This window comes from Bubalus kerabau, chromosome 4 (genome assembly GCF_029407905.1).
Source record: "Bubalus kerabau isolate K-KA32 ecotype Philippines breed swamp buffalo chromosome 4, PCC_UOA_SB_1v2, whole genome shotgun sequence".
Lineage (NCBI taxonomy): Eukaryota > Metazoa > Chordata > Mammalia > Artiodactyla > Bovidae > Bubalus > Bubalus kerabau.
This window is the reverse complement of record NC_073627.1, coordinates 40,170,194-40,294,433: the sequence shown is the minus strand read 5'-3', so window position 1 is coordinate 40,294,433 and position 124,240 is coordinate 40,170,194. Positions and strand designations below refer to the sequence as shown.

General features: G+C 42.2%; 10 protein-coding genes and 2 pseudogenes across 10 annotated transcripts; 3 read left to right on the top strand and 9 right to left on the bottom strand.

Moving 5' to 3' along the window:
* Nucleotides 1–4,187: 4,187 nt before the first annotated feature.
* Nucleotides 4,188–5,147, bottom strand: LOC129649463 (olfactory receptor 3A2-like). The gene has a single exon (XM_055576899.1). It carries the CDS (start codon nt 5,133–5,135, stop codon nt 4,188–4,190), a length of 948 nt encoding a protein of 315 aa, XP_055432874.1. The 5' UTR covers nt 5,136–5,147.
* Nucleotides 5,148–19,659: 14,512 nt separating this feature from the next.
* LOC129649465 (putative olfactory receptor 3A4) lies at nt 19,660–20,610 on the top strand. The gene has a single exon (XM_055576901.1). The coding sequence runs from the start codon at nt 19,663–19,665 to the stop codon at nt 20,608–20,610; it is 948 nt and encodes a 315-aa protein (XP_055432876.1). The 5' UTR covers nt 19,660–19,662.
* Nucleotides 20,611–28,202: 7,592 nt separating this feature from the next.
* LOC129649461 (olfactory receptor 139) lies at nt 28,203–29,162 on the top strand. Its single transcript, XM_055576897.1, has one exon. The coding sequence runs from the start codon at nt 28,215–28,217 to the stop codon at nt 29,160–29,162; it is 948 nt and encodes a 315-aa protein (XP_055432872.1). The 5' UTR covers nt 28,203–28,214.
* Nucleotides 29,163–42,206: 13,044 nt separating this feature from the next.
* LOC129650852 (elongation factor 1-beta-like) lies at nt 42,207–43,112 on the bottom strand. Its single transcript, XM_055579652.1, has 2 exons — nt 42,949–43,112; nt 42,207–42,744 (listed from the first exon to the last, which is right to left on the bottom strand). The coding sequence occupies exons 1-2, from the start codon at nt 43,110–43,112 to the stop codon at nt 42,207–42,209; spliced, it is 702 nt and encodes a 233-aa protein (XP_055435627.1).
* A 14,605-nt stretch (nt 43,113–57,717) lies between these two features.
* On the top strand, nt 57,718–58,695 carry LOC129650851 (olfactory receptor 1L6). The gene has a single exon (XM_055579651.1). The coding sequence runs from the start codon at nt 57,718–57,720 to the stop codon at nt 58,693–58,695; it is 978 nt and encodes a 325-aa protein (XP_055435626.1).
* A 2,862-nt stretch (nt 58,696–61,557) lies between these two features.
* On the bottom strand, nt 61,558–62,507 carry LOC129651351 (olfactory receptor-like protein DTMT; annotated as a pseudogene).
* An 11,973-nt stretch (nt 62,508–74,480) lies between these two features.
* On the bottom strand, nt 74,481–75,425 carry LOC129651350 (olfactory receptor-like protein DTMT). The gene has a single exon (XM_055580093.1). The coding sequence runs from the start codon at nt 75,423–75,425 to the stop codon at nt 74,481–74,483; it is 945 nt and encodes a 314-aa protein (XP_055436068.1).
* A 6,220-nt stretch (nt 75,426–81,645) lies between these two features.
* LOC129651349 (olfactory receptor 1E2-like) lies at nt 81,646–82,588 on the bottom strand (annotated as a pseudogene).
* Nucleotides 82,589–88,834: 6,246 nt separating this feature from the next.
* LOC129651348 (olfactory receptor 1E2-like) lies at nt 88,835–90,055 on the bottom strand. Its single transcript, XM_055580092.1, has one exon. The coding sequence runs from the start codon at nt 89,794–89,796 to the stop codon at nt 88,852–88,854; it is 945 nt and encodes a 314-aa protein (XP_055436067.1). The 5' UTR covers nt 89,797–90,055; the 3' UTR covers nt 88,835–88,851.
* Nucleotides 90,056–97,747: 7,692 nt separating this feature from the next.
* On the bottom strand, nt 97,748–99,770 carry LOC129651346 (olfactory receptor-like protein DTMT). The gene is made up of 2 exons (XM_055580090.1): nt 99,656–99,770; nt 97,748–98,974 (listed from the first exon to the last, which is right to left on the bottom strand). The coding sequence occupies exon 2, from the start codon at nt 98,956–98,958 to the stop codon at nt 98,014–98,016; it is 945 nt and encodes a 314-aa protein (XP_055436065.1). The 5' UTR covers nt 98,959–98,974; nt 99,656–99,770; the 3' UTR covers nt 97,748–98,013.
* A 4,391-nt stretch (nt 99,771–104,161) lies between these two features.
* LOC129649459 (olfactory receptor-like protein DTMT) lies at nt 104,162–112,822 on the bottom strand. The gene is made up of 2 exons (XM_055576896.1): nt 112,764–112,822; nt 104,162–105,437 (listed from the first exon to the last, which is right to left on the bottom strand). Exon 2 carries the CDS (start codon nt 105,419–105,421, stop codon nt 104,477–104,479), a length of 945 nt encoding a protein of 314 aa, XP_055432871.1. The 5' UTR covers nt 105,422–105,437; nt 112,764–112,822; the 3' UTR covers nt 104,162–104,476.
* Nucleotides 111,047–112,815, bottom strand: LOC129649458 (olfactory receptor-like protein DTMT). Its single transcript, XM_055576895.1, has one exon. The coding sequence runs from the start codon at nt 112,313–112,315 to the stop codon at nt 111,365–111,367; it is 951 nt and encodes a 316-aa protein (XP_055432870.1). The 5' UTR covers nt 112,316–112,815; the 3' UTR covers nt 111,047–111,364.
* Nucleotides 112,823–124,240: the final 11,418 nt, after the last annotated feature.

The following is a 124,240-nucleotide window of genomic DNA, read 5'->3' as shown; positions in this document are numbered from 1 at the left end:
TAGGAAAAGCTACACCAACCAATGTGCTTCTGCACATTGGAAAGGAAGTAATCAATCAAAGGCAACCTACAGAATGGGAGAAAATATTCGCAAACCCATATTTGGTGGCTTCCCAGATGGCTCAGTGGGTAAAGAATCTGTTTGCAATGCAGGAGACACAGGAGACAAGGGCTCGCTTCTTGGGTCAGGAAGATCCCCTGGAGATGGAAAAGGCAACCCACTCCAGTATTATTGCCTGGAGAATTTCACGGACAGAGGAGCTTGGTGGGCTATAGTCCATGGGGTCACAAAGAGTCAGACACGACTGAGCAACTAAGCCCATGTATCTGATAAAAGGTTAATACCCAAAATCTATAAAGATCGCATACAACACAATACCAAGTAAAAGCAAAAAGTCCAGTTTTGAAAATAAGCAACAGAGTGGAATAGAAACATTTTTCCAGAGAAGACATCCAGATGATCACCAAGTACATGAAAAGGTGTTCAACATCACTAGTCATCAGGGAACTGCAAGTCAAAACCACAGTGGTATCACTTCATACCTGTTAGTATGGCTACTGCCAAAAAGACAAGAAATAACAAATGTTGGTGAGGATGTGAAGAGAAGGGAGCCCTCACACACTGTTGGTGAGAATATAAATTGGTATAGCCATATGGAAAACAGTATGGAGTTTCCTAAAAAAATTAAAAATAGAACTGCCATATGGTCTAGATCCTCTGTCCATGGGATTCTCCAGGCAAGAATACCGGAGTGGGTTGCCATTTCCTTCTTCAGGGGATCTTCCCCAGCCAGGAATCGAACCTGAGTCTCTTATGTCTCCTGCATTGGCAGGCAGGTTCTTTACAACTCGCGCCACCTGGGAAGCCCAGTTATACACCCAAAGGAAATGAAATCATTAGTAAAGACATATCTATGCTCCCATGTTCACTGCAGCATTATTCATAATAGTCAGGATATGGAGACAACCTAAATGTTCTTCAGCAGATAATTGGATAAAGAAGATGTACACACAAAGACAGAAATATAGATCAATGGAACAAAATAGAAAGCCCAGAGATAAATCCACGCACATATGGACACCTTATCTTCGACAAAGGAGGCAAGAATATACAATGGATTAAAGACAATCTCTTTAACAAGTGGTGCTGGGAACTCTGGTCAACCACTTGTAAAAGAATGAAACTAGAACACTTTCTAACACCATACACAAAAATAAACTCAAAATGGATTAAAGATCTAAACGTAAGACCAGAAACTATAAAACTCCTAGAGGAGAACATAGGCAAAACACTCTCTGACATACATCACAGCAGGATCCTCTATGACCCACCTCCCAGAATATTGGAAATAAAAGCAAAAATAAACAAATGGGACCTAATTAACCTTAAAAGCTTCTGCACATCAAAGGAAACTATTAGCAAGGTGAAAAGACAGCCTTCAGAATGGGAGAAGATAATAGCAAATGAAGCAACTGACAAACAACTAATCTCGAGAATATACAAGCAACTCCTACAGCTCAACTCCAGAAAAATAAATGACCCAATCAAAAAATGGGCCAAAGAACTAAATAGACATTTCTCCAAAGAAGACATACAGATGGCTAACAAACACATGAAAAGATGCTCAACATCACTCATTATCAGAGAAATGCAAATCAAAACCACTATGAGGTACCATTTCACACCAGTCAGAATGGCTGCAATCCAAAAGTCTACAAGTAATAAATGCTGGAGAGGGTGTGGAGAAAAGGGAACCCTCTTACACTGTTGGTGGGAATGCAAACTAGTACAGCCACTATGGAGATCAGTGTGGAGATTCCTTAAAAAACTGGAAATAGACATGCCTTATGATCCAGCAATCCCACTGCTGGGCATACACACTGAGAAAACCAGAAGGGAAAGAGACACGAGTACCCCAATGTTCATCGCAGCACTGTTTATAATAGCCAGGACGTGGAAGCAACCTAGATGTCCATCAGCAGATGAATGGATAAGAAAGCTGTGGTACATATACACAATGGAGTATTATTCAGCCATTAAAAAGAATACATTTGAATCAGTTCTAATGAGGTGGATGAAACTGGAGCCTATTATACAGAGTGAAGTAAGCCAGAAAGAAAAACACCAATACAGTATACTAACGCATATATATGGAATTTAGAAAGATGGTAACAATAACCCTGTGTACGAGACAGCAAAAGAGACACTGATGTATAGAACAGTCTTATGGACTCTGTGGGAGAGGGAGAGGGTGGGAAGATTTGGGAGAATGGCATTGAAACATGTAAATATCATGTATGAAATGAGTTGCCAGTCCAGGTTCGATGCACGATACTGGATGCTTGGGGCTGGTGCACTGGGACGACCCAGAGGGATGGAATGGGGAGGGAGGAGGGAGGAGGGTTCAGGATGGGGAACACATGTATACCTGTGGCGGATTCATTTTGATATTTGGCAAATCTAATACAGTTATGTAAAGTTTAAAAATAAAATAAAATTAAAAAAAGAAAAAAAAAAAAAAAAAAGAAGATGTACACAGAGGAGTAGCATTCCACCATGAAAAGGAAGGAATGCCTGTCACTTGTAACAAAATGGGTGGAATTTGAGGGCAAGCTCAGCTGTCCATGGACTTCTCCAGGCAAGAATACCAGAGTGGGTTGCCATTCCCTTCTCCAGGGGATCTTCCCAACCCAGGGATCAAACCTGCATCTCCTGCATTGGCAGGCAGATTCTTTACCACTAGCGCTACCTGGGAAGCCCTAATTAATCTCATTTAATCTTAATTACTTTCTAAAGATCTTATCACCAGATACAGTCACATCGGGAGTTTTAGGGCTTCAACAGATGAATTTTGGTGAGACATAATATCCACATCATGGATATTAAACACTTGAAAATATATTCAATTTAATGTGAACATAAAAGAGATGAATATTGAAACACTCATTGGTGATTTTCAACCTTTATATTGTGAAAAATTAGAAGCATTTATTTATAGCAGTTGACAAAGTTATAAGGACGAAGTGATTTCACTCACTATTGGAATAACAGAATAGTGCAAATATTTTGTAGAATAAAAGTTAAATACACAGAAAAAAATCTAAATTTTTACTTTACTCAACTTAGGAATTTTATTAATTAGAACTTATGGAAATGTTTCCAGGACAATAGAAATTCATCTCTAAAGAATAGTTTTTACATCATTGGTTGTAATTGCAGTAAATCTAGAAACAATCTAAACTCCATCAAAAGGAATAGGGTTAATCAAATTATGATTAGCTCATAAAGTAACACTAGGCAGTCATTAAAATGGATTAAGTAAGTTTTCAGATATTTAGCATGTAGAAAAGTCTACCGTGTAATGTATAAACATAAAACATGGCATATATGCCTCTATTGATATGAATATACATAAATATGTTTATGTTGATATAAAAATACATAAAAATGCCTAAATATATTTATGAATGTATAAAAAAAAGCTAAAAAGGTAAGTACCAAATTCTTAACAGTAGTTTCTTCTGGAAAATTGCATTATGAAGAGTAAGGACAGAGAGGATAAAGGTTTTGATTTTACACTCGTAAAATTTTGTTTTCGTTTCTATAAACATGATTTCTAAGAAAAATTTTAAATCAATGAATATTTCTATTTTAGAAAAATAGAAAGAAATGCCAAAGGAAATATAAATTCTCCACTGTTAAAAACCCTAGAATCTTGAAGTATAGGCAGGTACTGGAAATCAGGGTCTCAAATTATACTGTACTAGGTCTGGGTCCTTGTGTAAAAGCAGGTTGGGAATGCTGCTTTCAGAGCAAGCCTGACAGGAGGATGTGCTAATACTTGGCACCAGGCTGTGACTTTCCATATTCCAGTCTAGATAGAATCTCTGCTGGTGTATTTTGGGGAACCCCACCAGGAAAAAACTAAAAGTTCTTCCTATAGGGTCATGAGCCTTCCAGAATATAGAACTACCTGGGTTCCATCTCCATCTCCATCTGGAGTGTGAAGGGTAGCTAGGACCAAATGGCAATGAGTCAAGAGCTCTGGTCTACAGAACCTACACATCTATTATCAGCTCGAACTTCCTTGAGGAACAAGAAGCCTCACTTCCTAACAAAAGTCAACTTGCTCAAGATCTAGGAAGGACAGGGACACTTACTATGGTTTCACCCTCTTGAGATATCCCTCATGCAAAGGCTCGCTTCCCCATGAACACCCTCCTTAGGGCGCCCTGCACATCAGGGTTCCGGAGGCTGTAGATGAGTGGGTTCAGCATGGGACTGATGATGGTGTTGAGGATGCCAATCCCCTTGTCCTTGTCCGAAGCCTCCACTGAGCCTAGCCTCATGTAGCTGAAGACGCCTGTGCCATAGAAGATGCCCACCACAGTGAGGTGGGAGCCACACGTGGAGAAGGCTTTCTTCCTGCCCTCCACTGAGCGGATCCGCAGGACTGCAGCTGCCACATGGATGTAGGAGGTGACGATGAGAATCACGGGTACACCTGCCATGAGGACACCCAGACCAAAGAGCAGCAGCTCGTTGAGCTGAGTGCTGGAGCAGGAGAGCTGGAAGAGCTGTGGGAGGTCACAGTAGAAGTGGTTGATCACATTGGGACCACAGAAGTTGAGTGTGGATATGGCTACAGTGTGGGTCAGTGCATTTGAGAAGGCACAAGCCCAGGACACAGCCACCAGTATCCTCTGGACTGTCTGGCTCATGCAGGTGCTGTAAGTGAGGGGTCGGCAGATGGCCAGGAATCGGTCATAGGCCATGGCTGTCAACAAGAAGCAGTCCACACCAGCCAGCTGATGGAAGAAGAAAAGCTGTGTGAGGCAGGCTGCATAGGGAACTGTGTGCTTGTGGGACAAGAGACGGCCCAGCATCGAGGGAACGGTGACGGTGATGCACCCAATGTCCAGCACTGATAGGTTCCCCAGGAAGAAGTACATGGGGGTGTGGAGTCTGGGCTCCACCAAGATGGCTGCCAGGATGCTGAGGTTGCCCCCGACTGTGACCAGGTAGGCAAAGAGGAAGAGTACAAAGACAGCTGGCCGCAGCCCTGGCGTCTCCACCAAACCCAGCAGGATGAACTCAGTAACAGCTGTTCCATTGGCCCCAGATTCTGGCTCCATGGGTCCCTGTAAGAAGATATCCCATAGGGGAAGGGATCAGTCTTTCCAAGTTAGTTGATCAGTAGAAATATATTGACTCGCTTTCAGATGTCAAGCCTCAGAGTAAATTCCCAAGTGTCCTCGTGGGTATTTTCTCTTTTAGGCCTCACCTCACTCATTAACCTTCTCTGTCTTCATCTCAGTGTCCTTACCCAGCGTCCAGGTGAGTTACCTGCTGCCATAACTACATTGGACTTCCCCGCTTCCTCATGAAAGATAAAAGTCCCTTTCTTCCTTGGATCCCTAGAACCAAGGAAGGAGGCCCTCCCACCACCAACAACCCACATGAGAAGATTTGAGGAAAACAATGATGAAGTAAAATTGAACAGATAGTAAAGTAGAAAGGACTAGAACTGATCGTGGTGGTGGTGGTGTTTAGTCGCTAAGGCACATCTGACTCTTTTGCAACTCCATGGACTGTGGCCCGCCAGCCTCCTCTGTCCGTGGGATTTCCCAGGCAAGAATACTGGAGTGGGTTGACATTTCCTTCTCTAGAGGATCTTCCCAACCCAGGGACTGAACCCTTGTCCCTGGGGGGATCTTTACCACTGAGTCACCAGGGAAGCCAGAATTGACCATATTTATAAGGACTTTATAATTGCCCTTATAAATATATTACAAAGAGATGAATATCTGGCCAACATCTAGGCAAGAAAAATATAAAGGTACACAAAATTAGGAATTAAAAGGGCCAAAAATAAATAAAATAGAAATGGAATACTATTTGTTCCTAAGTTTGAACAATCAATTCAAGAGTAGTCCCTAAACCAAATAAACCAACTGAAAAATGGAAAAAGTGATTGATAATGTACTTCCATGTGTAGGCTCCAGGCTTATATTCTTCTTTGACCGATTATTTTTTTAATAATTATAATATAAACTGTTTTAAAATTACAAAATATGAAAGCCTTCCAAATTTATATTTTTAAAGTTAGCAAATCCTGATATTAAAATGTAACAATGGCAGCAAAAAAGGAATTATTCTACACTACCCTTGTTTGATAGTATGTATGTAAAAATCTTAAGTACAATACATGAATCCGCCATTATCTAGGAGATTTTATAGCAGAGGATGGTTGAATATTGGTAAATCTACAATATATTAATAGATTTACCAATATTCAACCATCCTCTGCTATAAAATCTCCTAGATAATGGCACCCTACTCCAGTACTGTTGCCCGGGAAATCCCATGGATGGAGGAGCGTGGTCGGCTGCAGTCCATGGGGTCGCACAGAGTCAGACACGACTGAAGCGACTTAGTAGTAGCAGTGGTAGTAGCATATTAACTGGCTTAAAAAGAGGAAAATTTTATAGAGGCAATTCTTAAACATCTGCACATATACTGGATGTAGAGAGAAAAGAAAAAAAAGAAAACAACACACTTGTAGTTACTTGAAATGGAAATATATCACTTTATGTTATAGAGCATATCCATTGCAAATCTGAATCATTCATAATGGCAGAGTAGTAGTGATATTTGTATTAAAATCAGGAGCAAGTAAAGCTATGGCCTTTGCTACTTCAAATATTTCTCATTCTAAAAGTTTTCGGCAAAGGAAAATAAAATGCTTAGGTAATAAAAACAAGAAAGAAGAGTAAGTTGAGAACAATAACATTGTCTCAATAGAAGAAAGAAAAAACTTGGAAACTTGTGGATTTATTAAGATATTAGCAAGTTAAATAAAAAATAATTATACACAAGTCAATAGATTCCTTACACACCAACAAAAGTCAGTTAGGGTTAGTTGCTCAGTCATGTCTGATTCTTTGTGACCCCATGGACTGCAGCCTGCCAGGCTCCTCTGTCCATGGAATTCTCCTGGCAAGAATACTGGGATTCCCTTCTCCAGGGGATCTTCCTGACCCCAGGGATTGAACCTGGGTCTCCTGCATTGCAGGCAGAGTCTTTACCATCTGAGCCACCAGAGAAGCCCATATGCCAACAATGCTGCTGCTGCTGCTGCTAAGTCGCTTCAGTCGTGTCCGACTCTATGTGACCCCATAGACGGCAGCCCACGAGGCTCCCCCGTCCCTGGGATTCTCCAGGCAAGAACACTGGAGTGGGTTGCCATTTCCTTCTCCAATGCATGAAAGTGAAAAGTGAAAGTGAAGTTGCTCAGTCGTGTCTGACTCTTAGCAACCCCATGGCCTGCAGCCCACCAGGCTCCTCCATCCATGGGATTTTCCAGGCAAGAGTACTGGAGTGGGGTGCCATTGCCTTCTCCGAATGCCAACAATAGTCAGCTATAAAACTCAAAAGTTTAATTGTAGGGTGAAATCTTACAAAATGAATCAGATTACTTTCATAATAATATATCTTTCAATGTTCTATTTTCTCTAAATTCCAGAGATCTTTAAAGGCCAGCAGTAGTAGCTCAGTAGTTCCTCCCATCATATTTCCACCAGATTCAAGGTGCTCAAGTCCCTTATATAAAATGGCTTAGCACAGTCAGCCCTCTGTGTCCGTGGGTTTTGCATCCATGGATACTGAGAGGCAACTGTTTACAACTTTTTAAATTGTACCAAGGTAATCTTACCAGGAGGAAATTTTTAGTTAAAAGGGCCAGCTTCTCTTTGTCAAAGGAAAATATATAGCTATAATGTAACAGAAGCAGAAGATGTTAAGAAGAGGTGGCAAGAATACACAGAAGAACTATATAAAAAAGATCTTCATGACTCATATAATCTTGATGGTGTGATCACTCACCTAGAGCCAGACATCCTGGAATGTGACATCAAGTGGGCCTTAGGAAGCATCATTGCGAACAAAGTTAGTGAAGGTGATGGAATTCCAGTTGAGCTATTTCAAACCCTAAAAGGTGATGCTGTGAAAGTGCTGCACTCAATATGCCAGCAAATTTGGAAAACTCAGCAGTGGCCACAGGACTGGAAAAGGTCAGTTTTCATTCCAACCCAAAGAAAGGCAATGCCAAAGAATGTTCAAACTACCACACAATTGCACTCATCTCATACGCTATTAAAGTAATGCTCAAAATTCTGCAAGCCAGGCTTCAACAGAAGGTGAACTGTGAATTACCAGATGTTCAAACTGGATTTAGAAAAGGCAGAGGAACAAGAGATCAAATTGCCAACATCTGTTGGATCATGGAGAAAGCAAGAGAGTTCCAGAAAAACATCTACTTCTGCTTTATTAACTATGCCAAAGCTTTTGACTGTGTGGATCACAACAAACTGTGGAAAATTCTTAGAGATGGGAATACCAGGCCACCTGACCTGCCTCCTGAGAAATCTGTATGCAAGTCAAGAAGCAACAGTTAGAACTGGACATGGAACAACAGACTGGTTCCAAATCGGGAAAGGAGTACGTCAAGGCTGTATATTGCTTATTTAACTTATATGCAGAGTACATCATGCAAAATGCCTGGCTGGATGAAGCTGGAATCAAGATTGCCGGGAGAAATATCAATAACCTCAGATGTGCAGATGACACCTTATGGCAGAAAGTGAAGAAGAACTAAAGCACCTCTTGATGAAAGTGAAAGAGGAGAGTGAAAAAGTTGGCTTAAAACTCAACATTCAGAAAAGTAAGATCATGGCATCCGGTCCCATCACTTCATGGCAAATAGATGGGGAAACTATGGAAACAGTGCCAGACTTTATTTTCCTGGGCTCCAAAATCGCTGCAGATGGTGACTGCAGCCATAAAATTAAAAGAAGCTTGCTCCTTGGAAGAAAAGCTATGAAAAGCTACACAGCATATTAAAAAGCAGAGACATTAATTCTCCAATAAAGGTCTGTCTAGTCAAAGCTATGGTTTTTCCAGTAGTCATTTATAGATGTGAGAGTTGTACTATAAAGAAAGCTGAGTGCCGAAAAATTGATGCTTTTGAACTGTGGTATTCATGCCTGGAAAATCCCATGGACCGAGGAGTCTGGTGGGCTACAGTTCAGATCACAAAGAGTCGGACACGACTGAGCGACTTCATTTCATTTTTTCATTGGAGGTTAACTCTGTTATCCTCCTGCATGGTCATTTCTCTACAGAGTGTTCCACTATTCTTCTATTCACTATAAATGGCTTTAGGACAGATTCAGGCCTGACTCAGCTTTGTATTCTCAGTGCCTATCATCACACTTTGCATACAGTAGGTGCTTAACATTCTGAAATAAGTAAATAAATGAATTCGGCAACCAACAGCAAGGAGTTGGGAAAGGATTTCTGAATGAGCTGGAATTTATGCAAGAAAATGAAAGGTTGATATGATTTGAAAGAGATATGGATTTTAGTGAAAGGCAGAGCAATACTGCTGTGGGAATCGCCGATTCTTTAGCTAGATTGGACATCAGGAACAATCAAAGTGAAAGTAAAATCACTCAGTCACGTCAGACCTTCTCCAGAGGATCTTCCTAACCCAGGGATCGAATCTGGGTCTCCTGCATGGTAGGGACACTTTACCATCTGAGCCACCTGGGAAGTCAGTTAAGCAGTAGTTAAAACAATCCTGGTCACTGACACATTTTTTTTCTTGAAATAGCCCCAAAATCAGGAGGGTCAGACCTTGTGAATAAATAAGGCTAGGCAAAAAGCGTGCTCCCCAGGTGGCGCTAGTGATAAAGAACCTGCCTGCCAGTGCAGGAGATGTAAGATACGCAGGTTCGATCCCTGGGTCAGGAAGATCCCCTGGAGGAGGAGTAGAGTATACCTCACAGAGATGCCACGGAATCCTCACTCTTAGTGGTGAAGCTTACTTACTGCTACCAAGATTCCAGGATGATCACTGGGCTGTTCATCTAAGAAGTCCATCTTAAACAAGATCACCATGATGACCTTAACTGAAGAGGTTCTCCTAGATTATGACTCTTGGGTGTTCAAAGTGAGCCCCAGGCTGTCCATACTGAGTGTTTACGGCTCCCTGCTATGATGTTCCAACTAAACCCTTTATGCATCTGATAAGGAAGGCTCAATCAGGCCCTCTGATGGAGGGGTCTGGTCCACAGTTGCCTGAGGAATGGGTCCAGCAGGAAAACTGGATTTGATGAATGCCCTCCTGCTCACTCCAATGAAAATAGAAAGCTGGCTTCATCCAAGAATGACAAGCATTGGCAAAGTGGCCTGGAATGGGAAGTGTCAGTTCTTCCCCTCACTTGATGTGTTACCCAGAGTTAAGACTCTTTCTTTGCTGAATCCTCTGTGAAAGAGATCTGACTTGCTTGATAACAACTCAAGTGCCTTCTCCATTACTAGGGAGCAGAGGGGAACCCTGGAGAACACTTACCTTGTTACAGGTACAGAAGCCAGGGAGGTTCCTGGTGAAGAGGGTTCAGCACTGTGCAGGCCCTGGGCCCGGAGAGCAAGGAAGGGGCCATATATAAGAAAACGGGTGAAGGAGAGAAGAGATCACCTGTGTTGTGAGGCACTACCCACTGCAGTGTCACCCCTGGGGCCCTCAGAAATTAGCCCTCCCAGGAAGGGTTGGGGTTTGGGGAACCACAGACCAATAAGCAACCCAAGTCTCTGCTGAGCCCAGTAATGATGCTTCACAACTTTGTGATGCTTCTGATTTCCTCAAGATGATCTCCCATCTGACTCCTTGCTCCACCTCTCATGTGGCTTCCATGGGGTGACTGGGGGATGTTATTAATCCCATTTATCACTCAAGGGCAGTGAAGGCCAAAGAGGTTTCCAAAGTCACCCATGGAGCTAACGGTAGAGCTGGGATGAAACCAGAGTCCAGACTGAGAGATTTGCTCTCCCAGAAGGAGAGCTTTGAGCAGAGTACAGCCAACTTCCCAGGCTTGCCTTGACTTGGGGATGAGAAGAAGCACAAGAAAGGAGGCAAAGGGGAGAAGCCTTCTGCAAACTCAGTTTCCTAAGGAGTCCTCAGGAATGCAGTGCCTTCTCCCTCGAGACTTGTTAGTGGAGGCCACTGGGATTGCATCTTGGAGGATAATGATTCTGGAAGTAGCAATAGAAAAACTGAGTTGTATTATGCCCACCCTTGACTCAGACAGTAAAGAATCTCCCTGCAATGTGGGAGACCCAGGCTTGATCCCTGGGCTGGGAAGATCCACCAGAGAAGGGAAATCCCATGGACAGAGGAGCCTCGTGGGCTACAGTCTATGGGGTTACAAAGAGTCAGACATGACTGAGCAACTAACACTTTCACTTTTTTTTTTTTTTCATGCCCACCATGATGGAGAACTTGCACTGGTTTAACTGTAGAACCCCTGGCCCTCATGCTTTCCCAGGGCAACCTGATGCAGCACGAAAAGCATGGATGTGGTCCATGGACTTGCTTCTCCAGTTCTTAATGGTATGACTTAGGACTAGCTGCTGAAGAACTCTGAAGTTTCCTCATCTGTAAAATGAGAACAATATCTTGACCACTGAGGGAGGGCTGGTCTGAGAATTAAATGAAATTAACATACTTAAAGACCCTGGGGAATCTGGGAATCAACAAGTAATAATAATAATAATAGCAATCACTACTATTTTCTACATTTTAATGTGTTATCTTCCTTAATCCTCCCAATAACTCTGATGTAACTTTGTTGTTTACCTCACAATGCAGAGGAGGAAACTGAGGCTCAGTGGGTTTAGTAATTTGCTTGATGCTGCACAACTAGGATGTAACAGAGCTGGATCTCAAACCCCATAATATGGTTTTAATAACTTTCTAGAAAACTTTCCATCCTTACTGGAGTGGGTTGCCATTTCCTTCTTCAGGGGATCTTCCTGACCCAGGGATCAAACCATGTCTCTGCATTGCCTGCATTGGCAAGCACGTTCTTTACCAGCTGAGCTACCAGGGAAACCCTCTCTTCTTCCAACTTCTTCAAAAAGCACCTATTGCCATGTCATATGCCCCGTTGACTCTGTCTCTGCTGCCGAGATGGACTCTTATTTGGTGCCAACCTTTTTCAGCTCCTTCATGGTCAACTGTACATGATGCCTCTGCTTACAGGATATTAGCCATTTGCAAAAGTGTTTGTGGGCATATTTCGTTTTCTGATGCTTGCTGTCCGTCTCACAATTGTCTGGTACCTGTCATGCCATGGATGAGCTTGAGGCTTTCTGTCCAAGCTTTGCTCATTTTATCTAAGCCCAGTTCTTAACTCTGGCCTCTAATTCTAGCTAAAAGCTGCTGCCAGCCATGGTATGACTCTCTTACTGCCACACTAAACTGCTCCTGCCTGCCCTACAAGGCATCACAACATGTTTTTTAAGGTATAGTAATTAAGATTGTGCTGTATCTGAGCAAAACAAGAGAACTGGCTTCCCTGATGGCTCAGTAGGTAAAGAATCTGCCTACAAGCAGGAGACGAACACAGATTCAATCCTTGGGTCGGAAAGATCTCCTGGAGAAGGAACTGGTTACCCACTCCAGTATTCTTGTTTGGGAAATTCCATGGACAGAGGAGCCTGGCGGGCTATGGTCCAAAGAATCACAAAAGAGTCAGACATTTCTGAGCCGACTGAGCACATCAGAGAAATGAAGCAAAAGAACAAATTAGAGAGTCTGAAAATAATATGTGGGAATTTGGTATGTGACATGGGCAGCCAACAGAGCAGTAGGAAGAGGACATGCCTTTCAATAAATGATGCTGGGGTAATCAGAGAGCCATAGGAAAAATTACATTACTGTCTTTCTGCATGCACAAAAATTAGTTTCAGGAAGATGAGATACTTATATTGAAGATTAAAGATGTTCAAACTGTAAAAATAGTCAATAGAATACCTACCTTCATGCTCTTCTAGGAGTTCAGTCATTCTTAAAGAAGCTCAAAAAGGGACTCCCATGGCAGTCTAGTGGTTAAGACTCCATACTTCCAATGCAGGGGATGCAAGTTCAATCCCTGGTCTGGGAACTAAGATCCCAAATGCTGCATGGTATGGCCAAAAAATAATTTTTAAAAAGATGATTAAAAAAAAAAAGTCCAAAAAACTTTAGTCATTTTTAAAAGACTGAGAGATTTGCCTGCATTAAAATGTAAAAATCCCTACACATCACAGGATAACATTTTTAAAGTAAAAATACAGTTACACATTAAAAGAGACTTGTGGACTTCCCTGGTGGTCCAGAGGTTAAGAATTCACCTGCCAATTCAGGGGACGTGGATTCAATCCCTGGTCTTGGAAGATTCCACATGCCTCAGGGCAACTAAGCCCACATACACCAACTACTAAAGCCCAGGTGCCCTAGAGCCCATGCTCTGCAACAAGAGAAGCCACCACAATGAGAAGCTACTGAGAGTAGCCCCAGCTAGCTGCAACCAAAGAAAAGCCCACACAGCAACAAAGACCCAGCACAGCCAAAAATAAATACGTACATAAAAATGTTTTAAAAAGTAAAAGAGCTAACAAACACATGAAAAGATGCTCAACATCACTCATTATCAGAGAAATGCAAATCAAAACCACTATGAGGTACCATTTCACACCAGTCAGAATGGCTGTGATCCAAAAGTCTACAAGCAATAAATGCTGGAGAGGGTGTGGAGAGAAGGGAACCCTCTTACACTGTTGGTGGGAATGCAAACTAGTATAGCCACTATGGAGAACAGTGTGGAGATTCCTTAAAAAACTGGAAATAGAACTGCCTTATGACACAGCAATCCCACTGCTGGGCATACACACTGAGGAAAGCAGAAGGGAAAGAGACACGTGTACCCCAATGTTCATCGCAGCACTGTTTATAATAGCCAGGACATGGAAGCAACCTAGATGTCCATCAGCAAATGAATGGATAAGAAAGCTGTGGTACGTATACACAATGGAGTGTTACTCAGCCATTAAAAAGAATACATTTGAATCAGTTCTAATGAGGTGGATGAAACTGGAGCCTATTATACAGAGTGAAGTAAGCCAGAAAGAAAAACACCAATACAGTATACTAATGCATATATATGGAATTTAAAAAGATGGTAACAATAACCCTGTGTACGAGACAGCAAAAGAGACACTGATGTATAGAACAGTCTTATGGACTCTGTGGGAGAGGGAGAGGGTGGGATGATTTGGGAGAATGGCATTGAAATACGTATAATATCATATATGAAACGAGTCGCCAATCCAAGTTCGATGCATGATATTGGGTGCTTGGGGCTGGTGCACTGGGACGACCCAGAGGGATGGTATGGGGAGGGAGGAGGGAGGAGGGTTCAGGATGGGGAACACATGTATACCTGTGGCGGATTCATTTCGATATTTGGCAAAACCAATACAATACTGTAAAGTTTAAAAATAAAATAAAATAAAGAAATCTGTGGTACATATACACAATGGAGTATTACTCAGCCATTAAAAAGAATACATTTGAATCAGTTCTAATGAAGTGGATGACACTGGAGCCTATTATACAGAGTGAAGTAAGCCAGAAAGAAAAACACCAATACAGTATACTAACACATATATATGGAATTTAGAAAGATGGTAATGATAACCCTGTATACGAGACAGCAAAAGAGACACTGATGTATAGAACAGTCTTTTGGACTCTGTGGGAGAGGGAGAGGGTGGGATGATTTGGGAGAATGGCATTGAAATATGTATAATATCATATATGAAACAAGTCACCAGTCCAGGTTCAATGCACGATACTGGATGCTTGGGGCTGGTACGCTGGAACGACCCAGAGGGATGGTGCGGGGAGGGAGGAGGGAGGAGGGTTCAGGATTGGGAACACGTGTATACCTGTGGCAGATTCATGTTGATATATGGCAAAACCAATACAATATTGTAAAGTTAAAAACTAAAAAAAAGTAAAAGAGACTTGCAATATGTATATAGCTCTCCTAGAGTATCCAAAATATTTCCAGACTTCTACACTAATATTGTAAAGTAATTTTAAAAAATAAAAATAAATAAATAAAATAATAAAAAAGAAAGAAAGAAAAAAAAATACAACGGATCCGATAGAAAACAAAGGACATGAACAAAAGAGGAAACACAAATGGCCAGTGAAAGGAAGTTCAACCTTATTTGTGATCTACCAAATGCAAATTAAAGTCACAGTTGAAACACCATTTCACACTGTACTGGTCTAAATAAAGAAATGAGATAATGGTAAGTTTTAATGAGAATATAGAATTCTTTAAAATCTTATATACAACTGCTAAGACCCTAAAGTGGTATAAGTCCTTTGGGAAACAATTTGAATTTATCCTTTAAATCTGAAGACACACAAACTCTATTTCTAATTAACAATCATAGAGAAGTTCTTGCATGTGTGCACCAAGAAATATATACAACAGTGTTCACAGAAGCAAAATACCTTGAAACAGGGAAGACATGATAAACTTTGGTGTATTAATAGCCTGCAATGCTGCTGCTGCTGCTAAATCACTTCAATCGTGTCCGACTCTGTTCGACCCCAGAGACAGCAGCCCACCAGGCTCTCCCGTCCCTGGGATTCTCCAGGCAAGAACACTGGAGTGGGTTGCCATTGCCTTCTCCAATGCATGAAAGTGAAGAGCAGAAGTGCTAGAGACCCCATGGACTGCAGCCCACCAGGCTCCTCCGTCCATGGGATTTGCCAGGCAAGAGTACTGGAGTGGGGTGCCATTGCCTTCTCCCAATACAGCCTTAAAAAATTAAATGAGCAATAGTTGTAGACACTAATATGAGAATCATACAAACATAATAGTGAAATAAACAAGTCAAAGAAGAATAACTATTGAAGGACCCCATTTATATAAAGACCAAATATAATGGTAAAGTCTAGATGATAGATATATGTGTATTCACTGTATAATTTTTAAACTTTACAATGTGCTCTAAAATTTTTACAATAAAATATTAGAGGAAAACAGTCTGTCATTTTTTAAAGATTTTTTTTTTAATGTGGACCATTTTCAAAGTCTTAATTGAATTTGTTACAAAATGGCTTCCGTTTTTGTTCCGGCTTTTTGGCCGAAAAGCATGTGGGATCTTAGCTCCCCAATCAGGGACTGAACCCTCACCCCCTGTACTGGAAGGTGGAGTCTTAACCCCTGGACAACCAGGGAAGTCCCAGTCTTAAAGAGAAGACATGGCTAAATATCTTGCTATGAAATATACCAGTTTTTATTACCTTTCAAACTTCTTCTAGAAATCTGTTCTAAATGTAGAAGAGCCATAATAAGGGGAAAGGGAATAATCAAGAAAATTTTATATTCACCATCCCTTTATTGAAATGCTCTTCTTTGATCCAGTGTGAATCTGGAGGTGACGCTAGGGAGGAAATGGCATCAGGAGATGAGGTTCCCTCTGATATTCTAAGGGGCTTCCCAGGTGGCACAGTGGTAAAGAATCCGCCTGCCAAAGCAGGAGACATAGGAGATGAGGGTTCGATCCTAGTCAGGAAGATGCCCTGGAGTAAGAAATGACTACTCACTCCAGTATTTTTGCCTGGAAAATTCTAGGCACAGAAGAGCCTGGTGGGCTACAGCGCATGGGGTCGCAGAGTTGGACGCAACTGAGCAGGCACGCACTTGCACTGATATCCTACCCATTATGCTTGGACTCCGGCATGTCAATGCCCTGCACCCTCTTCTGGGAGGCTCTTCCACCCCTCATGCAAACTGACCTCAGTAAGACCTTCCGTCACTGCCATAATTGTCTAACTTCTAAGGTGAAGTAACTCATTCTCAAACTGAGAATACCACTGCTTATGCAACATTGTTATATAAGTGTTTTATTTATGAAACATGTTAAAAATAAAAATGAATGCCCAAATAATGATTAATGAAATAAAAAATAATCAGAAAGAGAGACATTATAGCATTTTTTATCTAGTTGAGAGCTGAAGTCTAGACTTGTAGCAAGATAGTAGTGGGTAGTAAAAGGTTCAATTTTGGTCCTGGAATCTTGAAGTTTCCTTCTGTGGACAGCTGTCAGTAGAGATGTCAACTCATTCTAATTCCCTGTCAATGTTTCCTTGGCCTCTGGCAGTCCTGAGTCACTGTGAGGCTCTTCCACTGATCCTGCAAAGAACTTCTCTCAAACTCGTTAATGAGAGCCAGTGGGAAAGCATTCCCTTTTTTTTTTTTTTTTTCTTTTTTTTGGAGTCAAAATTGAGATCTAGATCACTTTATTTCATCACCAAAGTGGCCTAGTGAAGTCAGACTCAACAGCCAGCTGGGATTAGAAGTAACTGAAGTGAAAACGATATCCTAAACTGCTGAGACATAGCAAGAAGAGGGCTGGTCCACCACACCAGAGTGCTTCTCGGGAAGTTAAATATCTCCAATAGCTCACCAAGAAAGAAGTGACTCTGACACTAACTAGGAATCATTCATATTTTTTAAATGCCTCAAGCCACTTTAGGAGCAAAAGTAGAGTGGTCCTGGTCTAGAAGATACTCCAAACCTTTATCTTCACTCATGGAGTTGAGGGCACAAAGCTAGAAAACATTTAGGGTCAGGACAGTGGAGGGTCTGGAGTAAGGTACAGGAGTGGAGGAAGGGCAAGATATTTGTTTGAGACTAGAGGAAGAGCCGGGTTTGAGGATGGCAGTAGTGACAGGCTGTGTGAGGCGACCTTGTGAAATGGAGGGGGTGAGATAGGAGCAAATCCTGCTCCAACTCCCCCCGCCCCCAGCCCCACAAGGCTAGGATGTCACAAGTCACTGCTGCTCCTCTCCCAAGACAGTAGGCTGGACTAGATCAGAAATCCAAAGTCCCAACTCCACCTCCAACGCAGTGTAAGCTTAACTGCCTTTTAAGACTCTCTGAGATTTATTTTAACTCCATGAAGTGCTGAGATGGTTACAAGGGGGAGAAGGATGGGGGTAGGGATAGGCAGAAGTTTGGGATCAACATGTACCCACTACTATATTTAAAACAGTAACAAAACAAGGGCCTACTATACAGCACTGGGAACTCTGCTCAACGTCATGCAGCAAGCTGGATGGGAGGGGAGTTTGGGGGAGAATGGATATGGCTGGGTCACTTTGCTGTGAACCTGAAACTATCACAACATTGTCAATTGGCTGTGCTCCAATATAAAATAAAAAGTTTAAAATTTACCAAAAAAGGGAGACTTAAAAAGAATATCAGTTCATAGTAATTGCTCAAAAATATTTTTGTTAAATGAATGAACGTTGCCATGTCCATGAAGGTCATACTTGGAAACATTTTCAGAAAAGTTCAAAACGTTTTGAAGAAACTAGAGATCATTATGTCTGTTTATCTAGCTTTGGCTCCCCCTGGAAAGTCTAGTTTCTGATGCCTCCAGGGTAACATTTGGGAGAAGAAAAATCCCACTGTGAGGGTGATGTCACGTGAGTTGTTTATCTCCTTGTCTCTGTGTCCTTCATAAGCTATCCCCACTTGGAGGTCTTTGGGCCAGCATGACTGTCCCCTGCTGTTCGCCCAAGATGTGTTCAGCCCCTTGACTGGGTGGGTGCCAGACCCCTCACTGCATGCTCCCAACTTGGATTTCATACAAGCAAAGTAACGGCTTCTCCCTTCTGAAAAAAAAAAAAAAACCGGTGGGACTCAGTCCCTTGAATGTAAATGTTAGAGACAGGGAGAAGTCAGCTTTAACCAAGGTTTAAAGCCTCACTAACTTGGAGGGGAGCAAGGCTGTTACCAGATAGTTAAGTCCAGAGCAGATTTAGAATGAAAACCAGTTCCTATCTGGAGAGATGCAGCTGATGGTCAGAATACGTCCATGCAGAAAAGGTCAGACCATTAGATGGAGGTTGATCCATTGTGGACTTGACTTTATTCTCAACATTAATCATTAGAAAACATTTTCCTCTGCTCATGCCTTATGCCTTTTGCCCACCTCCCACCCCCACCCTACCCTCCCCACCCGCAGCCCAGGAAGCTCCAACTCCAGCCTCTTCCCATTTGAAGTAGACTCCATGTGAGTGACTTCAATATCCATCCTTCAGCCAGAGGTTGGGGTGGATCACTGTGTGTTTCATTAGTGTGACCACCCAGGGGTGGGAAAAGGAGGACATTATCTAAGTGATCAAGCATGTGGGCAGGACACAGCATCACAAAAATCTTTAGCCTCATGTGGCCACCAGGTCCATGATAGTGTGTGTGTTGGATGATATGCAGTTAGAACCAGGAGACAGAAGAGCAAGAAGCCAAGTGGCGGTGGAGTTGGAGAAGAGAATTCCGAGTCTTGGTGTCTGCTTCTCTGGCCTGTGAGAGAGCTCAACTGGGCATCCAGGGAGGCGGCCGAGTTGGGTATCCACTCACCCCACCTGGATCTGAAGCCTGGAAACTTGTGCTGCTCAAAAGCTCCTAGTACACTTTTCTTATTCAGTAGAAGGTCAGTACTTTGGAGCCCAAACTTGGTGTTCTGTGATGACCTAGAGGGGTGGATGGTGGGTGGAGTTGGAGGGAGACTCCAGAGGGAGGGGATATATGTATACATAGAGCTGATTCACTTTGTTGTGCAGCAGAAACTAACACAACATTGTAAAGCAATTATACTCCAGTTTAAAAAAAAAAAGGTCTGATTCTCCATTTGTCACCATCAGCACCTTCTAGCTTTACTTGGTTCTACTGCCGGTGGGAGAGAGTCATGGATCCGGGAGCATCAGGAAATGATTCCGTTGTCACTGAGTTTGTCCTGCTGGGCCTCACAAAGACCCCAGCTCTACGGCCCATCCTCTTCATCATCTTCCTCCTCGCTTATGTAGCTACTGTGGGGGGCAATTTCAGCATCCTGACTGCCATCCTCGCCGAACCCAAACTCCACACCCCCATGTACTTCTTCCTGGGGAACTTGTCCCTGCTGGATGTCGGGTGCATCAGTGTCACTGTCCCTGCCATGCTGGCGCATTTCATGTCCAGTAACAGAAGCATCCTCTATCGGTCCTGCCTCTCCCAGCTCTTCTTCTTCCACCTCCTGGCCGGGGTGGACTGCTTCCTGCTGACCGTCATGGCCTACGACCGCTACCTGGCCATCTGCCAGCCCCTCACCTACAGCACCCGCATGAGCTGGGGAATCCAGCGAGCCCTGGCCGGCATGTCCTGTGTCTTTTCCTTCACCAACGCGCTGACTCAAACTGTTGCTGTATCTACTCTCAACTTCTGCGGTCCCAATGTGATCAACCACTTCTACTGTGACCTCCCGCAGCTCTTCCAGCTCTCCTGCTCCAGCATCCAGCTCAACGAGCAGTTGCTCTTTGTAGCAGCAGCCTTAATGGGTGTGGCCCCCTTGGTCCTCATCACTGTGTCCTATGGACACGTGGTAGCCGCAGTCCTGCAGATCCGCTCAGCGGAGGGCAGGAAGAAAGCCTTCTCCACATGTGACTCCCACCTCACCGTGGTGGGCATCTTCTATGGCACAGGCGTCTTCAGCTACATGCGGCTGGGCTCAGGGGAGGCTTCAGACAAGGACAAGGGGATTGGCATCCTCAACACAGTCATCAGCCCCATGCTGAACCCCGTCATCTACAGCCTCCGAAACCCCGACGTGCAGGGTGCCCTGAGGCGGGTGTTCACAGGGAGACAGCCCCCCACGTGAGATTTCTTGCTCTGGCTTTGAAGAATATCAGGGCTCCACTAACTGCTTCCAAGAGGTACTGCGATTAGTGCAAATGGAATGTGAACATGATGAAATCAAATCAGAAACTGGCTTAGGAAGGAAAGTACAATAAAACAACAGTAGCTGTTAGTTATATCATGATTATCATGTGCCAGGCCACTCTTCTAAGTGACTGACAGCTATTAACTCATTTAACCCTCAGAACAAACCTATGAAGCAGGCACAGATTTACAAATTACAGATTAGGAAACCCAACCTCAGAGAGGTTAAATAGCTTGCCCAAAGCCACACAGCTAAAGAATGTCAGAGCTGTGATTTAAATCTAAGTGGGCACTGTCTCTGCTGCCTCTTAAAAGTAATACATCATTCCAAAGAAGAAGGGTATCTATAAAGTGGGATGGATGGGACAGACAAGAAAGAGGGTATAAAAGAAAAGGAAGGCCAGTGTTATAGGAAAAATATTTTTTAAAAAATGGAGTAAGAAGTTTTTTTTCATAAATTTATTTATTTTAATTGGAGGTTAATTACTTTACAATATTGTATTGGTTTTGCCATACATCAACATGAATCTGCCACAGGTATACACATGTTCCCCATCCTGAACCCCACTCCCACCTCCCTCCCCATACCATCCCTCTGGGTCATCCCAGTGCACCAGCCCCAAGCATCCTGTATCATGTATCGAACCTGGACTGGTGATTCATTTCATATATGATATTATACATGTTTCAATGCCATTCTCCCAAATCATCCCACCCTCTCCCTCTCCCACAGAGTCCAAAAGACTGTTCTGTGTATCTGTGTCTCTTTTGCTGTCTCGCATACAGGTTTATTGTTCTTTAATAAATTTACAGCTTGTTCCAGAGCAGCTGGAAGAGGCTGATAGAGGAATTGCTGAAGACTGACTTTAACAAATAAACCAACAAAAAGAGAACAAAGTTTAAAACCAAAATCCAAGGGGCAAGGCATTGTCTATAAAAACCATAGAGATGAGGTAGAATATAGGGCTGACAATAACAAAAAATATGTGTAATAACAGTAATTAAAGAGTTTCAGCTCACCTGAAAAAGTCTCCCTGACTGACTGACTGGAGATCTTTGCCTTCTTGGACATAAACCTGAACCAAACTGTCCTTCTGCATTGCTAAAAGGAGAAAACCACTTCATTTATTCCATTTATAGCCTTAAACATCTTTTCACATAATGCAATAAAAATGCATGCTTATTAAAAAATTAGAAAGTATGAAAAGAATAAAATTACTCATAAGTTCATTTCAGAGATAATAATTTTGATATTTAGTCTATAAATGTTTAAAAAGCTTGTACCTAATATATATTTGTAAAAATAGAATAACCTGCTTTTCTCACTTAATAACATAGTGATAACATAGTAATAACAGAATAACATAGATGGATATCTTTCCATGACATTCAATAGAGATCTTACTTATCTTTTCCTAGATTGCATAGCATTCCTTTGAATGGATAGAATAAAATAGATTTTACAACTTTCTCTTAGTGAATGTGCTTTGGTTGAAATAATCTTGTTGGATGGAGTGCTGCAATGAACCTAGAAAGAACCTTTATTTAATTTTCAAAGGAATAGATTCATTGATTCTTTCCCCACTGATATAAAATCACCCTTTCACTATTGACTAAATATCCTTCTATTTTGGGGTCTGTTGTTGGACTCTCTTTTGCTCTTCTTAATCATTATGGTATTAAAACACAAGTTAATGTGTAGTTGTTAAGGTATTTCTTATTACTTTCATTTCCCTGGCGTTGGTTTGTCTTTGCCATACTCATTCCTGCAACTACTTATAATCATCCTTCCAATTAATTTTAAAAAATCTGTTTGTAAATTTCTACTAGCAGAGTGTCAATGTATAAGTTTAGGAAGAACTGACACCCTTGTATTACTGATTTTCCCAATCTGGAACAAGGTATATCGCTTTAATTACTTAAGTCTTACTTTATAGCTTAAGAGTGTTTTTTTTTTTTTTTAATAGAATTGTGTGAAACAGAACGCTAAATTTCCTTTGCCAGAAGGCAGATTTATCCAGAGTGATTCAGGAGGCCAAGAAGGCATGTCCCACAGATAGGGGTTAGTGAGTATACGCTCAAATTGCTGCAGCTAGCTCTGGAGAGTCTCTGATACTTAAACACAGCACTTGGAACCTTGGGGGAAAGGTTCTATGTGAATTTATTATTCTGATAGTCAGGAATATTTATACTTAGAAAAGTAATGGAAAGGAAACATTTTTGTGTGCTTTATCAAGTTCACCGGTTTTTAGACTTCCAGCTGTACCTGGAGCACAGACATGTAGTTTATAAGACTTGAAAGTAATCAGGAGGCTTTCCTGGGGGCTCAGGTAGTAAAGAAGTCACCTGCAATAAGGGAGACCTGGATTCAATCCCTGGGTTCGGAAGATCCCCTGGAGGAGAGCATGGCAACCCACTCCAGTATTCTTGCCTGGAGAATCCCCATGGACAGAGGAGCCTGGCAGGCTACAGTCCATGGGGTCACAAAGAGTCGGACACGACTGAGCACCTAAGCACACATGGTTTTCAGCTCTTATAGGATGAAATTTGTCAACAGTGGGCCCACATCCTTCTTTGTCAGCAATCATCTAGGACTAAATTTCTATAGACCTCATTAGAGAGGGCCAGTACCCTCCAATCTGCCAGGCTTCCAACCCACCACACCCTTTGCCTTGCCCTTGTAGGCACAGCAGTTTGTTATCCCTGATCCAGACATTTGATGTTCTGCTTTCGTCACTGTTGAAAAAAGTTTTGATCTATAATGTACGTGTGTTTCCTAGGATTTTCTGATTCTTTCTGAACCCTCAACTTATAGGAAATTCTACTAGCATGTAAGGCACTCAAGTAATATCAATAGGATGAATCACTGTCTAATTTGGGGGGTTCCCCAGGTGGCTCAGTGGTAAAGAATCTGCCTGCCAATGCAGGAGACACAAGAGAAGCGGGTTCGATCTCTGGGTTGGAAAGATCCCCTGAAGAAGGAAACGGCAACCCACTCCAGTTTTCCTGCCAGGAAAATCCCATGGACAGAGGAGCCTGATGGGCTACACTACAGTCCATGGGGTCACAAAGAGCCAGACATGACTGAGCGACTGAGTACACACACACACACACACACACACACACACACTGTCTTATTTTAGGGAAGATGGTCTCAACAGTTAGGCACTATCTAGGGAGAAGAAAAGAGGTAAGACTTGTCACTAAATTGGGCCTGACACTAAAGAAAACCTGACCTATGTCCATAAAAGTATAATTTTGTTAAAGTATTAATTGATTCCAAAAACTTTCATTCAGTTCAGTTCAGTCGCTCAGTCATGTCCGACTCTTTGCGACCCCATGAATCGCAACACGCCAGGCCTCCCTGTACAACACCAACTCCTGGAGTTCACCCAAACTCATGTCCATCGAGTCCATGATGCCATCCAGCCATCTCATCCTCTGTCGTCCCCTTCTCCTCCTGCCCCCAATCCCTCCCAGCATCAGAGTCTTTTCCAATGAGTCAACTCTTCGCATGAGGTGGCCAAAGTACTGGAATTTCAGCTTTAGCATCATCCCTTCCAAAGAACACCCAGGATTGATCTCCTTCAGAATGGACTGGTTGGATCTCCTTGCAGTCCAAGGGACTCTCAAGAGTCTTCTCCAACACCACAGTTCAAAAGCATCAATTCTTTGGCGCTCAGCTTTCTTCACAGTCACCTAAAATGTAGCAGGAAAAACACTACCTGCCAATCTGGAGTGGTCTGCCTCTTTCTTTGGTCTCTCCTTGCCTTCTCTGTGTGGGGCCAGTTTGCAAACCAACACAAAAATTCCTTAGATAAGATACAAAAGTCATGAATCGTAAAAGAAAAAAATGATGAATTTGATATCATCAAAAATTTAAATGTCAGTTATTCAAAGGACACTGTTTATGAAAATATAAGTCACAGACTGGGGAACTATTTGCAAAACATGGATTAAAGGCTAGTATCCTTTATATTTAATAAAATATATTTTTTAAAATAACTCAATAAGAAGTAGAAAAACAACTAATTTTTATTGAGGGGGAGCAAATTATTTAAATAAATATTTGATCAATGACATACAGATGGTAAATAAGCACATGAAAAGATGCTCAATATCATTAAGGAAATACAAAGTTAAACCACAATGAGATACTATTGCACACCTAATAGAGAGGATTAATGTTAAAAAGACTGATGATATTAAGTGTTGATGAACAACTGGCAATCTCATTCATTGCTGGGAGGAATTCAAAATGGTACAGCCACTTTGGAAAACAGTTTGACAGTTGCTTTTAAAATTAAACATCCACTTAGATAGGTTTCAGCAGTTATACTCCAAGGTATTTTCCAAGGAGAAATGAAAACATGTCTCCACACAAAGAATTGTCTGAACATAGTTATATCTTTATTTGTAATGGCTAAAATCTGGAAACAATCCAAATATTCATTAACTGATAAACAGCCTAGCAAATTACAATAGATGGAATATGACTTGCTGAAATGTACTCCTACAGCCAACATACATGAGTCTCCGAAGGATCATGCTAATAGAATGAATCCGATTATTTTCAAAGTCTACATAATGTGTGGTCCCATTTATGTGACACTATGAAAAAACCAACACCATAGGGAAAGAAATCAGATCAGAGGTTGCCATCGCTATGGCCTGAGAGGGGATTGCCTGCAAAGGTGCAGAAGGGAAGTTTTGGGAGCAGTTGAAGTGTTCCATATATTGATGGAGGTGGTCGATACATGACTATATATTTTATCAAAACTCATCAGACTTCACAATTAAAATCATACTTTAGTTAACTTTTATTTTTTTCAGCTCTGTAATTTTATAATTGCTTCTTTATGTTTGCATTATTTTTTTTACTTTTTATTTTGTATTGGAATATAGCCGATTAAAAATGCTGTGATAGTTTCAGCTGCACAGCAAAGTGGCCCAAACATGTATCCATTCTCCCCTCAAACTGCCCTCCCATTTAGCCTGCCACACGACATTGACCAGAGTTCCTTGTGTTGTACAGTAGGTCCTTGTTGGTTATCTATTTTAAATAAGCAGTGTGCACATGTTGACCCCAAACTTTTAAAAGCCATAACTTAAAAAACCCAGTGTAGAAAATAAATGAGAGAAACAGTACCAGAATCTGGAATCCAGCCTGAGCTCCACTAGGGACACCCTCTCTGGCTTTGCCAAGTCAACTAATATTGAAACTGTATCCTTTCTCAGGAGCATTAGGAGCCTGGAAGTTGTGACTCTAATGTTCCTTTAATAAAGTCCAAAATACTAGGCAGATGAGAGAAACCCTTAAGGACTGAAGGATTGAGGTTGTTTGTCTGCCTCTGGCTTCTTGTGCAATCCCTGGGGAGTGTGTCATTTTTAGGGCCCCTAAGGGCTTGTTAGCTCCCAAATACAGAGAGAGCACCAAGACACACTCTGTCAGCCCCTGCGTCACTTCCTTTATAAGGCTTCTGACGACGGGCCACTTTGGGTCAGCTCAGCACCCACTCCCCTCTCTACAAGAACCGCCATCTGGGAACTTGGAGTAGAAAGGTAAGTGCCTCTGCGCCAGGACTGCTAATTTCCTTCCTTCGTGAGTAAGTGTGGATGAAGATCCCACCTGATCTTCAGGTAGCTTTTCCCTTGGTGCTAGAGAATAAAGGACTGAGCCATCATCGGATTCAGGGGGTGGCAGTGAAATGCAATGGTGGCGTTCTCTACTCCTAGTGACAAGAAGAATGAAGGTCAGAGCTGGCAAGTAGAGGAGGTCAGAGGGAAGAGATTAGGGTCAAGAATGGAGAAATGAAAAGTCTGCGGACAGCCAAGGGTGGGTATTTAGGTTGATCGGGGCAGAGAAATCAATATTTATAGTGTCTTACAGCATACTAAAAAACAGAGACATCACTTTGCCAGCAAAAGTCTGTCTAGTCAAAGCTATGGTTTTTCCAGTACTTGTATGAATGTGAGAGCTGGACCATTAAGAAGGCTGTGTGCCAAAGAATTGATGGTTTTAAATTGTGATGCTTGAGAGTCCTTTGGACAGCAAGGAGATCAAACCAGTCAATCCTAATGGAAGTCAATCCTGAATATTCATTGGATGGACTGATGCTAAAGCTGAAGCTCCAATACTTTGGCGAGGAGCAGACTCATTGGAAAAGACCTTGATGCTGGGAAAGATTGAAGGCAGGAGGAGAAGGGGGCAACAGAGGATGAGATGGTTGGGTGGCTTCGCTTATTCAATGGTCATGAGTTTGACCAAACTCTGGGAGATAGTGAAAGACAGAGAAGCCTGGCGTACTGCAGTTCATGAGGTCACAAAGAGTTGGACACAACGACTGAACAACAAATACCTCTAAGTAAACCTAGAGATAATACAATACAGCCTTTCATTTTGCAGAAGGGAAAATGGATGGACATATAGATAGATGATAGATACTGAAATATTGGCAAAGGGGTTGGCAAAAATAAAAGCACAAAATACAAGCTTTCCAGAACAAACTCTTACTTATGTGAACTTAAAACAGGATATCTTTTTTGAGCTTCCCTTTTCTCATTTTAAAATGATCAGCTATCTTCAAGAGTTTCTGTGAAATTTAAATGGAGTAAAATATTTGACAAAAAGTTTATATTCAAGTAAATGTTGGCTTCCTATTTTTTCCTCCTTTCTTTCTCTCCTTCCTCCCTTACTTTTATCTTTTTTTTCCTCTTCTGTTATCCTTTTTCCAAAGTCCTGATGCTAGTTAGTAGTAGAAGCTTGTTTATAACACAAGCATCTGGACTCTTAACTCCACAGCTCTTTCCACTGTGCTGAGTTGTCCTTATATACCAGGAGAAAGAAAGGGAGAGAGAGAGACAGAAGGAAGGAGGGAAGACAGAGGAAGGGAGTGAGGGAGAAAGAGAGAGAGACTGTGAACATCTTTGTGCAGAGAAAGAACTACTTAAGGCAAATTGGACCACAGGACCTGAGGCACACAGAACCTTGCATGGACAGGCAGGGTGGGGATGACTGAAGAAGTGGGAGTAGACAGATGCATTCAGGAGAGAGATGAACCTCTGCTCAGAGCAAGGCTGAACTCTTGTCACTGTGTCATGAGACACCGTACTGTGTCACTGCTGTTGATTCATACCAAGATTGGGCGTGCCTTAATGTTAACTTAGGAAAATCCGTCTGTGATGATATTTCCTAAGGTCAGTTACTCTACACTGATACAACCTTCATAGCTGTCAAAATAGTGAAACCCTTCCATCTCGTTTTGATCAACAGTCACCATCCTGGGTCCTCAGAGCAGTTTCCTCTGTCCCAGCCCCTTTCTTGGGATCCTCTGGATCTCAACCTGAGCTGGAAATTCAAGAGTTAATGTCTAGCACTGTAAGGGCCATGGGGATCCTGCTCAAGCTCTAATCCAGTATCCATTCCATCAATAAATGTACGTGCCCCATTATCCCCAGCATCCAGCAGACACAGATTAAGTACCTCTCTTCCCCTTTAAGCAGGTCCACATTTTCTCACTCTACATCTCTCAGCAGTGGCCTATGGAGCCAGGTGCCTGGGGCAACAAGACTGTGGTCACTGAATTCATCCTTCTTGGCCTAACAGAGAACATTGAACTGCAATCCATCCTTTTTGCCATCTTCCTCTTTGCCTATGTGATCACAGTCGGGGGCAACTTGAGTATCCTGGCCGCCATCTTTGTGGAGCCCAAACTCCACACCCCCATGTACTACTTCCTGGGGAACCTTTCTCTGCTGGACATTGGGTGCATCACTGTCACCATTCCTCCCATGCTGGCCTGTCTCCTGACACACCAATGCCGGGTTCCCTATGCAGCCTGCATCTCACAGCTCTTCTTTTTCCACCTCCTGGCTGGAGTGGACTGTCACCTCCTGACAGCCATGGCCTACGACCGCTACCTGGCCATTTGCCAGCCTCTCACCTATAGCATCCGCATGAGCCGTGACGTCCAGGGAGCCCTGGTGGCCGTCTGCTGCTCCATCTCCTTCATCAATGCTCTGACCCACACAGTGGCTGTGTCTGTGCTGGACTTCTGCGGCCCTAAAGTGGTCAACCACTTCTACTGTGACCTCCCGCCCCTTTTCCAGCTCTCCTGCTCCAGCATCCACCTCAACGGGCAGCTTCTTTTTGTGGGGGCCACCTTCATGGGGGTGGTCCCCATGATCTTCATTTCAGTATCCTACGCCCACGTGGCAGCCGCAGTCCTGCGGATCCGCTCAGCGGAGGGCAGGAAGAAAGCCTTCTCCACGTGTGGCTCCCACCTCACCGTGGTCTGCATCTTTTATGGAACTGGCTTCTTCAGCTACATGCGCCTGGGCTCCGTGTCCGCCTCAGACAAGGACAAGGGCATTGGCATCCTCAACACTGTCATCAGCCCCATGCTGAACCCACTCATCTACAGCCTCCGGAACCCTGATGTGCAGGGTGCCCTGAAGAGGTTGCTGACGGGGAAGCGGCCCCCCGAGTGAGAAGGCAGGGGTGTCGAGATGCCTCTCCCTCCTTGAGCAACCCCCCGCTTTCTTGTGCTGAAGGCTTAGTTGTGGGCAGGAGGATATTCAAGGGTGGACTAAGAAGGAAAGTAGATAATTCAGGCCAGGGTAGAATGTGGTTTGCCTTGAACTGGGGAGAAAGGCTAAAGCTTAGAGAAGAGAGTATCTAAATAACTGATGAAAGATGGATTAAAGACAGATGGGAGAAGGGACTTTCCTGGTGGCCCAGTGGCTAAGACTCCATGTTCCCAGTGCAAGAGGCCTGGGTTCAATCCCTCATCAGAGAACTAGATCCCACATGCCACAAATAAGAGTTCACAAGTCTCAACTGAAGATCCTGCCTGCCGCAATGACGATCAAAGATCCTGCAAGTAAGAGCCAACACATCCGAATAAATATATCAATATTTTTTAAAGGACAAATGGGAGAAAATTATACTATGGGTCAGGAAGTGGGACACAAATTAATTATGTTGTATTTTTAAAATTCAATGACTGTTCAGTTGAAATACATTAAAAATATTAATTAAAATGTTTGCCCTCACCCATTAAAGATAAGATATATTTGTATCTTAGGGCTTCCCTAGTGGCTTAGATGGTAAAGTGGCTCAAATGGTGGCTCTGGCTGCAATGCAGGAGACCCAGGTTCAATTCCTGGGCCAGGAAGATCCCCTGGAGAAGGGAATGGCAACCCACTCCAGTATTCTTGCCTGGAAAATCCCATGGACAGAGGAACCTGGTACGCCAACATATTTGTATCAGAGTATTGGGTCTGGGGACTTCCTTGATGGCTCAGTGGTAAAGAATCCACCTGCAATGCAGAAGATGGAGAAGACTCGGGTTTGATCCCTGGGTTGGGACGATCCTCTGGAGGAGGGCATAGCAACCCACTCCAGTATTCTTGCCTGGAGAATGCCCTGGACAGAGGAACCTGGAGGGCTACAGTCCATGGGGTCGCAAAGAGTTGAACACGACTAAAGCAACTGCGTATGCACTCATGTGTGGAGTCTGTTTTTTTTAAAGATTCTTCTTCAGGAAATAAGCCCATGATTGTGGAATTAAGGTTTGGCATAGCCTGGGAGCAGGATGTGGGTACCTGTCAGAGTACCTTCCAGCATCTTCTTTAGAGCAACACTATCAAATACTTCTTCCTAAAACCAGGGTCCCCATCCCGACTAACCATGAGTGGGAACAACACATTTTCACGTCACTGCATGAACTCTCTACCCCAGCCTCTCCACTGAAAACTCAAGAGTGGGTCGTCATTAATTTCCTGAGAAGCAGCATTCAGAATAGTTAGTTTAGTGTTTATTTTTCATGGCAAAGTACACCGATTTATAAAAGGGCATTCTATCTAATATGTATAGAAAATCAGTAAAGGTGAAAAATGAAGGGAAATAGAAGTTTGCAAGTTACCACTGAATGAGTATTGGAAACCAAGATTTTACCAAAAGAACGAAACTAAGGGAACCCATGGAAGAACAGTGACTAGAATGAGAGTTGATTTCACATGCAGTTGTGACTGTTCTAGAATTTTTTTCCGTGAATCTTTCAGACACTTCCTGGTCCACAAGTTGGAAGTCTGAGAAGAGGGACCTTACCTAACATGCTTATTAATTGGTGAGGAGGGCAGCTTGATCCCCTCAATGTGTCTGAGAATATTCCCCAGTCAAATGAAGGTTCCCACCATCACTCTCTCTATTTTTCCTGAAGACAGCTGTCTCCACATCAGGTCCGGTGCCCCTGCCAGGGGCAGTGGTTGGTGGCGGGCCCTGCAGCCTCTGGGCCTGGGCCCCTCCGGTACTCTGGCCACCCACGATGCCTGATTAAGCCCCTGGGGCAGTGTCTATCCCACTCCATGTCATCCGATTTCTTTCTGATGACCACTGTATCACATCCAGAACTTCGCCGGGGATATCATGTCTCTCTGTCACTCATTTCTTCCCAGCCTCTCCCTTCAGTCTTTCTCAGCCACAGCCTCTAGCTCAGCAAGGGCTTTTCTTTGTCAGGAGACTCATGCATCTCTTCACTTTTATTGCACGTTCGTAATCTCCTCCGAAAGAGTGTGCCCTGCTCGGCAAGAAAGACATCATCATCATTTCTGTATTCCTCGAAGCTTTTTTTTGGCTCTCCTTGACTAGATTGTAAGCACCTTAACGACAAGGACCATGCTTTCTATTACACATGTCTTCAAATTCACAGCACAGTGCTGAGCACATAAAGCCATCTCATGGATCCATCAACTGCTACTAGGAACTGATAACCATCAACTGGTATTCCTGACCTGCGACAGGAAATGTGTGTTCTACGTGGGAGGTCAGTGAACCTGCCAGATGTTTTCTAAATGCCCGAAACCCAAGATCTTAAGATATGTAAATATTAAATGCAATTCTGTATTTGCTTTCTTCATATGACTTCTTACATTTAACTAATACTTCTTTTGTTAATTTTGTTTGAATTTCACTCTCAGGGTACAGAGGTGGTCTGAGGGACAGTGCAATCAGATTAATAGCTCTGACTCCTCCTCATTTCCTTTTTTTTTTTTAATGTTTTTTTTACATGAATCTGCCATTGCATTTAATATTTACATAGTCATCATGCAGGTCCAATGATATTATATGTGGTTAGCTGTGGTTAAAACATCTTGGGATTTTATTTCTGAAGTTAATTTTCATGGGTGTATTCTATTTAAAGTTCTTTTCATCCTCTCAAAATTTACATGCTATGTAAGTTGTTTTTGTGTTAGTTTAGTTCCTTTTGTTCTGTATATTGTAAAATTCAAGTTTGTTGACTTTTGAAACAGTTGTATTTTACTTAGCAGAGAAAATAAAATGTCCATTTACCCCAGAAAAAAAAAAAAAAACTTAAAATATGAAGGGATAAGAAAAAAAGAAAGAGAAGCTTTCTTCTGAGGACATTGTCATTGAGCTCGCCCTAACAGGAAGAAACTTTCTGGATTTTATGTGTGAACTGCAATGTCATTTCTCTCCCAGAACTAAGAGAAACTGCCTGAAGTTAGAGCCAGAAGTGTCTCCCTCTTGACAAAGGAATGGAAGAGAACTTTTAATTAGCAAAAGCTAATTGGAGCTTGGAGCCCCAGGGTTCTGAAATCCTGCAACATCCAAAACTGGGATCCATTCAACTTGGAGCACATTAAGCAGGTGGGATGATAATAATAAATGAGTGCTAATCAGTATGACAAAGTGTCTTTCTTTAAGTGATGTCCTGAAGTGAATAGTCTTGAACTCTGCTCTGCAAATATGAGCAATTCATATGTGGTATAAATAATTTTAAGGAAAGTATATTTTTGTTTAAAAAGAAGAATGAATATATTGACATGAAAAGATGTACAGCACATATTGCTGAATTTAGAAAGTGGTGATGATGTGACATGTAATGTGTATCGGGCAAAAAAGTGCTGGGGAACAACCCCCAAGTTTTAGGTGGTGATTTCCACTGCAGAGGAGAATTGGACTGGGCAGGGGGGTGGGAAATGCAGAAGGACTTTCAGTTTCTACTCCATTTACTCTTTTTTTTTTTCATATAGTTTATTATTTTACTTGCAATTCTATAGAATGACCTACTGGGATGAATGAGGATATTTTTTTTGGTGTGGGGGGAGTGTTCCAAGGATTGAACAATGCCCCCAGAAGTAGAAGCATAGAGTCTTAACCACTGGACCACCAGGGAAGTCCCTCCGTTTACTCTTATTTGAAGTTTCTCACTGAATTCTGTGGCTTGCCAGGTGGCTCAGTGGTAAAGAATCCGCTTGCCAATGGAATCACCGCAGGAGACTTGGGTTTCATCTCTGGGTCAAGACTATCTCCTGGAGGATGAAATAGCAACCCTCTCCAGTATCCTTGCCAGGAAAATCCCATGGACAGAGGAGTCTGGTGGGCTGCAGTCCATAGCATCACAAAGAGTCAGACACGACTGAGAGACGGAGCACACATTCGCTGAATTCTGTAATATTAAAAAAAATTTTTTTAATAAATGCTATTGGTGGATACGGGAGTGAGAGGAATAAAATGAATCGACTGCAACATTTTCTCTCCAGCCTTCAAAGTGTCCTCTGTCATCCTCATCTTTGAGGAAAAAAAAATAGTAAGTTGCTTATCCATCCAATATAAGGCCACTGGCTTCACTTGATCTAGATTCACAGGCTCCAGAGAGACATACAGTAGTTATTGGTCATCTTAGCCATGCTGCCTCTTCTGAGATGGGAGCCAAACCCAAGCATCTCTAGCCTAGGAAAATACTCCCAGGGGATCTTTCCCCTCGTCCCATCTCCTGGCCCTGAAAATTCAGATTTCACCCTCCATTCCACACGAATGCCTGCCTTACACCAACCAGCACAGCACACCTCATCCCCCGAAACCCTGGCACTGCTGCCTAGTTTTGAATCTTTTTATGCAATTCCAGTCAAAGGTAGTGACTCATTTTGGTGGCCACTCATGTAGAGTTTCATGATTCCTTGTGCCACAGATATAGGGTCATGGCCTCTGGGAGTTTAAAGAAACCTCTAGAGATATTTTGGTCCAGCCACCCTGACTTCAGAAAACTCACATCCAAAGAAACTTGTTCCAAATGTTCTTGGCCTTCAACACAAATGCGAGCTTATTGAGGACAGCCAGATCCATCTGCTAAGCTCAGCTAATGTCATTTTATAAACCATAAGCATCTATGACACATATGCCTACTTGGACAAGTTCTCAGAAACATTTTCACATTGCTTCTTTCTCCCACACCCATGTCACTATCTAGAGGCCCACCATGTGTGTCACAAAGATAAAGGCACTGTTAGAACCCAAGAAAATAATGAAAGTAGCATGATTCCTCATTATACTACCGGCACATGACAATATTCACAGAGCACTTTGAAATCTGTGTTCTCATTTGAATTTTGCATCTGCACAGTTGAGTATCATCCACAATGAGGACCAGGATTAGAAAATATCAATAAGAAGGCCAGTTTTTATTATCTTCACTTGGCAAATTTAAAAAAAAAAAAACAAAAAACAGAAGCTAAGCGATTTTCCAAAGGCCATGGGGTTAGTAGGGCTTCCTAGGTGGTCCAGTGGTAAAGAATCTTCCTGTCAATGCAGGAGACTCAAGAGACACCAGTTCAATCCCTGGGTGGGGAAGATCCCCTGGAGAAGGAAATGGCAACCCACTGCAGTATTCTTGCCTAGGAAATACCATGGACAGAGGAGCCTGGCGGGCAAGAGTCTATGGGGGTCACAAAGAGTCAGATCGACTGAGAGACTGAGCACGCATGCATATAGGGTTAGTTAGTAGGGCAGCCTGCAAGTGCTGACTCACAGCCCAGTATTTTTGCCTGCCTTCATGATTGCCTCTAATAAGTCACCAAAGACTTCTGAACTAAACAGAGTGATGCTGACTCTCGGCATAATGAGTCTCCGAAATGGGAAAGGTACGACAGTTGAGATAAGAGAGCCTTAGGATATCCAGAGACTTGCTTTCTAACCCAGCCTCTTCTACTTAAGGCCACATGAGCTTTCGAAGCCATTCCTTCCTTCCACATATCTTGCACCTTTTTTCATTCATCTATTCTATGATAAATACTCAGACCCCCTCCTCCCGCAGGATTCCAAAAGCTATGGGGAAAAGGGGGGCCTTAGGTAATTAAATTAAATGGACAGGTGATAAGATTGAGAACAGGAGGATATGCCCAGGAATAACTCATGCACAGTGGAACTCTGATGCATAAAGGCTGGTTCTTGGGCTGTGGCAACTGGAGAGATACCCAGACTGGAGGCGGTAGCAGTGGTCCAGGCAGAGATGTGACAGCCCAAGACGCAGTGGTCACTGAAACTGAAAGAAGTGAACTTGGAAAGGAATCTTGGAACATCGGCCAGAAAATATCTAGCCTTGTTTTCAGAGTTTATGTTTGTAGGATCTGAAGCAATTAGGATATTAAGGCCCTAAAAGACTTCAGACCTTTATTTGGTATTTACAAACAGTTGCCCAGGCCAGGATATATGGAAAAGCAAATATGAATCAAGCTTCCTCCATGTGCCGGGCAGCAAGCTGAGCAACCCATGCTCCTTGTTGCATTAAACTAGCTGTGATCAAGCAAGGTCAGCGTTGGACCCAGAAGTTGGGAGACCTGGCTTCTGGGCAGACACTGCTCTTTATTAGCTATGTGACACTGGACAGATCAGTTACCCTCCATGGGCCCCAGTTTCTCATTTATGAAACGGGAACCATAGCACACAATTCAAATGATTATTCTGAGAATTAAATAAATTGAAATACAGAATCAGTGTGTTGATAAGTATAATGTTCCCTGGTGGCCCTTCTCTGGTGGCTTACTCGGTAAAGAATCTACTTGCAAAGCAGGAGACCCAGGTTCAATCCTTGGGTTGGGAAGATCCCCTGGGGAAGGAAATGGCAATCCACTCCAGTTTTGTTGCCTGGAGAATCCCATGGACAGACGAGCCTGGTGGGCTACAGTCCATGGGGTCACAAGAGTTGGACATGACTTAGAGACTAAACCAGTACCACAAGCATAATGTAGAAGGTGTTAAAAATCCATGGGGTTTTGAGTTGCATCTTTCTAGAGTTTGTGGCCTCATGCTAGAAAGCACCAGAACAGGAACTTACTGCCCCAAACTCCAACCTTGCCCAGTCAGTGTTAATGTCCTTTGTATCACCATGGCCCTCACTTCCCTTGAATGAACTAATGAAAGACTCAGAACAATAGAAGCTTCTGCCCTGCCGTGGACACTTGGAAGAGGGCATGATTAATTCCCTGGGTCCCAAAACACTTTGCTGACTTCTCAAGCTCAGCGGAGCCTCAAGAGGTTCACCCATCTTCATGGATGTTCACCCATCCATCTATCTTTCTCACAAAGTTTCCCACTGAGACAGTGGTGACAGGGATGGGAATGAAGTCCGCAAATGTTCCACAAACAGAATCCTCTAATTAGCTCCCAAATGAGAGCTCAGGATAACTTGGCTGAGAGGTGGCTGGGGATTTGCTGATTGTCTTCTGCATCTCTGCTAACAAGGCCAGAGGGAAGGGACACCCAGAAAAGATTTTGCTTTCATATGTGTCCTTTAGAAAGAAATCAGACCTTAGAGAGGAGGGTGGAGGAGGCCAATTAGTGATGGATGGTTTCAGTAGTGTCCTTAACAAGATTCATTAGCAAAGTTGCCAATAGAGGGAAGATGTGTTCAAAACAAGGTTACCCGGGTGTGAGTCTCAGCCTCTCTGCAAACACTTGCCGCCATTTCTTCACTTTTTTCTGACTTTTGGCATTGTGTGCCTCCACCCCCGTCACACCCCAAAACTCTCCTGTCCACCCACCCCTTCTCCATCATAGCCTGGTTTTCTTCAATCCCATATTAAATAAATGTGTCTACTCTGTTGTATGTATTGGCTGTATCATTTTATACCTGCATCAGGATTCCCTTAATCAACCCTATCCTAACCCTTTAGACTGTTTTCAGTTTTCCATTATTAAATGCAAAGTTTTATATGTCTCTGCACAGCTGTTTCCTTGATCGGACCGTATGCATGTATATATTTTCAACACTTATGAATATTGACAAATTATCAACTAGATGCATTGTAACATTTGAATGTTCTGCCAATTCAATGCAAGAGGGCCCCTTTCCAGACCTTAAGCAACTTCAGGTATTATCATTTAAACCAGCGGTCCCCTAACCCCCAGGAACTGGGCCACAGAACACGGGGTGAGCGGTGGGCAGGTAAGCGAGCGAAGCTTCATCTAGCATCCCCATCACTTCCACTGTGACCTGAACTCTCCCCACCACTGCTTGCATTGCCACGTGAACCACTGCACACTCCCCTTGCCTGTGGAAAAAACTATCTTCCATGAAATTGGTCTCTGGTGCCAAAAAGTTTGGGGAGCTGAAATCTTTACAATGTGATAATCCCTGTTTCCCATTACTGTTCTATGTTGCATTTTATTGTAAAGGTTCTTTTTCTTCTTCTTTGAGTGCAAGTATTAACTCTTAGCTGCAACTATTTTCCTTATTTATATTTTCCTTATTTATATATCTCATTCATGCAAATTGTGTTTTTGACATACAAACTTTTATCTTCTGTAGTCAAGTATATAAATATTTTACTTTATGACATCTTTCTTTGCTGTCATACTTGAAATTATTTTCCCCATCTCAAGTTTGTGTAAATACTCATCCATTTTTCTACTATGTATTTTATAATTTTATTTTTTACCTTTTCCATTTTTCCATCCAATATTTTAGTACACGATTTGACATAGGGATACAATGCTATGTTTTTTAACTCTATAGTCTGTACTCCCAAGACAGCTCCCAATAACCTGAAGAATGCTTTCGTCAAATATTAAATGTTTTTGTACACGTATCTCTGCTTTTGAACAACTTTATACTCTGTCACACCATTCTGTGCTTGCGCCACAGCGTTTCAACCACTGTAGCCATGGAACGGATCCGCAGGTCTGAAAATCTCATATTCACGTTGCATTCTCATTACTCCTTCCTCCCAAATGTATTAATAGTTGATAAGTATCACATGTTCTCTCTTCCAGTTTAGCTATAGAATCATTTTTCTCACTGGAATCTTCTAACATTGGGGTTTTACTTAGAATTCGTTGAATTTATAATTTGGGGTTGGAAGCTTTACAGTATTGGATCTTTCCATGGTATGGTCTATTCACTTATTCAAGTGTTGTTTCTAAAGAAAAGTTTTGAAGGGTTTTTTTAAAAATGAGTTTCCATGTTTTTATTAAATTTATTTCAAGATATGTAATATTTTTACTCTCATGAAGTAGATATTTAATATGAGATATGACTATTTTAAGACTCTTAATCTGCGTTGTTAAACTATCTAATAACAGAAAGGTGATGCCTTAATCTCCATTTAGAAGTTGTCCATATCCATTTTACCACATCGTCACAAATATTAATTATTTTTAATCATTTCAAATTTGAGAGGCAAAAATATATTAAAAATTTACATTTTCTGTTTCATAGTGAAGCTGAGTATTTTCTTCTACTAAACATGGTATTTTTCTCTTTTGTAAATTGTCTTTTATGTTCTTGCTTATTTATTCAGTGAGATGTCAGCATTTTCACTTCAATATTTTAATTTTTTAGTTTGTTTCAGATTTCTGTTAGATCGTTACAGTTAAATATATTAACGTTTTCATATTTTCTGCAAATATTTCCCCAAATTTGTTGCTTGTCTTTTAATTTCAGTAATTTTTACATATATGTAAAAAATGTTTATGTAGTCAGATCTATTGATCTTTTCCTTCATGCCTTCTTCCATTGCTTACATGCCTAGAATGCCTGCTATCGATGACAGTTATATAAAGAGTCACTTATTTGTTCCCTTGGGTTTTTAAAATTTGGAGCTTTGTATTTAACTCTTAAAACCATCCTGCATTTATTTTGGCACATCGTGTAATGTAATATATACATCCAGGAGGTCTTTATTTTTCAAATGAGCAACCAATAGCCTCAACAGGAGGGAATAGTCCATTCCCTGACCCACTCTCACTGATTTATAGTGCTTAATTTATGATGAGAATGCAAGTTGTTACAACATCTTTGAAGATCATTTTGTCAGTATCTAATAAAGATGAAAGTGTACACACCCTATAACCCAGCAGCCTCACTCTCAGGTTTATACTCAAGACAAGAGCACCCACGGGCACGCACATAAGAATGTCCACAGAAGCATTATTCATAATGATCCATTGAAAACCCAAATGTCCATCATCAATAAAATAGAAAAAATATTCCGTTGTACATTAATACAATAGGGGGAATACAGTCATGAACATGAACTTGTTAAAAATTTATGAACAGAAAACTCATCTATTGATAGAGTTGGGAGACCAGAAGGGGGAGCTCTCCAGCCCTGTGTGAATCCAGAGCCCAACAGAAAGAAAGACTCCTGTTCTAGCAGCGACTCAGCCAATGAAAAGCAATGAATTCTTTGTTTGCTACAGCCCTCCCAACTTCCTTTAGCCCGCATGATATTATTCTCCTTCCCCTGCCTTAGGGGGACTTGCACTTGGCTCTCCATGGTTGCAGACTCTGAACTTCAACCTGCAACTGAAAGCCTATATATATATATATATTATATATATGTATGTGTGTGTGTGTGTGTATATATATATATATATATATATATATATATATATACATGCTTTCCAGGTGGTGCTAGTGGTAAAGAACCTGCTTGCCAATGCAGGAGACATGAGGCGCAAGTTCGATCCCTGGGAAGATCCCCTGGAGGAGGACAGGGAAACCCACTCCAGTATTCTTGCCTGGAGAATCCCAGGGACAAAGGATCCTGGTGGGCTACAGTCCATAGGGTCACAAACAGTCAGATATGACTGAAGTGATTTAGCATGCATGCACACACATATCATATATATGCCCCAGAAAAATGTGTCCAGCTGGTCTGTCTTGGATCATAAGCCAGGGGAGAACCTAACTGTGAGAGACTCTTCAAAGCTATCCACATGGAAGAAAGAAAAACGACACTACAGGAAACAGGGCAGGTAATTAAGAGAGAATGAGTGCTATTAGAAAAATAAATATCTATTATAGCCTTTTCCTTATCTTTTAACTCATCATTTCTAATTTTTTTTCTCTTCATTTTTCTGTAGCCCTTTCTGTAAATCCTCTAGACCTTTCTACTCAAAGTGTGGTCAGCTACCTGGCAGCATCTCTGTTATGTGAAAGTTTGTTGGAAATTCAGAACCACAGGCCTTCCTCAAACCTTCTACATCAAAATCTGCATTTAAACAAGATATCCACATAATACATATGCACAGTGTGGAAGGAAAATCAGAATGGAGTTATATAGCTAAGAGAGCTCTCTCAAATGGAGCCAGGAGGCCATTGAAGAAGTGTGATGATGAATATCACAACCCAGATGGAGTTTGAACTTTGACCATTTACAGTAAGTCCCCTACGTGCATACCTTCACGCTTTGAACTTTCAAAGATGCGAACGTGTGTTCCATTCCATCGGGCGGGAGTGAAACTGCATCTTGCCTTCCGTCTCCCGTTGCTGACGATCCTTCAGCTTTACCATCTCCCACCTCCTCTCCCTCCTCCAACCAGTAACTCTTCCTGCCTGTTGACTCGATTCCAGCCCCTGAAGCCAGCTGTTGTACCGTACTACCTTACTTTTCATTGTATTGTAAGATTAAAAAGGTTTTCTTTATTTTTTGTGTTTTTTTATGTATCGTGAGAAAAGTATTTTAAACTTATTACAGTACAGTCTATATAGCCTATTGTGTTAGTTGGGTCCCTAGGCTGACTTTGTTGGACTTACAAACACACTCTCAGAATGGATCTCAGACATACTCTTTTGTCTTACTGCAGACAACCAGAAGATTTGCCCAATATTTCAGAAACTCAAAGTGCTTATTGGACCTGTGCCCTAAATAACTCCTAACAAACTCTCTCTCTTACAGACAAATACTTTCTTGCATCAGTGCGTGCTTAGTCACTTCAGTTGTGTCCACCTCTTTTTGACCCCTTGGACTGTAGCCCGCCAGGCTCCTCTGTCCATGGGATTCTCCAGGCAAGAATACTGGAGCGGTTTGCCATTTCCTTCTCCAAGGGATCTTCCCTACCCAGAGATCGAACTTGGGTGTCCCGCATTGTGGGAAGACTTTTTATTGACTGAACTACATCCAAGTGAATCCTAATTCTTGCCAGACAACTTTAACAACATTGTGGCTTTTGCCTAATTCCCCTGCCCCTTTCTCTTCCCTGAAACACTCATTTTACCCAAATCTGTGTCTCCAGAATTGCAGCTCCTAAGACCTCAAATAAACTCTTTCTTATTTGCAGCCTTCTCTATTTCTTGGTCAACAACGGTTAAGTTGGTAAAGTTAAAAATGGTAAAGTTCTTGAAGTTGGTTCTAGAGTCTTAATTCAGTTTTCTGCAGTGATAACCCTAATTCTTTACTTTAAAAAATGAGGAGGATGGGACTTCCATGGTGGTCCAGTGGTTAAAAATCTGTTTTCCAATGCAGGAGACATGGGTTAAATCCCTGGTTGGGGAACTAAGATCCCACATGCCATGGCACAACTAAGCCCATGCTCAACTAGAGAGCCTACCCGCCGTAAATACTGAGCCCACATGCTCTAGAGTTGATGCTCTGCAAAAAGAGAAGCCATAAGCTGCCACAAAACAAAGCCCACACACTGCAATGAAGATCCAGCATGGCCCCCCAAATTTTTTTTGAGGAGATGATTTTCCCAAGAACTTTTCTGCTGAACCCCTTTGCAAGCTTTTCTTGGTTTAATAAGATCTTTCAGGATCACTGAGAACATGCCTTAGAGCTTTTAAGCATTGTCCTGTGTCCTCCATTAAGTCTGCCCCAATGAGAACCATGTATTCAGAATATTCAGCTTGGCTCTCCCTCCTAGCCATCTACTAATCTTCCTTTGTTGATCCTTGCCTGCAGGAGTCCAGATTTAGAGCACTGGGAACAAATATGAATTCCTTAAGCTTCTATGCTGGTCCAGCTTCATAGAGTCCTGGGTGGAGTGGGGTGGTGGTAAGATGTCAGCTAATGGGCTGACAGTGCCTCCAAAGAGCAATGTGGGAAAGCCCTCTGTGTTCTCTGGGTTATCATCAGGTCCAAACCTCAACTCTGGGCTTCCCAGGTGGTGCTAGTGATGAAGAACCTGTCTGCCGATGCAGGAGACCAAAGAGATGAGGGTTCAATCACTGGATCAGTAAGATCCCCTGGAGAAGGGCATAGCAACCCATTCTAGTATTCTTGCCTGGAGAATCCCATGAACAGAGGAGCCTGGTGGGCTACAGTCCATAGCATCACAAAGAGTCAGACACTACAGAAGCGACTCAGCACACACAGCACAAACTTAAACTGTGTCTGTGGGCTTTGCATAACCCTGGCAGAGGGGAGCATGGCTCTGGGGAAAGTATGAGAATGGGAGGACCTGCTTTATGATATTGTCTCTCTCTCTCTCTTTCTTTGTCTTTCAAGCTGTTATTTAAGGGCACTGATCCACAATGGATTTTGGATCTTGTTGAACGCAGCCATGACCATAGACTGCACATTTTCATCAAAAGCAGTGATCTTCTCCTCCAGTATATATGTTCCAACTTCATCATCTTCAACTACACACTGTATTTGAAGTTTTTTAATTTCATACCCCACTGGAACTAGTTTAGAAGAGGCCCAGACTAAGCCTTCTGCTTGAATGCTTCTGGCGCACTTCTCCAGTTTTGCCATACTTGTCTCATCATCCCAAGGGTTCATGTCTAGTAAGACAGATGACTTGGCAACAAGTGATGGTTGTTTGGCTTTCTTTGACTCATACTGTGCAAGGGGTTCTTCTCTTAGCCTCTTGGCTTCTTCACTTTCTTCCTCCTCATCAGATCCAAAGGGATCAATGTCCTCAACATCTTCATTATCTGTAGCTCCACTTTCTGTGGTGCCTTGCACTTTAGCAGGGCCATACTTGCCCAAAGCTTTCTTCACCCCTGGAAGACTGGTCTTTTTGTAAGATTGGATGTGATTATACCTTGGGCTTCCCTGGTGGCTCAGACAATAAAGAGTCCACCTGCCAATGCAGGAGACCCAGGTTCAGTCCCTGGATAGGGAAGATCCCTTGGAGAAGGGAATGGCAACCCACTTCAGTATTCCTGCCTGGAGAATTCTATGGACAGAGGAGCCTGGTGGGCTTCAGTCCATGGGGTCGCAACTGAGTGACTTTCACTTCATATACCAACATATGGCATGACACAAGTCAGGAGGTGGTGGGCCCAAGACAGCTTCAAATTCTGCCATGTTTGCTTGTGATGACATAGACCCCCAGATGTAGCTCGTGTCTTCCAAGGAGTCATTCAGCACCCAGAGGTGGGCAGGGCTCTTCAGGTTTTCAAAACCCATGATGACAACTGACAGAGAACTGGGGGGCAGCGGAGGAAAAGGGAAGCACAGGCAGTTGCCGCCGAGCACTAAGAGGGATAAAAAGGAGTGACAGCATCTCTCTTTGACACTTCACATGCATTTACACCCACCTTCCATCTCTTTTGTGACCCTCTTTTGTAAACCCTACGAGATAGAGTTATTCTTTCAGAGCCTCTTGATATTCCCTGTCCCATGATTTTAAAACTTTGATCTTGAATGTTCCCAAGATATCATAGAGGCAGGAATTTCTGGGTCTAGTACAAGTCTCTTGTGGGTGAATCCATTTTGCGGATGGATATCACTGAGTTCTGCCAACCAGGTTTAAATTTCCATTAGTGAATTTTGTCACACTAACTGTAAATCTTTTATTGGTTCTACTGGTATCAACCACTCGATAATAGGAACACACACTGTGTTCCAAAGTTTCTGCCCTCATCTCATTAAATGTCCATGTGAGTGAAAGTTGCTCAGTCATGTCCAACTCTTTGCAACCCCATGGAATATACAGTGCATAGAATTCTCCAGTCCAGAATACTGGAGTGGGTAGCCTTTCCATTCTCCAAAGGATCTTCCCAACTCAGGGATTGAACCCAGGTCTCCCACATTCCAGCCAGATTCCTTACCAGCTGAGCCACAAGGGAAGCCGAAGAATACTGGAGTGGGTAGCCTATCCCCTCTCCAGCGGATCTTCCCAACCCAGGAATCAAACCAGGGTCTCCTGCATTGCAGGTGGATTCTTTACCAGATGAGCTACCAGGGAAGCCCAAATGTCCACAGATTATCTTACTTGGCAGAAAGTGAAGAGGAACTAAAGACCCTCATGATGAAAGTGAAAGAGGAGAGTGAAAAAGTTGGCTTAAAGCTCAACATTCAGAAAACGAAGATCATGGCATCTGGTCCCATCACTTCATGGCAAATAGATGGGGAAACAGTGGAAACAGTGTCAGACTTTATTTTTTGGGTCTCCAAAATCACTGCAGATGGTGACTGCAGCCATGAAATTAAAAGACGTTTACTCCTTGGAAGGAAAGTTATGACCAACCTAGATAGCATATTCAAAAGCAGAGACATTACTTTGCCAATGAAGGTCCATCTAGTCAAGGCTATGGTTTTTCCAGTGGTCAAGTATGGATGCGAGAGTTGGACTGTGAAGAAGGCTGAGTGCCGAAGAATTGATGCTTTTGAACTGTGGTGTTGGAGAAGACTCTTGAGAGTCCCTTGGACTGCAAGGAGATCCAACCAGTCCATTCTAAAGGAGATCAGTCCTGGGTGTTCTTTGGAAGGGATGATGCTAAAGCTGAAAGTCCAGTACTTTGGCCACCTCATGCGAAGAGTTGACTCATTGGAAAAGACTGTGATGCTGGGAGGGATTGGGGGCAGGAGGAGAAGGGGACGACAGAGGATGAGATGGCTGGATGGCATCACTGACTCAATGGACGTGAGTTTGAATGAACTCTGGGAGTTGGTGATGGACAGGGAGGCCTGGCATGCTGTAATTCATGGGATCGCAAAGAGTCGGACATGACTGAGTGACTGAACTGAACTGACTGATATATAATAATTAAATATATAACAATATATTATTATATAATAATATATAATATATAAATTATATTATATATTATATAATATTCTATTATAATTATATAATATATAATTATATATTATATTATAATTGTATAATACATTATATAATATAATATTATATATTATATAATAAATTATATTATATAATTATATATTATATAATAAATTATATTATATAATTATATATTAATTATATATAATATAATATTTATGTAATATAATATTATATATATTATAATAACATAAGAATTTTAAATGTCCATAGATTATTTTAATTCTTTAGGTAAAAGCCATTGCAGGAAATAAGGGCTATTATTTTTAGAGGAAATTGTTCCATCTGAAGCTGTAGGTTCAGTGTGTCTGTGGGAGGAAAGAGTTCAGGAACCTCCTTCATCACCACCTTCAACTGGAACCAGCTATTATTTTTAAAATACACCACATTAACAAATTGAAAAATAGAAGCCATATGATTACCTCAATAGATGCAGAGAAAGCCTTTGACAAAATTCAACATCCATTTATGATAAAAACTCTCCAGAAAGCAGGAATAGAAGGAACATATCTTAACATAATAAAAGCTATATATGACAAACCCACAGCAAACATTATCCTCAATGGTGAAAAATTGAAAGCATTTCCCCTAAAGTCAGGAACAAGACAAGGGTGCCCATTTTCACCACTACTATTCAACATAGTTTTGGAAGTTTTGGCCACAGCAATCAGAGCAGAAAAAGAAATAAAAGGAATCCAAATTGGAAAAGAAGTAGAACTCTCACTGTTTGCAGATGACATGATCCTCTACATAGAAAACCCTAAAGACTCCACCAGAAAATTACTAGAGCTAATTAATGAATATAGTAAAGTTGCAGGATATAAAATCAACACAAAGAAATCCCTTGCATTCCTATACACTAATAATGAGAAAATAGAGAAATTATGAAATTAAAAGACGCTTACTCCTTGGAAGGAAAGTTATGACCAACCTAGATAGCATATTCAAAAGCAGAGACATTACTTTGCCAATGAAGGTCCGTCTAGTCAAGGCTATGGTTTTTCCTGTGGTCATGTATGGATGTGAGAGTTGGACTGTGAAGAAGGCTGAGCGCCGAAGAATTGATGCTTTTGAACTGTGGTGTTGGAGAAGACTCTTGAGAGTCCCTTGGACTGCAAGGAGATCCAACCAGTCCATTGTGAAGGAGATCAGCCCTGGGATTTCTTTGGAAGGAATGATGCTAAAGCTGAAACTCCAGTACTTTGGCCACCTCATGTGAAGAGTTGACTCCTTGGAAAAGACTCTGATGCTGGGAGGGATTGTGGGCAGGAGGAGAAGGGGAAGACAGAGGATGAGATGGCTGGATGGCATCACTGACTTGATGGATGTGAGTCTGAGTGAACTCCGGGAGTTGGTGATAGACAGGGAGGCCTGGTGTGCTGTGATTCATGGGGTCGCAAAGAGTTAGACACGACTGAGCAACTGAACTGAACTGAAGGAAACAATTCCATTCACCATTGCAACGAAAAGAATAAAATACTTAGGAATATATCTACCTAAAGAAACTAAAGACCTATATATAGAAAACTATAAAACACTGGTGAAAGAAATCAAAGAGGAAACTCAAAATGGATTAATGATCTAAATGTAAGACCAGAAACTATAAAACTCCTAGAGGAGAACACAGGCAAAACACTCTCTGACATAAATCACAACAGAATCCTCTATGACCCACCTCCAGGAATATTGGAAATAAAAGCAAAAATAAACAAATGGGATCAAATTAAAATTAAAAGCTTCTGCACATCAAAGGAACTATCAGCAAGGTGAACAGACAGCCTTCAGAATGGGAGAAAATAATAGCAAATGAAGCAACTGACAAACAACTAATCTCAAAAATATACAAGCAACTCCTGCAGCTCAATTCCAGAAAAATAAACGACCCAATCAAAAAACGGGCCAAAGAACTAAATAGACATTTTCTCCAAAGAAGACATACAGATGGCTAACAAACACATGAAAAGATGCTCAACATCACTCATTATCAGAGAAATGCAAATCAAAACCACTATGAGGTACCATTTCACGCCAGTCAGAATGGCTGCGACCCAAAAGTCTACAAGCAATAAATGCTGGAGAGGATGTGGAGAAAAGGGAACCCTCTTACACTGTTGGTGGGAATGCAAACTAGTATAGCCACTATGGAGAACTGTGTGGAGATTCCTTAAAAAACTGGAAATAGAACTGCCTTATGACCCAGCAATCCCACTGCTGGGCATATACACTGAGGAAACCAGAATTGAAAGAGACACGTGTACCCCACTGTTCATCGCAGCACTGTTTATAATAGCCAGGACATGGAAGCAACCTAGATGTCCATCAGCAGATGAATGGATAAGCAAGCTGTGGTACATATACACAATGGAGTATTACTCAGCCATTAAAAAGAATACATTTGAATCAGTTCTAATGAGGTGGATGAAACTGCAGCTGATTATACAGAGTGAAGTAAGCCAGAAAGAAAAACACCAATACAGTATACTAATGCATATATATGGAATTTAGAAAGATGGTAACAATAACCCTGTATACGAGACAGCAAAAGAGACACTGATGTATAGAACAGTCTTTTGGACTCTGTGGGAGAGGGAGAGGGTGGGATGATTTGGGAGAATGGCATTGAAACATGTATAATATCATATACAAAATGAATCACCAGTCCAGGTTCGATGCAGGATACAGGATGCTTGGGGCTAGTGCACTGGGATGACCCAGAGGGATTGTATGGGGGGGAGGTGGGAAGGGGGTTCTGGATGGGGAACACGTGTATACGCGTGGCAGATTCATGTTGATGTATGGCAAACCAATACAATATTGCAAAGTAAAAAAAAAAAAACAAAGAAGAAAATACGTATAACCCTACTATTGTCATTTTACTATACCACCTTCCATTTTCTCCCCAGTGTTATTGAGATGCAATTGACCTATACATTCTTTTTTTATATAATAATTTCAAAAAATTGCTTGACTCAGATGTCAACTGGGGCCCTCCTGAACTGCCTTGGACTTTCAAACTTTCAAAGATCACACCTGGGGAAAATTCCAAGTCTGCCACAAGACTTCTGAGGCTTCCTGGAAAATCTTACAAAAATCTTGACTTCCACTGGGGTTCTTCTGCTCACAGAGAGGCAGACTTCCTGCTGCATCCCCTCAACCCCTCAATAGACGCCTCCTTTGAATTCACGTTCTCAATTCAGTCACCTCAAAAGTATCTCAAATTATGCAGATTCAGATCTGTTTCATCATTCCTGCAGTTGATGTTCTTATTTTTCCTTCTTATTTTTCTTATACTTTTTCCTGATCTCCTATTCTTTCCTCTCTCTTCTCCCAAGTGTGAGGAAGATCTCATTCCTAGAACATATGGTGGTACAAAGCCTAAGAGCCTCTATAAGTAAAGTCTCGGGGGCGCTAGAATGGGGTGTGTGTGATCACACGCAGAGAGGTGGATAAGGAGCCGAACTGGTTTCTCAGACAATTCCCACAGGCAGAACTCAACCCGACTTCTCTGTCTTAGGGTGTCTTTAATCATCTAGTAAACTTTTTCATTGTACTTAACTACTTAAGTTATGTATTTGAGGATCCAGTTGTTCACATCCGCTGCTTGTCAACTCCTTTGGGTTGAATGCCACTTTCTTTTAGGTATGTTCTTTCTGAAGTAATACGTTTTCCTTCTCCATTTTAGACCTTTCTTGTTTGTGGTTTCAAACATATGCTTCCCTATCAGTTCTATATAAAAGAGCATGCCAAAGAGTCCCCCAACCCAAGTATGTTTATGAAGACCTGACATTGTTCCGATGTGCGATTTTTTTTTCTTTTTTTTTTTTTTAATTTTATTTTATTTTTAAACTTTACATAACTGTATTAGATTTGCCAAATATCAAAATGAATCCGCCACAGGTATACATGTGTTCCCCATCCTGAACCCTCCTCCCTCCTCCCTCCCCATTCCATCCCTCTGGGTCGTCCCAGTGCACCAGCCCCAAGCATCCAGTATCGTGCATCGAACCTGGACTGGCATCTCATTTCATACATGATATTTTACATGTTTCAATGCCATTCTCCCAAATCTTCCCACCCTCTCCCTCTCCCACAGAGTCCATAAGACTGTTCTATACATCAGTGTCTCTTTTGCTGTCTCGTACACAGGGTTATTGTTACCATCTTTTTAAATTCCATATATATGCATTAGTATACAGTATTGGTGTTTTTCTTTCTGGCTTACTTCACTCTGTATAATAGGCTCCAGTTTCATCCACCTCATTAGAACTGATTCAAATGTATTCTTTTTAATGGCTGAATAATACTCCATTGTGTATATGTACCACAGCTTTCTTATCCATTCATCTGCTGATGGACATCTAGGTTGCTTCCATGTCCTGGCTATTATAAACAGTGCTGCGATGAACATTGGGGTACTCGTGTCTCTTTCCCTTCTGGTTTTCTCAGTGTGTATGCCCAGCAGTGGGATTGCTGGATCATAAGGCATGTCTATTTCCAGTTTTTTAAGGAATCTCCACACTGTTCTCCCTAGTGGCTGTACCAGTTTGCATTCCCACCAACAGTGTAAGAGGGTTCCCTTTTCTCCACACCCTCTCCAGCATTTATTACTTGTAGACTTTTGGATCGCAGCCATTCTGACTGGTGTGAAATGGTACGATTTTAAAGTATTCTGGTTCCCATGTTGCCTTCTCCTTCAAATTTTAAATTGTAAAGCAATGTTGAGTTCTTAAAATCAAGTTTAATCCTCCCTGTTTCTTAATATGTCTTTTCCAGGTGACCTGTCATTTTATCCTTTGCTGTGGGATTATATTTTCAAATGTTTTGATTGACAACAAAAATCAACAAGTTGTTCCTGTTAGGAAGACCCTCAGAATTTTGGGGAAACTGGTATTATTTCTGTAGGGTCTCTACCTTCCAAGAAGTCTTGATTTCTGTATTGCAAGGTTTCTGCATCTGATAGTACACTCTGTGTATGTGTTTCAGAGATATTAACACGTGTTCTTTACTCTACTGTTATGGGTGACTCAACTCTTAAACTTAAAATAGCAGTTTGGGGAGCAGGTCCACATATTCTAAAATGTCGGATTTAACTTATTTAGAATGATGTGAGCTGGAAGACATAAAGATTGCCCTCAGAAGGCAGTTCAACTCAATGCAAAATTTTCACCCAGGGCACGTTTACGAATTACAGCATTCTTATAGCTCAGAACCATAATGCATATTTTATTATTTAACAAAGTCTTCTAGGTTTATTCATAATAAACTATGTTCTTAATTTAGCAATATATTACAATATCCAACCTACACTACTAATTATTCTAAGACAAGAAAATATTCAATATAAATTCTTGCCCTGAAGCATTTACAGTTGCATGTAAACTCCTCAGAACATGAAAGGTCTTTAAAAAGAATCCACAGAGAAAACTCAACAACCTAAGTCCATGACTCCTGGAAGGCGACTCTGACATACTTCACAAGTTGGAATCAAATGTCCAGTTGTATGGAAAGTCATGACCTAGCATCTGAGGTTTTTCCTCTAGATTCTGAATTTATACTCTTTCTAAACACAATTAAGTTCAGTTTGTTCTCTGATCCTTAATAAAGATCATTTACAATATCAGCTTCTTTCTACTTACCCAAATAAGATTAACACAAATTAATGTGATATCCTCTTTACAAAATAATAACAATACTAATAATTGTTCATAGAGTATAATTTCTCACTTGAGTGAGAAAGTAGAAGGAAATATGAAAAAATATTTATTTTTATAAAATATAAATATAATATTATATTTATATTATTGTTATAACATAAAACTAGTATTTTATGTAAACAAAACATTTAGATGGTTAATTATTACATTAATTAATATTTATTTATTAAATAATTTAAATATTTATATTATAATATTATTTATATTAAATTAATATAAATATATAAAATATTATATACATATTTCTTTCTGTGTTCATGTAGCATGGTATATATTTGGAAATCAGTACACAAGTCAATTCTAACCAATACAAAACTTAATAATATTCATCTTGTATTTATTCATTTGTCTGAGAATTATAACTATGCTAATATAAAATAAAACTTATTTTAAATGGTTTACACTAAAGAAAAAATGCAAATATTAGATGTCTCTTTTTTACCTTTTTATTTTGTATTGGAGTTTAACAGATTAACAATATGGGAATAGATTCAGGTACATAGCAAAGGATCTCAGCAATACATACACATGTTTCTAAACTCCCCTCCTGTCCTAGATGTATTGTTGTGCAGCTTATTGCTTTTCTGATTCAAGGCCCAGGAGAGGCCAAGACCCTGATTCAGAGTTGGCTACACTCTACCAGAAACAGGTAAAGCCATGATTACAGCTCATGGATTTAACAGCCAAAGGAAATGAAAACAAAGTTCTGTTTTCCACAGAAGCTAAAATCAAGAAAAAAAAACCAATACTAAAAATCATAATAGCATTTCACAGTGAGGAGAAGGCACACTCAGCCATTGGTGATGGCTTGAGTAATTAGTAAAAAATCTTGCTTGATGAATTTCTTCTCCACATTTGTCAGCAGCCACAGAAATATTCACCTTTTTGACCCTGAATTTTTTTCTCTGTGATCTTAGGAAAGTTTCGTGGAGAAAGTAACACTTAAATTGACATACTTGCCTTACTTTTTGTTCAAAATTACCATAATGATTAAATAACTTGTGGCATGTCCACTGTATGAAACATGCAGTCATTAGCATGAAAGTGAAAGTGAAAATGTTAGTCGTTCGGTGTTTGGCTCTTTGCAACCCCTTGGACTGTGGCCCAGCAGGCTCCTCTGTCCATGGGATTCTCCAGGCAAGAATATGAGAGTGGGAGCCATTACCTTCTCCAGGGGATCTTCTGGAGCCAGGAATCGAACCCGCATCCCTTGCATCTCTGGCACTGGCAGGCACGTTCTTTACCCCTGTGCCTAAATCTCTCTCCAACCGTCCTGTTAACCACTTAGGGTGCAATCTCAGAATGTCCCACCCTCCAACATGAAAGGGAAAGTCAGACTCTACCAGTTCATCTCTCTCCATTTACCAAAGAGAAAACAGATGCAGAGAGGAGAAAAGACTCACTGGGGGCTCCTCACTCACTCCAAGACTTCTCTGACTCTCTTCAGAGCCCAGCAGGGCCAGCACCCCGTGGTCCCCAGGCAACGTTTTCAAATGAATGAACAGTCAAGCCAAAGAGGCTCATCCCCTGAGATGTGGCTATCAGTCCCCAAGTGTTAAAAGGTACACCAGGTGGAGGAAGGGCAGGTGAGAGAGAGATAAAGATAGAGACTGTCCTCGAGAGAAATTGATGAGCCTGGGAATTAGTCTGGGCCCTCCAGATGCAGGAGGGCTGCTTTGCCAGGCCAGTGAGAAGGACAAGACAGTCAAAGGGCTTTGGAACAAGCAGTGGGAATCATCTTGCCCCAGCACCAGCTGGTCAGGGCTGAGATCCTGGCATCTCTGACCTGGGCTGTGGGCTTACAGAGAGCAGCATCCTTGCAGTCCATCAGGAGCAGCTCCACAAGTGTCCCATGATCTGCTTTCCTGGGGTGAATCTGCCATCACCTCCAGCCCCTCCTGCTTCCCTGGGCTTCCAGGTTAGATGGGACCTTTAGGGCTGCTCCCTAGGGCTTGGGGAAGAGGTTCTGGGGTCCATGCTGGGACACTGGGCATCAGAGTCCTCAGCTCCACTTCACCACTCTCCTCACAATGGCATCAGAAGAAAGAACTCTTTTCTGAGCAAAGGAATCACAGTGAGGTGGCAGGTTTAGGGGTGATGGTTGCAGCTCGGCATAGGTACTTCCAGAGAGAAGAGACCAGGGTCTTCTGGCTGTGTGGTTGTCGACAAGCCCTGCCTCTCTCAGGGCCCCCTCAGGAGGAGGTAGAGGAGCGATAGCATCCTTTGGGGACATGGGGGCAACACAGGTGTTACCACATGGAGGGGTGTCTTCCCAGTTCTGGGCTCTCAGACCCTTGCATCCCCTCTCTCCCATCCAGTCTCTCTAGGACAGGAGAGAAGGCACCATGCTGGCTGAGAACAGAGGGTCCTCCTGGGGCCTGTAGGTGCAGAGGCCATAGCTCTCCATGGAGTTGCCTGGTTAACTACTTAGTGACCCCTCTGTTCCCAGCCTGCATGGCCTTAGGCTGTTGAGGTAGCTCTTCCTCTCCAGGGCATACCTGCCTTATCTCCCCAGCTGGAAGCCGAGCAGCATCTGGTATATGGTGTGAAGGGTGGAGCCCACATGTGTTCACAGGTGAGCGGTCAGGCAGGAGACTTGCTGGCAGAGAGTGGAATAATCAAAGGCAGGAAGGCAAAGTGGGTAAACTGAACGCCTGAGTGACAGGGAAATGAGAAATAGCCTCCAATGCATGGCAGACAGGATGGGAAAGTGCATGGAAACTTGGGTAGGCTCTGAACCCCAGAGTCACATCCTGGCTTTGTCACCAAATTGCTGAATGAAGTCAGACAGTGTTCTCTGGGTCCTGCTTCCCGTTTGTGACACGGGTGTTGGGGGAGATGATATCTTAGAATCACTGCCAGTTGGCTGATACAGAGGTAGGAAGGAAGGTGAGCTGTTTTTAAATATATATTTATTTATTTATTTAGCTGCCTTGGGTCTTAATTGTAGCTCGCAGAATCTTCATCACATCATGCAGCATCTTTCACTGTGGTACACAGACTCTCTAGTTGTGGTGTGTGGACTCAGTATTTGTGGCGATCAGGCTCCAGAGAGAACAGGCTTCAGTAGTTGCAGCAGGCAAGTTTAGTTTCCCCGGGGCATGTGGGATCCTAGTTCCCCAACCAGGGATTGAACTCATGTCCCCTGTATTTGCAAGGCAGATTCCTAACCACTGGACCATCAGGGAAATCCCTGAACTCTTTGAGAATGTCTTAGCTTTCAATGATTACTGTCTGGTGTAGAGTAGGTACAGCAGGTAAGACTGCCATGTAAATTATTAAAGAAGAATGAATGAGAAGTTGGCGGAGGAAAGCAAAGGAGGAGAGGAAGACTTTGGAATAGAAAGGGTTCGTGTTGTTGTGCTTGGCTGTGTCCAGCTCTTTGCAACCCTGTGGACTATAGCCCACCAGGCTCCTCTGTCCATGGGATTCTCCAGACAAGAATACTGGAGTGGGTTGCCATTTCCTCCTCCAGGGGATCTTCCCAACACAGGGATTGAACCTGAATCTCCTATAGCTCCTGAATTAGCAGGCAGATTCTTGATGCCTGAGCCACCTGGAAAGCCCTAGAGAGAGTACATCTTGGGTTAAAACAGGAGTTGCAGAGAAAGCTATTTGGAATGCCATCCAAAGAATCTGGGTTGACCAGCAAGAGACCAGGGTCAAGGAATTAGATAGACACTCCCCAAACTGAGAGACCTAGGGCCCACCGACCACTCCCCACTCTGTTAAGGCAGATGGAGACCTGAGACAAGAGAAAGGAAGGAAGAAGCTGTTGGTTTTGTGTGCAGGTTCCTGCATAGGTCTCAGTGTGCCCAGGAAGATCCATGGAGGTCTCTTTGCTTCTCTGGCATTGGTGGGAGTTGGAGGAGGTATGTATCTGGGTCTGAGTCTTCAGGTGTATGTGGTATGTACACCTATGGATGGGTCCGTGTGTGTATCTGTGTGGGTCTGTCCTACCTGTAAACACATGTATGTGAGTGTTCACATGTCCTAGTGGGGGTGAGTGTGTCTCTGGCATGTCTGTGTGTCTGGATTTATCAGACTCACAACCCCTTGTGCTTCTGTGTCTTGGTGCATCTGAGTATTTCCTACAAACATGACCTTTTCCGTATAAGATTTAGGGCTGCAAGCTACCTGGGAGCTGGCATTCCCATTCTTAGATCTTCACTATCTCTGCCTCTCTTGATGAACACTTGTCTGTCCTACTCAAATGCCACCTCCTCACTGTAGCCTTCCCTGGCTGCCGGGACAGTTCAAACAAGTTCTCTGAGGGCAGATATTTAGTTGTCTGTTCCTATAAGGCCTAGCAGACGACTAAACATCTGTCCTCAGAGAACTTGTCATCTAGTGGGAAGACGAGCATCACAGCAGCAAAAGTCACTGTAATACCAGCAAATGAGGGCCGTGTTCCAAATGAGGGTTACAAGAGATGGAGGAGAAATTCATGTGGGCTGAAGAAGTCAAGAAAGGAGGTGGGAGCTGAGAGAGGAGCACTGGCATATACACACCAGCACGTGTAACAGCTAATGGGAAGCTTCCCTATAGCACAGGGAGCTCAGCTTGGTGTTCTGTGATGACCTCGGAGGGTGGGATGGGGGTGGTAGGAGGCAGGCCCAAGAAGGAGGAGATATATGTATACACATAGCTGACTCACATTGTTGTACAGCAGAAATTAAAACATTGTAAAGCAATTATACTTCAAAAAGAAATAAATACATATTAAAAAAAAAAGGAAGGAAGCAGGGCTTCCTGGAGGAGGTGAAGCTGGGGCTGGGTATTGGGGTGGGGTAGGAAGAGCGCTGCAGGTAGGGAGCCATGGCAGGAAAGGCATGCGAGAAAGGTGTAAGCCAGAGACAGTGACAAGGGCTTCCCTGGTGGTGCGGTGGTAAAGAATCCGCCTGCCAATGCAGGAACCACGGGTTCAATCCCTAATTTGGGAAGATCCCATGTGCTGTGGGGCAACTAACCCTTGGGCCACAACTACTGAGCCTGTGCTCCACAACAAGAGAAGCCACCACAATGAGAAGCCCGTGCACCGCCACAACTAGAGAAAAATCCATGCAGCTACAAAGACCCAGCACAGCCAAAAATAAATAAATAATTTTTTAAAACGATGGAAGTGGCAAATATATTTTGTAAAAAAAAAAAAAAGAGAGAGAGACAGTGACAAGACCATCCTGGCTGGGGTTGGGAAAGGGAATAATGTGGAAGCAGCCAGAGCTGAGGTTGGAGAGGAATCCTGGGAGCCAAGCTGGAAGGCTTTGGGTGCCAGGCTGAGTGGTTCACACCGTATCTAGTGGGCAATGGGGAGACTGGCAGGGCAGCAGAGATGGGTGGAAACAGCATGCCCAGGAATTCCTGGGGCCCTTATAAGTCTGGCTTTCTCTCTCTTTCTCTCTCTCTAAGGCTGCTGTTCCAGCCCACAGGAAACACGCTGAAGTCTCTGGGCAGAGACGGGTAACGGTGTATCTGTCCCTAAGACCAGTGACCTCTGGCCAGGAGGGGGACCAGCCCACAGACTCTGCAGACAGCCCTGAGACCTGGCACACTGCCCTCCAGGTGACAAACCCAATGCTCCCCTGCTGCCTTCTCACCATGGGTTCTATTTTCCTCCCCACCCGACTCCACTCTGCCTTCCAGGGAAGAAGCCACATGTTCACTCTTCCCCTTACCTGAAATTCTCTTCCTATTCCCAAGTCTCTGTCTGATGATCTCCTACTCACTCTCCCAACCCCAGTTCAACCCTTCACTTTGGAATCTTCCTTGAATCAGCCAAGCAGAGGAAATCATTCCTACTTTGTTCATAGTTAGTACTGCTTCTTACATGGTGCATGGCTGGAGGTCAAGGACAAAGACTGACCTACCTTCATAGTCCGAGAGACCAAAACAGCACCTGACCCAAAGCAAGCACTTGATAAACTCACGTGAGGTGGACTGTTGAACTGTTCAGTGCCACACAGCCCAGCTCTGGCTAGAGCACTGTGTCCAAAAACACTGACGACGTAAAGGGTAACCAGAGTGGAAAAAGACCTGGAAACGGAGTCCTATAAGGAAGGATCCACGGCACCAGGGTGTTTGGACTGGAGAAAAGAAGACTCAGTGGACCTCGAACAGATTTCTTCGAATACAATGTGAAAAGCTGCAGAGAAAGCAGATTTGGTGTGTGGCCCCCAGCGGCCTAAACTGGGGCTACTTGTGGAAGTTACAGGGAAGCAGGTTTCAGATGAGATTAAGAAAAACATACTTAAATAACTAAAGCCTCTCTGAGCTGCCAAATAATATGTGGTGAATTCATGAAAGGCAAACATAGTAAGATGTCTTGTGAGAAACTGGGTCTCAATTCTGCCCCTAACTACTGGTTTCACTAAAGAAATGATGAAGATGTTGTTGAAGATATAGATGGATAGATTGTTGCTGTTGTTGTGTTGTTGTTTAGTCACTGAATCATGTCCGACCCTTTTGTGACCCCATGGACTATATGTAGTCCTCCAGGCCCCTCTGTCCAAGGGATTTCCCAGGCAAGAATACTAGAGTGGATTGCCAATTTCCTTCTCCAAGGGATCTTCCTGACCCAGGGACAGAATCCACATCTTCTGCATTGGCAGGCGGGTTCTTTACCACTAAGCCACCTGGGAAGCCTGGATAGATAGATGGTAGATAGATAGATACTTGATAGATGATAGATGACAGTCTTTAATGCCTATTATGTGCTGGGTACTGTGCCAAGTATTTTAGATTTATTACCCACCCTATCCTCACAACTGTGGAGAAGGAAATGGCAACCCACTTCAGTATTCTTGCCTGGAAAATTCCTTGGACAGAGGAGCCTGGTAGGCTACAGTCCATGGGGCTGACAAAATGTGGGACATGACTGAGTGATTAAGTACATCCTCACAACTGTAGGAGTAGCAACTAATATTTTTCTCACTTAAAGAAGAAGAAACTGAGGCTCAGAGAGCCCTAAATGATAGATCCAGGACTCAAAATCAGGTCAGATCTACTCCAAATCTTGAGACCCCCCAGTGCCCAGAACACCCTTCTGAGACTAAATTTCTTCATAAAACTAGGATTATCGGATGAGCAGTGTGGTCCCTACACCATTTTAGCAAGCAGAAGTTTTAAAAAATATTCATATTTTAAAACATGCAGAAATCTACCTAGGGGTGCCAGAATTTACGTTGGGCTGTCTCCTCTCTCCCCTCAGCGCCCCCACCGTGGCGGCCACTCCATGGCTCTAGCCAACCTCACCTCCCGCCCAGAGTTCCTCCTCCTCGGCCTGATGGACGGCACAGACATCCACCCGCTGTTGTTCCTCCTCTTCCTTGGCGTCTACCTGGTCAATGCCCTGGGCAACCTGAGCATGGTGGTGCTGGTGAGGTCCGACGGGGCCCTCCGCTCCCCCATGTATTACTTCTTGGGTCACCTGAGCCTCGTGGATGTCTGCTTCACCACCGTCACGGTCCCCAGGCTGCTGGCCGGCCTGCTCCACCCGGGCCAGGCCGTGTCCTTCCGGGGCTGCTTTGCCCAGATGTACTTCTTCGTGGCTCTGGGCATCATCGAGAGCTACCTGCTGGCGGCCATGTCCTACGACCGCGCGGCGGCCGTGTGCCGGCCCCTGCACTACGCGGCGGTCATGACCCCCGGGCGCTGCTTGGCGCTGGTGGGGGCATCCTGGGCCGTGGCGCACCTGCACTCGCTGCTGCACACGCTGCTCATCTCCAAGCTCTCCTACCCGCGCGCCGCCCCCGTGCGCCACTTCTTCTGCGACATGACGGTGATGCTGAGCTTGGCCACCTCGGACACGTCGGCTGCGCAGACGGCCATCTTCTCCGAGGGCCTGGCCGTGGTGCTGACCCCGCTGCTCCTGGTGGCCCTGTCCTACGCGCGCATCCTCGTCGCGGTGCTGGGGGTGCGGTCGGCAGGGGGCCGGCGCCGCGCCTTCTCCACCTGCGGGGCCCACCTGGTGGCGGTGTCGCTTTTCTTCGGCTCCATCGTCTCCGTCTACTTCCGGCCGTCGTTTGCCTACTCGGCCCGCTACGACCGCCTGGCCAGCGTGGTCTATGCGGTGGTTACCCCGACCCTGAACCCTTTCATCTACAGCCTGCGCAACAAAGAAGTCAAGGGCGCCCTAAAAAGGGGGCTCCGATGGAGAGCTGCACCCCCAAGAGGTGTGAGGGCAGGTCTGGACTCACTGGCATCTCAATAATAATGATTACAGAACTCCACTCTCCCATCCCCCTCCTTTTTATAGCTTTCCAAAATCCGAGCAACTTTTAATCCCGCAATGTCTTATTTCTTATTAAATTAAAAATTAGATCTGAAGCCAACGGGACAAGATGTTTATTCAAGGGGATGGGGAGAGAGCAATAAGCCAAATTCATTTCTGTATTGCCTGAATGTCTAAAATAGAGTCTACTTCTAAATTTTGGGAAAATGGAAGGGGAACAAGCAGCGGAGGAGGAAATGAATCTTGTGGAGAGGGCGGGGGAGAGTGACCAGCAGCAACCCTGTGGGTGGAGAAGAAATCAGAGAAACAGAGAAGGTTTAAGGTTTTTTAAGTGGTTTTTTAAAGATGCCTTGCAATGTAGTCCACATCCCTACAGACTCCTTTTCTAGAAACTTTGGGAAAGAACTAGTTATTTAAAGAGATAAATATTCTGAGGGGCTTCTCTTGTGGCTCAGCTGGTAAAGAATCCGCCTGCAATGTGGGAGACCTGGGTTGGAGACCTGGGTTCGATTCCTGGGTTGGGAAGATCCCTTGGAGAAGGGAAAGGCTACCCACTCCAGTATTCTGGCCTGGAGAATCCCATGGACTGTAAGTCCATGGGGTCGCAGAGTCGGACACAACTGAGTGACTGAACAACAACAACAAATATTATGAAGGCAAAATACTCAGCACTGAGAATATCGAAAAGAAATGACCACTCTCCTTTAATTTTGGAAGGAGTTTACTTGAGAAGAATTCCTTGGAGGCGGTTTGACAGTTTCTATCCAATTAAAAATGTCCATATCCTGTGACCAAGTATACACCTTTCTGAAAATATGTCCACAGAAACACAGCATAAGTCCACAAAAAGCATATGAACCAGTAAATAAAATCGAAGCATTATTCAAAATAATAAAAAACTGAAAACAACCCAAATGTCCACCAAGAATAGATTATTTAAATAAATTGTGGTAAATAACATCCATTTAACAAAATATTACATAGCTTCTAGAAGAGTTACATGTCCTTACATGAAATGATAAATTCAGAACATACTTTAAGTGATAATGAGAAAATGGCAGCTACAATTTAGTCCTATTTATTTATAATATATAAAGTTAGTCTGTGCATAGAAAATAACTGGAAGAGTATGGCCCAGCTTTTAACTGCCATCATGGAAGGGGTGAAGAACAATAGAGGACCCACATATTCCACTTTATTACTTATTTCTTTGTTGTTTGGCTATTTCTTGGTGAGAATGTATTGTTTTCAAAATCCATAAAAATTTTTTTAAGAAGAAATGAAGTAAAAGTTGGTATTATTAGGAAGACTTTTTTAAAGGTGAGATCTTTTAAGACATAAATTCTTTTCAAGAAACACATCAATGCATTCAAATCAAATCAATAGATATTTATTCTCTATATCTGGCAGATTCAAGGCACTGAGTTAGGCACCAGAGAGAGTAGAGGGCACCTGTCTTCAAGATCAAGACACTTGTAATATACTTGGTAAGAAAAGAAGTAAACAAAGAAAGCACCAGATAATTTCAGCATAATATTCCAAAGGGAAAAATCCACCTCAGAGTCATAAATAGACTTTAGTCTTTGTGTCTCTATTTGTGCTACCTTGGGCAACAGGTGAGCCGCCATTTTAATGTCTATAAATTAAACAATTCGTAACAGAACTCTGCGGTTCAATCCATATGATTTTAATTCAAAAGACGAATTCTCATCTAAAACATAGATACTACCTTGGACTTCCCTGACAGTCCAATGGTTAAGACTTTGCCTTCCAATGCAGGGAGTATGGGTTCAGTTCCTGGTCAGGGAGCTAACATCCCACATGACTTATGGCCAGAGGAAAAACAAACATAAAAAAAAGAAGCAACATTAAAACAAATTCAATAAAGACTCTAAAAATTTTTTAATTAAAAATAAAATAAAAAATATAGATATTACCAAAAGAAGTAGGGCTTCCCAGGTGGCACTAGCAGTAAAGAACCTGCCTGCCAATGCAGGGGACTTGAGAGACTCAGGTTTGGTCCCTGGGTTGGGAAGATCCCCTGGAGAAGGGCATGGTTGCAAGATCCACTCCAGTATTTTTGCCCCAGGAATCCTTTGGACAGAGAAGCCTAGAGGGTTACAGTCCCTGTCATTGCAAAGTGTAGGACACAACTGAAGTGACTTAGCACAGCACACGTCAGAAGTAATTAACTTGCCATTAACTGACAAATGATTGGTATAGTTAAAGGAAACAGAAATAATTTTAGAATGTGATCATTAAATGGATGAATCAATCAATACCTGAAAATAAAATTTAAAACTGAATAGATTAGCAAGGGGGAAAATGATGCTCCTGGAGAATAAAGTTGCAAGAGTAATACATAATAAATTGGAAGATATTCTTCATGGAGTAGACATGTTTGGCAGAAGCAAAGTACAGAAGTGTTTGAGAAATTTGGATTTGTTTCTTAGAGAATTGGGCACTACTATATTGGACAGAGAAGCCTGGTGGGCTACAGTCCACAGGCTTGCAAAGAGTCGGACACAGCTTAACAACTAAATGACAACAATACATTCCCTGAGTGCAATAAACACCAAAATGCAGTGGTATTTATTCAAAATTGAATAATAGTCATTGAGTGTCCACTACACATCACGGTGCATCACAATCAAGATTCAGTGACAAACCCAAGAGGCACAATGTAACCTGCCTCTAATGACGTTTGGGGGAAAGTCTTCTTGGGGGTGCTATGCACGCTGCACCAGCCGCACCAAGCTTGGGTGCTACCTAGGCTGTTTAGACTACTACTCACTGTCAGTATCACACCTACTGTTTGAAGACATCCTTTAATCTTTAAAGTCACTGGTTGAAAAAAAAGCTAATTGTCCATTTTGAAAAGACTCTTCTCAGGGCTCCCTTTATGTCTTGATTCCTCAGGCTGTAGATGAAGGGGTTCAGCATGGGGGTCACCACAGTGTACATCACAGCCATGACAGTCTCTTTAACAGTAGAATTGTTAGATGAAGGGCAAAGGTAGAGGCCAATGATTGTCCCATAGAAGAGAGATACCACGGAGAGGTGGGAGCCACAGGTGGAGAAAGCTTTGTGGTACCCCTGGCAGAGCGGACCTTGAGGATGGAGGACACGATTCGTGCATAGGATGAAAATATCAACAGGAATGGAACAATAATGACAAGCCCTCCCAGGATAAAAATCACCATTTCATTTATCTGAATGTCAGAGCAGGCCAACTTTAGCAGAGCTGACATGTCACAGAAGAAGTGGGGGATCACGTTATCAGCACAGAAAGACAGCTGAGCCATGAGCAGGGTGTGCAACAAAGAAATGCAGATGGTCAGCACCCAGGACAGCACCAGCAGGGAGAGACAGAGCCTGGGGCTCATGATGGTGGTGTAGTGCAGGGGGAAGCAGATGGCCACGTAGCGGTCATAGGCCATGGCAACAAGGAGGAAGCTCTCCAGGTCTGCAAAAAGCAGGAAGAAGTACATTTGTGTCAGGCAGCCAGCATAAGAGATGGACGGGATGTGGCTCTGCATGTCCTGTAACAATTTGGGCATTGTGACAGAGGAGAAGCAGAGGTCAGAGAAGGACAGGTTACTGAGAAACAAATACATGGGTGTGTGGAGGTGGGGGTCCAGTTGAATCAGGAACATTATGAGGAGGTTCCCCAGGACGGTGGTAACATACATGGCCAGGAACAGAGTGTAGAACAGGTCTTGCTGATCAGGTCTAATGGGAAGGCCCAGGAGGAGGAATTCTGAGACGACTGTTTGGTTTCCCATTTTCATGCTGCTTTTGTTTTACCTTTTGAAAATTAAGAACAATCTGTATGAAAGTATAAGCCTAAATATATATATATATATATATGTGTGTGTTGCAGAACTTTCAAAAATATTTTCATTAAATGCCCATAAGTCATAGCAGTTGTTTACTACTTTATTTGAAATCTCCCAAGTATGTAAATAAATATTTATGTAAAGGAAACAACAAACACATATGAAATTATGGGTCAAATTCAATCAAATTTCAAAATTCTCTATGAATGTTCCATAACAGAACCGTGGATGGGGTCAGAGCAACATGATCTGAAAGTAGACAGGAAGTAGAATAAGTCTGTATGCCTCTCACTTAGGGATACCAACAGTATAATGTCAACCAGAAAATTAGTCACCATCTTCACCACTCAGGAATGATGCTGATGGTGAGTAAGATGATGGCGTTTGTGGTGGTGATGATGATGGTGATGTGATAATGACTGATGACAGTGGAAAGAAGAGCATGAAAACATTTGTCAGTGCTTGCTCTTGCTAAACACTGGGATCAAAGCATAATATGCACTGACTCATTTACTCTTCACAGCAACCCTATGAGATAGGTACTGTGTGTGTGTGTGTGTGTTAGTAGCTCAGTCGTGTCCAACTCTTTGCGACTCCATGGACGGTAGCCCACCAGGCTCCTCTGTCCATGTAATTCTCCAGGCAAGAATACTGTAGTGGTTTGCCATTTCCTTCTCCAGGGAATCTTCCTGACCCAGGGTTCAAACCTGAGTCTCCTGCATTGAAAGCAGATTCTTTACCATCTGAGCTACCAAGGAAGCCCCTGAGATAGGTACTACTATCTTCATTTTTTAGATAGAAAATAAATAACTTGCCCAAGGTCACATACCTATTAAGCAACAGATATGGGACTTAAATCCAACAGTCTAACTTCAGAGCTTAACTTTTAGCCAGGAGGGTTTCCAGAACTGGTTACACATTGCAGATGATATATATTATTGAGAAAAAGTCTTACGGAAGAGAGCACAGGAAGAATGAGTTCTGAGAGTAAATTATTCTGCAAGAGGGAGTGGGAAATGTGTGGGGTTTTGTTGTAGTTGTATTTTGGCAGTGCTGGGTAGCTTGTGGGATCTTAGTTCCCTGACCAGGAATCAAACCCTGGCCCTAGGCAGTGAAAGCATAGAGTCCTAACCACCGGACAGCCAGGGAATTCGGGAAATGTTTTTATTGGTACATCTGAACATTAAAGAGAGATACTTGCAGTCAACTTCAGAGTACCCATAAATACAACCACCTTTTCCTTTTGGTCAGAGAACAGAGCAGGAGGGCAAACAAAGGTCTCGCCTTGGTGGACACGAACAAAAGCAGCAGAAACCAGGAAAAATGAGAGGCAAATAAACCAATTCAAGGAGTGGATAATTAAATGATCCTTGAACTCTCTCAGTCTGTGAATATCTCAAAAATTGTGTCTGGAATAATTGTGAGAATTGATCTTTGAAAGATTTATTTCCTTGCATCTCACATTCACTTTCCCCCATTCAGGTAGGTGGTCAGGTCTGTATTCATTGCCTCAGGATAGAGATGTGGGAGGAAAGCAGAAAAAGTCCACACCTTTTCCTGACTTTTATTTCCAAAAGCCTGAGCCCCAGAATGAGAACGGAATTTTCTGGCAAAGAAAAAATGATTTGGCCAGAATTAGAAGATGAAGTGAAGTTTTGTCCCAGCAAATCAGAAAGAGATTGCCTTGAGTTTGGGGCAGAGGAAGAGTGGGAAGATGCTCAGTGGACCCAAAGGACAGGGCACATCTGGTAGCCCAGATAGTGTGGATTTCCTCTCACTTATGAACTGAATTTATCCCGAGTTAAAGATATTAATATCAGGGCAGTTTGATGGAGGGTGAGGAAGACTGGCTTCACGGAAAGGGGCTACCAAGATGGCCTCTTTCTAGGCCCATCTTTTGTGGGTGGTTTAGCTCACCCACAAGCAAAATATTCCAAAGCCCAGAGGAGTCAGATTCCATCATTTACTGACCCAGGTGGCTCAGTGGTAAAGAATCCTCCTGCCAAGCAAGAGATGAAGGTTTGATCCCTGGGTCAGGAAGATCCCCTGGAGAAGGAAATGGCAACCCACTCCAGTATTCTTGCCTGGTAAATCCCATGGACAGAGGAGCCTACAGTTCATGGGGTCGCAAGAGTCAGACACAACTTAGAGACTAAACAGCGAAAAACATCCGCAGTCAATCTTGGCAAGTTGCTGAACTTTTCCAACCTTATGCTCCACCATCGGTGAGTCTCATACACCTTGAAGAATTGTGGGTTTAGAGTGATGGTTGTATGCAAAGTATAACATACTCTCCAAATATATAGCTTATTAGTTCCCAATAACAGCTTTGGTGATTCTCAACTACATTTGGAGATAGGAATCACTATTGAGGATGGAAAACAATGAGAATGATAATTTCTGAATCATCCAGCAGGAGCTGCACTATAGAATTAGGGTGTCCTGTTACCTGTTAAAGGAGATTTTAGAATCACTTCCAGCTTATCCAGCTTGTCTGAGTGTGGCTCCAGAGCCTGCTTCCTGTTTGCTACTTCCGTGTCGTACATTTCCAGCCAGAGGCTCTGCCGTTGTCTTCTGACTCCTCTCTCCTATGATGCCCTGACCCCTGGGATCCCTGGGTCCCAAAGAAACTCATTAATAACAAACCTAGTACTTGATCCCCCTTACTGAGCCATAGTTCTGAGCCACATTGCTGAGTAAGTCATGTCTAGGGACAGAATTCTGGGTTCACCCCAAGTCTGAGCTTCTCCAGGAAGCATTCCTTGATCATCACAGCCCACAATAATATCTACTTTCTCTCTCTTCTGGGCTCCTACAACGGGTATCAGAGTCAAGTACTGTAGCATTTCATCACCATTATTTTATGTCATCCACAGATTGCTTCCAAATATACCAATCTTCTCTCCTCCAGTGGACTTTAAGCTCCATGATGGCAAGTCATGTGTAGACAGATTCACCCAAGAAATAATCTATTAAATCATTAATGCATTCCTTCAAGAAATATTTACTGGGTAACTGCCATCCACCAAACACTGAGCCATGTGATACAGGGAAAACAGTGGCCAAGGAAGACATGGTCCCTGCCCTCTGGAAGCTTATTGTCTAGCTGGCAGACATCACAACAAAACAAGCCACTATTGAGTATTACAAATGTTATCATGGGAGGATACAGGTATATAGCAAGGCACCTAACCTTAACCAGTGGGTCAGAGAAGACTTTTCTTTTTAATGAAGTTTAAGTGGTAGCTGAGGAGTCTTCCAGGAAAAGGAGATGAAAGTATCCAGAGAGAGAAAATGGTAAATGGAAAAACCCAAGGGTGAGAGAACCTGGAGCCTCTGACAAAATGAAAGAGTTTCATTGTGGCTGAAATACAGTGCGTGGGTTTGAAGGAGAGCAGAGGATAGGGATTACTGGGAGAGGGTAAATGTGAGTGATACAATTTGGAAATTCCTCAAAAAGTCATATATAGAATTACTGAATGACCCAGATATTCCACTCCTGGGTATATACCTGAAAAATATTGAAATACAAATATATGTATATGAATGGTCATACTGGCACTGTTCACAATAGCCCCCAAGTGGAAAAAACCATTCATTGACAGCTAGGTAAATAAATGTGGTGTATCCATACAATGGGATATTATTCAGCAAAAAAAAAAATAAATGAAGTACTGATAAACACTACAAGATGGATGAACCTTGGAAACATTATGCAAGTCACAAAAGTCACATATTGTATAATTCTATTCACATGAAATATGAGAATAGACAAATCCATAGAGAAATAAAGGTGATTGGCAATTGCTAAGGGAAAATGGGTAGTGATTGTTAGTGGGCATGGGATTTCTTTGGAGGTAATAAAAATGTTCTAAAATTGTGGTGATGGTTGCACAACTCTGAATATATAAAAATATTTAATTTTATACTTTAAATGAATGGATGTTATGGTATATAAGTGGGCTTTCCCATTGGCTCAGTGGTAAAGTGTCTGCCTGCAGGGCAGGAGACATGGATTTGATCCCTGGGTTGGGAAGATGCTCTGGAGAAGGGAATGGAAACCCTTTGCAGTATTCTTGCCTGGGAAATTCCATGGACAAAGGAGCCTGGGAGTCCTTCTATGGGGTTACAAAAGAGTTGGACATGACTTTGGGACTAAAACAAAAAATGGTATATAATTAATACAATTAATTATGCTAACAAATCTCAAAGAACAAGCCTTTACCATTGCCAGAATTTGTATACAGATTGTATATTAAATATATGTATTAATGTTAAATTTCTAAGACATGATAATAGCATTACAGTCATATATGAGACTGTTCTTGTTTCTAGGAGCTCCTGAATGCTGAATTCTGTGGTTAAATGTCCTGATGTTTGAAAATTATTTCAAGCACTATAATATATAAAAAATGAGAAAGGAAAGAAGAAAGAAATAGAGAATAATCAAAAAAGGGAGGAAAGGAAGAGAGATTGGCATGTGATATAAATATAAACAAATGACATTGTGTTTCATTTTTTAAATCCATGAGTTCAACAATATATCCTGCTTCTGTAATGATAATATTTATAGACCACAATATTGCGAATTGTTTTTTTCTTAATTTGTAGAAAATAAAAGTCACCATTTTTGCCTACATTGTATGTGTTTCAATTCTGTTGCTACCAAAAAAAAAAAAAAAGATTGATCTTACTAAAGTAGAGGGGGGGAAAGGGAACAATAATGTTCTGAGATGTAATGGTAAAAGACTCTCTTGAAGAAAGAGGCAGACTTACAAACAAAAGGGACTTGTTGTGTTATGAAAAAAAATTGTAGCAAAAGTCATCTAATACAAAAACAATCTGATGAAATTTAAGTTTAGAGAAATAATCCCATGAGCTTCAATGGGGGAGAAAATGGTCATATGAGAGGTGGAGGGAAAAGGAGTAGTCAGCCTTACCTCAGATTTCTCCAGAGAAATTTTGAAAAATGGGAAAACAAATGTCTACAAAATTCTACACCTAACTAATTTACCCTTCAGATATAAGCATACATACAAAAGGAAAACCTGAAATACATAAAAATCCAATAAAATAGCATTCATGTACCTTTTTTTAACTTTTAAAATGACTAGAGTATGTAACCCAACCAATCAAGGAATTAATTAAAATAAACAGCTCAAAAATTTAAAAGCCATAATATTAAAATAGCATTATGGGAAGAATTCTGTTTAACTTTACTGCCAATAAAATAAGAAAAGTATGTTATGATAATAAATGCAAACAACATGCTTTATCTTTTAATGCTACTGCTGCTGCTAAGTCGCTTCAGTCGTGTCCGACTCTGTGCAACCCCATAGATGGCAGCCCACCAGGCTCCCCTGTCCCTGGGATTCTCCAGGTAAGAACACTGGAGTGGATTGCCATTTCCTTCTCCAATGCATGAAAGTGAAAAGTCAAAGTGAAGTCGCTCAGTCGTGTCCGACTCTTCCCGACCCCTGGACTGCAGCCTACCAGGCTCCTCCATCCATGGGATTTTCCAGGCAAGAGTACTGGAGTGGGGTGCCATTGCCTTCTCCGTATCTTTTAATAGCAAAGTTGAATTTAAGGCGAATGACATTAAACAGACCAAAATGCATTGCTATAATAAAAAAGATAAAAAGTTCCATTTGGAATCAGGTTAGAAGAGATGCTGTAGATAGGAGAATACATTATGGAAAAATGAGGTAAGAGTAAAATGATGTGAATATGTGAGTAAAGACAGATAAGTAAAAGGTACATAGATCAACAGAAGAGAAGAGAGTCCAGAAATAGATTCACCCATACGAAGTCAATTGACTTCATACACAGGTGACCTGGTAATTCAGTGGGGAAAGGGACAGTGTCCTTCAACAATTAAAAAACTGGGTACAATGAAAATGTCCATCAAAAGGTGAATGAATGAACAAACTGTGCCATATTTATACAATGGAATACTATTCCATAATAAAAAGAAACTACTGAGGCATAGAATTATATAGCTAAATCTATAAAACATTGTGTAGTGCTAAATATACCAGATACAAAAGAGTACATATAAATGATTCCATTTGTATGGACTTCAAAATCAGGCAAGCCTAATCTATAACCATAGAGATCAAATAAATAGGAATCAGATTGGTGGTCAGGGATGGGATTTTGATTTCAAAGGGTCACAGCAAATTTTGAAGTGGTGGAATTATTACAGCTTTGGATTGGGATAGAGGCTATATGAATGCTTATAATTATCAAAGTTCATTGAGCTGTACATTTTACATGGGTAATTGTCTTGTATGTAAACTATACATCAAGAAAATTGAAATATACATGTGTGTGTGCTCTTATTTCCGTATCCTTGTTCTTATCATAGAAGGTCAATCATTTATAAATTTGTCAATTATCAGTTCAGTTCAGTTCAGTGGCTCAGTCGTATCCGACTCTTTGCGACCCCATGGACTGCAGCACGCCAGACTTCCCTGTCCATCACCAACTCCTGGAGTTTACTCACACTCATGTCCATTGAGTCAGTGATGCCATCCAACCATTTCATCCTCTGTCACCCCTTTCTCCTCCTGCCTTCAATCTTTCCCAGCATCAGGGTCTTTTCAAATGAGTCAGTTATTCACATCAGGTGGCCAAAGTATTGGAGTTTCAGCTTCATCATCAATCCTTCCAATGAATATTCAGAACTGATTTCTTTTAGGATGGACTGGTTGGATCTCCTTGCTGTCCAAGGGACTCTCAAGAGTCTTCTCCAATACCACAGTTCGAAAGCATCAATTTTTCAGTGCTCAGCTTTCTTTATAGTCCAGCTCTCACATCCATATATGACTACCAGAAAAACCATAGCTTTGACTAGATGGACATTTGTTAGCAAAGTAATGTCTCTGCTTTTTAATATGCTGTCTAGGTTGATTACAGCTTTTCTTCCAAGGAGCAAGGATCTTTTAATTTCATGGCTGCAGTAACCATCTGCAGTGATTTTGGAGCCCCCCAAAATAAAGTCTGACACTGTTTCCACTGTTTCCCTATCCATTTGCCATGAAGTGATGGGACCAGATGCCATGATCTTAGTTTTCTGAAGGTTGAGTTTTAAGCCAACTTTTTTACTCTCCTCTTTCACTTTCATCAAAAGGCTCTTTAGTTTTTCTTCACTTTCTGCCATAAGTGTGGTATCATCTGCATATCTGAGGTTATTGGTATTTCTCCCAGCAATCTTAATTACAGTTTGTGCTTCATCCAGCCCAGCATTTCTCATGATGTACTGTACATATAAGTTAAGTAAGCATGGTGACAATATATAGTCTTGATGTACTCCTTTCCCAATTTGGAACCAGTCTGTTGTTCCATGTCCAGTTCTAACTGTTGCTTCTTAACCTGCATCCAGGTTTCTCAGGAGGCAGGTCAGGTGGTCTGGTATTCCCATCTCTAAGAATTTTCCACAGTTTGTTGTGATCCACACAGTCAAAGACTTTGGCATAGTCAATAAAGCAGAAGTAGATGTTTTTCTGGAACTCACTTGCTTTTCCGATGATCCGGCAGATGTTGGCAATTTGTTATCTGGTTCCTCTGCCTTTTCTAAATCCAACTTGAACATCTGGAAGTTCACGGTTCACATACTGTTAAAGCCTGGCTTGGAGAATTTTGAGCATTACTTTGCTAGCATGTGAGATGAGTGCAATTGTGTGGTAGTTTGAGCATTTTTTGGCATTGCCTTTCTTTGGGATTGGAATGAAAACTGACCTTTTCCAGTACTGTGACCACTGCTGAGTTTTCCAAATTTTCTTAGATTGCCAATTATGTGGTCATTCAATTACCACTTCATGTTTTTTCTATTTGCTTTTCCCTGGTTAACATTGACTTGAGCATCTTTTCATATTGTTTATTCATTTTTTAATATAAATTTATTTATTTTAATTGGAGGCTAATTACTTTACAATATTGTATTGGTTTTGCCATACATTGACATGAATCCACCACGGGTGTACATGTGTTCCCCATCCTGAACCCCCTCCCACCTCCCTCCCCATATCATCCCTCTGGGTCATCCCAGTGCACCAGCCCCGAGCATCCTGTATCATGCATGGAACCTGGACTGGCGATTCATTTCTTATATGATATTATACATGTTTCAATGTCATTCTCCCAAATCATCCCACCCTCGCCCTTTAAAAGCTTCTCCACAACAAAGGAAACTATAAGCAAGGTGAAAAGACAGCCTTCAGAATGGGAGAAAATAATAGCAAATGAGGCAACTGACAAAGGATTAATCTCAAAAATATACAAGCAACTCACGCAGCTCAATTCCAGAAAAATAAACGACCCAATCAAAAAATGGGCCAAAGAACTAAACAGACATTTCTCCAAAGAAGACATACAGATGGCTAACAAACACATGAAAAGATGCTCAACATCATTATCAGAGAAATGCAAATCAAAACTACAGTGAGGTACCATTTCATGCCAGTCAGAATGGCTGCTATCCAAAAGTCTAGAAACAATAAATGCTGGAGAGGGTGTGGAGAAAAGGGAACCCTCTTACACTGTTGGTGGGAATGCAAACTAGTACACCCACTATGGAGAACAGTGTGGAGATTCCTTAAAAAACTGGAAATAGAACTGCCATACGACCCAGCAATCCCACTGCTGGGCATACATACCGAGGAAACCAGAATTGAAAGAGATATGTGTACCCCAGTGTTCATCGCAGCACTGTTTACCAGGACATGGAAGCAACCTAGATATCCATCAGCAGATGAATGGATAAGAAAGCTGTGGTACATATACACAGTGGAATATTACTCAGCCATTAAAAAGGATACATTTGAATCAGTTCTAATGAGGTGGATGAAACTGAAGGCTATTATACAGAGTGAAGTAAGCCAGAAAGAAAAACACCAATACAGTATACTTACACATATATATGGAATTTAGAAAGATGATAACAATAACCCTATATGCAAGACAACAAAGAGACACAGATGTATAGAACAGTCTTTTGGACATATTATGTATTCTTGATGAATTTTCTCTTAATGTTCTTTATACATTTTTTTCTGTTCAGCTATCATTTTACTCTAATGTTATTTGTGGGAATTCTCTGGATATTTTGAATTTTAATCTTGTGTCTGTTAGACATGTTATGGTCTGTCATTTCTCTTTCTTATTTTTTCTTACTATTTTCATGTTTATGCAGTGAAATATGTCAAACTTCTCTATATCAAAATAAGTTTGTCAGTTTCCAAAAAATAATTCCATTGAGAATTTGATTTGATTGCATTGAATGTATCTGAGGAAAACCAATGTTAAAATTTGAGATTTCAAAGCTTGTCAAAATGAACTTGTCAAATGGATTGATTTTACTATACAAAATTGACTCTTCAAATGTAAATCAAAACTAGAATAAGGTATCATCTCACTGCAGTTAGAATGGCCACCATCAAAAAGTCTATAAATAATAAATGCTGGAGAGGGTGTGGAGAAACAGGAGCCCCTCCTACACTCTTGGTGGGAATGTAAATTGGTGAAGCACTATGGAAAACAGTATGGAGTTTCCTTAAAAAACTAAAAATAGAGTTACCATATAACCCTGCAGTCCCACTCCTGGGCATATACTTAGAAAAAATGAAAACTATAATTTTAAAAGATACATACTCCACAATGCTCACAGCAGCACTATTTACAATAGCCAAGACATGGAAGCAACCTAAATGTCCATCAGCAGATGGATAGATAAGAAGATGTGATACACACACACACACACACATATACACACACAATAGAATATTACTTGGCCATGAAAAGGAATGAAATACATGGATTAACCTAGAGATTATTATTCTAAGCAAAAAAAGTCAGACAGAGAAAGACAAATATCATATAATATCACTTACATGTAGAATCTATAAAAAAATGATAAAAATGAACTTATTTATAAAAGAGAAACAGACTCGTAGACACAGAAAACAAACTGATGGTCACCAGAGGGGTCAGAAGAAGAGGGATGCCTTAGGAATTTGGAATTAACAGATATGATGACCCCAGATGGGTTGGAACCAGATGGTTGATGATATTGACTCTTGGTTACCTCATCACCAACAAATCAGAAAACTGACCATGAGTGATCATGGACCCCATAACCCTGTCCCCAGCAAGTAATCCCTTCTTCTTTTCCCAATATAATCTCTGAGCAAGACTTGGCAAGTGGGAGTTGGTTCTTTGGGACATGATTTCACATTCTCCCCAGGATTGCCAACTTCCTCAGTAAAGGAAGCTTTCCTTTTATCCAACACTTGTCTCTCAGCATTGGATTCTTGAGCAATGAGGAGCTGAACTTGAGTTTGGTAACAAGGTCAGGAAAACATAAAGTAGACACAAAAATAAATCAGAGGGAGAAAAAAGCTAAGCTATAAAATGATGTAAAAATTGTGCATGGAAAAGTGAACAGGACACATTTAGGGGAGGCTGGGAGGTTGTGAAGTGTGGATCTTATTTGGCACTGATCTAAGAGTATAATTATTTTAAAATAAAACCAGAATCAAAGCAAAGTTATAACTTAAAAAAAAACTCCTGCATTAAATTAGTGTAAGCATGCAAAGTGTGAAGATCATTAAAAAACTGATCTTAAAAAGTGCTTTTAGAGGGTCCCATAAAGCCTTTGACTGTGTGGATCACAATAAACTGTGGAAAATTCTGAAAGAGATAGGAATACCAGACCACCTGATCTGCCTCTTGAGAAATTCGTATGCAGGTCAGGGAGCAACAGTTAGAACTGGACATGAAACAACAGACTGGTTCCAAATAGGAAAAGGAGTTCATCAAGGCTGTATATTGTCACCCTGTTTATTTAACTTATACGCAGAGTACATCATGAGAAACGCTGGACTGAAAGAAACACAAGCTGGAATCCAGATTGCCGGGAGAAATATCAATAACCTCAGATATGCAGATGACACCACCCTTATGGCAGAAAGTGAAGAGGAACTAAAAAGCCTCTTGATAAAAGTGAAAGTGGAGAGTGAAAAGGTTGGCTTAAGCTCAACATTCAGAAAACAAAGATCATGGCATCCAGTCCCATCACTTCATGGGAAATAGATGGGGAAACAGTGGAAACAGTGTCAGACTTTATTTTTGGGGGCTCCAAAATCACTGCAGATGGTGACTGCAGCCATGAAATTAAAAGACGCTTACTCCTTGGAAGGAAAGTTATGACCAACCTAGATAGCATATTCAAAAGCAGAGACATTACTTTGCCAATGAAGGTCCATCTAGTCAAGGCTATGGTTTTTCCTGTGGTTATGTATGGATGTGAGAGTTGGACTGTGAAGAAGGCTGAGTGCCAAAGAATTGATGCTTTTGAACTGTGGTGTTGGAGAAGACTCTTGAGAGTCCCTTGGACTGCAAGGAGATCCAACCAGTCCATTGTGAAGGAGATCAGCCCTGGGATTTCTTTGGAAGAAATGATGCTAAAGCTGAAACTCCAGTACTTTGGCCACCTCATGCAAAGAGTTGACTCATTGGAAAAGACTCTGATGCTGGGAGGGATTGGGGGCAAGAGAAGGGGACGACAGAGGATGAGATGGCTGGATGGCATCACTGACTCGATGGACGTGAGTCTAAGTGAACTCCTGGAGTTGGTGATGGACAGGGAGGCCTGGCGTGCTGTGATTCATGGGGTCCCAAAGAGTCAGACACGACTGAGCAACTAATCTGATCTGATCTGATAGGGAAGAAAAAGAGGAAGACCTTGCTACAAGATCATCAAGACCTCCTTCCCTAGTTCACTATGCAACTACACTTTACCTATTGAATGATTATGTTCTATGTCATTTTAACAAAAGTTTACATGGTGACAAAAAAATCTGAAAATAATATTTCAATATTAATATATCTACTAGATAAAATTGTGTAGAAATACCAACCTTACCATCAAAGAGAGAAGTGAATTTTCTTTCTACAAAAGACTCTTCTCAGAGCTCCTTTCATGTCTCTGTTCCTCAGGCTGTAGATGAAGGGGTTCAGCATGGGGGTCACCACAGTGTACATCATAGACATGACAGTCTCCTTAACAGTGGAATTATGAGCTGATGGGCATAAGTAGAGACCAATAATTGTCCCATAGAAGAGAGATACCACAGTGAGGTGAGAGCCACAGGTGGAGAAGGCTTTGCAGATGCCCTTGGCAGAAGGGACCTTGAGGATGGAGGACACGATTCGTGCATAAGACATGATAATGAATAGGAATGGGATGACGATAATGAGCCCTCCGATGAAAAATATCACCAGCTCATTCACTCGAGTGTCAGAGCAGGACAGCTTCAGCAGAGCAGACAAATCGCAGAAAAAGTGGGGGATCACATTGTCTTCACAAAAATGCAGCCTGGCCATGAGCAGGGTGTGCAACATGGAATGGAACGTGGTCAGCACCCAGGGCAGCACCACCAGGAAGAGACAGAGCCTGGGGCTCATGATGGTGGTGTAGTGCAGGGGGAAGCAGATGGCCACGTAGCGGTCATAGGCCATGGCCACAAGGAGGAAGTCCTCCAGGTCTCCAAAGAACAGGAAGAAGTACATTTGTGTCAGGCAGCCAGCATAGGGGATGGACAGGTCTTGACTCTGCATATTCTGCAGCAATTTGGGCATTGTGACAGAGGAGAAGCAGAGGTCAGAGACAGACAGGTTACTGAGAAACAAATACATGGGTGTGTGGAGGTGGGGGTCCAGGCAAATGAGGACGAGGATGAGAAGGTTCCCCAGGACGGTGGTAACGTACATGGCCAGGAACAGGGCGTAGAACAGGTTCTGATGCTCTGACTTGATGGGCAGTCCCAGCAGGAGGAACTCTGAGACAGTAGTTTGATTCCTTCCTGTCATGCTCTGTCTCCAGTATCTTTAGGAAGAAATAATAGTGTCCTTGAAAACCTGAATTTCAGAATGAACTAATTTCTATGATAAATGGCTCTTGGGTGCTTTGTAAAACTATTTTATATTTTTCTCATCGCAATAATTACAATCTTTACAGGACCCCAATTCTCTATAATCAGAATCTCTATCATTGGATATGACTTATTTTCCTCATTTCTCTTTAACATGAAACAATATTCCACCTTACCTAAAACATTTTTATCCCTTGGCTTCTGAGACACAAAATACATTGGGTTTTCCCATACTTGCCTGGTCAGACATCCTCAATACTCTACTGGCTTCTGTTTTGTCTCTATCTTCAACTTGATTGATGTTGCAGGGTTTTTTTCTTAAACACTGTTTTCTTATAATTTTATTATACCATAAGAAAAGGGTTTCCCAGGTGGTGCTAGTGGTAAAGAACCTGCCTGTAAATTCAGAGACAGTGGAGCCTGGAGGGTTACAGTCCATGGGGTTGCAGATTTGGACAATATTGAAGCGACTTAGCACACATGCACCAAGAAAAACTCATCTACTTCAATGGCTTGATTACCATTTAAACTTTAGTTGTAGAAGTCTCTCTAAACCATAAAATAATATACTCAATTGCTTGAGTAATATCTCTACTTGGATAGTACCTCTACATCTTCAGTTAAACAGATTCCAAAAGAAACACAAGATCTCCCTTTGTGCCTCTCCCAATTCCCTCCCCCTCTAAACTTCCATAACCCAGAAGAAGACTTCCAGGTTATCCAGACAAATCATGAGAGTCTTCTTTAATTTCCTCCTTCTGTTATCAATACCCAACATCTGTCAACAAGATCCAGGAATTCTTTCTCCTTCACCCACTCCTTATCCACACTGTCACCACCTTAGATCAGCCTGACACCACATCTTGTTTGTACTATTGGAAAAATCTTTTTTGTGAAAAAAAAAAATGCTATTGGAATATAGTTGATTTACAATGTTGTGTTAGTTTCAGGTGTATAGCAAAGTGAATCAGGTGTGTGTGTGTGTATGCGTGTGCGTGTGCGCACACATGCTCAATCATGTCCAACTCGGCAACTTCATGGACTGTAGCCCAGAAGGCTTCTCTGTCCATGGAATTTCCTAAGCAAGAATACTGCAGTGGGTTGTCATTTCCTACTCCTGGGGACCTTCCTGACCCAGGGATCAAACCCTTGTCTCTGGAGATATATATATATATATATATATATATATATATATATATATCTCCACTCTTTTTTAGATTCTTTTCCCATTTAGGCCATTACAGATTATTGAGTATAGTTCCCTGTGCTATACATTAGGTTCTTATTAGTTATCTATTTTATATATATATATATATATATATATATATATTATATGTAGTAGGGTGTATATGTCAATCTCAATCTTTGGAACAACCTCTTAATTTATCTCCCTGCTTCCATACTTGAAATCCTCTACATCGGTATCTTTCATCATAGTAAGCATTCTAAGATGAAAAATGGATGACCATTCTCCATAAAGACTTCATGGATTCCCATTGCTCTTAACAGAAAGGCCAATTCCTTAAAGGCAAATTCTCTTCAAAAGGTGAGTCATGACCTGACCCTTGCCTAACTCCGAAACTTCATCTGGCCCCACAACTGTACTCACATTTCACTCTCCAGCAAAGCTGGACTTAAACACAACACTCTGCTCCAGCACTTTGTACTCATTGTTCCTCTTCCCTAGAGTTCTCTCCCTTCTACCCCTCTTCCCATGGCTTCCCGTATTTGTCCTTCACACACATTTCATGTCATTTGCCCTGCAAACCCTCCCTATCTCCCCCAGACCATTGGAGAATGCACTGCTATGTTTCCAAGCATCCTTCTTGTCCCCACGGCACTCCATGACAATGGGATCATTTCTCTATAGCTGCCTTCTTCACCGGATTATAAACTCCACGTAGGAAAGGGTCACGTCTGCCTTCACAGCTGCCACAGAGCCAGCACCCGGCCCAGTGCCTGCATACAGGTGGTGTTTCATAAATATCCACTGGTCATGCTTCAGGTTGCGATGTGCATTCCTCCAACTTTAAAGCCAGCAAAACTCCTTTTAAGTTAGAATCACTACTCTTACTAACCCCTCCCAGGACAGAAACTCACAACCTTCAACTATTTAGCACTAAATTTGACCCTGTATTACAAAATGTATGGAGCAATATTGTCCCCGTGGTATTTATTCTTGTACCTCAGACACAGTGTATGAATGCTCAGTCTCTTGTTCGTGTCCAAGTCTTTGTGATCCCGTGGACTGTAGCTCGTCAGACTCCTCTGCCGGTGGGATTTTCCAGGCAAGAATACTGGAGCGGGTTGCCATTTCCTTTCCCAAGGGAATCTTCCCAACCCAGGGATCGAACCCATATCTCCTGCATCCCCTGAGATGGCAGGCAGATTCTTTACCACTTAAGCTACCTGAGAAGCCCTTTCAAACACACTACTATTACACTGATACAGATGATATAGATAAAAGTGACATATGCATGTATATGGATAGATATAGATAAAATTTTCTACTGGATCTGTTTCTCTGGAGAAACCTAACACTCCATAGCGCACCTCAAAGTGGACAAAAAAGCACAGGAGAAGCCTCATTACTTGTGGGAAGCTCTTTCATTAAAGACATAACTGAATCCAACAGCTGGATTTCACCCCTTGATGCTGGCTGATCCAGCTACGTCAGCAGGTTTTCACCTGGATATTACATAGAGGCAAAACACTGGGAAGAGACACGCAGATTCTCAGAGTTTTGTCTCCTTGGAAAATGAGCAGGACCTCATTTGTGTGACTGGGGATCACATCTGTATTAAGAGTGTGACTAGCGATCACAAACCACAGACAGGACTTGGGGATGTTGTCACTGATGGTGCCATGAGCCTCTCACCTTCTTCACCAGTTAAGTCAGTAGTTTTCAGCCAGAATTGCACTTAAGGAAATCTAGGGTATCGCTTTGTAAATTTAATACCCCTGAAAAATCTCCTAGGAGTGCTTGTAAAACACTGATTTTGATACAGTAAGCTTGCTTCTGCATTCTAATCAGCACCCAGGTAATGCCCCTCCTCAGTCCATGGGCTTCACAATGAGTAGCAAGACTATATGACACTGTTAAAAATAAAGATCACTGGACCCCTGAGATAAATATAATCACAATCTTGGAGAGGAAACCCATACACAGTTCTTAAAGCTCCAAGATAATTCTAAAATAAAACAAGGGTTCAGAAGTATGGCATTAATACTTACCTCAAGAGTTGTTAGTACACTGAAATTACACAATGTTCTGGGAATAAATCACGTGGTAAGAAATACATAAGAATGTTGTCATTAATAAAAATAGATTATAAGGTGTGAACCTTAATAAAAACTTCCCAAATGTAGTGAAGTTTTGGGAAGCAGAGAGGTGGAAAAGGAAAGCATTATCATACTTGAAAAACTCTCCTGGAGAATACCACACAACCTGAAAAATCAAGGCTCTCAGGTTGGAAAAACCCTAACAACCAGCTTATTTACTCTCTGCCCAGCTTACCCAGTGTGAGAGGACTGTGACCCGAGACCCTGCTCCCCTTTATTCACTAAGGCATGTGAGATAACAGCCTCTAAAGTCATCTCTGGCATCTGGAAAATCCTATCCACCTCTCCCATTCTGCACATCCTTGGGCCAAACGGGCCCTGGATCCCACAGGAGTCTGGGTCCTGGAGGAGCTCATTAAAGACAAAGTAATTACTCAAGGCCTCTCTAGGACACCACCTCCCATGGTGGCTCATATGGTAAAAATCGGCTTGCAATGCAGGAGACCCAGGTTCGATCCCTGGGTAAGGAAGATCCCCTGGAGAAGGGAATGGCAACACATCCAGTATTCTTGCCTGGAGAATCCCATGGACAGAGGAACCTGGTGGGCTACAGTCCATGGGGTGACAAAGAATCAGGCAATTAACACTTTCACTTTCTCTAGGACAAATACTCTCAGGGTCGTGGAGCAATGACTGATTACAATCACTGATCACACCTGACTATACTTTGGGGGAAGGTGAGGATGGAGAGAAGCTCATACATGAAAGCTTAATAACTGACTGTTTAGGGAATGCACAGTAGACACTTGTGGTTGGAGCCTACATTTCCAGAGGTAAAAGAGGATGGTTTGTGAAGTCGTAAAACATCAGGAACCATCTGGTAGTATCCTAAAAATTCTGAGGGGTGCAACCGGCTGTTTTCTGTGTGCAACAAGAAAGTTTCAGTGATTTGAGTAAAGCACCAAGAAAGACATTGGTTTTTTGGGTTTTCTGTTTTTGTTTTCTGACCATTCTGGGCAGCATGTGAGATCTTAGTTCCCTGACCAGGGATCAATCCAGCACTCCCTGAAGTGAAAACTCAGTGTCTTAACCGCTGGTCTGTCAGGGAAGTCCCAAGACACATATTTTGGAAAGATTCTCAAGGTGGAAGAATCTCTCAGTAAAACACCATTTCCCATAAATGACCTGTAACTAACAGGGAGTAGTTACCTACATGACACAACCATATGCAGATATATAGGAGGTACTAGAGTTAAGAGACAAGAGAAAGACTCCCTGATCATATTCAATTCTTCCTCAAGTCAAGATAGAAAAGAAAACCCAGTGTGAATCCCACTGAAGTACTTCTGCCTTCTTACCTCTGTGGGAAAACATACTGGCACCTGCCACTTCCATCGTCTCTATACTCCCCAGCTGTGTCAGAATACCTCCTAGTTTCCAGCTCTTCCTGCTGCTGCAGTTACCTATGGCCACTAAGCCATAAGTAACTTCTTTTTGGCTGCACTGGGTCTTCATGGCTGTGTCTGGGCTACTCTCTCGTTTGGGGTGTGGGCTTCTCGTTTGGTGGCCTCTCTTGTTGCAGAGCCCAGGCTCCTGGTGCACAGGCCTAAGTAGTTGAGGCTCACGGGCTTAGTTGCCCTACGGCATGACAGAGGAGCCTGGTGAGCTAAAGTCCACGGGGCCAAAAAAGAGTAAACACGACTTAATGACTAAACAACAACAAAGATGAACTAAACTATCAAAGGAGACAGTAAAGTCGCAAAGGAGATAGAAAGTTCACTTGAGGTTCAGGGCAGGTCTAGAAGACACTGGAGACATAAAATCAGAGGAGAGAAGGTTAAGAGACAGAATAATGCAAACCCTTGCTCAAGAAGAGATAAGTAAATATCTATATTCAACAATTAAAAGTCCAGTTTACAGGAGGTAAGCAGGGGAGAATTTTGAATTTTAAATAGTATTGAACTCGAGGACACAGTATTATATGATGTATGTTTTTTGTTACTTTTTCAAAAAACATGATAAGTTAATTGTTTAAAAAAGGGACACAGACACTGAAGAAAAGGCTCTCCTCTCCACCCTTAGTGTGGAAGACCTGGGTTCTAAGTGGCCTTCCTAGGAGCATGGCATGGCCCGGATGGCAGCCTCACACATCCAAATAGGCCAGGTTTAGGAGGAGACCGCTGGCCCAGGAATTAGCTGCCATAGCCGCACACAGTGGACAAGGAGGCAGCACATCCCAGATTAATGCAGTTTACAAGCTATCACAGCTGTGCTGTTTCCTTTAGTCTCCTCCGTATTTTCAAATGGGAGGATGATAAAAGTAACTACGTTGGGAATTGTCTGGTTCAGTAAATATTCGTATCCTACTGTGGGCCCAGGTTCTGCAGTTTCAGTCTCTTCATTCATGGAGGGTCTGTCCAAGGTGGAGGATCAAGGGCAGAGGGGAGAGGGTGTGTCAACAAGTAAATGAGTAAACGCTCAGTAAATAATAGTGTTTATTTCAGCAGTAAATCAAACATTGTAAGCAGTAATGAAAAAAAAGGTGGAGGGAGGGCACAAACATTCATTGGAAATTTAAAAATGAAGCTTCTTTGAGTAACCTAGAGAGAAAAATGAGAAAGATCCAGCTAGGAGGTCACTGACATCCCCTTTCCAAGTCCTACTACATACCTCCACTGTATCTCTTTTCTTTTTTTTTTTTTTTTTGTATCTCTTTTCTTATGGACAACATCCTACTAAGCCATTGTAAAAAAAAAAAAAAAAAAAAAAGACCATTGAAAACAGAAATCTGGGTTAATATCCCAATATTGATATCAATATACATACTAAATAAAATTGTGTAGAAATCCCAACTTATCATCATCTCAACTTTACAGTCATAGAGAGAAGGCATTTTTCTTTTTGCAAGACTCTTCTCAGAGCTCCTTTCATGTCTCTGTTCCTCAGGCTGTAGATGAAGGGGTTCAGCATGGGGGCCACCACAGTGTACATCATAGACATGACAGTCTCCTTAACAGTGGAATTATGAGCTGATGGGCATAAATAGAGACCAATAATTGTCCCATAGAAGAGAGACACCACAGTGAGGTGGGAGCCACAGGTGGAGAAGGCTTTGCAGATGCCCTTGGCAGAAGGGACCTTGAGGATGGAGGACACAATTTGTGCATAAGACATGATGATGAGTAGGAATGGGATGATGATAATGAGCCCTCCGATGAAAAATATCACCAGCTCATTCACTCGAGTGTCAGAGCAGGACAGCTTCAGCAGAGCAGACAAATCACAGAAAAAGTGGGGGATCACATTGTCTTCACAAAAATGCAGCCTGGCCATGAGCAGGGTGTGCAACATGGCATAGAATGTGGACAGCACCCAGGGCAGCACCACCAGGAAGAGACAGAGCCTGGGGCTCATGATGCTGGTGTAGTGCAGGGGGAAGCAGATGGCCACGTAGCGGTCATAGGCCATGGCCACAAGGAGGAAGTCCTCCAGGTCTCCAAAGAACAGGAAGAAGTACATTTGTGTCAGGCAGCCAGCATAGGGGATGGACAGGTCTTGGCTTTGCATGTTCTGCAGCAATTTGGGCATTGTGACAGAGGAGAAGCAGAAGTCAGAGAAAGACAGGTTACTGAGAAACAAATACATGGGTGTGTGGAGGTGGGGGTCCAGGCAAATGAGGACGAGGATGAGAAGGTTCCCCAGGACGGTGGTAACGTACATGGCCAGGAACAGGGCGTAGAACAGGTTCTGATGCTCTGACTTGATGGGCAGTCCCAGCAGGAGGAACTCTAAGACAGTAGTTTGATTCCTTCCTGTCATGCTCTGTCTCCAGTATCTTTAGGAAGAAATAATAGTGTCCTTGAAAACCTGAATTTCAGAATGAACTTATTTCTATGATAAACTGGCTCTTAGATGCTTTGTAAAACTATTTTATATTTTTCTCATCACAATAATTACAATATTTACAGGACCCCAATTCTCTATAATCAGAATCTCTATCATTGGATATGACTTATTCATTTCTCTTTAACACAAAACAATATTACAACTTTCCTAAAACATTTTTATCCCTCGGCTTCTGAGACACATAATACATTGGTTTTTCCCATACTTGCCTGGTCAGACATCCTCAGTACTCTACTGGCTTCTGTTTTGTCTCTATCTTCAACTTGATTGATGTTGCAGGGTTTTTTCCTAAACACTGTTCTCTTATTATTTTATGTACCATAAGAAAAGGGCTTCCCAGGTGGTGCTAGTGGTAAGGAACCTGCCTGCCAATGCAGAGACAGTGGAGCCTGGAGGGTTACAGTCCTTGGGGTTGCAGATTTGGACAATATTGAAGCGACTTAGCACACATGCACCAAGAAAAACTCATCTACTTCAATGGCTTGATTACCATTTAAACTTCAGTTGTAGAAGTCTTTCTAACTCATAGAAGAAGATACCTAATCGCTTGAATATTATCTCTTCTTGGATGTATTACAGGGTAATACAGGATGTATTATATCTCCTTGCCTGTAATACAGATTCCAAAAGAAACACAATATCCCTTTGTGCCTCTCGTGATTCCCTCCTCCTCAGGTCTTCCATATTCCAGAAAAAGACTTCCAGGTTATCCAGATTAAAAATTGAAAGTCTCCTTTCATTTCCTCCTTTCTGTTGTCAATACCCAACATCTATCAACAAGATCTAGAAAATCTTTCTCCTTCATTCACTCCTTATCCACACTCTCACCACCTTAGATCAGTTTGACATCACATCTTATTTATACTATTGGAACCACCTTAAAAAAATGTTATTGTGCTAGTTTCAGGCTTGCAGCAAAGTGAATCACTTACGTGAGTGTGTGTTTCCAACTCTTCACAACCCCATGGACTGCGGCCTGGCACACTCCTGTAACCATGGTATTTTCCAAGCAAGAATACTGGAGTGGGTTGCCATTTCCTACTCCTGGGGATCTTGCCAACTCAGGCATCAAACCCACATATCTTGCGTCCCCTGCACTGGCATGCAGAATCAGTTATATCTATACATACATCCACTCTTTTTTTTATTCTTTTCCCAGATAGGCCATTACAGAGTATTGAGTATAGTTCCCTGGGCTTTACAGTAGGTTCTTATTAGTTATCTATTTTATATATAGTAGGGTGTATATCACCTTAATCTTTGGAACAACCTTAATCTTAATCTTAATGTCAATCTTAATCTTTGGAACAACCTCTTAATTCATCTCCCTGCTTCCATACTTGAAATCCATCAGTATCCTTCATCACAGTAGGCATTTGAAGATGAAGAACGGGTAACCATTCTCCATAAAGTCTTTGTGATTTCCCATTGCTCTTAACATAAAGGCAAATTCCTTAAAGGAAAATTCCCTTCAAAAAGTGACTCATGACCTGACCCTTGCCTAACTCCGAAACTTCATCTGGCCCCACAACTGTACTCACATTTCACTCTCCAGCAAAGCTGGACTTAAACACAACACTCTTGCTCCCGCACTTTGCACTCACTGTTCCTCTTCCCTAGAGTTCTCTCCCTTCTGCTCCCTCTTTTCCCATGAGTTCCCGTATTTGTCCTTCACACACATTTCATGTCATTTGCCCTGCAAACCTTCCCAATCTCCCCCAGACCAGAGGAGAATGCACTGCTGTTTCCAAGCATCCTTCTTGTCCCCACAGCACTCCAGGACAATGGGACCATTTCGCTATAGCTGCCTATTCACCGGATTATAAACTCCACGTAGGAAAGGGTCATGTCATGTCACAGATGCCGCAGAGCCAGCACCCGGCCCAGTGCCTGGATACAGGTGGAGTTTCATAAATATCCATTGGTTCTGCTTCAGGTTGCGCTGTGCTTTCCTCCAAATTTAAAGCCAGCAAAACGCCTTTTTTTTTTTTTAATTTTATTTTTTAACTTTACTATATTGTATTGGTTTTGCCATATATCAACATGAATCCGCCACAGGTAAAATCACTACTCTTACTAACTCCTCCCAGGACAGAAACTCACCACCTTCAACCATTTAGCACTAAATTTGACCCTGTATACAAAATGTATGGAGTAATGTTGTCCCCATGGTATTTATTCTTGTACCTCAGATACACTGTATGAATGCTCAGTCTCTTGTTTGTGTCCAACTCTTTGTGATCCCATGGACTGTAACTTGTCAGACTCTTCTGCCTGTGGGATTTCCCAGGCAAGAATACTGGAGTGGGTTGCCATTTCCTTCTCCAAGGGAATCTTCCCAACCCAGGGATCGAACCCGTATCTCCTGCATCCCCTGCACTGGCAGGCAGATTCTTTACCACTAAGCTACCTGAGAAGCCCTTTCAAACACACTACATTACACTGATACAGATGATATAGATAATAGAGACATATGCATGTATATGGATAGATATAGATAAAATTTTCTACTGGATCTGTTTCTCTGGAGAAACCTAACACTCCATAGTGCACCTCAAAGAGGAAAAAAAAAAAAAAAGCAGAGGAGAAGCATCATAACTTGTGGGAAGCTCTTTCATTAAAGACATAACTGAATCCAACAGCTGAGATTTCACCCCTTGATGCTGGCTGATCCAGCTACGTCAGCAGGTTTTCACCTGGATATTACATAGAGGCAAAACACTGGGAAGAGACACGTGGATTCTCAGAGTTTTGTTTCCCTGGCAAAAGAGCAGGACCCCATTTGTGTGAATGGGGATCACATCTGTATTAAGAGTGTGACTAGCAATCACAAACCACAGACAGGACTTGGGGATGTTGTCACCAACGGTGCCATGAGCCTCTCACCTTCTTCACCAGTTAAGACAGTAGTTTTCAGCCAGAACTGCACTTAAGGATCTAGGGTAACGCTTCTTGAATTTAATACCCCTGAAAAATCTCCTAGGAGTGCTTGTAAAACACTGATTTCAATACAGTAGGCTTGCTTCTGCATTCTAATCAGCACCCAGGTGATGCCCCTCCTCAGTCCATGGGCTTCACAATGAGTAGCAAGAAGCTACTGGATTCTTGATCTACTGGACCCTGAGATTAAATATAATCACAGTCTTTGAGAGGAAGCCCATATACAGTTCTTAAAGCTCCAAGGTAATTCTAAAATAAAACAAGGGTTCAGAAGTATGGCATTAATACTTACCTCAAGAGTTGTTAGTACACTGAAATTACACAACGTTCTGGGAATAAATGACATGGTAAGGAATGCATAAAAATATTGTCATTAGTAAAAATAGATTATAACATGTGAACCTTAATAAAAACTTCTCAAATGTAGTGAAGTTTTGGGAAGCAGAGAGGTGGAAAAGGAAAGCATTACCATACTTGAAAAACTCTCCTGGAGAATACCACACAACCTGAAAAATCAAGACTCTCGGGGCATAAAAACCCTAACTGACCAGCTTATTTACTCTCTGCCCAGCTTAACCAGTGTGAGAGGCCTGTGACCCGAGATCCTGCTCCCCTTTATTCACTAAGGCATGTGAGATAACAGCCTCTAAAGTCATCTCTGGCGTCTGGAAAATCCTATCCACCTCTCCCATTCTGTACATCCTTGGGCCAAACGGGCCCTGGCCACAGGAGTCTGGGTCCTGGAGGAGCTCATTAAAGACAAAGTAATTACTCAAGGCCTCTCTAGGACACCACCTCCCATGGTGGCTCATATGGTAAAAATCGGCTTGCAATGCAGGAGACCCAGGTTCGATCCCTGGGTCAGGAAGATCCCCTGGAGAAGGAATGGCAACACATCCAGTATTCTTGCCTGGAGAATCCCATGGACAGAGGAACCTGGTGGGCTACAGTCAGTGGGGTGACAAAGAATCAGGCACGACTGAGCGATTAACACTTTCACTTTCTCTAGGACAAATGCTCTCAGGGTCCTGGAGGAGTGACTGATTACAATCACTGATCACACCTGACTATACTCTGGGGGAAGGTGAGGATGGAGAGAAACTCATACACGAAAGCTTAATCACTGCCTGTTTAGGGAATGGACATGGGACACTTGTGTTTGGAGCCTACACTTTGGGAGGAAAAAGAGGATGGTTTGTGAAGTCATAAAACAAGCAGGAACCATACGGTAGTACCCTAAAAATTCTGAGGAGTGTAACAGGCTGTTTTCTGTGGGCAACAAGAAAGCTTCAGTGGTTTGAGTAAAGTGTCAAGAAAGACATTGGTTTCTTGGGTTTTCTGTTTTTGTTTTCTGACCATTCTGGGCAGCATGTGAGATCTTAGTTCCCTGACCAGGGATCAATCCAGCACTCCCTGAAGTGAAAACTCAGTGTCTTAACCACTGGGCTACCAGGGAAGTCTCAAGACACATATTTTGGAAAGATTCTCGAGGTGGAAGAATCTCTCAGTAAAACACCATTTCCCATAAATGACCTGTAGCCAACTAGGAGTAGTTACCTGCATGACACAACCATATGCAGATATATAGGAAGTACTAGAGTAAGAGATAAGAGAAGCACTCCCTGATCATATTCAATTCTTCCTCAAGTCAAGATAGAAAAGAAAACCCAGCGTGAATCCCACTGAAGTACTTCTGCCTTCTTACCTCTGTGGGAAAACATACTGGCACCTGCCACTTCCATCATCTCTATACTCCCCAGATGTGTCAGAATACTTCCTACATTCCAGCTCTTCCTGCTGCTGCAGTTATCTATGGCCACAAAGCTGTTCTGGGTCTTCATGGCTGTGTCTGGGCTACTCTCTCGTTTGGGGTGTAGGCTTCTTGTTCGGTGGCCTCTCTTGTTGCAGAGCACAGGCTCTTGGTGCACAGGCCTCAGTAGTTGAGGCTCACGGGCTTAGTTGCCCTACGGCATGACAGAGGAGCCTGGTGAGCTAAAGTCCACGGGGCCAAAAAAGAGTAAACATGACTTAATGACTAAACAACAACAAAGATGAACTGAACTATCAAAGGAGACAGTAAAGTAGCAAAGGAGATAGAAAGTTCACCTGAGGTTCAGGGCAGGTCAAGAAGACACTGGAGACATAAAATCAGAGGAGAGAAGGTTAAGAGACAGAATAATGCAAACCCTTGCTCAAGAAGAGATAAGTAAATATCTATATTCAACAATTAAAAGTCCAGTTTACAGGAGGTAAGCAGAGGAGAATTTTGAATTTTAAATAGTATTGACCTCGAGGACACAGTATCATATAATGCATGTTTTTTGTTACTTTTTCAAAAAACATGATAAGTTAATTGTTTCTTTTGAATTTTATTTTATTTTTAAGCTTTACAATATTGTATTGGTTTTGCCAAATATCGAAATGAATCTGAAAAAGGAAACAGACACGAAGAAAAGGCTCTCCTCTCCACCCTTAGTGTGGAAGACCTGGGTTCTAAGTGGCCTTCCTAGGAGCATGGCCTGGTCCGGATGGCGGCCTCACACATCCAAACGGGCCAGGTTTAGGAGGAGACTGCTGGCCCAGGAATTAGCTGCCATAGCCGCACGCAGTGGACAAGGAGGCAGCACATCCCAAATTAATGCAGTTTACAAGCTATCACAGCTGTGCTGTTTCCTTTAGTCTGCTCCCTATTTTCAAATGGGAGGATGATAAAAGTAACTACATTGGGAATTGTCTGGTTCAGTAAATATTCGTATCCTACTGTGGGCCCAGGTTCTGCAGTTTCAATCTCTTCATTCATGGAAGGTCTGTCCAAGGTGGAGGATCAAGGGCAGAGGGGAGAGGGTGTGTCAACAAGTAAATGAGTAAACGCTCAGTAAATAATAGTGTTTACTTCAGCAGTAAATCAAACATTGTAAGCAGTAATGAAAAAAAAAGTGGAGGGAGGGCACAAAGATTAATTGGAAATTTAAAGATGAAGCTTCTTTGAGTAACCTGGAGAGAAACATGAGAAAGATCCGGCTAGGAGGTCACTGACATCCCCTTTCCAAGTCCTACTACATACCTCCGCTGTATCTCTTTTCTTATGGACAATATCCTACTAAGTCATTGTAAAAAAAAAAAAAAAAAGACCATTGAAAACAGAAATCTGGGTTAATATCCCAATATTGATATCAATATACATACTAAATAAAATTGTGTAGAAATCCCAACTTATCATCATCTCAACTTTACAGTCATAGAGAGAAGGCATTTTTCTTTTTGCAAAAGACTCTTCTCAGAGCTCCTTTCATGTCTCTGTTCCTCAGGCTGTAGATGAAGGGGTTCAGCATGGGGGCCACCACAGTGTACATCATAGACATGACAGTCTCCTTAACAGTGGAATTATGAGCTGATGGGCATAAATAGAGACCAATAATTGTCCCATAGAAGAGAGACACCACAGTGAGGTGGGAGCCACAGGTGGAGAAGGCTTTGCAGATGCCCTTGGCAGAAGGGACCTTGAGGATGGAGGACACGATTCGTGCATAAGACATGATAATGAATAGGAATGGGATGACGATAATGAGCCCTCCGATGAAAAATATCACCAGCTTATTCACTCGAGTGTCAGAGCAGGACAGCTTCAGCAGAGCAGACAAATCGCAGAAAAAGTGGGGGATCACATTGTCTTCACAAAAATGCAGCCTAGCCATGAGCAGGGTGTGCAACATGGAATGGAACATGGTCAGCACCCAGGGCAGCACCACCAGGAAGAGACAGAGCCTGGGGCTCATGATGCTGGTGTAGTGCAGGGGGAAGCAGATGGCCACGTAGCGGTCATAGGCCATGGCCACAAGGAGGAAGTCCTCCAGGTCTCCAAAGAACAGGAAGAAGTACATTTGTGTCAGGCAGGCAGCATAGGGGATGGACAGGTCTTGGCTCTGCATGTTCTGCAGCAATTTGGGCATTGTGACAGAGGAGAAGCAGAGGTCAGAGAAAGACAGGTTACTGAGAAACAAATACATGGGTGTGTGGAGGTGGGGGTCCAGGCAAATGAGGACGAGGATGAGAAGGTTCCCCAGGACGGTGGTAACGTACATGGCCAGGAACAGGGCGTAGAACAGGTTCTGATGCTCTGACTTGATGGGCAGTCCCAGCAGGAGGAACTCTGAGACAGTAGTTTGATTCCTTCCTGTCATGCTCTGTCTCCAGTATCTTTAGGAAGAAGTAATAGTGTCCTTGAAAACCTGAATTTCAGAATGCACTTATTTCTGTGATAAACTGGCTCTTAGATGCCTTGCAAAATTCTCATCACAATAATTACAATCTTTACAGGACTCCAATTCTCTATAATCAGAATCTCTATCATTGGAAATTACTTATTTTCTTCATTTCTCTTTAACACAAAACAATATTACAACTTTCCTAAAACATTTGTATCCCTTCGCTTCTGAGACACATAATACATTGGTTTTCCCCATACTTGCCTGGTCAGACATCCTCAATACTCTACTGGCTTCTGTTTTGTCTCTATCTTCAACTGGATTGATGTTCCAGGGTTTTTTCCTAAACACTGTTCTCTTTTAATTTTATATACCATAAGAAAAGGGCTTCCCAGGTGGTGCTAGTGGTAAAGAACCTGCCTGCCAATGCAGAGACAGTGGAGCCTGGAGGGTTACAGTCCTTGGGGTTGCAGATTTGGACAATATTGAAGTGACTTAGCACACATGCACCAAGAAAAACTCATCTACTTCAATGGCTTGATTACCATTTAAACTTCAGTTGTAGAAGTCTTTCTAACTCATAGAAGAAGATACTCAATTGCTTGAATATTCTCTCTCCTTGGATGTATTACAGGCATCTTCAGTTAAACAGATTCCAAAAGAAACACACGATATCCCTTTGTGCCTCTCCCAATTCCCTCCTCCTCAGGTCTTCCATATCCCAGAAAAAGACTTCCAGGTTATCCAGATTAAAACATGAAAGTCTTCTTTCATTTCCTCCTTTCTGTTATCAATACCCAACATCTGTCAACAAGATCTAGAAATTCTTTCTCCTTCATTCACTCCTCACCACCTTAGATCAGTTTGACATCACATCTTATTTATACTATTGGAACCACCTTTAAAAAAATGTTATTGGAATATAGTTGATTTACAATATTGTGCTAGTTTCAGGTGTGCAGCAAAGTGAATCACTTACATGTGTGTGTGTGTTTCCAACTCTTCTCAACCCCATGGACAATCTGCAGCCTGGCAGACTCTTCTGACCATGGAATTATCCAAGCAAGAATACTGGAGTGGGTTGCCATTTCCTACTCCTGGGGATCTTCCCGACTCAGGGATCAAGCCCACATATCTTGCATGCCCTGCAGTAGCAGGCAGAATCAGTTATATCTATACATACATCCACTCTTTGTTTTTTATTCTTTTCCCATATAGGTCATTACAGAGTATTGAGTATAGTTCCTTGGGCTTTACAGTAGGTTCTTATTAGTTATCTATTTTATATATAGTAGGGTATATATGTCAATCTTAATCTTTGGAACAACCTCTTAATTCATCTCCCTGCTTCCATACTTGAAATCCATCAGTATCCTTCATCACAGTAGGCATTCGAAGATGAAGAACGGGTAACCATTCTCCATAAAGTCTTTGTGGATTCTCATTGCTCTTAACATAAAGGCAAATTCCCTTCAAAAAGTGACTCATGACCTGACCCTTGCCTAACTCCGAAACTTCATCTGGCCCCACAACTGTACTCACATTTCACTCTCCAGCAAAGCTGGACTTAAACACAACACTCTGCTCCAGCACTTTGCACTCACTGTTCCTCTTCCCTAGAGTTCTCTCCCTTCTGCTCCCTCTTTTCCCATGGCTTCCCGTATTCGTCCTTCACATATGTTTCATGTCATTTGCCCTGCAAACCTTCCCTATCTCCCCCAGACCAGAGGAGAATGCTCTGCTATGTTTCCAAGCATCCTTCTTGTCCCCACGGCACTCCAGGACAAGGGGATCATTTCTCTATAGCTGCCTTCTTCACCGGATTATAAACTCCACGTAGGAAAGGGTCACGTCTGCCTTCACAGCTGCCACAGAGCCAGCACCCGGCCCAGTGCCTGCATACAGGTGGTGTTTCATAAATATCCACTGGTTGTGCTTCAGGTTGCGATGTGCATTCCTCCAACTTTAAAGCCAGCAAAACTCCTTTTAAGTTAGAATCACTACTCTTCCTAACCCCTCCCAGGACAGAAACTCACTACCCTCAACCATTTAGCACTAAATTTGACCCTGTATACAAAATGTATGGAGCAATGTTGTCCCCATAGTATTTGTTCTCATATGTTCTCAAACACAGTGAGCCCTCAGTCCCTCAGTTATATCCAGTTCTTTGTGATCCCATGGACTGTAGCCCACAAGGCTCCTCTGTCCATGGGATTTCCCAGGCAAGAATACTGGAGTGGGTTGCCATTTCCTTCTCCAGGGGAATGTTCCCGACCCGTGGATTGAACCCGTATCTCCTGCATCTCTTGCACTGGCAGGCATTCTTTACCACTGAGCTACCTAAGAAGCCCTTTTAAACACACTACTATTACACTAATACAGATGATATAGGTAATAGAGATGTATGCACATATATGGAGAGATATAGATAAAATTCTCTATTGGATCTGCTTCTCTGGAGAAGCCTATCACTCCTCCGTGCACCTCAAGGTAGAAAAAATGGCACCCATTAGATGTGGGAAGCTCCTTCATTAAAGACATAACTGAATCCAACAGCTGGGTTCACCCCTTGATGCTGGCTGATCCAGCCATGTCAATAGGTTTTATACATGGATATTACATAAAGACATAACACTGGGAAGAAACACTTGGTTTCTCAGAATTTTGTTTCCCTGGCAAATGAGCAGGACCCCATTTGTGTGACTGGGGATTACATTTGTATTAAGAGTGTGACTAGCGATCACAAACCAGACAGGACTTGGGGATGTTGTCTCTGATCATGCCATGAGCCTCTCACCTTCTTCAGTGAGTAGTTCTCAGCCAGAACTGCACTTAAATAAATCTAGGGCAATGCTTCTAAAATTAAATATCCCTGACGTATCCCCTGGGAGTGCTAGTAAAACACTGATTTTGATATAGTAGTCCTGCTTCTGCATTTTAATCAGTACCCAGGTGATGCCCATGCTGTAGTCCATGGGTTTCACAGTGAGTAGGAAGAATACATGATGCTTTTAAAAACAAAGATCACTGGACCCCCTCAGATAAATATAATCACAATCTTTGAGAGGAAGTTCATATAGAGTTTTTTAAAGCTCCAAGGCGATTCTAAAATAAAACAAGGGTTCAGAAGTGTGGCATTAATGCCTACTTAAAAGTTGTTAGTACACTGAAACTACACAATGCTGTAGGAATAAATGATACGGTAAGTAACACATAAGAATGCTATCATTAATAAAAAAAATAGATTAAATGAGTGAACATTAGTAAAAAATTTTCCAATGTAGTGAAATTTGGGGAAGTAGAGAGGTGGAAAAGAAAGCATCACCATACTTGAAAAACTCTCCTACTGAACACCATTCAACCTGGGAAATCAAGACCCTTAGGTTGGAAGGACCCTAAATGACCAGCTCATTCACCTTCTGCCCAACTTACCCAGTGTGTGAGGGTGACTCCAGGATCCTGACCTGAGATCCTACTCTAGTTTATTCACCAAAGCATGTGAGATATCAGCCTCTGTAGTCATCACCTGTGTCTGAAACCTCCCTTCTCACATCTCCCATTCTGTACATCCTTGGGCCTAAGGGGCCCTGGATCCCAGAGGAGTCTGGATCCTGGAGGAACTCATTAAAGTCAAAGTAATTACCCAAGGCCTCTCTAGGACACCACCTCCCATGGTGGCTCAGATGGTAAAGAATCTGCCTGCAATGCAGGAGATGTAGGTTTAATCCCTGGAGAAGGGAATGGCAATGCACTCCAGTATTCTTGCCTGGAAAAATCCCATGGACAGAGGAACCTGGTGGGCTACCATCCATGGGGTCACAAAGAGTCAGACATGACTTAACAACTAACACTTTCACTTTCTCTAGGACAAATATTCTCAGGGTCATGGAGCAGCGACTGATTACAATCACTGATCACACCTGACTATTCTTTGGGGGAAGGTGAAGATGGAGAGAAGCTCATACATGAAAGCTTAATCACTGCCTATTTAGGGGATGGACATGGGACACTTGTGGTTGGAGCCTACACTTTGGGAGGTAAAAGAGGATGGTTCATGAAGTCATAAAACAAGCAGGAACCCTACTGTGAGTATCCTAAAATATCTGAGGAGATGGTTTTCTGTGGGCAACAAGGAGCCATCGGTGGTTAGGGCAAAATGTCAAAAAAGACATATTTTGGAAAGATTCTCAAGGTGGCAGAATCTCTCAGTACAACACCATTTTCCAAGAATCACCTGCAGCTAACAATAAGTAGATATCTCTGACACATCTATATGCAGATAAATAGAAAGTACTAGAATAAGAAGAAAGATAAACTCTCCCTGGCCATGTTCAATTCTTTCTCAAGCCAAGACATAAAAGAAAATCCAGTTTGAATCCTGTTGAGGTACTTCTGCCTTCTTGCCTCTGTGAGAAAACATGAATGGCACCTGCAATCACCATCATCTCTGCATGTGTGTACATGGTCAGTCGCTCAGTCATGTCTGACACTTTGTGACGCCATGGACCATAGTCCGCCAGCCTGCTCTGTCTAAGGAATCTTCCAGGCAAGAATACTGGAGTGAGTTGCCATTTCCTACTCTAGGGGATCTTCCTGACCCAGGGATTGAACCCACATCTCCTACATTGGCAGGTGGTTTCTTTATCATTGCACCACCTGTATAGCCCACCATCATCTCTAATGCTCCCCAAATGTGTCAGAATATCTCCTAGTTTCCAGCTCTTCCTTATGCACCAGTTAACTATGGCCAGAAAGCCATAACACCTTCTTTCACTACCCATTCCATGTTCTCCTCGGCCACCATCTCAGCTGTATGGGGTTCTCACATAATGCAAATCTTCATTCCTAGTGAATCAGCATCTTCAATGGTCTTGCCTTTTGACTTGTTATAGTTTTATTGATATTTATTTTTAAACAGAAAATACTAAGAGGCACTCAGAGAATTCCCTAGAATTGCAAACATGGTCCTCTCTGACCCAGTTGTGTGGAGAAACCCAGTTTTCCCTTTCTAATCTATAGCACCAACACAGGCTCATGTAATGTTCATCTTTGCATATGGGTTCACATAAGTGTCTTCCCTCGTGGGTCAGATGGTAAAGCATCTGCCTACAATGCGGGAGACCGGGTTTGATCCCCGGGTCAGGAAGAGCCCCTGGAAAAGGAAATAGCAACCCATTCCAGTACTCTTGCCTGGAAAATCCCATCGATGGAGGAGCCTGATAGACTGCAGTCCATGGGGTCTCAAAGAGTCAGACACGACTGAGCAACTTCACTTTCTTTCTTTCACATAAGGACAACAAAATGTTCAGGTGATTTGCTCAACTTCCAATTTAATGAAACCACTGTTACATCCCTTGGTTGAAGCACTCCTCCCCTGAGACCTACATGAGACACTTCTTGTGCATCTTCAATTCTCTCAGCTTCATCTCCTGTTCCAGCCATGGCTTAGTAACCAGCTCTGCACTGGCTTCAGCAAGCTTTAGTAGTGAAACCTGATGGCACCTCACCTCCATTCTGTTCCACATGGTTCAAGCTTCCTGCTCTGGGATTTCTCTGGCTCCATGAAGCACAGTGTCATGGGAAACCGTCTCAGTATTCATACTAATATTTAAGCAAATGATCCATCAAGAGTGAATTGTTTTTGTTAACATGAGGTGTGGATTGAAGTTTATTTTTTTCACATGGAAATCCAAGTTCTCCAGCATCATTGGTTGACAAGACTATTTTCTACTGAATTGTCTTTGCACATTTGTCAGTGATCAATGGATGGTACATGATTGAATCTAGTTTTTGGATTCTATAAGGTATTCTATACTCTCTATATTGATCCATATTTCTCTAATGCCACCATTTTTAATCTTTTAGCTATAGTAAATTTACTTTTTTAGTTTCTTTGCCTTTACATGTGTATTTTGTAATCTTATTGTCCATTTATACTACCAAAAAATCCTCTGGAATTTAAATGAAATGTGTTGAATCTCTAGATCAGTTTCAGAAGAACATCTTAACAATGTCAAGTCTTTCATTCCATGAACATGTTGTATCTATCAATTTCTTTAGTTCTCAATGAGTTCTTAATCAGAGTTTTGTGATTTCAAGATATAGACCTCGTATATATTGTGTATGATTTATATCCAAGCATTTACAGTTCTGGTGCTATTATATTAATAAGATGATACTTTAAAAATACAATAAGGAAGGACAGTCTCTTCAATAAATGGCACTGGGTAACTGGAAATGCAAAAGAATTTAACTCAAATGTGTCAATGCTTGAACTAAGACCTAAAACTAAAAAAACTCCTAGAAGAAACATAGGCAGTAAAGTTTTGACATAGGTCTTGGTGACTATTCTTTGAATATGACACCAAAGACATAAGGAACAAAAACAGAAATAAATGGGAACTACATCAAACTAAAAAACTTCTGCATAGAAAAAAAACAACAACAACAAAATGCAAAGGCAGCATGCCTAATGGGAGCAACTATTTGCAAATCATATACCTGATAAAGAGTTAATATCCAAAATATATTTTTATAAAACTCATATAACTCAAAGCAAAAAAAAAACTCATTAAAAATGTTCAGAGGATAGGGACAGTTTTGCAAAGAAGACATACAGATGGCCAACAGGCACATGAAAAGATCTTCCACATTGCTAATTCTTAGTGATAAGCAAGTCAAACTGCAGTGAGATATCACCTCACACCTATCAGATTGGGCTGTCATCAAAAAGAACACAAATTAAAATGTTGGAGAAGATGTGGAGAACGGGAACCCTTTTACACTGTTGGTGGAATGTAAATTGGTGCAGCCACTGTGGAAAACAGTATGAAGGTTCATTAAAAAATAAAAATAGAACTGCCATACAATCTAGCAATTCCACTCCTGGATATATATCCAGAAAAAAAAAATACTAATTCAAAAAATACATGCACCCCAGGTTCATAGCAGCACTGTTTACAATAGCCATGATGTGGAAGAAACACAAATGTCCATCAACAGATAAATGGATAAAGAAGCTATGACGTGTATATGCAATGGAACATTATTCAGCATTAAAAAGAACAAAATTCTGCCATTTGCAACAACGTGGATGGACCTAAAGCATATTATGCCTATTGAAATAAGTCAGACAAAGACCAATACTCTGTAATGTCACTTACATGTGACTTTCAATACATAAACAAAACAGAAACAGACTCACAGATATAGACAAGAAACTAGTGGGATATTGATCTGCATTTTTCATATAATGTTCATCTGGTGTAACTATCAGGGCCACTGCGACAATTCTCCAAAAAAAAAAAAAAGAAGAAGAACTAGCACATGATCCAGCAATCCCAATTCTGGGTGTACACCCAAAGGAAATGACATAAGGAATATGAAGAGATACCCACTCTTCATCATTCACGTCAACAATATTCACAATAGCCAAGGTATGGAAACAATTCAAATGTCTATTAAACAATAAATGGATAGAGAGAATGTGGTATATGCATATAATGGAATATCACTCAGTCTTTAAAAAAAGAAATATTCGAATTGGCTGACTGTGTGGATGAACCTACAGGGCATGGCACTAAGTGAAATAACCCACGAACAGAAGGACAAACACTGACTGATTCCATGTTAGATGTGAGTTATCAACGTAGTTATATTCATAGAAGAGAGGACAGAATGGTGGTTGTTAGGAGCTGGAATGAGGAGAAAATGGAAAGCTGATTTTTTATGGGCATGAAATTTCTGTTATATAAAATGAGTAAGCAGTAAAATATAAGATAGTACCTGCAGTTAACAATATGGTGTTGTACATGCTAAAACACATGCAGAGGAGAGAAGTCATGCTCAAAAAAAGTGGTATTTATTTTATCAGTAAATTAAACATTGGAAGCAGTTTAAAAAAGGCAGGGGGGATCACACAATGATTAACTGAAGTTTAAAAATAATTCTTCTTAGGGTCACCTGAAGAGAAAAAAAGAGGAAGACTTGTAGGTCACGGACATCCCCTTTCCAAGCCCAACTACTAATCTCCATTTTATCTCTTTTACTTATTGGACAATATCTTATTATGAAATTGTAACAAAAAGATTATTGAAAAAAGTGTCAGGGTTAATATCCCAACATTAATATCAACACATCTACTGGATAAAATTATGTAGAAATTTACCACCATAAATTTTACCAAGTTTACCATCATAGAAAGAAATGAAATTTCTTTTTACAAAAGACTCTTCCCAGAGCTCCCTTCATGTCTCTGTTCCTCAGGCTGTAGATGAAGGGGTTCAGCATGGGGGTCACCACAGTGTACATCATAGACATGACAGTCTCCTTAACAGTGGAATTATTAGCTGATGGACATAAGTAGAGACCAATAATTGTCCCATAAAACAGGGACACCACAGTGAGGTGGGAGCCACAGGTGGAGAAGGCTTTGCAGATGCCCTTGGCAGAAGGGACCTTAAGGATAGAGAAAATAATTCGTGCATAAGACATGATGATGACTAGGAATGGCAGGACAATAATGAGTCCTCCAACGACAAATATCACCAGCTCATTAATTTGAGTGTCAGAGCACGACAGCTTCAGCAGAGCATACATGTCACAGAAAAAGTGGGCGATCACGTTGTCTTCACAAAAACACAGTCTGGCCATGAGCAAGGTGTATAACATGGCAGGGACCATGGTCAGCACCCAGGACAGCACCACCAGGAAGGAACACAGCCTGGGGCTCATGATGGTGGTGTAGTGCAGGGGGAAGCAGATGGCCACGTAGCGGTCATAGGCCATGGCCACAAGGAGGAAGTCCTCCAGGTCTGCAAAGAACAGGAAGAAGTACATTTGTGTCAGGCAGCCAGCATAAGAGATGGACGAGTCTTGGCTCTGCATGTCCTGTAGCAATTTGGGCATTGTGACCGAGGAGAAGCAGAGGTCAGAGAAAGACAGGTTACTGAGAAACAAATACATGGGTGTGTGGAGGTGGGGGTCCAGGCAAATGAGGACAATGATGAGAAGGTTCCCCAGGATGGTGGTAACGTACATGGCCAGGAACAGGACAAAGAACAGGTTTTGATGTTCTGACTCAATGGGAAGTCCCAGTAGAAGGAACTCTGAGACAACATTTTGATTCCTTCCTGTCATGCTCTGTCTCCAGTACCTTTAGGAAGAAATAACAATGCCCATGAAAACTTGAATTTCAAAATGAACATATTTCTATGATATATGGGTCGCTAGATGCTGAAGAATTGATGCTTTTGAACTGTGGTGTTGGAGAAGACTCTTGAGAGTCCCTTGGACTGCAAGGAGATCCAACCAGTCCATTCTAAAGGAGATCAGTCCTGGGTGTTCTTTGGAAGGAATGATGCTAAAGCTGAAACTCCAGTACTTTGGCCACCTCATGCAAGGAGTTGACTCATTGGAAAAGACTCTGATGCTGGGAGGGATTGGGGGCAGGAGGAGAAGGGGACGACAGAGGATGAGATGGCTGGATGGCATCACTGACTCGATGGACGTGAGTTTGAGTGAACTCTGGGATATGGTAATGGACAGAGAGGCCTGGCGTGCTGCGATTCATGGAGTCGCAAAGAGTCAGACATGACTGAGCAACTGAACTGAACTGAACTGAACTGAGATGCTTTTGCAAAAATACTTTATATCATTCTCATCACAATAATTACAATCTTTACAGGACTCCAAATCTCTATAATAGAATCTCCATGATTGGGAATGATTTATTGTCTTCACATTGCTTTAAAATATAGCAACATTCCAGATTTTTTAAAGCACACTCTTATTTTCTAGGTCCTGACACACACAATGTATAGGTTTTTCTTCTTACCCTCCATTAACTGTAATTGGCTTCTGTTTTGTCAATGTCTTCAAGATGATTGATGCTCCAGGGCTTTTCCTTTTTACCTTTTCATTTGGAAAAGATAAACTACCTGTAATTCTATATATACCATGAAGGAAAACTCATCTATTCCAACGGCTTTGATGATTATTTGAGCTTTAGTTGCAAATGTCTCTTTGACCTATGAAAGAAGATACTGAGTTGCCTAACTGCTATCTTCCCTTGGACATTACACCCTAATTTTCAGCAAAGAAACTCGTGATATCTCCTTAAGTCACTCAGTCCAACTCTTTGCAGCCCCGTGGACTGCAATCTACTAGGCTCCTTCGTCTATGGGATTTTCTAGGTAAGAGAACTGGAGTGGGCTTCCATTTCCTTCTCCAGAGGATCTTCCCAACCCAGGGATCGAACCCAGTTCTCCTGCACCGCAGACAGATGCTTTACCATCTGAGCCACCAGGGAAGCCCTTGCCCATCCTCCAATGTCTCCTTGCCACTTCCTCAATTCCCTTCTCCTTTGGCTTCTCATATTTCAGTAAAAGGGAATCCAGGTACTCCACAACCTGAAAGTTTTCTTTCCTTCCCTCCTTTGGTCATTATCAGCTTCCTGTGGGTATGTCCTACAGATCCCACCACTTGATTCTCCTACCCTTACAGATACTCCCATTAGCCACTCTCAATACCCTTGATCAGGCTGACATCATGTCCTTTCTCTACCATTGGAACGGCCTCTTAACTCGTCTCCCTGCTTCCAAGATTGAACCCTTCTCCTTCGGTATCCTTTGATCACACTGTTTATAGCTTTCTTCCCTACAGAATGGTAGGCTACCCATAGGAAAGGCCGTGTCTGCCGTCACGACTGCAGCGGTGCTTGCAGCTGGCAGAGTGTCTGGACGTGGTTGACGTATCATAACACTCGTCGGTTGCGCTTCCAGCTGAAACATGCATTCTTCCAACTTGAAAGACCACAAACTCTTTCAAAATTAGGAGTTTGCTGTCTGCTCATACTAAATCCTCCCAGAAGTACTAGACTCAACTCCTAGTGCTAGCACTTTGGCACTGAATTTGACACTGTATTACCGAATTTATGGATGTAATTTGTCCCCTTGGAAAATGTCTTCACACCAGATACACTATTTTTTTCCACCATTACAGAGGATATAAACAGAGATATTTATCTATATAGATAAAATAAATATAGATGTACTCTCCAACTGGTTCATTTTCTTTCAAGAATCCTGATTAATCCATCTCAGCATGCCAAAAGCTGGCAAAAAAAAAAAAAAGCCAAGGAGAAACATCATTAGATGTGGGAAGTTCCTTCATGAAAGACGTAACTGAATCCAACATCTGGAATTTCACTCCTTGATGCAGGTTGATCCAGCCACGTCAACAGGTTTTACATGTGGATATAGGTACCAGCATCACAGTGGGATGTTGTCACTGATGATGCCATGAGCCTCTCACTTTCTTCACTCTTTAAGTCAGTAGTTCTCAGACTGGACTTCATTTAAGGCAACATAGTTCAGTGATTCTAAAAATTGATAACCCATTAAAATCCCCTGGGAGTTCTGGTAAACCCTGATTTTGCTATAGTAACTCTGTGCCTGCATTTTTTGGTAAGTACTAGTAACTTTACTATGGCCTAATGCTTCTGCAATTTAATCAGCACCCAGCTAATGCCCATGCCGCAGGCCATGGACTACACAGTGAGTAGCAAGGATACCTGATACATTTTAAAAATAAAGATTACTGAAGCCCTCAGATAAATTTAACCACAATTTTTTACTGGAATATAATTGCTTCAGTCAATGGTGTTGTGAGGAGTCAGATACGACTTGGAGACTGAACCACAATATAATTGCTTCACAATATTGTGTCAGTTTCTGCTGTGAAACATCCTTACAAAATTTTCTAAAGCTCCAAAGTGATTCTAATATAAAATAGGGGTTCAGAACTATGATATTAATGCCTAGAATGAGCTGTCAGTATGCTGAAATTAGTCAATATCGTGGGAATAAATAATACGGTGAGTAATACACAAGAATGTTGTCATTAATGAAAGCAGATTATAACTGGTGGAATATCAATAAACATTTCTCAAACATAGTGAAATTTTAGGAGGGAGAGGGGTGGAAAATAGGAGCATTACCATACCTGAAAAACTCTCCTGCAGAGCATCACACAACCTGGGAAACCAAGACCCTCAAGTGGGAAGGTTTCTAAGGGATTCGCTCATTCACCCTCTGCCCAACTTACCCAGTGTGTGAGGCTGACTCAGGACCCTGACCTGCGATCCTGCTCCCCTTTATTCACTAAAGCATGTAAAATATCACCCTCTGTAGTCATCACCTGTGTCTGAAACTTCCCTTCTCCATCTCCCATTCTGCACATCCTCGGGCTTAAGGGGCCCTGGATCCCAGAGGAGTCTGGATCCTGGAGGGATTTATTAAAGACAAAACAATTACACAGGACCTTTTTAGGACCAAAGCTCTCAGGGTCCAGGAGCAGTGACTGATTACAATCACTGATCACACCTGACTATACTTGGAGGGAAATTGAGGATGCAGAGCTCATGCAGGAAAGCCTAACCACTGCCTGTTTAGGGAATGCACAGCAGACCTTTGTGGTTGGAGCCACAGGTGGAAAGTAAAAGAGGGTGGTTTGTAAAGCCAAACTAGGAATATCCTAAAAATCTGTGGAGTGTAACAGGATGTTTTCTGTGGGCAACAAGAAGCCTTCAGTGGTTTGAGTAAAGTGTCAAGAAAAATACACATTTTGTTTTGGTTTTGGGGCCATGTTGGGCAGCATGTGGGATCTTAGTCCCTTGACCAGCGATCAAACCCATGCCCTGTGATGTGGAAGCAGAGTCTTAACCACAGGAACACCCGGGAAGTCCCCAAGACACATATTTTGGAAAGATTCTCAGGGTGGCAAAGTCTCAGTAAAACACCATTTCCCATAAACCACCTGACGCTAACAAGGGGTAGATATCTATGACACAACGATATGCAGATATATAGAAAGTACTAGAATAAGAGACAAGAGAAACTCTCCTTGATCATATTCCATTCTTCCTCAAGCCAAGATAAAAAAGAAAATCCAGTTTGAATTGCACTGAAGTACTTCAGCCTTCTTACCTCTGTGGGAAAACATTACTGACACCTGCCACTTCCATTGTCTCTAATACTCCCCAAATGTGTCAGAATACCTCCTAGTCTCCAGCTCTTCCTGCTGCTGCAGTTATCTATGGCCACAAAGCCATAATTAGCTATTTTTTGGCTGTGCTCTGTCTTCGTTGCTCTGTGTCGCCTTTTCTATAGTTGCGGTGAACGGGGGCTACTCTGCAGTGGTGGTGTATTCTCTTCTCGTTGCGGTGGCCTCTCTTGTTGCAGAGCACAGGCTCTTGGCACACAAGCTTAAGTAACCGTGGCACATGGTCATGACAGAGGTGCATGGAGAGCTAAAGTCCATGGGGTCCCAGAAGAATCAGACATAGAAACTAAACAACAACAGAGACGAACTAAACTATTGCAGCAAAGGAGATAGAAAGCACTTGAGGTTCAGGGCAGGTCAAGAAGGCATCGGAGACATGAAAATAAATCAGAGGAGACAAGGTTAATGACAGAATAATGGAACCCTTTTCTCATGAAGAGATAAGTAAATATCTATATTCAGCAATGAAAAGTCTAGTTTAGCAGAGGTAAGCAGGGGAGTGAGAATTTTGAATTTTAAAGTATTGACCTCGAGGACAGAGTATTATTTAAAGCATGGTTTTGGTTATTTTTTACAAAAAAAATAAAAAGATAAATTGTTTAAAAAAGGGACACAGGAAGAAACGGCTCTCCTCTCCACCTCTTTATGTGGCAGACCTGGGTTCTAAGTGGCCTTTCTGGGAGCACGGCATGGCCTGGATGGTGGCCTCACAAATCTGGAAGGCCAGCTTTAGGAAGGGACCACTGGCCCAAGAATTTGCTGCCATAGCGGCACGCAGTCAGCCAAGGAGGCAGCGCATCCCAAATTAATGTGATTTTACAAGCTATCACAGCTGTGCTGTTTCTTTTAGTCTCCTCCATATTTTCAGGGCTTCCCTGGTGGCTCCGATGGTAAAGAATGCCCCTGCAATGCAGGAGACACAAGAGATCCAGGTTCGATCCCTGGGTCGAAAAGACGTCCTAGAGGAAGAAATGGCAACCCAGTCCAGTATTCTTGCTGGAGAATTCCACGGGCAGAGGAGCCTGGTGGCTACAGTCCATGGGGTCGCAAAGAGTTGGACACGACTGAGAAACTACCACTTTCTTCACTTCCGTATTTCCAAAGGGGACCTCGGGGGTTGTCTGGCTCAGTAAATATTAGTAGGCTGCTGTGGGCCCAGGTTCTGTGGTTTCAGTCTCTTCATTCATGGAATGTCTGTCCAAGGTAGTGGGGACAAGGGCAGAAGGAGAGGGTGTCTCCACAGTAAATGAGTAAATGCTCAGTAAACAGTAGAGTTTATTTTATCAGTAAATAAAACATTGGAAACAGTAAAGAAAAAAATGGGGGGGGTAGAAAAATTAATTGGAAGTTTAAAAATAATGCTTCTTAGAGTAACCCGGAGAGAAAATTGAGCAAGATTCTGCTAGTAGGTCACTGACATCCCCTTTCCAACTCCTACTAGGTACCTCTGCCATATCTCTGTTACTTATTATATAATATGTTACTATGGAATTTTAACAAAAACATCATTGAAAAAAGAAGTCTGGGTTAATATCCCCATATTAATACCAATATACCAACCACATAAAATTATGCAAAAATCCAAACTTGACCATCACAGAGAAAAGGGAGTTTTCTTTCTCCAAAAGACTCTTCCCAGGGCTCCCTTCATGTCTCTGTTCCTCAGGCTGTAGATGAAGGGGTTCAGCATGGGGGTCACCACAGAGTACATCACGGCCATCACAGTCTCCTTTACAGTGGAATTATTAGCTGACGGGCATAAGTAGAGACCAATAACTGTCCCGTAAAACAGGGACACCACAGTGAGGTGGGAGCCACAGGTGGAGAAGGCCTTGCGGATACCCCTCGCAGAAGGGACCTTGAGGGTGGAGGACACGATTCGAGCGTAAGATGTGATGATGAGCAGAAAGGGGATCACAAGGATGAGCCCTCCCGTGATAAATATCACCAGCTCATTCACTCGAGTGTCAGAGCAGGACAGCTTCAGCAGAGCAGACATGTCACAGAAAAAGTGGGCGATCACGTTGTCTTCACAAAAATGCAGCCTGGCCATGAGCAGGGTGTGCAACATGGCATGGAACATGGTGAGTACCCAGGACAGCACCACCAGGAAGAGACAGAGCCTGGGGCTCATGATGGTGGTGTAGTGCAGGGGGAAGCAGATGGCCACGTAGCGGTCATAGGCCATGGCCACAAGGAGGAAGCTCTCCAGGTCTCCAAAGAACAAAAGGAAGTACATTTGTGTCAGGCAGTCAGCATAAGAGATGGACGGGTCTTGGCTCTGCATGTTCTGCAGCAATTTGGGCATTGTGACAGAGGAGAAGCAGAGGTCAGAGAAAGACAGGTTACTGAGAAACAAATACATGGGTGTGTGGAGGTGGGGGTCCAGGCAAATGAGGACGAGGATGAGAAGGTTCCCCAGGACGGTGGTAACGTACATGGCCAGGAACAGGGCGTAAAACAGGTTTTGATGTTCTGATTCAATGGGCAGTCCCAGCAGGAGGAACTCTGAGACAATAGTTTGATTCCTTCCTGTCATGCTCTGTCTCCAGTATCTTTAGGAAGAAATAACAATGCCCATTAAAATTTGAATTTCAAAATGAACATATTTCTATGATATATGGGCCACTAGATGCTTTGCAAAAATACTTTATATCATTCTCATCACAATAATTACAATCTTTACAGGACTCCAGTTCTCTATAATCAGAGTCTCTATGATTGGAAATCATTTATTTTCTTCACTTTGCTTTAAAATGTAGCAATATTCCAGATTTTTTAAATTTTATTTTATTTTTAAACTTTACAATATTGTACTGGTTTTGCCAAATATCGAAATGAATCCACCACAGGTATACATGTGTTCCCCATCCTGAACCCTCCTCCTTTCTCCCTCCCCATACCATCCCTCTGGGTCGTCCCAGTGCACCAGCCCCAAGCATCCAGTATCGTGCATCGAACCTGGACTAGTGACTCGTTCCATATATGATATTATACGTATTTCAATGCCATTCTCACAAATCATCCCACACTCCCTCTCCCACAGAGTCCAAAAGACTGTTCTATACATCAGTGTCTCTTCTGCTGTCTCGTATTCCAGATTTTTTAAAGCACACTCTTATCCTCTAGGTCCTGAGACACACGATGTATAGGTTTTTCTTCTTACCCTCCACTAACTGTAATTGGCTTCTGTTTTGTCAATATCTTCAAGTTGATTGGTGCTCCTGGGCTTTTCCCTAAACATGGTTCCCTTGTAATTCTATATATACCAAGAAGAAAAGCATCTACTCCAATGGCTTTGATGATTATTTAAGCTTTAGTTGTAAATGTCTCTTTAACCTATGAAACAGTATACTCAGTTGCCTGATTGTTATCTTCCCTTGGACATTACACCCTCATTTGCAGCAAAGAAACTCATGATGTCTCTTTGCTGCCCTTCTGCCAATTCCCTCCTCCTCTAATTTATCATATTTCTCAGTAAAAGGGAATCCAGGTGCTCCACAACCTGAAAGTATTCTTTCATTCCCTCCTTTGGTCATTATCAGCTTCCTATCTGTGGGCAAGTCCTACAGATTCTCCTACCCTTTCAGATACTCCCATAGCCACTCTTGGCACCCTTGATCTGGCTGACATCATGTCATTTCTCTACCATTGGGATGGCCTCTTAACTCGTCTCCCTGCTTCCATGACTGAACCCTTCTCCTTCGGTATCCTTTGCTCACACTGTTTATAGCTTTCTTCCCTACAGAATGGTAGGCTACCCATAGGAAAGGCCGTGTCTGCTGTCACGACTGCAGCAGTGCTTGCAGCTGGCAGGGTGTCTGGGCATATTTGACGTATCATAGCACTATTTGGCTGTGCTTCCAGCTGAAACTTGCATTCTTCCAACTTGGAAGACTGCAAACTCCTTCTAAATTAGGAGTTTGCTGTCTGCTCCTACTAAATCCTCCCAGAAGTACTAGACTCAACTCCTAGTGCTAGCACTTTGGCACTGAATTTGACTCTGTATTACCGAATTTATGGATGTAATTTGTCCCCATGGAAAATGTCCCCACACCAGATACACTATTCTATTCACCATCACAGAGGATATAAATAGAGATATTTATCTATATAGATAAAATAAATACAGGTATAGATGTACTCTCCAACTGGTTCATATTCTTTCAAGAATCCTGATTTATCCACCTCAGCCTGCCTCAAAGCTAACCAAAAAAAGCAAAGGAGAAACATCATTAGATGTAGGACGCTCCTTCATGAAAGACATAATGGAATCCAACATCTGGGATTTCACTCCTTGATGTGGGTTGATCCAGCCACGTGAACAGGTTTTACACATGGACAAAGGTACTGATATCACAGTGAGAAGAATCATTGAAGAAAATCATAATTTTCTCAGAAATTTTTTCCCTGGCAAGTGAGCAGGTCCCAACTCTTGTGCCAAGAGTGTGACTGTGGATCACAAACCAGAGACAGGACTTAGGGATGTTATCACTGATGATGCCATGAGCCTCTCACATTCTACACCCATTAAGTCAGTAGTTCTCAGTCTGGGCTTCACATAAGGCAACATAATGCAGTGGTTCTAAAATTTACATGAATATAATAATAATAACCCATGAAAATTCCCTGGGAGTTCTGGAAAACCCTGATTTTGACACAGTAGGTCTGCTCCTGCATTTTTTTGCTAAGTACTAGTAACTTTATTATGGCATAATGCCTCTGCACTTCAATTAGCACCCAGTTAATGCCCATGCCACAGTCCATGGACTACACAGTGAGTAGCAAGGATACTTGATACATTTTAAAAATAAAAATTACTGAAGCCCTCAGATATATTTAACCACAGTTTTTTATTGGAATATCATTGCTTCAGCCCATGGCATCGCGAGGAGTCGGACATGACTTGGCGGCTGAACAACAACGTAAGTGCTTCCCAATATTGTGTCAGTTTCTGCTGTGCAACATCCATACAAAATTTTCTAAAGCTCCAAAGTGATTCTAACATAACATTAGAGTTAAGAACTATGACATTAATGCTTACATAGAGTTGTCAGTATGCTGAAATGATTCAATATCATGGGAATAAATAATACGATGAGTAATACACAAAAATGCAGGCATTAATAAAAATAGATTATAACTGGTGTAATATTAATAAGCATTTCTCAAACACAGTGAAATTTTAGGAGGGAGAGAGGTGGAAAAGAGGAGCATTCACTTCAGTTCAGTTCAGTCGCTCAGTCGTGTCCGATTCTTTGCGACCCCATGAATCGCAGCACGCCAGGCCTCCCTGTCCATCACCAACTCCTGGAGTTCACTCAAACTCACGTCCATCAAGCCGGTGATGCCATCCAGCCATCTCATCCTCTGTCGTCCCCTTCTCCTCCTGCCCCCAATCCCTCCCAGCATCAGAGTCTTTTCCAGTGAGTCAACTCCTTGCATGAGGTGGCCAAAGTATTGGAGTTTCAGTCTCAACATCAGTCCTTCCAAAGAACACCCAGGACTGATCTCCTTTAGAATGGACTGGCTGGATCTCCTTGCAGTCCAATGGACTCTCAAGAGTCTTCTCCAACACCACCGTTCAAAAGCATCAATTCTTCATTACCATACCTGAAAAACTCTCCTGCAGAACATCATACAACCTGGGAAATCAAGACCCTTAGGTTGGAAGGACCATAAGTGACCAGCTCGTTCACCCTCTGCCCAACTTACCTAGTGTTTGAGGGTGACTCCAGGACCGTGACCTGAGATCCTGCTCCCCTTTATTCACTAAAGCATGTAAAATATTACCCTCTGTAGTCATCACCTGTGTCTGAAACCTCCCTTCTCCATCTCCCATTCTGCACATCCTCGGGCTTAAGGGGCTCTGGATCCCAGAGGAGTCTGGATCCTGGAGGGATTTATTAAAGACAAAGCAATTACACAGGACCTCTCTAGGACCAATGCTCTCAGGGTCCAGGAGCAGTGACTGATTACAATCTCTGATCACACCTGACTATACCTTGAGGGAAATTGAGGATGCAGAGCTCATGCAGGAAAGCCTAACCACTGCCTGTGTAGGGAATGCACAGAAGACCTTTGTGGTTGGAGCCACAGGCGGAAAGTAAAAGAGGGTGGTTGGTGAGGCCATACTGTGAATATCCTAAAATATCTGAGTGTAGCAGGCTGCTTTCTGTGGCAACAAGAAGCCTTCAGGGAGTTTAGTAAAGTGCCAAGAAAGACATTTTGGTTTTTGGCCATGCTGGGCAGCATGTGGGATCTTAGTTCCTGGACTAGGGGGTCTAACCTGCACCCCTTTAAGTGGAAACTCAGAGTCTTAACCACTGAACTGCCAGGGAAGTCCCAAGACACATATTTTGAGAAGATTCTCAAGATTGCAGAATCTCTCAGTAAAACACCATTTCCCATAAATGACCTGTAGCTAACTAGGAGTCGTTACCTATGTGACACAACCATATGCACATATAGAGAAAGTACTAGAGTAAGAGACAAAAGAAACACTCCCTGATTATATTCAATTCTTCCTCGAGCCAAGATAGAAGAGAAAACCCAGTTTGAATTCCACTGAAGTACTTCTGCCTTCTTACCTCTGTGGGAAAACGATACTGGCACCTGACCTGCATCGTCTCTAATACTCCCCTGATGTGTCAGAATACCTCCTAGATTCCAGCTCTTCCTGCTTCTGCAGTTATCTATGGCCACAAAGCCATAATTAACTTTTTTGTGGCTGTGCTGGGTCTTCGTCGCTGTGTGTGGGCTTTTCTGTAGTTGCTGCGAACAGGAGCTACTCTCTAATTGTGGAGTGTGGGCTTCTCGCTGCAGTGGCCTCTCTTGTTGCAGAGCACAGGCTCTTGGTGGCACACAGGCTTAGTTGCCCTACGGCATGACAGAGGAGCCTGGTGAGCTAAAGTCCACGGGGTAGCAAAAGGGTTGGACATGATTTAGCAACTAAACAAGAACCACAAAGACAAACTAAACTATTGTAGCAAAGGAGAGAGAAAGCGCACTTGAGTTCAGGGCAGGTCAAGAAGACACTGGAGACATGAAAATATATCAGAGGAGAGAAGGTTAAGAGACAGGATAATGCAAACCCTTGCTCAAGAAGAGATAAGTAAGTATCTTTATTCAACAATTAAAAGTCCAGTTTAGCAGAGGTAACCAGAGGAGTGAGAATTTTGAATTTTAAGTAGTATTGAGCTCGGGTATAGTATTAGTATTAATCACCCACTCGTGTCTGACTTTTTGCGACCCCGTGGACTGTAGCCAGCCAGGCTCTTCTTTCCATGGGATTCTCTAGGCAAAAATACTGGAGTGGGTTGCCATTTCCTCCTCAATAAAGAAATCTGTAACTGGCTGTGATCAGTTAATTGTAAGCACCACTGTACTTGGACCAGCCTGACCTCAAGAATAGAGTATTATTTAAAGCATGGTTTTGGTTATGTTTTAAAAAAAAAAAAACATGATAAATTAACTGTTACAGAAAGGGACACAGATACTGAAGAAAGGGCTCTCCTCTCCACCTCTTTTTGTGGCAGACCTGGGTTCTAAGTGGCCTTTCTGGGAGCATGGCATGGCCTGGATGGTGGCCTGACACATCCGGAAGGGCCAGCTTTAGGAAGGGACCACTGGCCCAAGAATTTGCTGCCATAGCGGCACGCAGTCGGCCAAGGAGGCAGTGCATCCCAAATTAATGTGACTTTATAAGCTATCACAGCTGTGCTGTTTCTTTTAGTCTCCTCCATATTTTCAAGGCTTCCCTGGTGGCTCCAATGGTAAAGAATGCCCCTGCAATGCAGGAGACACAAGAGATCCAGGTTCGATCGCTGGGTCAAAAAGATCCCCTGGAGGAAGAAATGGCAGCAGCCCACTCCAGTATTCTTGCCTGGAGAATTCCACGGACAGAGAAGCCTGGTGGCTACAGTCCATGGAGCTGCAAAGAGTTGGACACAACTGAGCAACTAACACTTTCTTCACTTCCGTATTTCCAAATGGGACCTCGGGGTTTGTCTGGTTCAGTAAATATTACTAAGCTGCTATGGGCCCGGGTTCTGTAGTTTCAGTCTCTTCATTCATGGAATGTCTGTCCAAGGTGGTGGGGTCAAGGGCAGAAGGGAGAGGGTGTCTCCACAGTAAATGAGTAAATGCTCAGTAAATGGTAGAGTTTATTTCATCAGTAAATAAAACACTGGAAACAGTAAAGAAAAAAGGTAGGGTGAGGATACAAAGATTGGTTGGAAGTTTAAAAATAATGCTTCTTAGAGTAACCTGGAGAGAAAAAACAAGCAAGATTCTGCTAGCAGGTCACTGACATCCCCTTTCCAAGTCCTACTACATACCTCCGCCATGTCTCTGTTACTTATTGGACAATATCTTACTATGGAATTTTAACAAAAGGATCATTGAAAAAAGAAGTCTGGGTTAATATCCCAATATTAATACCAATATACTTGCTGCATAAAATTGTGTAGAAATCCCACCTTTAGCACCACAGAGAGAAGGGAGTTTTCTTTCTCCAAAAGACTCTTCCCAGGGCTCCCTTCATGTCTCTGTTCCTCAGGCTGTAGATGAAGGGGTTCAGCATGGGGGTCACCACAGTGTACATCATAGACATGACAGTCTCCTTAACAGTGGAATTATTAGCTGACGGGCATAAGTAGAGACCAATAACTGTCCCATAAAACAGGGACACCACAGTGAGGTGGGAGCCACAGGTGGAGAAGGCCTTGCGGATACCCCTCGCAGAAGGGACCTTGAGGGTGGAGGACACGATTCGAGCGTAAGATGTGATGATGAGTAGAAAGGGGATCACAAGAATGAGCCCTCCCGTGATAAATATCACCAGCTCATTCACTCGAGTGTCAGAGCAGGACAGCTTCAGCAGAGCAGACATGTCACAGAAAAAGTGGGCGATCACGTTGTCTTCACAAAAATGCAGCCTGGCCATGAGCAAGGTGTGCAACATGGCATGGAATGTGGTCAGTATCCAGGGCAGCACCACCAGGAAGAGACAGAGCCTGGGGCTCATGATGGTGGTGTAGTGCAGGGGGAAGCAGATGGCCACGTAGCGGTCATAGGCCATGGCCACAAGGAGGAAGCTCTCCAGGTCTCCATAAAACAGGAAGAAGTACATTTGTATCAGGCAGCCAGCATATGGGATGGACAGGTGTTGACTCTGCATGTTCTGCAGCAATTTGGGCATTGTGACAGAGGAGAAGCAGAGGTCAGAGAAAGACAGGTTACTGAGAAACAAATACATGGGTGTGTGGAGGTGGGGGTCCAGGCAAATGAGGACGAGGATGAGAAGGTTCCCCAGGACAGTTGTAATGTACATGGCCAGGAACAGGGAGTAGAACAGGTTTTGGTGCTCTGACTCGATGGGCAGTCCCAGCAGGAGGAACTCTGAGACAATAGTTTGATTTCTTCCTGTCATGCTCCGTCTCTAGTATATTTAGGAAGGAATAACAGTGTCCACAAAAACCTGAATTTCAAAATAAACATATTTCTATGACAGAAATATGTTAGGTGTTCTGCAAAAAAATATTTTATATCATTCTCATCGTAGTCATAATAATCTCAACAGTACTGCAAATCTCTATAATCAGAATCTATGATCAGAAATGACTTTCTTCACTTCCTTTTAATGCACAACAATATTTCAGATTTTCTAATATACTCTTGTCCATTAATTTCTGAGACAGAAAATGTGGTGGTTTTCATCATACCTGCCTAGCTGGACATCGTCACAAACTGCAATTGGCTCTTGCTTTGTCAGTATCTTACATGTCGATGTTCTGGGACTTTTTCGTGAATGCTGCTCTCTTATAACAGTGGTACATATACCACCAAGAAAAATTCTTCTACTGAATGGCTTTGCTTACCATTTAAGACTTGCGTGTAGATTTCTCAGGGCTTCCCAGGTGGCTCAGTGGTAAAGAATCTGCCTGCAAATACAGGAGATGCAAGAGACAGGTTCAATCCCTGGGTCAGGAAGATCCCCTGGAGGAGGAAATGGCAACCCACTCCAGCATTCTTGCCTGGTAAATCCCATGGACAGTGGAGCCTGGCAGGCTACAGTCCATGGAGTCACAAAAGAGTCAGACACAACTTAGCAGCTAAACAACAGCAACAACAAATATATACATTTTCAGATCAACAGATCACTGAAGAAATTCATGACCCCCTGCCCCACTCCAAATTCCCTCCACCTCTAGTCTCCCGTATCCCCAGAAAAGAGTTTCAGGAGCTCCAGATGAAAACATGAGAGTTGTCTCTTATTCCCTCCTTTCTTTTATCCTCAACATCCAATCTGTCAACACATCCTATATATTAATTTCCTTTCTCACTCATCCATTCTTTATCCCCTTGGGGCTGGTTGATCTAGCCGTGTCAACAGGTTTTACACCAGGACATTGGTACTGGCAGACTTTCCTGGTGGCTCAGTGGTAAAGAGATCTCTTTCCCATGCTATCGTTTTCCTCTATTTCTTTGCATTGATCATTGAGGAAGGCTTTCTTATCTCTCCTTGCTATTCTTTGGAACTCTGCATTCAAATGGGTATATCTTTCCCTTTTCTCCTTTGTCTTTCGCGTCTCTTCTTTTCACAGCTATTTGTAAGGCCTCCTCGGACAACCATTTTGCCTTTTTCCATTTCTTTTTCTTTTTGCATTTTTTTCTTAGTCCATCTTAAAGGAGATCAATCCTGAGTATTCATTGGAAGGACTGATGCTGAAGCTGAAACTCCAATACTTTGAACACCTGATGCAAAGAACTGACTCATTGGAAAAGACTCTGATGCTGGGAAAGATTGAAAGCAGGAGGAGAAGGGGACGACAGAGGATGAGATGATTGGATGGCATCACTGACTCAATGGACATGAGTTTGAGCAAGCTTACCATTGGAGTTGGTGATGGACAGGGAAGCCTTGTGTGCTGCAGTCCATGGGATCACAAAGAGTTGAACACGACTGAGTGACTGAACTGAACTGAAATGAATGCCCATTTTTCAGTCCATGGACTACATAGTAAGTAGCAAGAATACATGATGCTTTAAAAATTAAGATTACTAGATGCTTCAGAAAAATGTAACCACAATCTTTGAGAGGAAGCACATACAAAACTTTTAAAGCTCCAAGGTGATTCTAAAATAAAGCAAGGGTTCAGAAGTATGGCATCAATGCCTACCTCAAGAGTTGTTCAGTTCAGTTCAGTTCAGTCGCTTAGTCGTGTCCGACTCTTTGCGACCCCATGAATCGCAGCACGCCAGGCCTCCCTGTCCATCATCAACTCCCGGAGTCCACCCAAACCCATGTCCATCGAGTCAGCGATGCCATCCAACCATCTCATCCTCTGTTGTCCCCTTCTCCTCCTGCCCTCAATCTTTCCCAGTATCAGGGTCTTTTCCAATGAGACAGCTCTTCGCATCAGGTGGCCAAAGTATTGGAGTTTCAGCTTCAGCATCAGTCCTTCCAATGAACACCCAGGACTGATCTCCTTTAGAATGGACTGGGTGGATCTCCTTGCAGTCCAAGGGACTCTCAAGAGTCTTCTCCAACACCACAGTTCAAAAGCATCAATTCTTCAGCGCTCAGCGTTCTTCACAGTCCAACTCTCACATCCATACATGACCACTGGAAAAACCATAGCCTTGACTAGACGGACCTTTGTTGGCAAAGTAATGTCTCTGCTTTTTAATATGCTATCTAGGTTAGTCATAACTTTCCTTCCAAGGAGTGTAAGAGTCTTTTAGTTTCATGGCTGCAATTACCATCTGCAGTGGTTTTGGAGCCCCAAAAAATAAACTCTGACACTGTTTCCACTGTTTCCCCATCTATTTCCCATGAAGTGATGGGACCAGATGCCATGATCTTCATTTTCTGAATGTTGAGCTTTAAGCCAACTTTTTCACTCTCCTCTTTCACTTTAATCAAGAGGCTCTTTAGTTCCTCTTCACTTTCTGTCATAAGGGTGGTGTCATCTGCATATCTGAGGTGATTGATATTTCTCCCGGCAATCTTGATTCCAACTTCTGCTTCTTCCAGCCCAGCGTTTCTCATGATGTACTCTGCATAGAAGTTAAATAAGCAGGGTGACAATATACAGCCTTGACGTACTCCTTTTCCTATTTGGAACCAGTCTGTTGTGCCATGTCCAGTTCTAACTGTTGCTTCCTGACCTGCACACAGATTTCTCAAGAGGCAGGTCAGGTGGTCTGGTATGCCCATCTCTTTCAGAATTTTCCACAGTTTATTGTGATCCACACAGTCAAAGGCTTTGGCATAGTCAATAAAGCAGAAATAGATGTTTTTCTGGAACTCTTTTGCTTTTTCTATGATCCAGCTAATGTTGGCAATTTGATCTCTGGTTCCTCTGCCTTTTCTAAAACTAGATTGAACATCTGGAAGTTCATGGTTCATGTATTGCTGAAGCCTGGCTTGGAGAATTTTAAGCATTACTTTACTAGCGTGTGAGATGAGTGCAATTGTGTGGTAGTTTGAGCACAATTGTTGTTACAAGAGTTGTCTTGTTGTTAACAAGAGTTGTTAGTGTGCTGAAATTACACAATATTGTGGGAATCAATGATATGGTAATACATAAGAATGTTATCATTAATGAAAACAGATCGAATGGGTAAACATTAATAAAAAATTCTCAAATTCTCAAAGTTTGGTGGAGGGATGGGTGCAGAGAGGGGGAAAGGAGGAGTGTTACCATACTTGAAGGGCTTCCCTGGTGGCTCAGATGGCAAAGAATCCGCCTGTAATACGGGAAACCTGGTTTCAATCCCTGGATTGAGAAGACCCCCTGGAGGAGGGCATGGCGAGCCACTCTGGTATTCCTGCCTGGAGAATCCCTGTGGACAGAGAAGCCTGGCAGGCTACAGGCCATGGGGTTACAAAGAGTTGGACACAACTGAGTGACTAAGCACAGCATACTTGGAAAACTCTCTGCAACACCACACAACCTGGGAAGCCCTGATCTGATTCTGTAGACCATTTCTACATTTTTAGTTAGCAGATAATGCCATGCTGTGGTCCATGGACTACACAATAAGTAATAAGAATACATGAAGCTTTAATAAATAAGGTTACTAGGCAGTCTCAGAAAAATTTAATCACAAATTCTGAGAGCAAGCCTGTGCAGTTTTTTTAAAGCTCCCAGGTGATTCTAAAATAAAACAAGGGGATATCTCTGGCTGTCCAGTGGTTAAGACTCCATGCTTCCACTTCAGGGGGCATGGATTCAGTCTCTGGTCAGGGAACTGGGATCCCACATGCCTGTGACATGGCCAAAAAAAGTAAATAAAAATAAATTTTTTGGAAATAAAATAAGATGCTAAGAACTTTTGTATCAATGCCTACTCCAGAGCTATTATTATGTTGAAATTGTGCAATCTTGTGAAAGTACATTACACAGTAAGTACTATTTATAAATGGTATCATTAATGAAAAACTAGATTCTAACTGGTGCGTGTGTGCTAAGTCGCTTTAGCCATGTCCGACTCTTTGTGACCCTATGGACTGTAGCCCACCAGGCTCCTCTGTCCATGGGATTCTCCAGGCAGGAATACTAAAGTGGTTTGCCAAGCCCTCCTCCAAGGGATCTTCCTGACCCAGGGATTGAACTCAGATCTCATACATCTCCTGCATTGGCAGTGGGATCTTTACCACTAGCACCACCTGGGAAGCCCTCTAACTGGTAAATATTAATAAAAATATTTCTAGGATGTGGAATAGTTTGGGGAGGGAGAGAGGTGGAAAAGAGGAGGATTATCATACCTGAAAAACTCTCCTGCAGAACATCACACAACCTGGGAAATCAAGACCCTCAGGTTGGAAAGACCCTAAGGGATTAGTTCATTCACCCTCTGCCCAACTTACCCAGCGTGTGAGGGTGACTTCAGGACCCTGACCTGAGATCCTGCTCCCTTCTATTCACTAAGGCATGTGAGATATCAGCCTCTGTAGTCATGACCTGTGTCTTAAACCTCCCCTCACATCTCCCATTCTTTATCCTTGGGACTAAGGGGCCCTGGATCCCAGAGGAGTCTGGATCCTGGAGGAACTCATTAAAGACAACATAATTACCCAGGACCTCTTTGGGACAAAGGGCTTCCCTTGTGGCTCAGCTGGTAAAGAATCCACCTGCAATGTGGGAGACCTGGGTGCGTTCCCTGGGTTGGGAAGATCCCCAGGAGAAGGGAAAGGCTACCCACTCCAGTATTCTGGCCTGGAGAATTCCACGGACTGTATAGTCCATGGGGTCGCAAAGAGTCAGACACAACTGAGCGACTTTCACACTTGGGGACAGAAGTTTTCAGGGTCCAGGAGCAGTGGCTGATTACAATCACTGAGCACATCCGTCTATACTTCAGGGAATGTAGAGATGGTGAGAAGCTCACATATGGATGCTTAATGGGAACAGACAGTAGTATGTGGGGTTGGAGCTTACATTCTGGAGATGAAGAAGAATGATTGGAGAAACCATTAAAATAGGCAGGAACTAGACTGTGAATATCCTAAAATAGCTTAGGAATTTAGGAGGCTTATTCCATGGCAAAAGGAAGTATTTGGTGGTCTTTAAGCAATGTGATGCATATTTTTGGAAAGATTTTCAGGGTAGTAAGTCTCTCACTACCATCCACTTCCCTATAAACACTCCACAGAGGAGAGTTAAGAAAGATTAGACTTCTTTGAGCCAAACATATGCAGATATATAGATACATATACACACACACACACACACACATATATATATGTATAAAGTACAAGAATAAGAGAAAAGTTAAACTCTCCCAGCATATGTTCAATTCTTCTTCTTTTGAAAATAGAAAAGAAACCTAGGTTTTCATTCCACCGAGTTACGTCTAGCTCCTCACCTCCCTAGGAAAAACTTAATAGCACCCTGCCCACCATTGTCTCTGGTAATCTCCATATGTGTCTGATTATCTCTGGGTCTCTAGCACTTCCTTACCCCGAAATTGACTACAAGGCCATAAAACATTTATAACTCCTTTTTTTACTGCTGATTCCATTTTCTCCTTGGCCGTCATCTCAGCTGTACAGGGTCCTTAGTTGTTTAGTTGCCGAATTGTGTCCGACTCTTTGCAACCCCATGGACTGTAGCCCTCCAGGCTCGTCTGTCCATGGGATTTCCCAGACAAGAATACTGGATTGGGTAGCCAATTCCTTCTCCAGGGAATCTTCCTGACCAATGGGTCAAACCCACATCTCCTGCATCGGCAGGCAGTTTCTTTACCACTGAGCCAGCACTGAAGCCTTATGGGGCCCTTTACGAGCTGGTATAACGCAAACCTTCATTCTTAGGGAAATGCCTCTTTGTTGGTCTTGCTTTATTGGGTTGTTATAGTTTCATTAACGTTTATTATGGTACATGAAAATACAAAATGGTTCTCAAAGAATTTTCCAGAATTTCAAACATGGGCCTGTCTGCTACAACTGTGTAGAGCAGCCTAGTTTTCCCTTGGTAATTAATAATGCCACCCCAAGCAGAATGGCAACCCTGTCAGTTCATGTAACTACCACAGTTGTTATATACTAGAAACTAATACAATATTATGTTAATTGCACCTCAGTTTTTAAAAAAGAAACAAGAATAATCATTTTTTTAAATGTCCAGGTGGTTGGCTGAATTTCCAATTCAATGAGAAACCACTGTTCATCCCCTGGTAGAAGGACTGTTCCCTAGAGACCTACATGAGCCCCTTCTTGCGCACATTTTTAGTTCTCAGCCTCATCCCCTATTCCAGCCTCAGTTACAGTCACCAACTCTGCACTGGCTTCAGCTAACTTAGCAGAGGCAACCTGATGGCCCCTCACCTTCTCCTCCAAGCTCCCTGCTCTGGTACTTCTCTGACTTCACGAAACACTGTCATGGGAATTTTCTCAGTACTCATACGAGATATTTAGATGGATGATCTCTCTGGAGTGATTTGTTGTTGAGAATGTGAGGTATGGATTGAGGCATTTTATTTTTCATATGGAAATCCAACTTTTTCAGCACCGTTGGTTGAGAAGACTATTTTCCACTGAATTGTCTATACATCTTTGTCAGAAATCAATGGACAATTGAAAATTGCAAATCAATATATTGTACACCTGAAACTTGAATAATATTGTACAACGACTGTACCTCAATTTAAAAAAACCAATGGATGATACATGAGTAGATCTCTTTTGGGACTCTATATGCTATTCTACATTCTCTATACTGATAAATATTTCTACATTTTCACTAATACCACAATTTCCTGATTATTTATCTTAATAGTAAGTCTAGAAATCAGACAACATGATTCCTTCTATTTGTTCTTTGTTTCCAAAGTCAAATTTGCTTTTTAATTACTTTGTCTTTATACATTTTACAACAAGATTGTCAATTTGTACCCCCAAGATCCTGTTGGTGTGTTGATTTGAATTGTGTCTAAACTTGGCTGAGTTTTGAAACCGTCAATTTCTTAAGAATATTAAGCCTTCAAATTCATGAACACATTCTGTCTATTCACTTCTTTAGACCTTTATTATTTCTTCAATCAGTGTTTTGTGATTTTCCACATAGGTCTTGTATATATTGTGTAAGATTCATACCTAAGTATCTAACCACTGGAGTAGGAAATGGCAACCCACTCCAATATTCTTGCCTAGAAAATTCCATGGATAGAGAAGCCTGGCAGGCTATAGTTCATGGGGTCACAAAGAGTCAGACATGACTGAGTGACTGAGCACAAGTATTTAATAGTTGGATACTATCATAAAGGGTACTTTAAAGGTTTTTTAACTTTATACATGTTCATTGCTAGTTGATATAAATATAAATATGCTAATACTATTTTATATGCACCCAGGCAACTGCATGTCTTACATTGGTAGGTGGATACTTTACCATTGAGCCACCAGGGAAGCCCCATATACTAATATGCAAAAATATAATTTTTAAATATATTGACCTTGTACCTATGTATTATTAAACTCACCTAGTTTAATAAGCTAAATTAGTTACTGGAAACTTTTATTACATTCTTTGGGACTTTCTACACACATAATCATGTTGTCTACAAAAAGAGACGGTTTCTTTTCTTACTTTCCATTCTGCATACTTTTTACTTCTTTTTCTTGCCCTTTCTCACTTCCTAGGACTTCCGGTAAAATACTGAATAAGAGTAGTGAGAGTAAACATTTTTACTTTGTTCCTGATCTTAAGGAGAAAAGGACTCAATGTTTTACCTTAACTATGATGTTAGCTATAGTTTTTTTAGAAGTTGCTCTTCCATCAAGTTGAGGACATTTTATTCTATTCCCAATTTGCTGAGAAGTTTTATAAATTTTCCTTCAACACTGCTTTAGCTGGATCCTACTAATTTTGATATACTGTCCTTTCATCTTAATTCAGAATATTTTCTAATTGCCCTTATGATTTCCTATTTGAACTACAAGTTATTTAGAAATGTATTGCTTACTTTCCAAATATTTGGGATATAACTACTTCATACCAAACAGAAAAATCGTTTGTAGGCAAACTGTGGATCTAAAATAAGAATTTCACAGTAGAACAATAAAGCTAATATATAACATAGAATATCATCAGGACTGGGAGAAAGAAAAAATTTTATTACAAAGTAATTAAAAACACTATGACACTAGCAATACAAAGGGATATATTGTTTTAAAAAGGATTGCATTTAATTTTTTTTCTTTGTGGAATCTTTATTTTGTTTTGTTTTTTAATATAAATTTATTTATTTTAATTGGAGGCTAATTACTTTACAATATTATATTGGTTTTGCCATACATCAACATGAATCTGCCACAGGTATACACATGTTCCCCATCCCAAACCCCCCCTCCCACCTCCCTCCCCGTACCATCCCTCTGGGTCATCCCAGTGCACCAGCACCAAGCAACCAGTATCACGTATCGAACTTGGACTGGTGATTCATTTCATATACGATATTATACATGTTTCAATGCCATTCTCCCAAATCATCCCACCCTCTCCCTCTCCCACAGAGTCCAAAAACCTGTTCTATACATCTGTGTCTCTTTTGCTGTCTCGTATACAGGGTTATCGTTACCATCTTTCTAAATTCCATATATATGCGTTAGTATACTGTATTGGTGTTTTTCTCTCTGGCTTACTTCATTCTGTATAATAGGCTCCAGTTTCATCCACCTCATTAGAACTGATTCAAATGTATTCTTTTTAATGGCTGAGTAATACTCCATTGTGTATATGTACCACAGCTTTCTTACCCATTCATCTGCTGATGGACATCTAAGTTGCTTCCATGTCCTGGCTATTATAAACAGTGCTGCGATGAACACTGGGGTACACTTGTCTCTTTCAATTTAATTTTTTAAATTCTGTCATCAAAAATACCATAAGAGTGAAAATGCAACAATCTATTTACAACACATATAACATACATGGTTATCTAGAGCAGTATCCAGAATTAAAAAACTCCTATAAATCAATAAGAAAAGGAAAGTTTAACAGAAATATTAGAACTGGAGATGAAACAGACTGGTTCTGGACATTAGAACAGTTAGAACTGGACATGGAGCAACAGTTCAGTTCAGTTCAGTTCAGTCACTCAGTCATGTCCAACTCTTTGCAACCCCATGGACTGTAGCATGCCAGGCTTCCCTGTCCATCACCAACTCCTGGAACTTGCTCAAACTCAAGTCTATCAAGTTGGTGATGCCATCCAACCATCTCATCCTCTGTTGTCTCCTCTCCTCCTGCCTTCAATCTTTCAAAAGCATCAGGGTCTTTTCCAATGAGTCAGTTCTTTTCCATTGAGAACCCTATGGAACAACAGACCAGTTCCAAATTGGGAAAAGAGTACATCAAGACTGTATATTGTCACCCAGCTTATATAATTTATATGCAGAGTACATCATGCAAAATGCCGGGTTGGATGAAGCACAAGCTGGAATCAAGATTGCTGGGAGAAATATCAATAACCTCAGATACTCAGATGATACCATTTTTATGGCAGAAAGTGAAGAACTAAAGAGCCTCTTGATGAAAGTGAAAGAGGAGAGTGAAAAAGTTGGCTTAAAACTCAACATTCAGAAAATGAAGATCATGGCATCTGGTCCCATCACTTCATGGCAAATAGATGGGGAAGCAATGGAAACAGTGACAGACTTTATTTGGGGGGGCATCAAAATCATTGCAGATGGTGACTGCAGCCATGAAATTAAAAGACTCTTGCTCCTTGGAAGAAAAGCTATGACCAACCTAGACAGCATAGTGAACTGAAGTCACTAAGTTGTGTTCCACTCTTTGCGACCCATGGACTGTAGCATATTGGAAAGCAAAGACATTACTTTGCTAACAAAGGTCCACCTAGACAGCATATTAGAAAGCAAAGACATTACTTTGCTAACAAAGGTCCATATAGTCAAAGCTATGGTTTTTCCAGTAGTCATGTATAGATATGAGAGTTGGACTATAAAGAAAACTGAGTGCCAACGAATTGATGCTTTTGAACTGTGGTGTTGGAGAAGACTCTTGAGAGTCCCTTGGACTGCAAGGAGATCCAACCAGTCCATCCTAAAGGAAATCAGTCCTGAATATTCATTGGAAGGACTGATGCTAAAGCTGAAACTCCAATATTTTGGCCATCTGATGTGAAAAACTGACTCACTGGAAAAGACCCTGACACTTTTGAAAGACTGAAGATTGAAGGCAGGAGGAGAAGGGGACAACAGAGGATGAGACAGTTGGATTCAATCACCGACTCGATGGATATAAGTTTGAGCAAGCTCTGGCAGTTGGTGATGGACAGGGAAGCCTGGCGTGCTGCAGTCCATGTCACAAAGAGTTGGACATGACTGAGTGACTGAACTGAACAGAAATATTAATAAAAGGTTTGAACAGATGTTTTACAAAAGAGAATATCTGAATGACCAGTAAGCATATGAAAAGATACTCAACTTCATTAAATATCAGAGAACTACAGAAAAGAAACACCACTAAGCACTCACCATAGTAACTAATCAAAAAATATTGTCGATATTATTGTTGGTAAAGATGTGAAGATACTAAACTCTCAGACACTGCTTGTAAGTGTGTATTTGGTATGATTACTTTAGAAATACCTTTGGTAATATCTACTATTAGAACATAGGTTCCCTGGTGGCTCAGTTGGTAAAGAGTCTGCCTGCAATGTAGAAGACCCAGGTTTGATCCCTGGGTTGGGAAGATCCCCTGGAGGAGGAAACTGCAACCCACTCCAGTATTCTTGCTTGGAGAATCCCATGGAGAGAGGAGCTTGGCAGGCTACAGTCCATGGGGTTGCAAGAGTCAGACATGACTGAGCTACTAAACCTATGAATGATTTTCAGTCAGAGCAGTCGGTTCAGTCGCTCAGTCGTGTCCGACTCTGTGACCCCATGAATCACAGCACGCCAGGCCTCCCTGTCCATCACCAATTCCCGGAGTTCACCCAAACTCATGTCCATCGAGTCGGTGATGTCATCCAGCCTTCTCATCCTCTGTCGGCCCCTTCTCCTCCTGCCCCCAATCCCTCCCAGCATCAGAGTCTTTTCCAATGAGTCAGCTCTTCACATCAGGTGGCCAAAGTATTGGAGTTTCAGCTTTGCCATCAGTCCTTCCAACAAACACCCAGGACTGATCTCCTTTAAGATGGACTGCAGTCCAAGGGATTCTCAAGAGTCTCCTCCAACACCACAGTTCAAAAGCATCAATTCTTTGGCACTCAGCTTTCTTCACAGTCCAACTCTCACATCCATACATGACCACTGGAAAAACCATAGCCTTGATTAGATGGACCTTTGTTGGCAAAGTACTGTCTCTGCTTTTTAATATGCTATCTAGGTTGGTCATAACTTTCCTTCCAAGGAGTAAGCATCTTTTAATTTCATCGCTGCAGTCACCATCTGCAGTGATTTTGGAGCCCCCAAAATAAAGTCTGACACTGTTTCCACTGTTTCCCCATCTATTTCCCATGAAGTGATGGGACCAGATGCCATGATCTTCGTTTTCTGAATGTTGAGCTTTAAACCAACTTTTTCACTCTCCTCTTTCATTTTCATCAAGAGGCTCTTAAGTTCCTCTTCACTTTCTGCCATAAGGGTGGTGTCATCTGCATATCTGAGGTGATTGATATTTCTCCCAGCAATCTTGATTCCAGCTTCTGCTTCTTCCAGCCCAGCGTTTCTCATGATGTAGTTTGCATATAAGTTAAATAAGCAGGGTGACAATATACAGCCTTGACGTACTCCTTCTCCTGTAAGGAACCAGTCTGTTGTTTCATGTCCAGTTCTAACTGTTGCTTCCTGACCTGCATACAGATTTCTCAAGAGGCAGGT

Bases quoted from the DNA above. Each gene is read 5' to 3' on its own strand.
- LOC129650851 (XM_055579651.1), top strand. From the start codon at position 57,718: ATGGCTCTAGCCAACCTCACCTCCCGCCCAGAGTTCCTCCTCCTCGGC.
- LOC129651350 (XM_055580093.1), bottom strand. From the start codon at position 75,425: ATGACAGGAAGGAATCAAACTACTGTCTCAGAGTTCCTCCTGCTGGGA.
- LOC129649463 (XM_055576899.1), bottom strand. From the start codon at position 5,135: ATGGAGCCAGAATCTGGGGCCAATGGAACAGCTGTTACTGAGTTCATC.
- LOC129649459 (XM_055576896.1), bottom strand. From the start codon at position 105,421: ATGACAGGAAGGAATCAAACTATTGTCTCAGAGTTCCTCCTGCTGGGA.
- LOC129651348 (XM_055580092.1), bottom strand. From the start codon at position 89,796: ATGACAGGAAGGAATCAAACTACTGTCTCAGAGTTCCTCCTGCTGGGA.
- LOC129650852 (XM_055579652.1), bottom strand. From the start codon at position 43,112: ATGGGTTTTGAAAACCTGAAGAGCCCTGCCCACCTCTGGGTGCTGAAT. The intron at 42,745-42,948 runs GTATATGAAGTG...GGGAAGCCCAAG, and splicing joins TTGTGTCATGCCATATGTTG to GTATAATCACATCCAATCTT.
- LOC129649465 (XM_055576901.1), top strand. From the start codon at position 19,663: ATGGATCCGGGAGCATCAGGAAATGATTCCGTTGTCACTGAGTTTGTC.
- LOC129651346 (XM_055580090.1), bottom strand. From the start codon at position 98,958: ATGACAGGAAGGAATCAAAATGTTGTCTCAGAGTTCCTTCTACTGGGA.
- LOC129649458 (XM_055576895.1), bottom strand. From the start codon at position 112,315: ATGACAGGAAGAAATCAAACTATTGTCTCAGAGTTCCTCCTGCTGGGA.
- LOC129649461 (XM_055576897.1), top strand. From the start codon at position 28,215: ATGGAGCCAGGTGCCTGGGGCAACAAGACTGTGGTCACTGAATTCATC.